The sequence below is a fragment of the Larimichthys crocea genome, chromosome III (genome assembly GCF_000972845.2).
Source record: "Larimichthys crocea isolate SSNF chromosome III, L_crocea_2.0, whole genome shotgun sequence".
Lineage (NCBI taxonomy): Eukaryota > Metazoa > Chordata > Actinopteri > Sciaenidae > Larimichthys > Larimichthys crocea.
This window is the reverse complement of record NC_040013.1, coordinates 26,823,093-26,948,206: the sequence shown is the minus strand read 5'-3', so window position 1 is coordinate 26,948,206 and position 125,114 is coordinate 26,823,093. Positions and strand designations below refer to the sequence as shown.

General features: G+C 39.0%; 1 protein-coding gene and 1 long non-coding RNA gene across 4 annotated transcripts; one reads left to right on the top strand and one right to left on the bottom strand.

The window, feature by feature from the left end:
• Window positions 1-4,034: 4,034 nt before the first annotated feature.
• LOC113745648 (uncharacterized) lies at window positions 4,035-85,258 on the bottom strand. Of its 3 annotated transcripts, XR_003462295.1 has the most exons (4): window positions 84,930-85,258; window positions 65,017-65,096; window positions 41,563-41,674; window positions 40,251-40,447 (listed from the first exon to the last, which is right to left on the bottom strand). It is a non-coding gene; the product is annotated as an uncharacterized LOC113745648 (long non-coding RNA). The 3 variants fall into 3 exon arrangements; XR_003462294.1 differs by lacking the exons at window positions 40,251-40,447; window positions 41,563-41,674 and adding an exon at window positions 4,035-4,492 and having other exon boundaries at window positions 84,930-85,253; XR_003462296.1 differs by lacking the exon at window positions 41,563-41,674 and having other exon boundaries at window positions 84,930-85,256.
• A 36,530-nt stretch (window positions 85,259-121,788) lies between these two features.
• On the top strand, window positions 121,789-123,841 carry cox7c (cytochrome c oxidase subunit 7C). Its single transcript, XM_027274236.1, has 3 exons — window positions 121,789-121,950; window positions 123,168-123,324; window positions 123,738-123,841. The coding sequence occupies exons 1-2, from the start codon at window positions 121,876-121,878 to the stop codon at window positions 123,282-123,284; spliced, it is 192 nt and encodes a 63-aa protein (XP_027130037.1). The 5' UTR covers window positions 121,789-121,875; the 3' UTR covers window positions 123,285-123,324; window positions 123,738-123,841.
• Window positions 123,842-125,114: the final 1,273 nt, after the last annotated feature.

The window sequence follows — 125,114 nt, the reverse complement described above, 5'->3', positions numbered from 1 at the left end:
CTCAGGATATGAGAATGCATTTATCTGTCATGGGCAGCATTAAAAAACGGGGACTTTGATTAACTGAGGTGTCATACGGTCAGGATGAAAAGAGTCCAGATGAGGAAATGAACAGAGTTCATAAAACTGACAGATGCACTGCATGGAAAAGAAAAAAAATGTTTAAATGTTTTATGAACTTTAGTTAATGCGTGGTGTGTGCGAATGTATGTTACATTCACTGCACCAGGGAAGACCCTGCCTTATTAATTCAAACTAATATAGTCAGTATTCTTGTAATAAATGCATGATTTTAATGTCTAGGATGGAGCACTGGTCCAATGATGTGAGGGAAAGGATTAAGACAGAGGGTGAGGGTGTTTTCATGGTTCAACAGTGATGAGAGCATCTTAGCAATGTCCTAAAATAATTTGGCACGGGAAGTAACAGAGCGAGCTCGGCTGCTTTAAAATAAGCCCTCTAGATAGTATCTGGTAGGAAGACATCACACATCATTTCCAGGAGGCCATCTTGTCAAAGCCTCTGTATTTATTTCTCTGTGTGAGAGCTTTGTAATAGTAAGAGGAGTCCAGAGAAACATAAAGCACTAAGCCTTTGAAACTTCCTCTCTCCCCTCACTGATGAAGTGATGTGCTTGTCTCCATCTCTTATTGGGATCTGAGAAGATTTATCATGACGACATCACACAGGGTCATTTCCTGCCTGCCACCAGTAAATCAAGTTCAACTTTATCTCTGTGTTCAACACTCTTAGTGCTTAAATAGAGAGCGAGAGAGAGAGAGAGACAGAAAAAATGGATTATGCAGTTATAGCAGAGACTTGACTGTAGAAACATCTGACACATCAATTCTGCAGAAAAATGGAAGATGTCTATGATGTGAGGATGTTTGCTTATTTATGATTTATTCATCTTCCTCTTCGGACTTAACATGCCAAAGGCATTTTTTTTTTTCCTTCTTTGGCTATCTCCGGGCACGGGAGGATGTGTGTCAGTCAGCGAGCAAAACTGGAAAACCAAACACCCTCTTCACTTATTATCTACCTCTGTGGGGAAGATAACATTGACGTTGGTGCACACACACTCGCTTGCATACACATGCAATGCAACTTCATGCAACACACACAGACACACACATATTGCTATTCTATTGACAGCAGAGGATTCTAGGCTTAATCTGAGATACAAGCAGTGCAGCGATGCAGAAAAAAAATGTTTTCACTTTATGCTGCATTAAAGACTTAAAGCCAACCACACTTCAAAACAGATGTAACAGAGGCACGATCTACCTTTTATGACTCACTTTGCTATGTGTGTTAGCGATGGGTCAAGATTTTACAACTAGAGTCTTGTCACAAAAATAAATAAATGCGTCACGTTCTGCTTACATTTTGGATTTTTCTGCAGGAGAGGAGTTTAGCATTTGCTGCTGAGGGTGTAAGGATCCTATTTATGAACACAATAATGTCTCACTGCCCATCAACAGAGTGGTCTATACCACTTTGCTATTTACCATCTAGGAGCCAGGATCTAGTGTGGATCTCAACACAACACTGAAGAGCCAATTAAGACTACAGTACTTAAAATGATATGTTAACAAATGCACAACAGGTCTTAAACATGCACCTCATTTTCTTGACAAATTAAAATTAGTTTTGGGATTGCAACACTCTCACTACACATCTCCTGCCATGCAGATTTATACTGCTGTGTTTGTGGCTCGGTGCGCTGCCATCTGTGAGTCCCTGAAAGTATTTTTGTTCTAACATTTTTTAAATAGAAATCAAGTCAGAAATGGTTTGGTACTCCTCCAAATACGGCATGATTCAATGATGAGTGCCACAAGCAGCAACGGTGTGAAGGGGGGGAAAAAATAAATCTCTTATCATGTCTAAGCAGACAAAACTGTTTAGTCATGATAAACATTATAAATCTGTGCCTAAACACACGTTTCATTGTTTCACCGCTGCGACTTACATTAGATTATAGAAAAAGGAATTCAACACAATGGGCTTCAGTTCCTCGGGCAGGAAGAATAATTAAGTGAACAAATGAAGTGCACAGGTTGATCATAAAACAATCAAAAAAGATGCTGCTTAATAAAATTAGTTTGAAACTCAACATGCCGGAGCAAATTGAGTTAATTTGACAATATCTATAATTTACTAAATTAACATTTTTTAGAGAGAGGGAGAAAGACAACCAAACTTTGATACTTAATGGCACCAACTTGCAATTGCATGAACACCGATAGATACCAACCAACCAAAGTATTGAAAAACGCCTTATTATTTGGTTTTCAATACCTAAGGAGTAATTCTTATAAGCATCAGTGAGCCATTAAACGTGCAGCATACTCGTACCAAGATCTAATAATGTGGGCTGTCTAACATGTGGTAAAGACATGAAGGAAAAAACATTAAGTTATGTCCAGAGAAGGACCTTGGCGTTTTGTTTTTTACTGTGAACTGGTTATCTACCAAGACAACTTTGTAATCTTTGTCACCGCGGGGATAGATAACATGGAGCTGAGGGACAGAGTGTTTCTGATGGCAAAAAAAAATGTGTTGCTTACAGACCAGCAGGTAAAAGTAGAGAAATACAGATGAAGTTGAAACATGGAAAGGTTGTCAGCCTCACCAGCTGCTCTTTAGAGCAGAGAAAGTAAGAGGTCTCACTCAGCCACTACTCTCCAGTACCGCAAATGTCATCTCCCATAGCCAGGACTCTCCCCACTTTATTTTAGTACTGTGCCACCACAATTCACCCACACAGTCATTCCCTTCTTCTTCTTTGGTTTAGGCAGACTAGATGGCATATTTCTGCCTTTCTGTTAGATATTTATGTTCCTTTTGACAGCTAGGTATATTTTTTATATATTCCAATTTTGTACAGACATTCCATCGGCTTCTTTATTTTAGTTTCAAGTGTAACGAGTAAAAACTTTCTCCAGCAGCTCTGAGGTTTTTCCAGCAGCTTTCTCCTTTGAAGTGAGTAATTTCAATGTAATGTGTGATTCAATTTTCTCTTGTTAAAATTTGTGTTTATAAAAATTAGTATGGTTCAGGAACACAGTCAAAGTATGTACTGTAATCAGAGACTTTATAGATAGTGCCAAATCATAACAGAAGTAATCTCATGACACTTTCCACACAGAGCTCCGTACGCATTTACAGTGAACACAGGCCTGATCTACAAAGCAATTAACTGTTTGAAACAAAATACAAAGCCAAAAAACAAAACAAAACATGAATTCATCATTTGCTACGTTATTTTACTTGCATACGCTTACAAGACTGATCGAATCACCATAAATTATCATCCTTAACTGAACATTCCCAAGCTTCTTTCCACTCAGAAATGCCATTAATATTATGTTCTACACTTTTACAGCAGCCTATTTGTCATGTGTTATGGAACTGCAGACAGTCTCACATTCATAATAACTGGGAAGGCAGGCATGCACTTTACCAGAGATGGCTAGCCTACAATTATAAAATTAAAATAAATTAAAAATGCTGTGAGCATTCAGTACAATAAAACGAGTGACACATTTTATGTTGTATTTAATTCTGCTTTTCTGAATTTTTTAATAGTGGCACCATAGACTGATTCGGATTTACAACAGGACACACCAGTGCAGTAAGTGTGGGATCTTTAAGCTTCATGAATATTTCTCACTGTAGTTTACATAAACAGTGTAATCCGCATTATATTACAATATATTCACACAAGTGATAACACTGCAGCATAATGTGTCTGATAAGTTTATATGAACTAGCAGAGCCACATCAACATTATTTACAGTTTTAAATGTCAGAAGTTTGAACATCACCGGGTGTAAGATACTACCATGGTGTGTGTAGCATTTATATTGTACTTTTATTACAGTGCTACGGGTCACTGCATCTTAGAAGAATGCAGGTAACATGAGAACTGATGATGACATTTAAGTTCTGTTCTCTCTGTACATGCATTAAAACTAATTTTGAAGTTACCACAGTGTCCAAATCCCAACTATTAACCCACGAGAGGAATGCTTTTCTAGTTCTTAAAAAACTAAAAGTATACCTGAAATTTACCACACGAGAATCTTAAGAAACTTTCTTATTTCAAGTATATTACCTCATGGCCTCTTCCCCACCTTTTCCACGGGGGTTCAAATGGGGTTCATTAGATTTTATGGCATGATCATAACCAGACAATCAACATAAATGTGAAACATGCAGTGATGGCCTTAACATTACATTGGCATCTCGGCATGTTTATTGCAAAACACCTGAAATACTTGAAAATGGAAATTGAATTTACTCCCCTGGAGATTTTTGATGAAAGGATCTTAGCTGGAAATCGAAGTGCTTATCAAATAGACGGCGTGGCTGGCAGCTGTTACAGGAGTTAGATTTGGAATGACCTCATAGATTCCCATGGCTCAACACTTGGCTGGAAATAAGAGATGATGATAGATGGGCAGATGGGCACGGAGACAGGGAGCTGCAGTGACACAGAGGTGGAAAGAAAAGCTGATATCAAGAGAAAAAAATGTCATAAGCAAGTGGAAAATGAACTCGGGTATTAGATGGAACCAAAAAGCGAGAAAAAGAGTGACAGGGAGACAAAAAGAAAGAGAAAGAAATCATCAACATATATTTCCACACATGAATGCTCCATACTGTATATCTGACATTGTTTTCTAAGACTACAGTCAAATGAACTGGCATTAAAGGAGATAAAGTGATAGAAGAAATGTGTGGGACGACGGATATGCAGTGATGAAGATTGTTGATGGACCGCTGGTAATGCAACACTATTAACTTGTCATTTCAAGAAGTGAACAGAGCTTTCAAAAAACTGCCAAAAATGCAAAGTCACGATTCCACTTTTTTTCTTTACTGGGAGAAAAGTCTGTGCTCAAACTCCTAAATTCACTCCAAAGACATTTAGATTGTGCATCGATTTACTGAGTCAGAACTTAGAGAATTGGAAGTTCAGCACATCTTTAATTCTTTTAAAACAGGATGCTGAGGTCTTCGGGCGATGCTCTTAAAGCTCCGTCTGGGAAGGATTGACAGTGCCATCAAAAAAGAAATCTATAGCATGATTTCTTGTGTCTTCTGTTACACACTGGGCCCCATTTATTTCTTCAAGGACAACACCGAAGATGAGCAACAACAACACACAAAATGATAGCAGAGCAATCATGGTCGCACTGCATCATCTCTAATGCCTTTTTCAGAATCGCCCACAATTCATCTGACGTTATTTCGGCTTGTTGATGAGAGTCTGTAACATCTTTGTCATGCTTTTCAAATCAGCAGGTGAAAAGGGACATTGTCATCCTGGAAAACACCATTCCCATCAAGACAGAAATTCATCATGGAGTGAAAACATTGCATTATATAACAGTACAGAGACACCAGGGGCTTTTACTTAGGGGGGGATGGAAATGTAGATCCATCATACTGACTTTCCTTGCACATAGCAAGATAATAAAATGGTATTGTAATGAAAATATGGGCAGGAACCTAATTTGAAATATCTGCCATAGAAGTTTTACTTTTGTTCATAAATCAATTAAGTGAGGGTGGGTCACCTTACAAGGAAATTGAATATAAAAACAACCAGGTGAGGCAAAAGACAATACAACAAGACATAACTATACTGATAAGGCTAAAGCAGACACCAATACAGAGAGAGTTTAAGTTTAATTCAAACCTGTGTTTTTTTCACTTTATACAATAAATCAAAGCGTTGCTCTCAAAGGAAACTGGAGCTGAATTGGACAGAATCTGCTGTGAGTTTATATTGTATATATTTACCAGATTCCCTTTATTCGTTAAGTGAGAATGACTATATTCTAATCCGAGTCCCTGAAACACGCACTCTAAAGACACACATACACGCACACACAGCATTAAAGGCCTAGAGGAATAAAAGGCTCTAGACTTTTCACATAAACAATATTATCCTGTCCTTGAGCAGAGGCATTATTCCACTGAAAGTGTACACTTTATATGTAAATGCCAGAAGTGATGATTATGTTATTCTAATCAAAATAGCCCTTTAATATTTTATAAGTTGTGGGTGGAAGGCAGAAAACAAACTGCAGCTGTAGCACTCAACCTCATGCCATCGCGCCTGCTGTGACTGCTAACTCCTGCCTCTGTGAGTTGCAGAGGTGTAGTGAATGCTATAAGCCATTTTTGACGTGAAAATTCTCTCTTTTTTTTTTTTTTTGCTCCAGATAAGTGACTGTTACACTCTCTAAATTAGCATGTTTATTGCTTGCTGTTGCCCTGCCATGCCTGTTTGCATATCAAGCTCTTAGTCCATACACCCTCCTTCTATTTGGTTTGAAGTTGTGGGATTGTTAGGCACGCATTAAGTGGAACTATCCCTGCCCTGTTCTGCTGAACACTGAGCCTCCCATTATGCACTATTGATCTTCTGGCATATTGCCTGTGCTCCGTTGGCCTAATTACAAGACTTTTAGAGTCTTAAAAAAGGGGTTTGACTTTATAATTAAAAAATGTGTTTTTAAACCTGCAGTAACTGTTTTTTTGTTGTTTTTTTGCGCCACCTGGGGGCTAAACGGCATTTACACTGACAATTATCACCTTATAAAGTAGTCATGGTGAATGTGTTTGCAAATAGTCACTGGGCAACATTAGCAGTCTTTTGGAGTGGAGTGGCAATCAGGTAAACATAAGTCCAACATTCACTGTCCTTTCAGCTCTGTTTTGGTCTCCACCGTATCCTATGGGAAGTATCTGCTAACCTTTGTCCGTCTGTCTGGTGCTGGGTCGATGGTTTATTAGAGATGTTCTTCTGATGAAAAATCGAGCTGATGGAAACTGTCAGACTGAACCAACAGTAAAGTTTCAAGCCTCAAAGACAACAAATGGCTAAAAGATGCTAAAGGATGCAATAAAGCTGGTGCGAGCTGCAGAATCAGGCGACGCTTCTTTCTGATTTTGTCGCTACAGTCTAAGGTGGGGGTCGGCTTCTGGTTTTGTCTGCCACGTAGAATGTGTGAGCTGAAAAGAAAAGCAGCAGCTCTCAGTAATGTCATTTTGTGGGCGGCTGCATTGTCTTCAAGGTAAGTTGCTAAGTTGCTTCTGAACTACATTTCTGAGACATTAATAAAAAATGACCGAATCATTTTTTTTTTCCATTTTCAATAAAAATTTAATATAACCCTGTCCCTGACAACCGTCATGTCACTTATGCTTATCACATATCTACCCAGCTGGTAACACAGCAGTCAAGTCATATGAAGCCTTTTTTTTTTTTTTTAACAACTCCTGTTTGTCCTGTTAAAGTTGCTGCAGTAGTCTGTTAGTACAAACCGCACTGTATCTGTTTTAAATAAAAGCCCTTTAGCATTTAAAGGGACGGAAACTCTTCATTTGTTTAAAAAGGCCTTTATTGTAAAACATGATGTGACTGGCAACATGACTCATTAATGGCTCTCATTATGTTCCATCCTAGCGGTAATGGTAGTGTTAATGGCTCTCATTATGTTCCATCCTAGCGGTAATGGTAGTGGTAATCCGGTATTACTGGTCTGGTCCATTCTTTGGCTTAAAATCAAACATCGGGCCAACCCTCCTACAAGCTACACCTTTCATATTATTAATTTATTATTATTTATTTATTATTTATTATTAATATTATTGTTCAATTCAATTCAAATTCAACATCAACTTAAAATAGACTTAAAACTGTGAGAAAGTCAGTGGTTTAATTAACTATAAGCACTCTAAGGACAGTGTGCTCTACATTTTCACATCTATTTATTGTTTTACTTTCAATAACATCTCTTTCATTCAAACACCCACGTACGCGTCACAGACATGGAGACTGGTTCACCGTCAATATTTAATAAAAAACATTACAACAGACGCAGAATCCTGAGACTCGCAGATACCAGCATTTGACCCGCGTCGACCTGCGTTTTACCTTAGGCAATTTAAAGCCTCCGTTCTCCACGTGCTCTGCTGCAGTGCTTTCCATCTACATGAATGTTCGAAAATGTGACGGAGGGGGAGTTAAAGATGCTACCGGGTCCCCCAGGTGTAAGGAATTAGGTCACGATATACGGAAGAATGAGAGATTTCTGTGTACAATATGCTGTAGTAATTTATGCAGGTTTTCAGGGTCTCTCTCCCCACAGACTTGGGTGTTCTATCTGAAAATCTTCTTCTTTTTTTCCCCTCCTTATCTCCACATGCCTAAAACAAATCAGTCTCTGAGTTTATTTTTGGCAAAGCTGTGATACCGTTAATTAGAACAGAGGAACGATGCTTTCTCTCAGGCACTGTTTGAAATATGTTTTTGCCTTGAGGTCTAAGTTCCTGAGACAACGCTACATTATACATAAGTCTTACATCAGATAACAACCTGACACAAGTAACAGTATCTTTTTTTTTTTTCTCTCCTATTATAACAGAAAAAAAATCAGCAGGTGCCCCTGTGGCACAGTGGAACAATACTTGCAAAAACACTGCAAGGCAGGTTCAATCCTCGGCTCTAACAAACAAGGCTGGCACAGTTCACCCCTGGGAATCTGGTAATGGTTGGTTGGGGGTGGGCGAATAGTCATCCCAAATTGGAAGGAAGAAAGTAAAAAAAGATCCCACAAAAACACACAGTTTGTCTTAATAACTGCAAAACAGAAAAATATCTACAGATCCTGTAACATCAGTAAAATATCTATTTAGTTGTCTAACACAGACAAATGTGTAATGATTCACAGAACACAGCTATCTTAGAAAATGCAAAATACTGCAGAATGCAGTATAAGATATATAATGCTACTGCTTCCAATGAAGTTTTCTACTTGTCCTAGTTTTCAGAGCATAGCATACATAACATGTGCACTGCAAAGAACTGATGTAGAAGAGAAAACATCTGGATTTCCTTTCTCTGGGGGCTGTTTTATAACATATAGAAAAAAAAATCCATCTTTTTCTTTATCTGGAGCACCGTGATGTGTTTCAAGATGTTTTTGCTGTTTTGTTAGACAACAAATTCCATAAATCACATACTGAGACATACTTACAGCTCATCAGACGTCTCATAAATCAAAGAATCTCTAAGTTGTTCATTTGACTGAGCAGTTAAATGCTTCAGTCGTGACAATGAATTTTCGATGGGAGCAGCGGATTAAAAATGAGACAGAAACTGCAAGGTGGCTGTAATGAAGGTTGCTTGTTTGTTATCAGACGACCATAATATAAGCCCTCTGTCTAGACGTCTGAATGATTTTCTTTTTCACTCAGTATAAAAACAAGGTTACTGAAAAACTCTCTGGAGCTACAAAATATTCTTTTACACACACACAATAATCCAGGTGAAGTATGACAAATTATTGATATTTAGTTTTTTATTTTTTGGATGACTTTAGGGGAGGATGTGATCAAAGTGCTACCAAAAACCAAAAACTAAAAAGTTTAGACCCTTCCCAGTAAACATTACTGAGGTCCATGCAGTATTTTTTTTTCCTTTCAGAAACTGTGCTAACAAACAAGACCAAAACATAACCTCCATGGCAGAGCTTGTGTTAATTTCTGTGGAGTTCTAACTTCTAATGACATCCATGGTTCTCACACTAACACGGAGATGGTAGAGGAATACAGAGGGACCACATTTGAAAAATAAAGCAAAGCCCACCATGTCTGCACTGTCTGGGACATTCTGTAAAAGGAAGGGAGAGTCAAACGGTCAAGCAACGAGACAGAACCAATTTCAAGTTCATAATGGACTTCAATAGTTTTGGTCGCTTTGCTGGCTCGCTATCACACAACAAAGGACTGCCATACTGATGCTATTGTTTAATGTCTCCTGTGGTCAAAGCAACTTTCTCCTCCAATACAGTCAGGAGGTTTTGACCCATAATGACAGCCTCAGCGCCTCATAACTCACATCAGAGCACTTGAGCCGTGAATGCTGTCTGCCCTCGAGTGAACCCTGATGTAGATTTCTGGGGTCTAACCGGAGGATGCTGTTGATCATAGCGCTTGCATTTCAAGGCACAACTAAGTCAGCTATAGAATATAAACCCAATGTGTGGTCGAGGGAACAGAGCTGAGGGAAAAAAGGGAGAAGGGAAAAAAAAACTGCATCAACATATTGCTGAGTGTGCTAAAAAGAATCCCATCAACTGTGAAGCTGTCTGGAGTGGCTTATACTCTCTCTCTCTCTCTCTCACACACACACACACACACACACACACACACACACACTATTCATTAAGGCAAGCTATTGTTCATGCTTTGTCAGGCTAGTGCGGCCATGTTTACTTGAAACAGTTATGTCATGAGGCAATCTAAATTCATAACGTTCACCGACACAAGGAGAATTGTGGAAAATCCTAAAGAAGTGAGTCTTGAGTAGCCTTCTGTTGCTTTGTTGAAAATCCCAAAGTGAACTCAGTTGATGTGCATTACCAGATAGATTTATTTCTCAAATGCTTCTGACACTTTTCAAAAGGATATTCAGTTTTCTGGCACACTTCTGATGGTCTTGCTTTGGATCCCGAAGAAAGTCTTTCCCTAGAGCCTTCCCCTCCATTGTAGCTGAGTGTGTCCTAATCTCTTTTGGGTTGAAATTCTTAACATCCCAGAGTGCCTCCTTCTCTCTGCCCCTCTCTCTCCCTGCTGAGGTGAGCAAAGTGGCTTAGATGTGGTGACAGGGAATGATTCCTCACTGCAGCTGTACAGATGCAGGGACAGCTCAAAGAAGCTTATGCACATTTAATGTTAGCAGAAATACTTTTACAGTGGCACAGAACGCTTGTGATCTGAACACTGGTTGATATCAGCGTAAGTACCTCAGCGGTAACCCAACACCAAAGCATTTTCTCTGCATCTTTTCTTCAATATGTGGCTATTATGAAACTCCCGTGGACTTCTCCTTATGATAAACAATGTCAGATCGTGAGAAGATGCAATAAGCAGGGCATGATGTAAGCCGCAGAGCTCGCCCGGTACCACAATTACTATTAAACCCGAAACATATTCCAGCTGCAGATAGCATGATAACACTGAGATTGATGACACCGCATTAGTTCTGTATGAGTTACTGTTTGCATGTTACATCATGGGTGTCCGACTCGCCCATCCCCACCTAATACAACCTCCCAATCTCTCCCTTATGCACGCCATTTTGGAGGGCTTACTTACTGTAGATGTACTAGTACTACACCATTACTCAATCCCCCTCAGGCAAAACGTGTGTTCCAGGCCACCCGGCCCCAAAATTGTCCATGATCTTTCACCAGTGGAAAAAGAAATGAAAAAAATCCACCGGGTGACTTATTTCTAGAGTTACAGTATGTGATGAATTGATGGATTCATGTAGTTTTACATGTCCTGTCATGTTGTCCTACGCCATAAACATTTTATTTATTTTATATATCAGAAATAAAATTATATATATATCCAGATTTAGTTTTTCTTTTCCAATAAAAGGTAGCATGAAATAGATGTGTTATTTTTTAAACAGTAAGTAAGTGAAAGTGAAATAATACAGGACCTTATGGAATGAGGGCATTTAGTGTGTAATCCTTAGGGATGAAGAATCTTTTCCCAGTTAATTCATCACTGGTAGAATTCTTGGAGGTCTTACGGAGCCCCTTGTAAGTCATCTTTTCGATTCTGATGATGGATGGGCATTGTGGCCTCCACAGTTAAACTATGGTGCTTTGGGAGTGGTTGCATGTTAAGAAATGTGGCTCTAACCAGTTCATGTGAAAAAAAAATGTCCCACTGCTCACAATTCTTCCTTTGTCCCCAGTGCATAACAAAAATCACATTATTCTACAAATGCATGTAAACAGCAGACAGAAGAAGGTCTCGGAAAGACTGAATCTATATATGGAATGCACCAAATATCTTGTTTTTTCTTGTTATTTGGAGGGTTGTGTACTTCATTTCTATCATCTGTGCTCATTAGTGTGACAGAACTCTGTTGGAAAATTCCACATCTTTAAGCTCTAAGGTGATTGATCCTTTTTAATTATGAAAACTTAATTAATTCCACAAAAATGTGTAATTTGCAAACTTCTCTCGGTGTAATTAAAAGTGTGGGGTTTGCAGTGGTGTCAGAAGTCTTCTCCAACTCTCTCTGTCGGCAACAAGGCTGGGTCACTTAAGAACTTCAGTAATCAGTGAGTGAGAGAAAATGGTTTGTTTGGATTTTCACTGTATTGAGCTGAAGTTAACAATACTGCACATAAACCGAAGACATCTTTTTTCACATACTGTACATGCTGCTTCTTTTGCAGTTTAGTCTGTGGCAAATTAGCAATTGTTTATCTGAGCCACTGTTGTTAACTAACATGAAAAAGCCCAAAAAAATCACATATTAAATGTATTCTGTGTATATATTATATATACATATTAGGTAGATCTGTGCACGCCACTAAGCAGAATTAGCTTTCAATATAAAATTGTAATTGTTTCAGACACAGCATAAAGTGTGAGACAAATGAAGATGATTTAATGGGGCAGAGGTTTACAGAAGCTTTTCGTCAAAAGTGGTATCACTTGTCAAAGCTAAAATTTGTTGGAGCACCACTTTAAGCTTTGATTTGTTGATTTACAGGTCAAAGATTTTTTGGGGCATTTGATACCTACATAACTTATATACAGTACAACCATTGTTTCAATGACATTTTACTGACTATAAACTATAATAATGACTATATGAGCATGTTAAACAGGATCTCCTGGACATAATTCTTAATAATGTAAAAACAATATAATTCTAACGTTCGTGACTTTGGGATCGCTGCCACAAAAGCTTGATCTGGCACAGTCAAATGGCTGAGAGCATTAGACTGTATTTCTGAATGGTCCTTCATGATTTTTTAGGCTGTAGAAAGAAAGTCAAGGGAACAAAACGCTTTACAAAAAGTTGAACCAGACTGGCAACTGAAAAGACAAAAAAGAGACAGAGACACCTCTGAGGGACAGTTGCATAAGAATATAAGTCACTGCATCAAAAACTGTGCAGGTTTTAAAACAGGAACGGGTTCCTGTTTTAGTGTCAAGTGTACAATAATGCATAAAACAACATGGATTTAACAGGCATGCTATCAAAAGCTACTCTTAAAACTTCAAAATAGAAATGGAACATACTGTGGACTGAAAAAATTACAGTTTAAACCTTGACAGACTAACCACATGGCTCATAGAAAAACAGGTTCCTGTTGTTTCACTAATGATCATGGATCACTTATATTTTTCTGAACTGAAGAAGTGAGTCTTGAGTAGCCGTCCGTTGCATTGTTAAAAATCCCAAAGTGAACTCAGTTGATGTGCAAAATCAAAAGAGTACAATCTGGGTACAAAATGGTTACAATTTTCCTGCCTGTCATGCAACATTGTGTTGACTTCTGCTAAAAGTTTTCATTTAATTCTTCTTTTGAACCCAAAACGGTTTCAAATGTGAAAAATATATTTGGTTGGAATTATGTTCTTTTATGTAAAAAAAAGAAAGAAAGAAAAAATATCAATATAACAGATGATTCCAAACTTTTAAGTGGTAGTGCATGCTTTAATGTTATTGGATGGATTTACTATTAGCACAGTGAAATGCACTAATAGCATATTGACTTCATATTTATTTCCTCAAATCTCAGTGCACAGACACAGCAGTATTATTATTATTTCATGTAATTTCTTCATGTTAATGCAGCTCTATTATACATGTCACCTTTTGTCAAGTGAAATGTCCTTCAAAAGAATCTCAATTTAACAAATCTAATGAGTCCAAGTGCTTGCCAACTACACATGAAACATTTCTGAATAAAGCACCGCTGCCCGCTTTAAAATTCACACAGTAAAGTTTAATGACACCTGGAAGCAGCCCAATACATCTGCAGGTCTTTTGCAGTTGGCCACTGAGCAGCTCTGCTTCAGAAGCTAGAGGTTAAGTGGGCAGCTCAAGGGCATCTCTGGGGGTAACTGGTGAGCCAGGAGAGAGCATGACTCATTCACTTTGCAAGATCGGATTTTCAAAGCAGATTTATTCAACAAACAGAAATTTATTTAAACGACTGCTGGACAGAAATGTACACTTGCTGAGTTTTTAAAGTGTTGATATTCCACGTGTACATATTGGTCTGTATTGTTGAGACTGAAAATGTTACATTGATTCATACGCCATCACATTTGGGCTCAATTTAGAGACATATTGGTTTACAAAGTCCGAGTACAAACTGAATGATTGAGATAAATGTAGTGCTTACAATCAGCACACCATCCTTGCTTGTTTTGTTTTTTTTTGATAGCTTTCAAGTAGGCAGCATTACTTGATCTACATGTCTTCTGCATTCATTAGGCATTTCTAAATGTCCCTGTTTACTCTGCAATGACCCTAGTAATATGTGTGACATTTTTTTAGTGAGCACATCCAGTATTGTACTCATTGGCAATGAAAAAGACTGAAGTTTCCAGTTAAGGTTCAAAAACAGGAAGGAAATCAATGAGAACCTTATTCCATCATATAATCCACTAAAGTACCAACTATTTCTATGCAATCCGGCAATTTTTTTTTTCCATTACAGACAGATAGTGAATAATAACTCCACAAAATAGAGGGGGAAATGAAATTCCTATTAGCTCTAATTACTTCTCCCATTTATCCTTGAAGAATGACATGAAGATTAATGAAGCTCTCGACTATTTTAAGCAAGGTTATTTAAATGAGTGATTTTACTCTCCTTATATCATTGCATTAATCTTAACACGAGACAAGTATGTTTCACTTTTTTTCTAAATCATTTTGCTTTTTTTATTATTCAAGACCTTCTTAGTATTCTTTAGCAGGGCCTCCAAATAGACAAAAGACACTGGCTTGAACTGAAATGTGCGTTTGTGTTGGGTAAAAATCCAAACGTCTATTCCAAAATTTTAATGAACAAGGCAGCTTTGGCCCTCGCTCTTGTGATCAGAAGTATTTTGACTCAGTCTTCCAGGCTGTCCAAGCTCATGCCATGAAAAGCACACAACATATGTACAATTCCACAAGTAACTAATTAATGCACAAGACCAGCAAGATTTATAACTTCAAAGATATGCATTATGCATTTTGTAAAATGTACCGATACAATTACTGTTTACCTTATATTATGCTGACTTCAGTTATTGTGCACAATGTAAATTAACAATAACTCAAGTGCGTGGTTCATAAGTTAGGCTGCCGAATCAAAGTAAGATTAAGTGCATGCCGTGCTAGACTAACTTAAGAGGGAACAAATGCATTAGTGAAAGTCCATTAAACCGAGTTCTCTTCCTGTTAATTCTCACTCTCTGTTGCTCTTTCTCCATTATGTTGCTCAGTCTGTTTTTCCGTTTCTCTCCTCACTGCCCCTGACTTTCATGTGTGCATTTCTCCATCTCTGCCTTCTTGATGGGAACATTCACAAAGAGAACAATCTTGTGTTGTGTGTGGTAATGGAGCAGAGTTGAGTGGAGCAGAGATGGCAGGGGAAAGTGCCAACTGTGCCCTCCTACGCGATAATATTGTCATGTTAGATTACCCATCAGCCTGTTGGCACTGCCCTGCATCTCCTTGAACCCACAACCCTGCTGAAGAGCAGCCAATTGCTAATGGTGTTTTTCTACAGAGAGCTGTTGTCTGCATACAGTGCAGTGGATCATATTCACTCCTATCCATTAAAGCTCTCACTTTTCAAGTATGTTTGCCGGTGTGCTTTACTTTGAACTGTTCAATATGTCAGCGTGTTCACTGACTTTTTTCTTTTAAACAGTGTTCAAATATATTCCTATGCATTAGTGCAGCAGTAGCCACTTTACAAATGTCCCTGGAACAGATTTAATAGTTCAGTGCTCTACTCGAGTGTAGTTGGCGCCTGGGTTCGAAATATGGAGGAGCTACGGAGCCAGGAGCTTGGCTTCCCGATAGCGTCCTTTGAGATATTTATCCGAATTTCTGGTGCCACTGTTTGTTTCTCTACAAATTTGCCTTGTCCTGTATATTTAGGTTCCTTAGATAAACATAAAAAAAGCATACAGTACTTGTCAAGTCATGTGCATGTTAATTCACATAACAATTTCCAATAATTTGTGTCTAATAAACACTGCTGTGTTCATCCATTTGTCCATTTGTGGGGGCGGACTCAACACACATCCCGCACCGTACGTTATTTTTTTGACTGGGCGTCTTATGCTGTAGGCAAGTTCATAATAGACCTTTGTCACAGCGGCCATGTTGACATGAAATAGTAGGGCACACGCAGGTGTTTCCAATGATACTGATTAAGGTCCCGTTCCTTGCAGATCAATCAGTCAGGGCGCTGCTGTGGTGCTTGTTGGCTCACTGGGAAGTCTCTGCCACAATAAATGGAACAGAACTGTAATTACTATTATTAGAAACACCTGTGTTGACCCTGCTATTTCATGCCATAATGGCTGCTGTGAAAAAGGTGTATTGTCATGGGATGCAGCCTCGGACCGTTCCGTGTCCACTGTGCACTGGCACTCTTATCGTTCCAAGAAAGACAAGGGGGAAAAAAAAATACTGCAATGATGAACAATGTTTCCTTTCCACAAGATTTCCTCTCTTCTAAAGTTAAATATTCTCTGTATGAACTGAAATATATTGATCGTATGCACATTTGAGAGCTGAAACATGTGCCTGTCAACACTGGGCATTATACCAGCACTTTCTCTAAAACATTTTGGCCCCAACAAATGAACTTAGCATCCACGGGTCTCACTAAGAAGACAGAAAGCAGAAGCCCCATGCTGTCTGTAAAAGTCTTGACTTGGCAAATGGAGGCAATGTACTTTTATGTAATTGCAACCATGTCCACGCATTACACATACTGGTGTGTAAGAAGTGTGAACATCTCGCGCACACTATCACAATGCTGAGTGTTGACTCTCTCTTTGTTTTATTAATAGGAGGCAGCTTGGGTGTCAGTGCCTCAGAGCAAAGCCGTTTCTCTTCACTCACACAAAAGAGCAGTGCTGTCTGCACAAACACAATGTTCCCTTGCATCAATATCGGATCATCCTTTGGAACTACTGGTGTATTTAAAAATACTGCCACAACAATGCTGGTAAAAAGTTATTGAGTCTAGTTCTAATGTGACTCATAGTTATTGCTGGTGGTGTATACAGTTGAAGGGCATTTGCAGTACAGTATTTCCTGCATGCATTTCCCTGATAGCTCTGGATGTATCTCTATATCAGCCAATAATAGCAATTATGGCAGACAGTGGCATGCTGTAAAGGGTTATGTGCAACATTTGAGCTGATGGTCATATTTAGGACATTTACCAGCTTGAACTGCTCACTGCTTCATGAGCTATTAATAACCAGGGTGAAATGATGAGATCCAACATGTCAGGGAGAAGCTACAACAGGCTGGAGGTGAAAACGTTGTTCTTTTCTCATGTGTCTGACGAGCTTACTGGAATCCATAGGCTCTGTGCACTAAACTAATGTTGCTAATTACTGCCATCTAATCACTACAAATAAGCAGCTCACACCCCCATTTGAAAGATAATATCACCTACGCCTTTAAAACCCAAGCTGAGAGAAACAAATCCATCTATCCCAGACTAGAATGGCACAGTTATACGACACAAGGCGGATCTGTTTCCTTATAAATACAACAATGTATAATTAAATATTGTTCTCTCCACAACTCTCAAAAGGCCGTTTACTGTGAAATTTGCTTTACATATTTGTCAAGATTCCCCTCAAGCTGAATAAATTCTTTAAATGACGTTTGCTGACGCTTTCTAGAAAAAAAAGGACAAATTCAGATTTATGCAGGTACATAAAGCCTGCGTTAAAAATTCTTTATTCTCTTGTCAAGCTGCATTCCACTTGGGTGGGAATTCACTTTGCTCACAGAAATGGTTTGTGAGTGAAGGAATAAGAAACTGAGGGGGCTGACATGTGAGAGAAGGAGAACAGATAGCTAAATATGGCTGAGGGAGGAATTAAGTTAATTAGTAGGGAGAGCATACAGTATGTTAAATCGGCATCATGGCATTGACTCATTTACATTCAGATTTGTGAATAAATTAATTGGTGAACAGAAGGAGTAATGTCTGTAGAGAGCTAATCAATAGTTTAGTCATGCATCAGTTTTATGAGTCTCTTTCTTTTCTTTTTATCTCGGTATATCCTAAATGTGAAATTGTTAAATATCATCACTCTATGCAGCATTGTTAAAAACACACTAATTGACACAAAAATATGCCTGTGAAGTGGGCGTGCGTTGAAACTGCAATTTATTTCCCACATCAAATCTTAAAGTGCTAATCACATTTATTTAACAGTGTACTGACGTTAATTATGTTCTATCTTAAGCCACACGCTGAATAGCTTGGAGTCTTTTATGTGCACCCGCCTACCTGTGGATGACCACAGGATATTTTTACACTGTACAATAGATTAAACTGGTGCAAGTAGTATTGTTAGATTTGCCTAAACACTAACAGCTGGAGATAGCATCACTGAAACAACGTCCCAGAGGGACAGATGGATGGTGGCTTCCAGTGAACAAAACCCATTTAGGACAAACAGATTATGGGGTTTACTGTAATCTGCACATAATGCATTTTACTCCCTTCTTTATTTGCCATGTAATCCACTACAATCCCATTTAATTTCATTGGCCTGCAGATTATTCTGTTTTATAAAAATGTAATTGTCCCTAATTTATGTTTCTATATGAAAAACAGAAAGGAATGACAACTATATTAGTTTCCTCGCACGGTATTAATGTTGCTATGGTATGCAGGATTTCAAAAAGGTGACAGAAACAGACATTGCAGTTATCCGACTCATTTTGGTGGTGAACTTTCAAAATCTATATTCAGACAGAGGTGCAGAGCGTGGACTGATTAAACTGTATAAATTAATTTCATCAGGAGCTCAGTCAGACAGAATCGTTCAGTGTGGCAGATCTTTGATTTACTCTCAATGCCGTACAATGAAGACTTGTTCCCTTCACTGCTTCATCTTCTTTTGATGAAGTCCAGCCCACTACCCTGTAAAAGTGACAGTGTTATTGTTTTATTTCCCAGACTCGATACGTCTAATATCCGCTGCCCTGCTCCTTTCTTTTTTTTTCCTGATGAATAGATTTTAAATTGCTGCACTTGCCAGAGAAGTGAAATAAAGCATTTAATTTTCTTTCTTTTTTTTTTGATAAAAAAAAGTGCCATCAGATTTGTATGGATCTGAGAATAGTCTTGAAATTACTTCATGAATATTCAGTCCTTGTAACTGGTAGGTTAATGTGCGTTAATGTTTTGCTTTGACAAACCAAACCAGCGTGCAGGGTGAACAGAAGAGGTCAAACTGCAGGAGAGTTCATCAGCATCATGACACTCTGCTGCTTTCTATTATTTATGGGCTGGGAGTAATCCTCTGTTATCTTGGAGCCGGCTTATTCTGAGGGAGAAAATATATTTGAACTTATAACATGTTCGGTTTGAGATAGCGTGTTTCATTTTTTCTTGAAAGGAGTTGCAGCTTGTCAGGTGCAGTAAATCGATGTAATCAAATTGAAAGTGGGTGATGCAGGTTAATGGGCTTTATGTCTTCAATCTAATTCATAGTATTAATTGCACAAATTAAAGAACAAAAAGAGTTAGTTTAGATTGTGATCTAATTATATCACATGTTGGATATCCTTTCTAATGTGTTCTTCCATGAAGTGTCCATGTGTCTCTGGCTACTTAAGATAGCGTACCGTTGAAATCATACGTGAACGGCACACTAACAATTTAATATGCTTATCTTGATGCACTATTATTGTATAATAGTGAGTTAGCGACTTGTTATTCTGCAAGGCTCAATGTTCTTCATTAGTAAGAAAGCAAATAACTGCACAACAAATTCAGGAGAGTTCAGTTTTTGGTATTAGTGAAGTTTGAGCAAGAGCAGAGTTAATTATACTCGGAGTCAAATCCATTATACTTTAAAAGTAGTTGGTGTCAAAACTGAGTGTAATAACAAAGTGTCACTATATCAAGCCTGTAAGTGTGACTGAATAAATATCGACTCTGAAGTTCTTACTCTTAACTCTGATACTTGCTTTCACACTTGAGGTGTTTGTGTCAGCAGAAGATGATTTCTAAGCATGCCATGAGACGCTGTGTTATGGATAAAGTTTAAGTCAATTGTTCCAAATTACTACAGATGTTGTTTGTTTACTGTTCTAATTCTATAATGTTCTAGTAGCTTCAGTTGCTGTTATGAAACAAGTCATTTTGCTCCATGAGTTAAGTTACATGCATGTTTAATAACCCCCCCTCAGAAGCGCAGTGTCACATGCCATGACATTCCAGTATTCCATGGCAGCACAGGTGATGTGATTTAAACAGAACTCGTGTCATTGCTTGAGTAATTGTTGCAACCTCTAGCCTTTCAATGAGACACTGTGCTTTTTTAAGCAACTTCAAAGTCTTTACGTTGCAAATGTCTAAAAGAAATGTTAAAATAATACCAAACGTGACCACCTTCATTTTAGCAGTTCTTATTACTATTAGTTTACTAAAGGTGTAACACTTGTGTAGTTAACACACGATCCTCTGAGAGAGTTAATGACCAACACTACATAGAAGTGCTGAGAAAAACTAACACTGGTGGTTGTTAAGTGTTCAATTTTAACTCCAAAAAGAGTTAAATTCACACTTTTGGCGTGGACCCATATGGACACTTTAAAAGTGTTGAAATCAACTCTGGCAGTGTTAATTTGGATATGCTGATTTTTACTGTGTGATAACATTCAATCATCATCAGTCATTTAGGAAAACATCTGTGACACTTAAACAGCGAAAACAGTTAATGATGCTCAAGTTGTTTTTGAGCTTATTTCTACTTCATTAAAAGTCCGAGCCATTTATCAACTCCAAATTATGCTATTAGCACAAAAACAGATCTTGAAAATGTCACCGCTGCATCTATTCATTTCTCAGGTGTGAAGTGATTCATATTCCATTAAACAAATACATAAAGAGTGTCTATCCCTCTAAAAATAAATTATCCTGACCTTCATAGAAATGAGATTTTAAATGCAAATCACCTCTGCGGCAGAGGGAAAACTTCATCAATATCTTAGCCATGAATACCAATGATAAATGTGTCTGCTTGGAATCAATAAGTCTCTGTAGTCAGCCTGTATACAGCATATCATTTACTATTTCTATATTGATATATATTATAGATATATGTTTTAAATGAATTATTTATATTTATATATATATAGAGGTAGGTATATATATAGAATAATAGATATATATATATAATATATATATATATATATAGATATATATATATATATATTATATATATATAATATACATGACACACACACACACACACAACATAGATATACACACACACACAGATTTCTCATGCAAGAAATATTGCATGAGAAAAAAAGCATCCCTAAATAAAAATTTATAGATTTATTGACCCATTTACCTCCCAATCATCCAGTACCACACACACTAAATGGAACATTCCCTCAGTCGATAATCTCCCGTCTAGATGTGAGGGGATTCACATTGACGTCTATTGACTTATGACATTTGTACTTCTTCTCTAGGCTTGGCCACACAGTATCATCAAGCTTCCTACGGATGCCCAGAATCCATCACTTCTCAGAGTGGCATTTTCAAGCCTAACAAGAAGAACGGATGCAGCTTATCGTAGACACAGGGATAACCAGGGAAGGAGATTGGCTAGTCCATCACTGCAGGCCACAGAGGTGCCATCTGAATGTACCAGAGTCTGGCCGGATAATCAGTCATCAAGTCTAATTTCTCAGACACACACACACACACACACATCATATTCTGAGAGAGGTTGACTAAGAGGCTCACTGGTCTGAAAGACAGGGAGAACAGAGAGAGAGCCAGCAGCCATCACTCCACCGGACACACACCGAGTACCCTTTCACAAAGCAATAGAGCAGAGCAGCTACTTGACCAAATTATTTAGACACGAAGACACTGTGGACAGGAGGACAACTTGACATTGAGCGACGATGCTTTCAAGAATTTTTTCTTCCCGAAACGAGTGCTCGCAGCATCATCCTGTCTGACAGTTGTTTTTGTTACGGAGTTGTCAAAGTATATATAAACCTTAGCAACAGTGTCTTACTCCGCTGGGGTTTTTTGTGTGCTGACAGATAAATGATATAGTTCTATTGATGTGGTTATAATGGCAATGTCCCAGTTAAGGCGGCACTCTGGTAATTCAAGTTGTGCTCCATCACTGCTCACCTTAAACTTGTAATGGAAAAAGTTTCTGTGCTGTTGACAAGCGCTGACACGAAGGCGTGCGCACACACACATTGCAGCTGCTTTAAGTCTGACTCGACTTTAAAAGAATCACAAGTAAGATCATCTTAAATGAAGAAGGCTTTTATTTGAATCACAAGTAAGATCATCTTAAATGAAGAAGGCTTTTATTTGCCCAGAGATTAGCCTCTGAGGCAGCTCTTTTTTTTTTTTTGAAGGCCTACATATAAATCATTCCCCCTCCCCCATTCATTTCAGTGAGCACACTGCATTGGCACAGCGGTGGTACCATTTCCTATTCCACTTTTCAGCCATGTTTGCATAATTCCTATGTAATCAGGCTCCAAATAGATAAAACTCAAAACCCAACCATGGGGCATGTTGGTTCAGATCTTACCCAGGACCTTTTGTTTCCCCCGATATCTTTGTATCTCTGTCTCCTCTCGTTTCTTTTCTAGGAACGCGGTAGAAACTTTTATTTAACCGGGTAATCTTACTGCAATTAAGATCTTTATATTTGTCAGAGTAATTCTGTGGGCCATTTTGAGAAATATAGCACACATGCATTTGCACTACTCCCATACTGACCAGAACATTTTCTGCCTGATATTGTTTCCTTGTCAAATATGAACGGTTTAATCAGCAGGTTTCTGACTGCACTTACTCAAGCTTCGATCTGCTCTTGACAGTAAACTTCAGTGTCTTATACCGTCTGCACAGGCTGAGTAGGTGTTACTCGGTTGGCTTCCCTCCAACCAATTACACCAGTCACTTGAGTGAACGGGGTGAATAGTGACAACCTGTAATTATCATTCTAAGTATTTTCTGAAGAGATTAATTCTTTCTGCACCAATGTGTCTCATCGAGATGGACTCTGCCAGGGCTGACAAATCAGTGGGGAAAAGATAGAGAAGCATTTGAACACAGGCCAGCAAACCCCCTCAACCCCCACCAGGGATTCTCATTCAAGACTCGTCGTTCTTACACAACTCGCTCTTCTATTTCTGCCCCTTTACATTTCCAGAGTTAAATGCGGTTTCCATCCGTCAACTAGCAGAAAGTAAAATCCTCAGTTACACTTCCTATGAAGACCACCAGTGCATTATGGGTGCATTCATAGTGAAATATAATTTATTTATAAACCTATAAACCTACACTCATAAACACAATTCTTTCTGGCTACAGCTCCACGGCAGAAATAAACATGTTTACAAAAAAACTGTTTGGTCTCTATCTAATTTCCCCGTTCATAATAACTGTACTGAGGCTGAATTTTTAGATAACTCGCCCTTTCAAATTATATTAAGGCTTAAAGTTATGCATAATTAACAGCGTGGCAGCTTTGATTGACAGGTGGGTGCCGTTACAGATGGTTTGTTTGAGCACCCTGGCGTCATTCAGACCGCCTCAGGTCCACAGACGATCAACCTCTCTGCTAATTTTTTAGATTAGCCCGAGAGGCAGAGACAGGACTATGAAGATACTAACAGAGCCACACCACAGTCACAACACTTCACACACTGTGGGTGAGGTCATGACAACATCTATTCTGTCTATGGTTCTAAGCAGGTATAAGTGTATATAAACAATAATTCCTACTGTTGACACATACTAATGGAGGCATAATGTTTTATAAATGCTTCTAAATACTTTACAGCAACGGACATTTCAAAACGTCCTTGTCCGTGTTCATAATCCACCTACAGTGTGTTAAAAACTATTTTTTTAAACTACATAATGCATTTAAATGCTAATCGACATGGGAGTAAAGTGTTTTACATTTTACACGGAGAAAGAAAAAACCTCAACGATGCCTTATAGATACATAAAAAAAAAAAAGAAAGTCAATTAGACCTTAATTTGCGGAGCAACAATCAATACTTGAAAGCTTAGATTAATAATTGGAAAAAGTTTCCAAGGCTTGTGTTTTCATTACCATTCTGCCTAATTTCATTTAGACGGTTATTATGTTTCACTTGGAAGCAAAATCATTTGATTTATCTCCTCAATTAAGGGTTAATTTCATAATTTTCAAATGGAATTCTCTCCTGGGACTGGTGGCGATTTGTTTCCATTTGCCATTTTCTTTGTGAACACACGAGAAAATGTCTTTCCACATATGTGTGTGTCTGTGTGTGTGTGTGTGTGTGTGTGTGTGTGTAAACTCATAAAAGGTCAATTTAGGATAGCCATAAATTTGGCTGGCTTATAGCTGAGAGAGAATATTTCATATACTACCTTATTATTTTTAAACTATTCGCTTTGCCTTCACCTTCAATTCAGTTTTTTTGTTTAATTATTCATGAATAGTGCATAATTTATCATACACTTGTTTATGCAGGACTTGTTTCCTAAGGGTGTAGTTGTTTTTTGTTTTTCTTTCCTTTGGTGAATGTTTGAGACGTATCGTAGTTCGGAGGCTTTGGTTGTAAAACGTTCAGCAGTGCAGCTGCTTTAAGTTTGGAGCCCTTCTTAGCCAGAGGAGTCTTCTTTGTACCCCGCTCTGCTATGAATACTAACAATACAAGAAGAAGAACATACTGTAGATTTTTTTTAAGTTACATTTAATTTGAAGTATTCACTTCCACTGATTAAAAACATTTTCAAAATGTGTCATGGCACTGCTGCAGAGCAAAATGTATTCAACCCACAACAGGACACACTTCAGTAAACATCGTCTCCTACTTTGCAGCTTATTTGGAACAAGAAGAGTTTTAACAACAGTTTGTGATTTAATGTGTCAGGTTTTGATACGAATGCATTTCATTAAAGAAGTCAACCCAATGGGATCATAATTACTCATCTCTACAGGACTGGTCCAGCTAAATGAAGTGCGAGAGGATGAGCTCAACCCCCCGCTGGGAAATCAGATATTGATCTGACAGCGCTACAGTCTTCTGACCTTTGACCTGGACAGCTGCAGGTGTGGACTACACTGCTGCGTACACTATGATCTAACTTACAATATGACAAGCAGGTTAGTCAATAAATCAGGAGCCGAATGAGTTTGAACAGCAGGGAGTTGCTTTCAGCTGCGAAAACTAGCATCAGGGGTCAATGTTATGTGTGTTATGGTACAGCACAGCACTTCTTTTGTTTAGATAGCTTGGCGTAATAGCAGGCGGTAAAGCGGTTTTTAATTGTTCAGTCTATTCTTATTTGATTGATTAGTGGAATATATATCAAATTAAAAATGTAGATTAAACACTTTACATATACATCTGTTTTTAAGATACTATAATCTACATGAAAATAGGCAATCCGTCTAATATTTCCTCGCTCCATGCCCACATATAGGATAATAATTTGATTCTATTTGTCCAAGATATCTGAGCACATAAAACAGTTTAACTGTGTTCTTGTTATTTTTTCATTTAAGTGTCTTTAAGGTTTTAATTTTGCATTGTTAGAGCCAGACATGCTTGTTATTTTTGGAAACTTTGATACGTATTTGTTCCATCTGTGCTGAGGAGTTAATCAATAAATAGACATACTACACATTGATTAGCACATTAGCACACAGGTTTACTTCCTTCATTTTCACTCTTAGATCTTAAAGAGGATGGTTAAATATTCGTTATTTTCTTTTTTCCCTTTTCATTTTTTCGTGAATTATTTCTCTCTCTTATTTTATTGAAAGCTGTAGTGGCAGCATTGTCATTAACTGTCGTTATTCATATGACAATAACCACAATCTCTCTTCTCAAGGTCTGAACACTGACAATACATGAGCGAGGACACTTTCTGAAGGAGAGTTTGAGAGACAAATTAAAGTGTTATTTTTAGAATTGATGGCGCACAGAGTTCTCCGTTAGTCCATCTGTGATGCGTTTCTGAGAACCCACAACAGCAATGTATCACTGATATCTTCACCAACGTGTCACCTCATGGCAGAGGAAATATTGGGTTTCTGTCAACGATGAATGTGCGTTCTAATCTAAACTTCATCTTTTTCTTTATTCCAGAACGACAGTCATAATGCTCTTCAGGTCACAATTTGTTTCCCATCGGGGGCATACTGTCGTGGTTTGATGCATCAGCATTCTGATGTCCAATCCATAAGAACATGCAACAACTTTTAATCCTTGGAACAAACCACTGAAATAATGTAGTGCTGTAGCTCTGAATAAATATAGTTATAACACCCATCTATGCCACTCAATGCTTATCAATATGTAAACATGTGAAAATAACCTGCACAGACAGCAACTATGGAAAGAGATTAGTGCCAGTGGGGGCTCTCTTTAAACAGCACTAATATAAACTTGTCAAACTCTTACTGAATTACTCAACTTAAGATGAGAGATATGCTGAATGGTTACGTTTAAAGTTTGAATCAATGCAGTGCAAATTAAAATTAATGCAAATATTTTAATTATTTATTCAGACACTCTCTCACACCAATACCACCAGAGTGTAAAATCACTTTTAAAAAATGTTGAAGAATAAGATGTGTGCACAGACTTATGATTTATGATGCTGGTTTGTTATTAATGCAGATGCTACACCCTTTAAAACTACTTAGGCTTTCCAGTGAAAACAAATGCATCCCTGTGAAACAGCTGGAAAAGGTGTTGAGTGACATCCTGGGGGCCACACCACGGGGACCTTTGTTTTATCCAAGGTCAGATGTTTTTCAGGTTCTTATTATGTTTGAGTGTAACAACAACTCAAACTGCACTGTTTTTTTTTTAATCACAGAATACACAGATACTACTCATCAATTCATGCAATCATCCATCTCCTTTACGTGCTAATTCCTGTTGAGGTTACAGAGGAGCTTGAGCATGCAACCAGCGAGTTAAGATGCAAACTCCACACACCAAAGTCCAGGCCTGACAGTCTTGTATACTGCATATGATTCAATGAAGATGAAAGTTGCCCCCAGTCTCACTGAGGCCTTTGTGGTCTGCAAACATCAATCTGCTCTACAGTAGATTATTTTATGGCTCATTTCAAATCACTGAATTTGTTAGAGCAGAAAATCCTTCTGAGGTTTTGTTTGTGGAACAGACAATCCATACCCGATACTCTTTATATAGCTCATAGTCTCACTGTTGCATAATACCGAGTCTGTGACGGCAGAAGATTTCACAGATCTTTAGAAATGTTTATCTGAATTGCCACTATAAAATACTGTCTAGACAGATTCCCTGTTCGTTCATCATCTTTTTCAGCACACACACACACACACACACACACACACACACACACAGGGTTTCAGCTGCACTGAATATTTAAAGGAAAAAATACAAAATAAAAAATGTGGAGAAAAAGTGCTGCCAGAAAACAATTCATCATGGAAATAGTGAGCATAGGGGAGGTATCCATCTCTCTTCACCAGTATTTGTAAAAGTGCCATGCCAGTGCTGTAGCTAAAGCCATGATCGATCTGCTCGGGGCAGCCCGGGCACACTGCAGCAGGCAGCTCTGGGGCGTCAGTCATCGCTCAAGTCACAGCTCAGGGTCCTGCACTACGCTTTGGAAGGCCTGTCCTCTTTCCAACGACGTGAGATTGCGGCATTTGAAATATTAAGCAGGAGGGGGAAAAAAAAGCAAAGTCAGGGCTTCACCTTTGGACACGTCAAATACACTGAATGTTATGGACCTGTGCCACGTATCTGACATCCACTGCGATGCTGACTGGAAAAAACCCTCCTGTGGCTTTTTAGTCCAATAGAGCATAATGTTTGGCTAAAGTCCTTACCTGCAGCAGCCTCTGAGAAACCATCGCCTACAGTAGTCTATATGAAAAATAAGTGGCTAAACTTTCACTTTTGTTTAAACCTAAATATAGCCATAAATACATGAGAATTATCAGTGTGCACGTCCACATGTGTATATGGATGCTACACCTGACAGATCTATCTGGTGCAGGCCCTGAGCTATGATGCGTTTCTCTACCCACACACTCCCAGCTGCATTATAATTCTGACGCTCCAGGTTCTCCAATCTACTGATAAGGGAAAGCTCATAATCCATAAAAGAGCTGGCAGGGCCAATAGTTCTGTTTACCATTCAGGGATCAGCCTTTGGCAGATGAGACTTTTTTTTTTTCACTTCCATTAAACAAACACAGTAGATGTAAGGAGATAGAAATAATGTGTTCTGATTCATTTATCTGTCCTTTTGATAGCCGATTTAAATATACATAATTTAAATGTACATGCATCATAACACCCAACGGTTATATTAACTACGGAGCAACGGAGCAGTCGACTATATTCACATTCAGTGTGAGAATTTACTGGTTCTCTCCAGCAGCACAGCTATATTACAGAATGCAAAAGGGAAAAAAATACTCGTGGTGAAGTTTTGCAGTGGTTGGAGAAGCACAGTGTTCAAATACAGAAACACCTCGGGGGACATACAGCATCAGCGAGGAGACGAAACTTGTTGTTCTGTTCCAAACGCACAAAAGAGAGATGAGATGTTTGCAACACAGTAACCTCCAACAAAAAGTCGATTTAGTTTGGAATGAGCAATATGTTCTGAACTAAATGCGGCTTTAAAAAGCAAATAAACATCATTATTGTTAGGAGTCACTTTCAGCTTGTATCAAGTGCAGTTGGTGTAAAGGGTCTGTAAAGAGTTATAAGATATCCAGAGCAGCTCGGCTGATTAATGCCACCTCCTCTCAGTGCTGAGAATCTTGCAAAGCAGCTCACCTATAAAAGCTGCAAAACCTAATTTTCTAATTGAATTAACCAAAAACAAAGCAGCACATTTTGATTCATAGAGACAAGAAAAAAAATGCAGACAAGAATGATGTGCAGTGAACAAAGTGTGGAGGAGGAGGGACGGAATAGAGAGCTGACATTTACTTTGCGTTGTAACTGTGGATTCTTGTCTCCTTATCACTTCCATTTACTGTGGGCTTAATTTTAAATATGTCATGGTGATGATTGTCTTCAAAACCTTTCCTCAAAAGGTGTTATTATGTATGTGAGTGATGCTTGACAGTTCATAATGTATGTGATTAAAGGATATTTTGAAATGTTTTTAAATCTTCACCTTGACTTTTGACCTCACCTTTTAGTCTTAAATTATTAGAGATAAAATCTACTATAACTATAAAAAGGCAGAAGTGACTCACGGCATTAACATTTAACCAGAATCATAATCCACCCCTATGCCAAGACTAAACCAGATACCAGACACTGTTATAGGTGTCACCACAATGTACTGAGTTATACACCTCAGATCAGGAAGTTGACTATGAAGTTAATAATTCTGATTACAATGATGGAAGTAATAAATAAATAAAAACCGTGTAGAAAATTTTTGAGTGTTTATAGAAGATGAAAAATTGCTTTATTGGCTTCTAAAATTTCAACAGTCTTAGGTTAGGCCATGCCAACAGACTCAAAAGCATTTAGTAAGCTTCCTGAACATATCAGCTGTGAGCTGTTGTCACAGCTGTTCTTACACTGAATGAGCCCCACCGGTCTGTTGCCGGGGCTTAGGGTAGAATTTACTGGCCAGTTTCTCCAGGCCCCAGGACCCAGTGTACTGCGTGAACAAGCATTTCAGCCATGACCTGGCCCAGCAGCAAGTTTCAACACCTGGATGTACCCATCAGTGCACTGCTCCACTGCTGGGGCAAATTATAGCTCTTCGGAGGCTATGACATGGAAAAATAGCTTGACAAATTGTTCCTGGGTCACCTCAAGGGAGTGAGAAGGATGAGACAGACTATGAGGAGATCTCTGGAAATATGAGGCAGCTTGCAGAGACACAGATAGATGTTTCTATTTTTGGCCGTCCTTTGTCTTGTTGTCTGTACGGTTGACAACTTTCAGTTGATGTCTTCCAACAGATTTTCAGGTGGACGAACAGAGCAGACGAGGAAAATTTGCCTGGAGCATAATTGGAGTTTGCCTTATAATTTTACTGTCATCTGCCTAAAGATATTTATCCTATTACGTGATGTCCGGTTGTATGGAGGTATTAGATAAATCTGTCAGATTTATGAATGGAATTGACACTGAGACAATGAACAAAATAATGACCCTGCCAACCGAGCTGAGGAACTCTAAATCCAGACAAAGTTGTTGTTCTTGCGTTCATTTAAATTCTGCTCCCCTGCGGCATTTGTGTACAATCTTTTCTCTACAAGCATAACCTTTACAAAAATTCACTTGGCAAAGGTTGTGAATTATTCAGTCTTATCTGAGAAAAATACCTGCACACCTCCACAACTTACTGTAACATTATTACAGTGCGACAGAAAATACAATACATTTGGTGATAATTTGCTCAAATAAAGTAATATGAACATTCGTGTATTTAATAACTTTGGATGACTTTCTCATCACATAATGAAACTTTATTAATTTAAGATGATTAAACTGGATAAAATAATGTTTGTCTGTGTCAGACAAATGTTCCCAATAGGTAAGTTCATGAAGATACATTCTGTGCACGTATACAGCAATACATACTGTGAACAAACTTTCTGCAAATAATTGCCTTGCATATAATTGCATATAATATGTATGTAGCCCATATTCTCTATTCCTCCGGCTTTGTTTTTATCAACTTATTTGTTGCTGCAGTGCAAAATTCCACATCCCAATGAACAGACAAAATTAAAGTGGATATTAAAACAGAGGAGCAAGAGAGAAACTTCAAAGGGAGCTCTTGTAGTTCCACAGCCTATACCCAGTTAAGTGTTTATATGCTGGTAATGGTAATTGCACAGCTCATACAGTTAAAAAGAATGTAAATTAAAAAAAACAATAAAGATAAAGAAGGACATAAACGACAGAGAGAAATGTTTTTGTTTGCTGCTGAGACAATACTGATTTCAGGCTGCATGCTGCATTTTCACCTTCAAAAAACTGAGGCTTTGAACTTGTCTCTTGTCTCTGCGTGTTTTTACACATTACCTGTTTGTTTCAGGTGCATTTGGTCCATTTTGGCTGGTGTGAAAACTGTCAATCAAACTCTGGTGTGGACTACACAAACAGACCGAGACCGCCTGCAAAAGGTGTTTGTGGTCTGAGAACAAAGCAGACCAGCCACAGGATTTTAAGGCGTGTGACTTTAGAATGATTTGAAAAGCTAATCTATTAAAACTGTTTAGGATGCGATCTTTCAATAAATTATCTGTATATGTTGCCTTTATTTCTGGTCCAATATGTGCTCACAGTTCATTTGACTTAAAGCTTAAGGCAAAGTCTGACAGATAATCTTTTCTGGTCTTTTTCAGCAATAGTTACTGTGCATTCAGTGCATGCATACAGCAATGCATTACCATGGTTACCAAATGATCTTGCATAAATATAAGCTAGGCATCACATCCAGCCTACAGAATGAGAGCTCGCTTTCTTAACAGTTCACAGTTCATCCGCAGATAGTTTTCAGCAGTAGTTTTAGTCCTGTTCCTGTTGGAACTGGACCAATACTTTTCCTTCTGAGGCGATGGCGAACCAAACTGAACAAGCACTTTGATTCAACTGAACCAAACAGATTAGGTGTGTAAGCACTCTTAGTCACTTGTTGTCAACCTGCTTGTTATGGTGCACCAGCGGTGTCACAAGACTAATCCAGAGGTTCTTCATTTATATCCGTGCTGGGTACCAAGACAAGATACCTTAGGTCTGTTTGTTTACTCTGACCTGCGGTTGTGTGATTCATTACCTTGTTTTTTTTTTTCTTTCCTTCTTCCACTGTCTCATTCCTCGCTTGCTGTTTTCTCTGTGAAGTCATGTGTGACTGCTCTGTAGTACAAGGTTATACAAATAAAATGATTTTCAGCAATTCTGTTGGTGTTTTTTTTTACTCAAAGACTACACATCCCTAAAATTCCAGTCACTCTTCTGACTCATCCTGCAAGCCCACATCACCCATCAGCACAGCCCAGATGGCTTGAAAGGGGCCTGCCTTGCTCCAGGGACCCCCACACCAGCTGGAGTTACATGGAGTCAGCAGGGAAGCGTTACCACTCACTCCCTTTGTTGGTGATGAAGCAGGCTGGCTGCCTCCCCCCCTCCTGAGGCGTTTCCGCAGTGTTAGCTATAGCTCCTATGGAGAAGACACTGTAAGGTAAATAAACTCAGGCTGAACTGACGGATGTGTGACTTCAATCTGGTGGAAAACTATGCTGCAGTGTGTGTAAGTGTGTGTCTATGGATGTGTGTGGTCTGCAGTAGCTTTACTCAACTCTCTGGTTTAACACGTTTATGGGAGAGTTTCTGGGCTTTAAATACAATTTGGCATCGAGTTATTTGTGAGAGTTTTAAGATACAAACATGCACCACAAACTGACAGCTAGGATACTAGATTATTTATTTATTTATTTATTTATTTATTTTTTGGATGTCCTCGTTGTGGGTGGTGGTGCAAAGGTGTGAACAGAGACAACATTAAAAACTAAGAGAGAGCAATTTACAGTAGCCGTTTGAATTCACAGAATATTCATGGAGTTCCACTGGAGCACATCAACCCACCGTGTCTATCCCCTGAATCAAAGAACGGATAGTATGCCAGACTGGAGACATTTACTCATTCTCTTTCACAGCAGCGAAGCAGAAAACTTCATTCATTTATTTATTTATTGAAGAAGAATCACTCAAATCACCCATGCAGTTTTCCCTGTGAATTTCCTAATAACCTCTGGAAGGGTTCAATGGGGTGAAAAAGAAAGCTAGCACTCGATGCAATCAGCAGGTAATACAGAGATTCATTTTTCATTCAGAGACCAGATTTTTGCAAATAAATAAGTCGTGCGTTTTGTTGTCGAGCGCTGCCATTTATTTTTGTATTTAATGCTTCTTCGATTTTGTTTTCTTTCTCACACAATACTCAAAATATTGTGTCTTACCTGATAAGAACTTAACAGCAAAACATATTTAACTCAATTCAACTCATTTTATCATGCTCTTTTCAAAGCCACCAGATGTTTAGAAAAAACAGAATTTCACTTGTATGTTTTAACATGTTAGTTCTGATTTGAACTAAGATCAGTTGTTACATACTGAGGCAGTGGTAGACCCCAAAAAAAGTCCTGTGTTCTCTGAGGTGAAATTACGACTATTATCAATGAAGTCTGGTGGTTATGGAGAGTGATATAATATATAATGATATAATTCAGTACCTTACACTTTGACTGAGTTTATTTTGGAGGGTGCCTTTCCTTTGTTGCACAGCAGTGTGCTGGCTTTAGCTTCCATGTTGGTCTTCCCTTTCTCCTTCTCCAAACTGTGCACATGGCAACCTCTGTCTACTGTAGGAAATACAGTGACTATGGGTAAGTACCTCATAGAATCACACTTTAAATAGCCCTAGCCGTAAGCTGCTACTAGAGCAGCAGCATCATCAGCAGCACTGTTCTTGTACTTAACAAACCTACAGGAAATCTATTACAAGTGGGTAAAAGTTGATGCCGTTTTCATTCTGCAATCATGCTTATAATTTTCAAGAACTCATTTTGCCTGATTGGCGTTGAACACACTGAGAAGTGAGAGGAGGGTGGGTGATGGAGCAGATCCCTGGGGCAGCTGAAGCAGGAGATTGATTGGTTTCTGAACCTCTAGGACAATGTGGGAGCTAAGTAATTAAAAATTTCTCTGTTCTTTTGAGAAACAAAGTAATAGTGTTGGCTGTTGTTTTATTTCAATAACAACTTTGCTGTACAACAATACCTCTAATTTACATGAAGCAAAGCATGGGAAAAAAATCTGAGAAATGGCATTTCACGACAGTCTCTAAAAATGGCAAAAAGAAAAAAAAAAAATCTAGTTTAGTTCCTTTTATCAACTTTGCCTCTCCTGACTCCATTTTCTTCTTTGTGTGTCAGAATAATGATGAATTATCTGTGCACTGCTTCCCTTTAGCAGGTATAAACCCAGCTATCTTATGTGTTCATGCGCTATTTGAAACTTGTAGGTTATGTACGCATCCAAATAAATCATTTCTTATCAAGGTGTATATTACACAATGAGCACTTGTGAGTTTAACGGGTCCTCTCAGAACAATTTCACCTCTCTGCTCAATGCAAAAGAAACAGATTAGAAATGCAGAGTCACAGTCGCCTTGCAAAGCGGATGATGTCATATTAGAAGCAGCACAAGTTTCAATGTCAACAAAGCTCTTTTAAAAGTCACACAAAAACATCAGACTCTGGACTTTTGGTCAAAGCCCCCCTCCAAATCCTTGCTTCTTTCTTTGCTTCTTTGAATGTGGAGCTTATAAAATGCTGAGGCTTTGTTTTACGGCTGTTGTCACTGGCTTGTCTGATCTGGCAGGAGAGCTGATCAGATTTGAAAAAGAGAAGAGAGCAGTCATGAGCTATCAGCCTATAATTTCCAACAATTATCACATTGTGATTGTTTCTGTGGCTTTTGCTGCCTTTGATAAGGCTATTTAAGGTCAAGTACTGCAACCTAACCTCACTTTAAACAAAGTATTTTTGCACATCATAAACATGGACAGGACACAGTACTTTGTATCCGGATCGGCATACCAAGATTGAGTTTAGAAAGTTTGGGCAGCAAAAAAAAAGAAAGAAAGAGAAATATTCTTTTCTTCAAATTGTGGTTTGAAGTGTGATTCCAGATTTCTACAGATGCTGAGATGGACTTGGTCTACTGACAACGTTTGAAAATGCATTCGCCCACATTTATGCCAACTGCTCATAAGAAGTGATAAAACTCAGCATCCAAAGTGTTCACAATGTTACTCAGCTCACCCATGCACACTCAAAAAGCCATCAGGAATTAGGGATTCAGTACTTTGTCCAAGGACGACTCACAATACCACCTGTGGCACAGTCACCCCGGTCTTGAAGATCCGGTTTGAGACTTGCCTGCAGTCTGAACAAAGCCATTGAGTTTTGGACTAGAAAAAAAAAAAATCTGGGTAAAAACTAATACAGGAATGAGCTAATCCTTGCCAGTGTGGAAGAAAGACCAGGATTGTTAAAACTGCCAAGGGAGACGTGGTGTCAAGAATGAGTGCTCCAAGCTGAATTGCCCATTCCACCTTTAATTATCCAGCAGCAAATGTAAATTATATTCACATATGGCTAGCTTCCCTGCAGGTTCCCTTGGCTCTGTGCTACTGTTCAAACCCATTAGCCTGTAAATAAAGCCAACAATCATCAGACAGAAATACTTTACAATCACTCATTACAGATCGCTGTTCTATTACCATGTTAACTCTTCTGGTAAAGATTATAAATACAAGGCAAGTGGCTCTTCTTGAATTATTTTAGGATGGTGCGGTGACTTCATACTGATCCAATAGGTCTTCTGAACAGGACTCTGGGAACTACCTGTCAGCACTTAAAGGTAATACATCTCACCACTTCAGAGCCTTACTGCCAACAAAGTTCATAGGTGATGACTTGATGTGTCTGTCTCATTAGGTGATGTGCATGTACTTATTTTCTTTTTACTTTAAGGCCAAGCTTCTTGTCCTTGAGGGAATGTTGTTGAATTACCACCTACATCCATCATCTGGTGTTAAGTCCCTTGTGCTCCTGCTGCCCTCCTCTGCGGACTCCCTTGCATTGACCTTCCTCTTGGCACCATGGGTAAAATGCTGCTAGAGCTTAAATCAAGCCCATCCTGAACAGACTATTCCAGTACCCCCCGAGGTAGAGGCTGTTAGAGATGTAATTAATCAGCTTGCAGATCCTCCACGCAGCACCCCTGCATCAGAGTGAAGCAGACGCCAAACAGCTCTAAATAAATGTGGAAGGAAATCAAAGGAAAGACCGGGAATCAAAGTAGATATTTGTTGAAATGCAGCTCTTTCGCCAATGAAAGAAATGTTTTAACCAGGGTCCGTTCAAAAGCCCTTATTCAGCATTTTGCCCAGACGGAAGGCTTGATGTATGTTCAGTGGAAAGGGCTAAATCAAGGAACGAACACTATCAAACAAGGAAGCTGCAAGATCACAATCAAAAGCAATTCTGTCACTGTCGCGGGATGATTTATGACAGAATTAACAAGGCAGACAAAGAAAGACAAAGTACAGAGAAAGAAGTATATTGTATATTTGAGTGAAACAAAGCTCAACAGAAGGAGAATGACAGAAAAGGGAGAATTTGCTGTAAAACAATTGATTTAATACTTTTTGTATTGCAGCACTGACAGAATCCATGACTGCCTCACCTGCTTTCATTTTGTCATGTCATTGTAATTTCATTCCCTGCAGTCTCAAAAGACCCAGGGACATTTCAACTTTCTTTAATATGACAGATGTCCAATAATTTCGCATTTAATCTCCGCCCTGCGGGTGCAAAGTATGCGAGGCAGCAAACCGATGCCGCTGTAATCAGTGAGATGGTGGATTGCTGGTGATTCTGAAATTGGATACTTACTCATCCAAATTCACTGTCCTCATTAGAATGTCAGAACAGAGTTGAGCTAGAGCTCCATTTTTTCCCCCCTTTTTGAGTCATGTCTTTTCTGAAAGGTGAATAAGGCACAGGAAACTTTAAACCCATGACAGCAAAATTTGACAGGGAGAGAAATGTTCTTGCAATGTGCTCTTCGGTTGTTAATTATAAGGACTGTTGCAATGCTGACACAGTCTAAAAATATATAGCCTTTGGTTGTTTCAATTACACTTTTATTTCTCTCTTTTCACATATTCAGTGTGTGTCGGTGTGAATTTGTGTGTGTGAGAAGGAGACGGTGAGCCATGATGAGGAGGCTGGTGGAAAAGGTGATTGAGTGAATCGGAAATGATATTGGCCTGGTGGAATCTCCCCCCATAGTCTCTTGTTCAATATCATTCACATCCACTTTGTGCCACTCTCCCTTAGCTATAAATTAGTATTCTCACTGGATCGGCAATACAGGGGTGACATTATAATCGTGTTGCTTCAATTAAAACCATGTTGCTTTGGGAGCCACCTTTGAACATTATTATCTCATTCCAGTAATTTCTGCACCTTGAGAATCCCACGAGGAGCTTCTGCATTACATCTTACTAAATTACTTGCGACACGAAACAATGAACAATAGATTAACCTTATATAGCTCGCCATGTCAACGTTTTGCAACATATAAGCAAAAATTATGGTTCCCAAGAGTTTTGCAAACATTTCCATGAAAAGATTTCAATTTATCTATTTGACTAAAGCTGAGCATCTCTTCTATTGCTACAAATCACTGACTGTCCCCTTAGTTGGCTGAGGTGTGAAAAATATAATGATTCAGAAATGTTCCTGCAGTAGTGTTTATTGCCCCGGTGTAAAGGAGCAAACAGAGGACTAGGTTCTCTCTCTCATAACCGGCTCCAGGTTGGAAGAGGGTCACAATTTCCTGAGGCCCAGGTCTCACTGAGCTGCTGTCAGCTCCTTGTTATCGCTATGTTGCCCTGAGTTACAATATGATGTGTCAAGCTCTATTCAGTAAAAATGAGCATTGGGTAAAGGTAAAATATACCATACGATACATCATGTGTTCAAATCTAATCTTGTAAATCTAGACTTCTTGCAAGAAATTTGTATAACAGTCTTCTAAAGAAGACATTTGTTGATGTTTTCACATTAATATAGTGGTGAGGAATACTATACATACTGTGTTTAAAATCTGAAAATAGTCTGCTGGGTCTGAAGATGGAAAAAATCTCAGGGAGGGATTAAAAATCAAAGAACACAGCATTATATTAATAATGATAATAATAATCTCTGCCAATGATATGAAACGGTTTACAGTATACTTCCTGTCTCTTTCAACCGTGATCGCAAAATGTTGTTCGCAAGTGTTGTGAACACTGTGTTGAGGAATGAAACCAGACTGTATGGTGCTACAGACTGTTCAGAAAGATATTTAAGTTTCAGTTAAGTTGCTTTTATTCATCTCTGGTGAAACAAAACTGACGATTCAGCACCGGCAGAGAGAAGAGGTATCTGTTTTGACAGATATTGTGAGAGTGTGTTTTTTGCTGAGACAGAGACAGGTCTCGAGAAAGTTAATTTTCTCCTGATTTGTCTGTCTGAAAAATGTCATTTAGTGTCAGAATGTTCAGAAGATATGTGGCTTGTGAAAAACGAGTCATATTTATCTCAGTCGCTATAGGGTGAACGAATCGCTCACAATCTGTGCTCGCCTTCACTTCTCCCATTAGAGTCAATAGCCTAAAGACCTGCTGCTGGTCTCCTAAAGGGGAGCAAAGAGACTAAACCTTCATGATACATATACAGGAAATCACTCTAGTGAGTAGCTTCTTTTATTGTAACCATATAAGCACTACGATGTTTGCATCATGAGAACACTTTACTGGTATAACCAACTGCACACATGGAAAATGATGAACTGCTAATACTAGACATTATACTAAAAATAGCTTTTGAGGTATACATGATGCCGTGAGAAGACGGATTGGAAAATACTATTATTCATTACAAAACAATAATAGGACTTAGAATTATAAGCATTTTTAAAAAAGATACAAACATGAAAATGTGAGACCTGCATTTGTATGATAGATCTGGTATGGTCTGATAGTTTCAGTCAGTGATCAGCTTGTTTCATGTGTAAAACTGTCGATACCTGCATCCACTCACCAGGGAGTAAAGCACAAAAGAAGTTGATAATCAGTAATTATCATCAATAGATTATTTTCTTCTTTGCTAGACCGTTCAATTTCATTTTTTCCCCATTTTCCAGCTCTTACACATTGATTGTTCCTCCAGGAAAACTTGAAGCCTCGGGTTAATTTGACACTTGCCTCAGAATGCTAGACAGCACTGATCAATGACCAATCTTGTTGTTTTTTGATTGATGTTAACCGTCGTCATCCTGTGCAATATATGATAACTCTGTACTAGACACATTGTGCAGTACAAATGGGACAACAGAGTAGGCAGAAGCCCAAGACACAGGCATGATTTATTGGGTACAAGTAGAATACACTGTAAACCAGAGGAGAGGGAACTTTTTAATGGATTCTCTGTGAAAGACAAACAACTGGAAGTGTTCCTGTTCATCTTATTGAATGGATCTGGGGCCTCTGGCACCCGCCAGGTGAGCTGTCAGAACTTTAACAAGCTTAGTGGTTTACAATGCTTTACTTGGATTTTCTACTTTCATTTTCTATATTTTCTGCCCCTCTTTTTTGGGCAATAAAATGACTAATATCCTACTGTCAGATTTATTCTGTGCCGTAGTTGGTTTCCTGGCCACATAAAGCCTCTGTCAGTCTCAATCTGCTGGCACAAACTGAGCAACAGCAGTCAGTATAACGCCGCCTCAGCACAGCCGAGAGAAAAAAAAATAAATCAATATCACTTTATTTGTGGTAGATGTGAAATATGAGATTAATGAAAAATGTCCCATTTCTGAGAAGGTTACATTTTCTACTAATGTGTACTTGACCACTGACTGATTATATTTTCATTCATCCCAATTCAGTTGGGTGATGAGAAAAAACAGAACTGCTGCTCTGTTTTTGCTTTGCTGACCTGCTGCATAATATGCACTTTTTTGTACTAAATGTATCAGTTGATTTGTTATATTAACATATTCAATAAATCCTGACAAATGCATCCATAAAATCCCATTTTGAGGTTTTTCCCCGTGCTGTTTTGCTGTTCTAAACACTTACTGGGGAACTCCTTGCCTCTGTGTCACACAGAGAAATGATGAGAAAAATTCACACAACTATCACCACAAGACTTTTCATCACTTATCCCCAGCTAATAAAAAGATCAACAACGGTGTGAAGAAAACAGATTTTTTTTTCTTCTGTTCAAAATGACGCAAGTGGCACAAGCCACACAAGGATTTGTGTCAGGTATAAAAGAAAGCTTTGCTGCAACAGCACAGCAATTAATAAATCATGTGGATGCTCTAGCTGATGTATTAAAAGAGGTAAGATAATTAGAGATTGGCAGAAGAAGTTTTGTTATCAGTCCCATAAACAAATAGTGGATACATAAATAGACTTAAAAGTCCTAACACTCACTCTCAGCAGCATGTCAAGGAGTTTTTAATGACAGGTTTATGATGGCATGAAGCCAGTAAGCTGTTGTTTGTGGCCTGCTGAACTGAGCCAGCGTTTGACACAAAAAGGTCTTGGTCCCAGCATTTATCACCTGATGAGCTGGATATTTTCTCCTCTCGGTTTTCTCTCTGCTGCTCCAGCCTCCACTCTGCTGTGTGCTCTTTGCACAGATCACGCTGGATGCAACAAAAACATAATCAGGGTTCTGTCAATTTTGAGTTGTGTGATGTGGACAAGGCAGATCATTTGGAGATGCAAAATAATAATAATAGAAAAAGGCTGTTATGACACACCACCAACGGGTTTCAGTGACAGCTGGAAATAATTAAACAAACATGCACCGTTTGCAGCGTTTTGTTTTTGTCAACAAAGCTGGTTTATATTTCAAAGCACTGACAATTAGAGCAAACACATTGTTGATGTTGAAACAATATGCAGGCAATAGGCTGAAAAAGTGGCCAGCAAGCAATTCTTTATCACATTCCAGTGATGTGTTGGAGTATATTTAGATAGTCCCCTCATAGTCTATACTGTAAAATAAACCAGGTCAAGATCAGGTTTTAGGATTTTGTATTTTAAATCCCTCAAAGCATCAATCTTGCTTTTTTATCGGACTCTTTAACTGATCCATCCGGTACAGCCTTTAGTGTTGTGTATTTCATTACAGGACACCAGTTGGCAATTCACCACTCAAGGTCTAAGTCTGTTGCTGTTAACGCTTCTAAACAGCACAATATCCTTCCATTTTCCCTTTTATTGGATGTGCCCTGTGTATCCGGTCTTTCAAGACCTTGCTCAAAACACACTTGTCTTTACTCTGTGATCTTTCCCCCGCTTGCAGTTCTATATGAGGCTCTCTCAGAGGAAAGTAAAGAACAATGCACAGGATAACGCACTGTGAATCTTGAATCTAGGTGCCATAATGTACATTATGAATTTACAAGGATGTTGGGGATTAATCATATCCTCCATCTGTGACTCCATGTGTTGTTAATGTTACAGACTGAATCACAAATGCTGCGTAGAAGCTACAAGTCAGTAAGGAAATGACTCATGCTCCTGGATGTGATGCTCGGGCTCATCTCTCATTCTCTCTCTCTTCGCCTTCTGCGTGTAGTTGCGATGCTGTTTGCAAGGAGCCTTCAGAGGCAAGAAGTAAACTTCAGAGAACAGCGTTCTGCATTCACTGTAACATCATTACTGTTTCCCTTTCCTTGGTGCTCTTCACACTGCTGAATGTCTGGCTTAATTTAAAACAGGCTTCATATGAAGGCCCCTTACAGTCACTTACTGCTGGTTGTTTACAACACTATCTGACAGTTATTCTTCTCTCCACCCAAGTGAAAGCAGGAAGCTCATCCCAGACACTGCTTCTGGACATGATGTGTGTTATTGGTCAAAGCCTGTGAGGGTGACAAAGAAATAAAGTGTGTCTAATTTTGTTTCCTTAGTATACGAAGGATGCCTTTACAAAGACTTATGTCCCTGTTGTGTTTAGATTACTGCAAATAGTAGAGAGAAAGTCTTTTGTGAGAGGGGTTTACAGATTTCACACTGTACATTTAGTTCTTCTCATTGGCAAACCACAAAGGTGTACACTTAAAACAAAATAATAATACATTTGCCTAGCTCTTACTGCTCTTAAATCCAAGCAAAGACTGCTATGGTTTGACTTGTGTCTCTAGTGGAGAGTGTGGAATATGTTCCATGCATTACAGTGAACAGTAATCAATTGATGATACTTTATTTCCTCATTTTAATATCTAATATGTTAAGAATAGTTAAATAATGCTGCATAATAAACAGAAAGTTTTAAATTGACCCCTTGATCGGTGATCAAGAATCCCTCAAAATCCTGATCATAGTGCCCTTAAAAAATATCAAATATTCAGTCGACCCATAGTGTGTATATATGATCCTTTCTAGTCCAGTTCATTGAAGTTTTAGTGGGCTTTGCCATTACTTTCTTTTGTCGGGGAAAAGCTGCACTGAAATTGTGCTGCTGATTGACTGTATAGACCCTGCTCTAAAAAGAGTGCTCGGAAAATCCACATATGAAGAGGGACTGTAGAGAAGCCCAACACTATGGCCATTCAATTATTGGAAAGTTTAGTTCAGTTTCACCAGTGCTCTCTGAAAAAACTTTTCTGTGAGCAAAATACTAAAGATACCACTCCTTTCACAAACAGAGAGACTTCTTAACAACATAAACTGCCAAAGGGAAGGTCCAAAGAAAAACATAAGTACATCACTGCCAGGCTCATTGAAATTGGTGTAATTGCTTCTTTCCTATCACCTCAGTATAGTGTGTTTTCTTTGAAAGGGGTAATGGAAAAACTTGTGGCTCTTTTCTTGTAGAAGGAGATACTAGTACTTTGTTGCTTAAAGATATTACAGGCATATTAGGTGAGAGAGTAATTGCTCTATTAAAATAGCCCCTGGGTAGGCAAAGTAAGGCAAAATAAATTGCAACAGAGTTCATCAAATTTACACTGTATAGTATGCTTATGGGGACACTGCTGCATCGTATAGTAGTAAATACAGAGGTGGGTAAACTAGTTTCCTCTCATTGACTGATAGAGTTGATCTGAAAATTGATGAGTAAACTGCCAGCCTTGTTTCAATGAGGTAAAGAAACCTAGGTTAACCCCTGACTGTGCCCTGTGTATCAGTGTTTGCCTTGATGCATGTGCTTTATCCTTTTGTCTGTGTGTTATGTCCTCTGACATCTGAGAAGTATAGTTAGAATTATATTCGAGCACAATCCCATTCAGTCAAGCTCAGATCCAGTGACCTGTTTTATTCATCACATCCTTAATTTTCATTGTGTTTACAGTGTATTCACAAGGTACAATATATGGCTGATGGATGATAGTCTGTGGAAGTTTAATCTCTGCAGCCAGGGTTCAAATATAAACTTGTGTTAAATATGAAATGCCATTATCACACAAAATGTCAAACTACAGTCAGTACAACAAAGCAGACTGAAAGGTAGAGTATCATTCTGCATCTCAGCAGACAATGACACGGTGGTCTGTTGAGTGCTGGCTTTACACTACTTTGGTACTCAGTTGCCGAGATGCAGTGCATCAAGCAAGCAGAGTCTCAAAAGGCTATTTTCTACTCTCTGTACTTTTAGATATAGTGTACTTGTAAACTTACTCGAGTATTTCCATGACATTTCAACTTTTATTTATTTATTTTTTTAAATGAGCCAGCTTTTTGTCTCTAGAAATCCATTAAGGTTGTTCGTTTAAGACTTTTGAATACATTTGCATATTCATCAGTACGAAAACATATTCAGTGAAAGTCCCCCTCTAAAAATCAGCATCTGTATCACTCTAAAAATCCCATATTGGTCAAGCTCTACTGATGTTTATACATGGAGCACATACTGCAGTACAGTGTGGCAGATGGTATAAACATTAGCGCTGTGACAGTATGGATTTTTCTTACTTGTCATGAAAAAACAACCTATCCCTGTGGTTTTGCGGTTTACCATTTATGTTCCACCTCCACCACCCTTGTAGTGGTCCATGAGTCAGTCGTGCTCATTACACACCAGAAAAGAAAACAGCTGTCTGATGGATGAGCAAAAGATGGGTGACACGGCTGCTCAGTGGTTTGTTCTGTTGCCTCACAGTAACAAGGTCATTGGTATGAATTCGCCTTTCTGCAAGGAGTTTGCATGTTCTCCAGGAGCTCTAGCTTCCTCCCACAGTTTAACATGATGTTTGTCTATATGTACAGAATGCTTATCTGTCCATGATACACCCTACTGTAGCTATCATCCAGTGTTTGCTTGCATGGGGTCTGAACCCCCATGATCATCAACAGATAAGTGTATTGAAAAGATTGATGATGGATGGAATCGTGTCATGAAGTGTTGAGCAAGTGGAAATGTTATCCCATTAGTGGAAAGTCCTGGGTCAAAAGTCACTGGAATTCATCCTTCGGAGTTGTTTCATGGCAATTACTGACTAACAGACCGACAGATGGATGAACCGACACCGCCATCTCTGTGGCTAGTTTGCTAACATACAGTAGCTAAAAATAGAGCAATAGGTGTATGTTGATTGTTAGGCGACACTGTTAACAAGATAACCTGCCTTTACAATGCTGAGCCATCTGAACACCATTGGTGCCTCGTTCCCTCCAAACGTGGAGCCAATTTGGGATCACATTCAGGTCACACCATATGAAAGTCTGAGATAAATTTAAATTGGACTAGCTCAGTGAGCTGGGACTAGGGTAGCATTGTATGTTAATTATATGGCATCCTCAGTGCCTGCACAGTACATACAGACCTAAAAGAGGTTACTCCAACACACCAAGAATGCTGCCATCTGCCACATTGATTTGATAAATCAAAATTTATCTTGGCTTTGTCAGTGGAAAATACAAAGCAACATTCATTATGACAAATGGAAACTAATGATGGATACATGACCTTTTACTTCTTTTTTTTTTTTTTTACTCGATACACAACATGAATCATTTAACTTAATGAGCTCATTTGGGTTGATTTTGAAATGTGAAAGCTATTTTTCCAATGGGTTTTGAAAAACAACACAAGAAAGGAAATTGTATGACTTATCATGACACTGAGTGCTCTGCAAAGCATGAACTGAACTATAATCAGAAGCACTGATTGGTTTGGAGATATACAAGTCAAAGAAATACAACTTAAGGTCTGGAAATGGAGAAGGAGAAGAAAATGAGGGAGGATTTGTGCATTTGTGTTTTTAGGAATATATCATTTGATAAAAAATACAACTTATCAAAGCTCAATTTTGTGTTAAATTCATGATCCTCAGCCTTCTATCCTTTCATCTTCGTAACCAAACTACACCCTTGGTATGCTGACAGATTGCACCTTTTCCCGTTGTGAATGTAAAAAGCCTAGAGGCCAAAGAAGTCTTAACCAGTGTTTAACATTCTATTGCCAGGAGTTAACTGTGTAAATAATGCATAGATGCAGTAGCAGCAAAACTTGTGTTTACAAGAGCAATTATCAGCTCAGAACCTCTGCTTGTCCCTGGAGCTTGAAACACTTTTCCGACAAACTTTAAAAAAAAGTGAGAAAAAAAAAAAAACAGCAAAAGTTGGAAGAATTCTGTTGGATACTAGTTAGACTTTACATTTTGTCCAAAAATCTTTGACATGGCGATGCAGAATAATGCTTTACTTCTCGGTGGAAGTTGTGAATTGTAAGAGAAAGTGTAAATTCAATGTTTAACTATAAGTTAAATCCCAACAGGCCATGGTACAGTGCAGTGGTAGAAAATCTTCTCTGAATATGAATCACATACACAATGAAAATATGTATATTAGCCACATCTAGCACCTCACTGAGCTCTGTTATCCCTGCAGATTATTGCTCTTATCATAATCCTCTTTTCCTTATGCCATACACATTTAATGTTATTTACCTTTAAAAGTTCATAAACTACTAAATCCTTACTGATTTTTGCCTTATTGTCCGATAAAGTAAACAAACAGGAAGCTGTGTAAGTAACTCCAGGGCAGTTAAAGTTTGGCTCTTCTCTCTCTCTCTTATAGTTGTCCCATATAACAGTGCGCTGACATTAAAATAGCCAATATTTCATGTCAAATTAGATGATAGGCTAGATTTGTTTGAGCTTTCTGTTCCTACAGTAGCAACATAAAAGGTTCCCAAATTAGTTTACATGCTTTATGAACACATTCATAGGATGAAACCACAGAACAATATCCATCAATGATTGCTAATGACACCCTTCTGTTTATACACAACCTGTAGCAAGGGACACAAGAGCCATTGTTTCATGTTTCCCATCGAGTGATCTGCACCACACTGATTAGATGGCAGCACATTGTGTGTGTCCCTTACGCTGGCGTCAGTGGCAGGCAATAACAGAGATTGATAGCCGAGTTAGGACGGCCATTTGGGGCCTTGATCTACGGCAACGGATCTCAAGGGATGAAGCCATCCCAGCTACACTCAGCTGCCCAGGGCCGGTGGTCACAGTAATCGAGAGGAGATGTATTTATAAAGTGCCCTGCTCAGCAACCCCACTCATTCCAGTAAATCTGAGGGGGAGCTGAAAGGGAAAATGTCACAACCCAAGGACACTACAAGGAGCTCACCCTGCCATTGCCAGCAGGTAATTGGGGTGTCAGTGTGTCCCAGAATGCATTTCCTGCTATCACACCTTTTGGCTGTTAGGTAGTGTAGCACCCCCCTGCCAGTAGTGAAAATGAGACATGGAGAGAAGACTGGAGACGGACAAAAGACGACAGAAAAACAGAAAGGAAGTGATACATAATGAGGTGCACAGTGTTTGCTTTGATGTCATTATGAGATTTAAAAAAAATAAATGTATTACATATCTTAATCTTGATGGAAAACAACATCAGAAGTGTGTAATTATAAATGATTTAGAAAAAAACAGTGTCCACCTTAGAGGTTTGGCTTTGATGCCAAATATTTTGGAATGTTTTAGCATACTAAATGTTAGTCATTTGTCACAACAGTCCTGCAGTCCTTGCTCTTTTTACTTGCTTAGCCCATTGTTTGGCTTTAGCAGCAAACACAAATCTCACATAGAGGTATTGATTAGGGGCTTATGACAAAATCTATATGAAATACATTGAGGTATTAAAAGGAGAGCAAGGGGGAAAAAATTCAATGACCTGGTGTAGAATGAGAAAGTAAAAGAATGTTTTGGATACTGCTGTGTTCTGGTTGCCTAACGTGAAAAAAGACACTGTGGCACATCTCATGTTATGCCTGGAAATATAGATATTTTTTAGTTAATATTCATAGATGGGGATGAGCATTGACTGTAAATTGTGAACTTGTTCCAACCAATTAAAAAGGCCAAGATAAGACAGAATTTGCAGTAATCGTTCAAAAGATGCTACAATGAACTGACATGACACCAGTACCAGAACAAATCCATGGGGAAACACTAATGTGTTGTAGATGTTACACAGATGTCCTTTCAATTAGCTAATTAGAAGGAAAGGGAAATGATAATGATGTATAGCTGCGTTTGCTTAAAACATCCATGTCTCTTCATCCCTGGTCCAAATGCAAGGCTGCCACTTTCAACTAGCAAGGCTGATGGAGATCAAACGGTAACTGATGTGTAAATGAGGACAAGAATCTACCATGTAAATGTAAGAGAGAGAAAGTTGACGGTGCTGATATTGCACAACGTGAAAGCTGTGTTGTCATCCCACCGACTGCAATGTGGGGATTTCAAACAGCAGCTTCTCTTCCTCATGGAATGGGACAGTTTAAAGTCAAATCTCCCTTTCATCCCCCTCACCTAGCATCACTTTCCACTTCTCTACAGATTTTATTTCTTCAAGCATTGCTGTTTTGAAACACCCTCACAAATATACTGGGTTGATTTACAGTAAAGTTACACAAGGTATATCATAAAGAATATACGATAAGCAGTGAACTTCACACAGAGGAAAAACACTGACAGAAAAGCAGGCTTCAAAAGGTGCATAAATAATAAATAATAGAAGCTACACAAAATACAACAGCAGCATACTATATAAGCTATTGTGACTATGGAGGCATTGCTAAGGTACAGTCAAAAAAGGGTTTAGTATTCCATGTTGTGTAGACATGATGTGCTTGTGGAACAGGCACGACAGAACAACATATGGAGAGGGAAAAAAACATTGGGAATTAGCCAATCTAGTCCCACTCACAAGTCGTGAAATACTGCTGCATGGTCTGTGGCCCTCTGCTTCAAAACATACTGCTGTAGGTAACCCTCAAGCATCATTTAACACTGTTTCAGTCCAATGACACAGTAGGACGAGCAGGAACGCCTATGGAGGAGGTGGAGTGAATGGGTGAAGACTAACTTACTTAAGTTACTGGTAACTAACAAACCAGTGATGTTTTTGTAAACCTAATTGTTTCTGTGCATAAAACTAACCAAACGACAACCGTTTCACAATGCTAACCATGTATATTTGTTATTGGCAACTTGACTGGGAAGCCCTATACAGGAGGGTCACCTACAGCATTACACTTTGAAGCAAGGGCCAATGACTAAGCAGCAGTGTTTGATGATGTGGGAGTGAGAACGTGCTGGAGCTGGTCTAGATCATTTTAAGCTTTGACTTAAATCCTGAGGTTCCTTCTAGTCATGTAGGAAGTCAAAGATTGTTTGAGAGCTGCTGCCTTTAAATATATATTTAAACAAATGGAGAAAAAAAAAAGTGTGCTTTGGGGTAATTTGCTTGATGTGAATCAGTATCTAGCAGCATCAGCCTTCAAACCTGAGAAGACTGCAATTGTTCACATTCCCCGGAGACAGACTTAGTGCTGCATTGAAATGCTCAAACCTCAGTGATAAGCGATGTGATATACATATACAGAGCAAATGCTGCGAGATATTTCCCACCCAATTAGCATTATCTTACATTCAGTGAGCAGTGACCATTTTCTATCATCCAAGTGTGAACAAAACTAATAGAAGGATCCAGTAATTGTATGCCTGTACTGAATTTCATAGTCTGCGTCTGGTGAGCTCCATGTTTGCATTTCAGTCAAAAAATGAACAGATGATACAGATTGATTCATCAGTCCTGACAGACATATTCAGGTTTGCAAACAAAAGGAAGATTTATTTAATGCCAGATGTTTATCAGGTTGTAGGCAAGGCTTTGGTTTAGTTTCTATGTGAACTGGTTTTATGATTCTTTGACAGTTCTCCTACATGGCATTGAATGAGATTAGTAAAAAAAAAAAAAGAATATGAAAGGCATTTAAAAAACATTTTATGATTTGAGACACCATAAGCAGCTGAATTACTTCATCATAGACTGAGACAGCAAGGCTTCATCCACTTAAGGTGCCTTTTGTTCTATAAAGGCAAAAGCTTTTGTATTCCCTGTGGGAGCCTTATTGCAAAATACTGCAGTCGGACCATGCCAGGATAATACCACAAGAGGAATACCGCTGAATGCCCATAGCTGTTGATTAGAGTCCAGCAAAACCAATCACAATCAGTATGAAGTTATATCCTCTTGCTGTTAGCAAGCAAATTCCACTTAACTGCTCAGTGTGTTTAAACTAAAACAGCTACTGGACCCATGAGGAGGCTTTTTTTTTTTTCATTTGTTTTTTTTTCATTAACATCTTGTTCAAGCTTTTACAGTCACAGACCAGACCTTGCTGTCTACCCTTTAGCAAAAATACTCAATTACATTTAACACAGATGCTTAATTAACTTGTGTGTTTCTCTTCTTAAGATTCAAACACTTGAAAATCCATTAATAGTTTCATTAAGAGTGGCCTTTTGTCCTTTACTTGAGTCCAAGTCCTGCCCATCTGCTGAACCAATGCCATGTTACATCACCCAATTTAGACAGTCACAATGTAATCAAAGCCTCTTTTGAAGAGTGCTGAGAAAAATAACAGCTGGTGCTGCAAAAGCAACATGATCAATACAAAGAGTGTGCATGTGTCTTTTTCTAATTAGTACATGTACAGAGCATACATGATTTGCTATCATTTTAAATTAGAAGAAAATTCCGTTTTCAGGACAACAAAACATATCATCTTTGGTAACACTACAACAAGAATACAAATAAACTTAGTAATGATTCATGATGATTTCATGCATTAATTAAGTGTATTTATGTGACTATATGTTTATTATGTAAATGTTTGCAGTACCTGTTGTCATATTTCTATGACAACAGGTACTGTATTGTTCTACTTTTAGTCTAGCTAATTTGGCTGCACAATAATAAATGTGTGAAGTAACTTAATTAACTCCTGAATTGATGATCTGTTATGTATGAATTAATCACATAAAATCATAATGTTTTGATCATTTGGTAGTGGTCATGTTAGAAATGCTGTTACTGCATCTAACTAACAATAAATTATTGTCTTGTCTTAATTCTTTTGAATTAAGATAAAGTATCTTCTTTTCATCCAGAACACCACGCCTCTCTGGCTGCAGGCCTATTATATCATTCCAGCCAACTACAGTACAATCCAGCTGAAATTGAACAGAGGTGCCAGTGCACATGTCCCAAGCGTGAACTTCATACAGTAGATTTCATATTGCTAGTGGGGTTAAATTATTGGGCAGTGGGCCAGAGAATATCCCTCATGATTCACCTGATAAAGGTAATAACTGGTAAGGCAGGGATTGTGGGATATGTACGTTGGCAAGAGGGCGTGTCGAATATAGGCTTTCTGTGATTGTTTTAAGTAGTAGACTGAATGTCTTGATGGGAATAAATCTCATTTGTGGCGCCTTGTCAAGCATGCAGAGTGGGAGATACCCAACGTTCCTTCCATTTCTCCCTTGGATCATTAAATTCTCTTTTGGTCATGGCAAGAGCACTTTATTGCTCCCCAGGCCCTCACTTTCTCAGATTGGCAGAGAGACAAGTCACATCACTGCATAAAGTGGCATGCTGCTCCAGACTGATTTTAACATTGTGCTGTAACATGGCATAGTCTTTTGTAAAAATAAAATAAAATAAATATATAGGAAACACTGTCTTTAGTTGTTTGTTTTTCAATAAAATTAGTTCATGTTCATATGCAAAAAGTGTACACCTTTACATAATGGAGAGACAACTGTTTATATATGGTAGAGAGTTGCATGTTGAATCTTTGCCTCATAATTCATAATAATAAGAAATCATTTTGGTTCTCTATATTTAGAAATGGAAATACTGTTTGGAGTCCGGGATTATAAATATAGTACAAGGTATGAAAGGAGAGCAGCATTACTGGAGTAAAATTGAGACGAAATGGTGCTGAAACACTACTATCAAAAGCTTTCATCCTACAAAACCCCATCGTGTAATTTCGGAGTTGAAAATAATTCCCTGGACTGACTATACCACTGAAATGATAGAAAATGGAGGCATGAAGAGATCCTTTGTGAAATTATTTGTGGCTACGACAGAAGACAAAAAGCACATATTGGAGAACCATTTTGTAACATGGAATTAGTAAGTACTTATTTCTTTAGATACATAATTCTATGTTCACTTCAAATCCTGTATAATTTTCCCTATACTGAGTGTGAATGCATATCCACAGAGATAAATATGACTAGTTATTACATTGGTCTGAATCTGCAGTGAGAAGCTGCCTGAACGCTGTGGGGACAGACACCCACCTTCCAGTCTGATTTTGTCTTGCTCAGCTAAATCATTCAGGTGACGCGGTCACTGTGTTTGAAAATGACATCAGTTGAACAATGTCTACACACAGTTTGACAATAATCTTGGTCCATTTTCACTGTGACCAACAGGGAAACGCTCGCATACAGCAGACCAGCGGCACATCATGCTAGAACTGATAGACAACAATGTAAGACTTGGAGCACATTAGGAAAACACTCCATATACAACTAGTTTCTAATTGTAACTTGCAGAAACAGGTCTTTAAAAATAAAACCAATTAGCCTTCTTCCAAGGCAGATAAGTAAGGCTTCCTTCAATTATCAAGTTAAATACAGCGTAAGCTGAGAACATCTTTATTTTTGGGTGTAACCTCTGCGTGCTTGTAATCTGAGCTTGTCTTATAACAATACAAGTATTCCTCCATGAAGCACTTCATGTGCACACCACTTGAATATTTAATACTCCAGCAGCAGCTCCATCTTGGAGTGACCTTTCAGAAATGACAGAGTGTCATATGTTAGTGCTCGACTGCTGTAATGACCTGCGAGTGTATCGGCTTTCCCTCTTTCTCTTCCTGTTTGGGTGTACCAGACATGGTGTACATGCACAGGTCATAAACACAAAAGTTCGATGATGAAAAACTGATAAGTCTGCACTAATATGAGTGCAGTTTGTCCTGCTTTTCCATTCCTCTGTGAGGATCAAGGGGAGAAGCTGTGTCCTGCATCATTAGCATTTATATAGCACATATCCATAGAGCCTCCTTTGAGATCCCTGTGTCGCATTTAGTATGTGATGTATCTATGTGGGGTAGGGCGTGTGTTTGGTGAGTGTTGAGTGAATATATTATGTGTGTCCTTGTGTGTGTTGGTGTGTGATAAATTAAAGAATGACAAAGTCAGACACTACATTGTTAGTTATAGAGTTTGGCAGTATACAAGGCAGCAGTGGATCTATTACCAGAAGCTTCTCTCTGGGGATGCAGGGAGAAGTGAATCATACCAAACTCACCTACCGAGTCACCTACCCAACTTAATTTACATAAATTTCTTCAGATGACAACTCTGTGCTCTTCATCGAAGGAACTGAGTTGTAAAAATGTGTCAACTGCACTTGAAGTGCAGTCTTGGTGAATTTGGCCTGAGTGGCACTAAAACTGCTTCATGCCATAAATGTCCATAACAAATACGTCTGCAGGAGACTATTGTTGCTTTAAATGGGAAACCAGAGGGAGAGAGATCACTGCACAACGTGGAACTACAGGCTTTCTGCTGTACTTAAACAAAAGCATGCTCATTATGATCAGGATTTCTGCGACACCATGTCCCAATTAAAATAGGGAAGTGTTTGTGTCAACGTGAACGCAAAGAAAAAGAAGAATTTCCAAGAAAGTTTGCAATGTGTCTACACATTTACTGATAAATATCCTGTCCTGAAAGTTACTCCTAAACACAGGCTCACCTCTTTTAAACCACTTCTCTCATTCACTCTGACGTCTGATGTTGTCTCACAGGAAAACTCCCAAACACAGAACCCATAGGGCTAAAAGTCTTGAATACAAGAAACAAGAATGTGAAATCCAACTCCACAGCTTTCTGGAAGTTGTCAAAAAATTCAGCTTCTCCATATGACAAATTCTGCAGTGCCTCATGGGGGCTAAAATAAAACTGGGCTGGTGAGCATTACACCTCTCTCTCCCTCTGCTTCAGGGTTTTCTGTATGTCAGAGATGAATATGTGAAAAGGGAGTGTTATACTGGGCTGCAGGTGCTGAATTGAGGTATTAGTTTCTTAACCAAGGCTGAGCCTAGTGCAAATGCTTGAAATCCACACAGCTCCCCATCATTCCACCCATATACTCTTACCACTTGTCAGCTTTCCGTTGTTCCTTTCCTGATCTCTTATGTCTAATCCATCAGCCCCCTCCATTCACTCTCTGACTGAGCATGCGTCTCTCCTAAAACATGCTGAGTCATTTCTTTCCGTTGTGTTTTTCTTTTCTCAACTTCCCATAATCATTTTTTTTTTTTTTTACTAATCACCTGCCTTTGCAAACTGGTGACTGGTTGTGGGAAAACACACTTTTCTTCACCATATTTCTCCGAATGCGACAATACTTCGATAAACTATGCAACACAAATACATTCAACAAATACTCACTTCCGAGTTTTGTGTTTTATAGCTTAACCTTGGCAATGTGATAAATATGTATTAGTTTTTCCAGTCATTTTAAACACTTTTATCCGAGTAAATGGATGAGGACAGCAGTTTGAATCTGTCTATGCAAAAACAACAACCAAAAAAAAAAAAAAAACACTTAGCAATTTAAATGGGATCAGATGAGCTTAGAAGGGGCAGTTCCCCAAAACACTTTGTGCAGTCAAACTGATAGCTCTAAAGGCTTGAAATCCTCTGTGGGTGCGATAACACCTTCTCTTTTCTCAGTTCACAGTGTCGAGATACAAGAATTCTAAAGCAAAGGTATGAAAAAAGAAAAAAAAAAAGATAAAACAGTAATTATCTGAGATACTTGGAGTGAATGTCTCAGTCTTTTAAATCTCCTAAACACAAGCCTGTGACTCATCATTTGATGATAAAAACAGTAAAACTAAGTTTAATTTCCAAACACTATGATAAGTGAAACTGGCTGATGGTTTATGAGTCGCTACAGGAGAGAGGAAAGAGAAAAATGTGCTGGCAGTGTCCAACTGAATGAACTCTGAAATACAGTAACTGGCAAGGTTTGTGTTTGTTTTGGTTCACTGTAAACCAGCCAGCTTAACATTTTTAATGATTACTATTTTTAGCCATATTAGAGGTGCAGGTGGCAATGATCCCCTGGCTTTTCATCTCGTGCCATCAGCAAGTCTCACTTGCCCATGTAATGCATGACAAGATAGCTCAAAAGCTAATGACCAAAACATAGCTGGACAAATTAGTGTGCCAGGCTGAAATGTGCTTACCATCGACATATCTGCACATTTATCTATAAGAAACAGAATATACATGTCAGGTTTGGAAACAGTGATGTTTGATATACTGAAGCGGGGCTGTATGAGGTACACATTTGCTCTATTACCTAAAATAGACAGCAGTCAGCATGCCCTCAGTTTGGAGGAGTAGGCAGGGATCAAGCCACTGTAGGAGAGCGATGTACTGCTGTGGACAGGGTCAGCAGATTTTAGCCACATAAAAATAAAGAAAAAAATCCATATCTGTTCAAGTGTACGCCATATTAAGAATATTTTCAGCACCAGCTGTCAGACCTTGTCTTTTTCTTTGGCACTAACTGTGTCATGCACTGTATTATGCCGCTGCTTGGGTCAGAAAGTCACAAGATCAGACTGAAATGAAACTTTATGTTCCTAAAGATTTCAAAGGCGGCACATGCTTGATGTTTTTTTTGGCTATGCCGCTGTAACTTTGATCAAGGCAGTTGATCTGTGCCGCAGTTGGGCTTAGGGTAAGAATACATAATACACAGTTAGTGCCAGAGAAAAAGGCTTTATGATGGCAAGGAAAAGTGGTATGCTTAATATAGAGTACTTCAACTTACACTGATTTTCTTCAGGTGGGCGTTTTTTTGTGGCCAAAGTATTTTTTTTTTCTGCTGACCCAGTCCACAGTAGTGCATAGCTCTGTTTCTGTGAAGGCCTCCTTGTGTGCCTCTGACCATCGTCTACTGTACTGAAATGCTTACGTAACTCATACAACCCTACTTCAAAATATCTAAACTATGCCTTTAAGCTCCAAACACAACTTGTAATTTTATCCGAGAATGAGAAACTAAACTTTATATTCAGAATCAATGTCTTCATTGCAATTCTCTCATTAAATACACAAATTACAGTAGATCCATTTCATTTCTAATTCTGGGCTTCAGCATAGGAGTTAACATTTGGTATAGCATAGCCCATTGTCTGGATATTTGAATATCCTCCTTCATTAAAAAGAGTTAATGCATTTGAGGGAGGGGTGCTTGGAGTAATGAACACATCCAGACTTTTGTTTTTCTATATGACAATAAAATACTTGCATGTCTGATGACTAATAATCACCAGGGATTGTTCACTAATTGCCTCATTATGTTTTGTACTTTGTTCTGTACTGTGTTGGGTTTCTATCCTCCAGCGTTCTCCTTCATATTCTCAGTTTCTTGTTCATATTGACAAAAAAAAAAATTCTGCTCTTGCATGAGCAACTTGAGAATGACAATAAAGTTATTGTATTATTGTTTTCAAAATTTAAAAACAGTCACCTTTGTCTGACATTTCAGCTTCTGTTTCTTTTTATGAATCTGTAATTATTCTCCCTCATCATTAAGTGTCATTATTTTTAAAGCTAGGTTTGATTTCTATGTTGTCTGTGTTCTCAGTCAATCAACACGTTTCCTGAGGTGTATTCAATCATTTATTCAAACTTGGCTTGCGGCAATAGCTGATGCCACAAAAGGCAATGTGAGCATACAAGAAGGGAGGACGCTCTAAAAAGAATAAGATTGTAGATTGTAGATATTGTAGATTTACAATCATCTGCTCAGTTTCTTTTTTTCCGTGCAGCACTATCTCAATAGATCCCACTGTTGAGAGTCTCTGAAGGTTTACTAGCAGGCGTTTGGGGTTCTCTGACCGAGTTTGCTGAATTTCCTGTTTTTGTGTGAATTATTAAGTAAAAGTTACTAAGTAATATGGCTAGATATCTTCACAAGTACAAAGACTAATATCTTTCTATACTGTATTTGAATATTCAGATTCCATCTAGCACCAAGTCTTTACTAGAACCCAAAGCAACAAAGACTCACTGGCAAAGGGCTGGTTTAACGTCCTGAACTAAATCAACCTAATATCAAACTCCTTTAAAAACACCCAGGAACTTTTCGATACCACCAGACTCTCTTCCACAGAAAAAGATCAATGTTCATTCTAGCTGCCCTCAAACTACTCACTGATTGCTTCCTCTTGTAGACCTTGTGACACACGGCTAATATTACTCTCTTCTCTTTTCCAAGTTCAGTCTTAAAACTAATTTCCAATTGCAGACAAACCTTTTGCCATTATTCATACAAGTTGCATTACTCAAGGAACTTGAGCCTCAAAGCTGACTTGAGAGAAGACCATTTATATTTTCCCGTAACCTCCAAAAGGATTGTCTTTTCCTCAGCTGAAGTTTATCATGCACGTCCAATCTAGTCCAACGTTTCCCCTTTTTATATCCTCTATATTGTTAATGGCAGAATCAGTATCAATTTAATACTGCTACTCTCTACTGCTTATCTTTTTAGCTGTTTACAAAGACAGGAGGGGGTCAATAGTGAAGGTAAAAAGAAAGAATCAGAAGGAAGGAAGAGGGAGTGAGATAGACAGAACATTATAGTATGTAATGAAAAGTATGGGGTACATTTCTTTAGCAGCAGAAGACTGTGTCTGTTGCTACAGCCTACGAGACTAAATCCTGAGCTATAACATGTATTTTTTGCCAATTTTGCTTTTACCCTCTGATACAAGCCATTCCTCCCTCCTTTTAGACTGACAGATCTGTACTCTCTTGATTTTCTTGGCATTCATTTGAGACTTAACAGGTAGAATAATGTGCCAGTGTGTCATCACTACAAAAGGCCTTCATTTTAGACCTCACGTTTAGCTATACTTACCATTGCTATGGTGATGACCCACTTTTCTTTCTTGCAGACAGTCAAATAACATTTGAATTTCCAGGACTGAAATCTCTGCTAATAGAAAAAAAAAAAAAACCAGCATGTCCCATGTGAAAGAGTGCATACATGTCACATTTGGATCTACATGTGAGGTAATGATTGAAAAGACTATTACATTTGACAACTAAAAACTATTTTTCTAATTATTTGTTGATTAACTGTAACCTCTGGACACGTGCATTGATAATTGATTAATCCACCTGTTAATCCACATTTTCATGGGTAACGGGGTTGTGTGAATTTGGAAACATTTCGAAGTCATGTCACCTTCTCATTATATCTCCTCTAATTACTCACTTATGCACAAATAAAATCCCTTTTGTCGAGCGGTTTCTCTTAGCCTTTCTTAACCTTCATTATTATTCAATGGCTTCAACCTGAGATGAATCTGTTTTTTTGCAAGGACGAATCTTTTATTTTATTTATTTTTTTATTTTATTCCGATATGTAACCACTATTTTCATCTTTATCCTGTTCTCTGCTAGAATAAGGACCTAGGAATAAGTGTTCCTCTGGGTCTCATTAAAGTTTCAGCTAAATATTTCAGGGCACAGTGGCTCTGACCTTTGTGTACCAGTTGTTTTGGCCGCAGTTTTCAGGAAATCTGTTTTGCTCTTTCATATCAGATAATATACTCAATACGTTTTCATACTTAAATTAAGCTTATTTTCTTTTTCATCATTTACACAAACTAACTAAAATATCTAATTTCTGGTGATGAAGCTTTCAAATATACACGAGTGAGAACACGGAGATGAGCAGTTAGCCATCTACACAGGACTTTGACAGGTTTTGAAAATAAAATCAAAGTTTCATTTCAAAAGCAACTTTAAGTGATTGATGGACGCAGCTCGATTGGTAGCACGTGAATGGTGGGCTGCAGATGACCTTTTATCTGTCACTTGATAAGTTAAATATTTAATCCCCTTCCTTTTAGATTAAATGAGGTAGAATGTCAGATAACCCTTCATAATAAAATCATTAATTAATATAGGACGCTCTACCCTTAAAGTAAGGTTAAATATTATAAAACCAAAGGCTATCTGGGCACATTTCTCTCTTATTTGTGTGCATAAATTAGTTTCTTTGAATTTTTGGATTACTGCAGCAGTGAATGACCCCTACCCTTAATTGTCCTCCACAAGAAAATCTAACTTATTCTGATGTCTGTCCAACAAAAGACCTGCAGTCAAATACACTTTGTTAAATCAACATCGAGAATCATTAAATTAAACATTTAAATCAATGTTGGAGGAAAAACTTGCACTGATCAGACAGATACTGCTGCCAAACTGACCGGGCTTTTTGCCTTTTGAGTCGCCCTTTATGATTCAGCATTACGAGGGGAGTTTGCAGAATTATTGTCTGAATCCTTCTGGCCATCCCATTTATTCACAGCAAGGTTAAGTGCTGTTGTTTTATCCTAAATTTGACTTTAGCCAGGACTCCTCCTTTTGCATGCAGCTATTTTTATACATGTTTTGTGTAGTGACATTTTTAATTTGTACCCTCAGGGTCCCTAACATCACTAGGACATCTAATATAAAGAGGATAACATTGACCTTTCGCAGCACTCGTGTGTTGGCCTGGATAGTGGACAATACTGTATTTACATGAGTGTTTCCTATTAGTTACCTACTACAGCCTAATTTGTCCTGCTACAGTTTCATAATGAACAGAAAATATTTATACACTTCAGGTGTAGCTACCTCTGCACACCACTTAAAAGTAAAGCCAATTATGGTGGAAAGTGGCTCAAAGATGAGAAAGTTGTTATGTCTGCGTTGGCACTCAAAATAAAGAAGAAAAAAAAGTGTTCAGCTTGTTGTTTAACCATAACATCACGCGCCTACACCAGTAAAGTTACTCCATCTAAATCAAACAAACAGTATTTTGTAAAGCGGCTCATTAATAAAGCTGAAGAAATGGACCTGAACCACATTTATTTATTGGCTGATATTGCTTCCAGTGAAAAGCCCTGATTGGGGCTCCCTTGATAATAACCATCAAGTTTTCAGCCGAACCAAGTATGCCAAGTACGCGTTTTGAATTATGGATATGAAAGTATATAAAAGGCAATCTGGGGTATGTGTTTGCTGTGTCTTAACCATTCATACCTGTAAACAATGTGGTTTTGATTAAATTGTTTACTAGAGAACAAAGTTGTTTACAAGAGTTAAAACTTCTTCATAGATCTAGCCTCTTAAATCAAAGTGCACAATCCTTTATTTTCATCACTAGGTGGTCTGAGGTCCACCTACCGGTGTCTTACAAAATCCTGTGGGAAACACTGGACTTGAATTTTGCCTCTCCAGTTGATACAACAGATATATAAATCATTTCACTAGTTTAAAGAGCAACTTGTGTATGTAGAGTGACATTTGGATTTATTTCTCGGACGTTTTGGATGCCAGCCAGTCAGCCAGTGTCAGCACCCTGTGTACACAGCTGATGGACCACAGGTTTATTAAGCCAGCTAGCTGTCCAGGTAACTGGGAACAAGCACGAGTGAGGGGAAATAATGTGGAAATTTAGTTGTGGTGTGAGGAGAACCTGTGGTGGACTTGACATGTGTCTTGTTAAGTGGTAAACATGAGCTAATGTTACCTACTTCACTATAAGAAAAACAAGAGTAAACTGTATGACAAATATAGCTAGTGAATTTTAATGGTGCTATATATGACATTCAGAAGTACTTGATGTAGCACTAGAGCGCCAGCATCTCCAACCAAAACCAATGAATGCATCACACCTCCCAGCTCCAACCACTTGCTGTTTAACAATTATGTTGTTTGAAATTTCAGAAAGCCAAACTCCAAAGCAGTTTTCTCACTAAATTGTAGCCACCTTTCAGACTTTACAATTTGAAAATTGCCAAACAGCAAGCAAATTATTGTTTTCAAATGCAGTTCAGAAGTAACAAGCTATTCATCCAAGCAGAAATAGGACTCTGACTGGTAAGATAATCGCACACCACTTGCTGAAGTGAACTTTCTTTCAGGGAAGCTATAAGATTTGAATGGAAAGTGGGAACATTAAAAAGCAGCATGTTTTGGAAGAATGGATGAAAGTGTACGCGAACACACAGGCAGACATCTAACTATAAAAGGATAATCTCAAGATCTGTTCATCACATCAACTCCACACTTGGTGGGTCTGAGGACCCAAAGTAGTGCAGTGTTGAAATGGTGAAATTTAACAAGATAGTGGTGCTATAACAGCAAATTAATTTTGACCTGTATCTTCTATCTCCTTTACTGGATGTTGTGCGGGTACATTGCTGAGGACCCAAGAAAGTGCAATGAATGTTGAGTGTCAGTTGATCAGATGAGCTCTGAACAAACACTGCAATAGTATTATGTAATGCTGAAGGGTGTACTGTCAAATGTACAAGAAACATCATTACTCCCATTAAGTAACACATTGTGAAAGACAGGCCGCGATAAGCTTGTTTAATATTGTTATTTGTAAAATTAATGTTAATTAGACAAAACCAGGGATTATTTAAAATGCACAGGTGTATTCATTTCTTTATAAGCCCTGTGGCTTAGAAGACAGTTAAGTAAATATGTCATCTGATCCCTTTTAAATGAAAGCCTCATCAAAACACTTCAGGCTAAACTCTATTGCTTAACACGTCTCAGTGATGTTTCAAAGCCTCTCCACTCTGCACCTCAATATTGTTTTTGTAAATTGCAAATTATATCACATTCCCTTGAAGTAATTCACTTAATTAAAGAGCATTTGATAAAGTCTGTGGTCTATGGTTTGTTTCTATAATACGGATTCCTGTTGATTAATTGACTTTTTTATTTAGATTAAAGGTTGAGCCATACGGGGGAGCTTAGGTGTGCAAAATTCCCCAAGCATACCAGCAGATAATGGTGTTTAATTGAATGATAGTCCACCAAAGAAGCAGGAAAGTGATGGATAAGAAAGTAGAAATGGCATATGAAATGAGGCATATATGTGCCTGGTTTATTTATTTATCTCTGCCCAGACTGAGTGTGTTATGAATGACAGCATGCTTACTCAGGTGGAAGGATATTCACGCATGAGAGGTAAGCAGAGAGAGACATAGACAGACAGAAAGAAAGATAGATAAAGAGTGAGGGGATGAATAATTAATGACACAAACTTCTCCAATAGAGTAATCAAAATTCAGGAAATTGGAGTATAGAGCCTCCATATATACAGGTGAAAACAATATTTCAGCTATTACAATATGAATTTTGATCTGTCAATATAGTTGATGTGAACCCTGACATCTTTGTTTAAAATACCATGATTCAATATGCAATACAAATCTACAAAATGAATTATTCAATAATGCAATAAACAGAAACAGAAAAGCAAAAACAAAGGGCAACATAAGCTCAAACTCAGAGAAGACGTCAGAATTTGGATGTCTAAAGACAAATCAAGAAGTCAGGAAAGGCAGATTTAAGATATCCATTTAATAGTACAAAATAAACAATAGCTGCATAATCTTAGGTTGTAGATCGGTTGCTCACAGTCTAAAAGAAAATAATTACTTCAAGCCGCAATGCATAGGATTTCTAAACAGAAATAAGACTGTAGCGCTGAAATCGCTAATCCAGCATCATTTCACAACCCTGAAAGATTCACAAAACCTAGAATGCCTGACACAGCAAGAGGTCAGAAGTTCACGGCCCGTTCATCAGCAGAGCAAAAGAAGCAGCACTGCTGATGTCTGCTGCCTTGAGATCAATAAGCTCTATGCAGTTTGTGTATTTTACCTCAGTGCTACAGTAACTGAATGGCCTTGACTTCCAAACTATTTCATTGCACACACAGTACAGCGGGCAGGAAAAGTCCATATACTGACCTGCATCAAGAACTATTCATCTGATTATTCCATTGCTCCTATAGGGAAAATAGATTTTTCTGGATATAAACAAATTAAAAACAGTGATTTCTTATAAACCTATACCTTTAACACTTAACCGCATCGCCTCCCCCAAGGTTACAGCGGACACTGAGAAGTAATTAAGATAAAGTTAATAGAATGCAGTTATAGTTCAATAAGCCAGTTTAATTGAAACGACTAGGCCTGACTTTGACTTCCAATGTTGAAAATAAAACATAAAAACAGTAATTGAATTTCACTTTCAGCTCTAGAAACAGATCAACTGGTCAATGGGTCACGCTTTAGAGGAAATAGCTACAGCTACACACACAGACATCAAACATCAGACTTATTGCGAATGTCTACTTCTAAAAAGGGCCCTGTATATAATCTGACTGGAGGTTTTTTTCTCGATCGTGGAAACAATGGATGCGAGAGCTACGGCATCTCATCTGGAAGTCAAATCACGCCTGGGTGATGAGCATCAGTTGCCACTGATGGTGAAACAGAATTTCATGCTATCAGAACAACAAAGCACGCTGACCTTTTAGCAAACAGACACACGTGCTTCAACATAGTAAACAAGCCCTGAGCCACAACATGCATGACGGACAGAGAAAAACATACATTTACAAATGGTTTTACTTCATAGTACATTTCAAATGAGCATACCTTATTATTATTATTATTATTATTATTATTATTATTATTATTATTATTATTATTATTTGTTTTTCTCTGTCCGTCGTGCATGTTGTAGCTCAGGCCAAGCTCAGTGTGTGTGTGTGTTTTAATGTAATAATACTTTCAGTAATTTCTGAGTGTTTTTACAGGATGTTACAGGTGTGTTTGTCAGTGTGTGCATGTGTTTTACAAAATTCAAAGGGTGTCTGTGTGTGTGGGTGTATCTGTTTACAGCTCAAACAACATAAAATCAATTTGTTTGCAATGGAATTCACAGGAAATGATTAGGTGCTCCTGGCTGACAGGTTGAACACCTCAACGTAAACATGTCATCACAACAAAGGCCAGACAATTACAAGATCGGCAGCAGTAATGTCAGAGTTAATAGGACTGGCAATTACCTCAGCTTTTTTCCATAAAAATGCCAAGTTTGTACAATTTTAGACTTGGAAATGTGTTTGAGAGACACAATATGTTATAGATGCCCAGATCAATCAGCCACTGTCAATATTCAATAATGTCAAGATGTCAGTTAAGATGGCAGCAAAGCTAATGAAAACATCCATTTGGTATTGTGTCTAACTTAAGTGGATCACAGTGTTACTGGGTATGAAATTAACTTGCAGATGTTCCAGATTAAGATGAGACCAAATGTTTCTGTGGATGTCAGTATTTTAAGCCACAATAAAAGGCCAAAATGGTGCCCACAACAGACTAGAAAAACTTTGTTTTTAGCCTAGCAGTTGTTGATCAGTTGTGGTGCATACTGGCCGGTTCGAAAAAGTAAGGAGTCAGCAGTCAGCATAAAAACAGCCGAAAGACAATCACCATCAAGATCAGTTGAACCATGATGGATTAAATTTACATTTCCCTGGCATATTTAGTTTTCATTAACAGGCTTATCAAGGGGAGGAAGAAGCAGAGCGAGAGCTGGTGAAGAGTCAGGCAGGATGACACCTTCTGAGACGCTTTCTGAGCATTTAATGATAAAGTTGATGAGCAAACTTTGTTCAAAATGTTCATGTGAATCTCAGAGACTTTTTAAATGATATTTTTAGGTATTCTAGCACTTGATTTTTTAAATACTGATATACTGGCTGCTATAACAAAACAAAAAACGATCTGAATCTGTTGTCAAACATGATCAGGGCACCCAGCAACGAGTCAACAAGTACCAAAGTCAATGCTATGAATTGCAGACAATGATTATTTTGGTCCTTTGAAGTATTTTAATGTTTTGAAGCACATTTGCTCACTGGGGTGTCTCCTAACAGACACCAAGCCAAATTAGATTGACATCAGTCTTCAACTGCACTATGCCAACTCTAGAATATTTATCAAAAAGGAAGTTTGAGCTTTGAATTGACCCATCACTATTTCAGAAAAACTCTACCTGCATGACAAAGTTGAGTTGTGCTGACAGACAGTGTGTTAGTGTGAATGTGCCCTCCATAAACTGTGTTTGGCCAGTGAGCAGCGTTGCATACAGTACCCTGGGAGTATTTTGGCAGGGCTTGAAAAGAATGGTTGAGACAGGCAGAGAGCACTAAGCTGCCTCCCAGTGCTCCTGCCCTTGATGCTGTGTGGAGTGAAGAGCACAGAGGAGCAGCACATGTCACCCAGGGCAGAAAGTGGAAGCAGGAGAAATGCAGGTTACATGCTTCATTAACCAATATACAACTTAGGGCCCCTGACACTTGGCTGCCAGGTGAATTAGTTGTGGATGACAAGAGAGGGAGGAAGTGGGTGAAGAACATGTGGAGGGCTTGTGGAGAGGATGTGCTTCTCTAATTAATTTGTGTTGACTACAAAATAATCTAATAGTGGTCTGTGGTGTGATGTTAAAAAACAAAACAAAGCTTTTTTTTAAAGTAAATGAAGCTGCTGATGGATTTTCAATCTATACCCAGATGGAAAAAGTGAGAAATGGGGATGTGGGGAAATTAAATAAAAATGAAACTTTATCACGTTAGGTAATTCTGACATTCATTCCAGTTTTCCTTAGCTGATACTGCATTTTACTCTGTACTCTACATTAGTGTGCAAAAGACTGACTGGGAGTTAATAGCCAGCTATTTCAACAATTGATCAATGACATTTTTAAAACAAAAATGCCAAACATTTACCTGTTCCAGACTCGAAAATTAGCATTTGTTGCAGTCGTAATATATCAATATGCTGAATGTACACTTGAATCCCCACAAAGCAAGAATTTTTTTTTTTTTAATTCTAAATATAACTCAAAATATCCATTCTTTCTGATATCAGTGTGTTTGCGGGTGTATCTGTACAGTGCTGTTGTCAAACCTGAGTCAACCTCTGGGTTGTTGCCTCGGAGTCCCTTTAAATTACGACCACATGATCACACAAAAGTTCCACGGCACTGCCTAAAAAGAGAAAAAGCAACAAACAAAGATAGATTAACAAAGATGGACAACCAAACATAGAAGGTTTTTTCTCCAGAATTTTGGAGCCAATAAAAAACAATACCAGGCAGGTTCGGTTTCATTTCCAGAGGAGCTGCACAAGGCAAAAAGAGAGGAGGAAACAAAACAGCGGAAAGCTGGCTCATTAAAGTGAATGATGATCCAAGAAATCATTAACAAAGGGTAAGACTGCAGCCAACAACTGCAAAGTTGCTCCACCCAAGTCAAGCTCTCAGCATTTTGTAAAGCAGCTCATTTAAAAAGAACAAAAAGGAAATTAATGTGAACTCGTTTCATTTTAATCTCTGAACTGAACTTTGACCTCACTCTTGTGAAATGGAAACTAGCCACCGGTGGAAGCAGTACTCAGATCCTTTGCTAAAGTTAAGTACTAATAACACAATGTAGAAATACTCTATTACAAGCAAAAGTAGAGCATTCAAATCTTACTGAAGTAATGGTACAAAAGCATACTAGCATGAAAACATCCTTAAAGTACTCAAATTAAATGTACTCATTATGCAGACCGGTCCCTTTTAGAGGAATATATATTATTGGATTATAATTATCACTGCATGCATTATGGTGTTGAGCACTCTGATGTTGCAGCTGTTAAAGATGGGGCTCATTTCTATGACATTATCATCATAATTTATTTGTTGACTATAATTTGTAACAAGAAATTTAATTTAATCTGTAGTACAAGTACATCAAAGTAACACAGCAACTTGCACAATGCTGGTTATAACCATGAATATAAATTCTCTACCAAGCCACATCTTACACAACTCATGATGGTTTTTGATAATATATACATCTATCCTTAAATTTAAGAATTTCAACAAATCTTAACACGTGGTACACAGAGCAAGGAAAGCACCTGTGGCAAGGAGGATTTATGCAGTCCTCTCCAAGTGATAACTTTGCTTTAAGTATTGAATACACAGAGCAAACAAAATTATAAATGCAGCCAAAATAAATTATATTCTATATAAATTATTAATTGCAGCCAATATGCCACCCCACACACCTCATCTTAGAGTTTTTTTTTTTTTGGTCCGTATACCACTAGACAATTCTAGGGAAAATATTAAGGCATATTCTGAATGAATGTCTTGTCTACTTTCTTGATGTCTTCATTTACTTTTTATTGGCTGCTTCCTTTGTGTGGGCATGGTGGAGCCATTTGAGCCTTAACTGTGATTAAAAGCTACAAAATTTACTTTGATTTGTACTGTTTTTATGTCTTGTGTTAAACAAGGCATAAAAGTTGCAGCCTTCAGCCTAAATACAAGTGTTGAATGCTTCTGAGAATTTGATTAACTTAGTGGCATTTGGTTTACCCCTCACTGATGGGTCTTTCCTGTTCAGTGCCACCTTTAAAAAATTCAACAGATCGAAATATGATTGTTTAAACTCTTGAGACTCTTTCGAGGTCGTTTGTGATGTAATCTAGAAAAGTGTTGAAAAGGCGTATCAGGCGTATCAGTTCTAGTTCACCTTGTGTCAGGAATAAATGGCTCCAGCAATTTGAACACATACATTCATACAAAAGTGCACACCGAGCTGTGACAGCATTTCGTAAATCACTTATTTCGATCTAATTATTTTTTGGGGTCAATCCCTATGACCCCCTTTGTTAAAATGTCCAACTTTATAGCAGAAATAAACATTTTTTTAAATAAATCGACTTTTTAAGCTGTAGTGCACTCTTATGCAACACAGTGAAATAGTCTGCTGGGATTTATTTAAGAGCATCATTTTTACTGAAATATGTTTCCCACCTATACACAGCTCTTCAAATTCAGCAACTAGAAAGTCAATTTCCCATTCAAACTCATTTCAGAACAACAGAAATGATCAGCAAAGCATTGGGATGAAAACTGGCTCAGGGTCTCTATTTTGAGTCTCACTGTGGATATTATTTATTGTAGACTTTTCTTCCTCCCCCTCTGCTGGAACCGACTTGACTTTGTACAGCTAGCCTAAAATGAACCCATGAGCTGACAGATGTTAGCAGATATCGGGGGGGGGATTTATATCTATAATTCCTGTCTGTCGCTAAGTGTGATTGAAGACTGTGCTATAGTACAGTTCAGGGAGGCCTTTTCTTTAAAAATATAGTTTTGAAGATACTGCTCAAGAACACTTGGAAGTAACTTGGACGCTCATAACGCTACACTGCAGAAACACAACTGTACACTGGTTCTCGTGGTGATATTGTAGTGGGTTAGAAAGTCCAACGCTATTGGCCAAATAGATCTTTTATTTATACTTGTATTTATACTTGTATGCCCTCTCAGTACTCGGGCAAGAGATGTTGATTTTGTAGGCTTAGAGCATAAATCAGGTGTTGATGTTCTATATTTTGTAGTAAAAAGCATGTGTGCACACTCACAAACACACAAGTATGCACAGTGAGAAATGGGTGTCCCGGGGGTGGGTAGGGCCAGTAAGAATCTTGGCATGGAGAGTGTTGGCCAGGCCTGAATACGAGAGTTTCACTGGAGTGATCCATCTTTATAAAATATACACTTATTTTGACCTTGGTGCGGATACACAGATAAGTCCAAGAAGGGCTACTGAAAAGTTACGGAGAAAATACAACCATCCCTCCGCTCCTTCTATTCATAAATTTCTCACAATGTGAGAAGAGGGGCATCAATTATTTACCCCCGCCAGACAAGGCCAGTGATAGAGGAAGAAGGGAGGAAAGGAAGAGAGAAAAAGAGAGGGAGATGTTTATAGAGTATTACAAGGGGTCAATTTGTATCGCTGAGTGGGAACATCCACAGGAGCTGTTACTGAAATAAGAGTTGACTTTAAGTTATGACAGGGGAAAGAAGTTACAACACAAGACAACACTTTGATATTTCCTCCAGTGCTCTTATATTCAAATAGAAAGTGGTAATAGACACGTTTTTATAGTACATTAATTACTGCACGCATGCAGAATCTGTTTTTTTACAAATGTCAAAACTGATTTAATTAGTAAATTAATTTCTTTAAAATTTCTTCTATAGGAGCAAATCACACACCAGTGTTCTGTAGAGTTTGCAAATTTCTCCATCTGCTTTTAGTCACCACTCTCGCCTGCTGTAAATATGAAAAGCCTCGAGGAGGTTAATTGGATTGTATTCACAAGCATCAAATTAGTTTTCTTTCTTTTCTTTTTTTTTTCCCCCCAATATATTCCACTTCACCCAACTTATCGTATTTCACACAACTATTTATCAAGTGTGAAAGTCATTCAGGAACAAGCTCTGAACTAAAATTGGCAATTATGTGTTTACAATTGTTAATTAAGCACATGATTACATTTCAAGTGACTTATTGTGAACGGAAGGGCAATACAAAATGTTCCACCCACATTTTAAGTCAACACCTGTCATGTGAGACTCAATTTTTAAAAAGGGTTTTAGACCATTTTAAAGCCTTTGGCTGTTTGCCAGAGGACACAAATGGTAAATCATGAGCCACTCTAATCCTAAATTAGCAGCCAATCCTGCTGACTTTCCAAATTGGTGTCAGTCTGCACCTGTTGGCACTGCTTAAACACACTTGGTAGGTGTGCTCCACCTCGTTGCTTTTGATTAAGGTCCTTAGGTTAAGAAAATGTCATTTGCACCCCACAAGGTGGCTCATGGGGCACCATTTCAACAATTAATTCTCACTGTGCATGTGACAGTGACAAAATACCCACCAACCAGACTAATAACTCCAAGCCCATTTGGAATGGAAATATGCTCCCCCGTCATCTGTTAGAGAGAAAAATTACTCCTTGTTGGAGGTACGGGGTAGCAGTTCTTTTCTCCCCTTCTTCTTCTTCTTCCCCATGGAGCAAAGTCTTTGAAAAATTGGGTTATGTGACAGAATCAATAATTCTCTGGGAAGCCTTGGTTTCTCAGGCGCCTTGTGAGGCCAAACCTGGTCTCTAGTAGGAGGCTCTGAGGTGGAGGTTCAGCAAAGATGTTGTGGTTAATATGACAGTACCTACAGTAGGAGATTGTAAGGTTGCCCTTCACTTCAATTGATTGATGTTTCTCATCTTCCCTTTGGACATCATTAATTTCATCCAGGAAAGTAAAATTGCTTCAGTCACTGGACACAATGACATGAAAGGCTGCACAAAGCCGTGCAGTATCTGACTGTATATCAAACAGTGTGAAAATGGGAAGAAATAATGTGCCTGTTTTGAATAGTTATGAGAGATGTTATCCTGCTTCTAACTCCTGGCTATTTCTCCAATTTCCCCTCTCTCTCTATATTTCATCATATTACCAACCCAGTCGTCTTATTGCTACTTCCCAGCACCATGTATATGGCAACGAGGCTGTGACGATTTATTGCCAGGATTAGATATGTCAAATGCGAATAAACTAGAGATTTCAGTATTCACACTGCATTTGTCATCTACTGGTTCTTCTCACTCCGGTTCTGCTGACATACTGTACTCACTGACAAAATTAATCAGTCTTATGTCATTACAGCATGTCAAGCTGAACTGAGTACAACTGAGCAGAGTATCCAATTCACACCTAAATTGCAGTATTTAAATCACAGTGCTAAAAAGATGCTTTTCTTTCCTATTGCTACATGTCCCAACACCCTGAAGCATGTGAAACTAACAAAAACTACAAAACTATTTTTAAAAATAAGAGAAAACCTTTTGGATTTGTCTTGGGAACTGGAGAGTGGCCGGCTCAGTATCTGTTCTATTCTTTCTCACCCCAAATGTCAGTACACTAGATTAAGCACTGAACTCTGTCTATCTCACATACCATGAAAGTGCTGCTACACATATGCATACCAAACATCTGACACTGAGCAGCAACAGGTCAGTAACTGTACATAACGCCCAGTGAAAATGGGATCTATTTTGTTGTTCTGTCTAAGAGGGTAATTTACTTTCACTGGACACACAATCACGCCTTTTGATTTATTTCCCCTTCCATTCTAATGCCTCTCTTTGTAATTCATCTTCATGCTCTGTGCTCACAATCCCTTCCCTCGATGCGAAATCACCTCCCTCACCTCCCTCACCTCCCTCGTATTGCACTAAATTCAAATGCCAATCCCAGTGTTGGGGCATTCCCAGCCGGCCTCCACAGAAACAAAATGCCACTATATATTCTGCCCCACTCTCTTCTCTCCTGTCCTCTCTGTCCTCCTCTGGTCTTGTCGACTGTTGACCCCCTCACCACCACCCACTTCACATATCTCTCCCTCATTGCCAGGAATCCTGAGGAGAGTAGATTTTTCTTTTCTCGCAGGCACTCTTCTGTCCCTGGACCTGTTATTCCCTCTCCTGCCGGCGGCCTTGCTAACAGATTGCCAATAAGCTCGGTGGCAGGCCCTGTGAACGTGTCCCCCCTCCATCCCCCTGTAATGGCCTCCCTCTGGGGAAGGAGCTCCTGCCTGTCACTGATCCGACTCCCCTTATAACCCTCTCCCATCCTCCATCCCTCCTCTTTCCTGTCACACCATCCACCTCCAGCCTACAGACCATTACATCTTGCATGTGTGCCTCTCGCGAACATCGATATACATGGCTATGCATGCTTGACTGCATATGTGGACAGACACCCAAACAGAGATAATAAAAAAGGTACCACACAAAATCTTCTCCACATGCACTAACACATAAATATTCTCTTCAACCCACATCCTCCTTGTTTCCTGTCTTGCCTTTTAATATCATTTTCTCACTCATATTTTCTGATTGATAATCTGCCAGCAGCCATGCAGGATGAGGTGACAGAGATGACAGTGAAGAACAAAAATCATGACAAAGAAGCATCGTTTTCCTAAACCTATGATTACATTATTATTTTGTGGGATCAGAGGTTACCTGCTAGCAGAGTTCACAGTAACGGTAGCAGATCTGTTCTTCAATTGGTTTGAGTGACTACAACCGAATGTGTGTGTGTCAAACTCAACAAGAAGAAAAAGTCAAAGTAAAGCACTAAATTTTAAACATATAAACATGAAATCTATCCACTGCGCTGCTTGTCTAAGTTTGTTTTTCTATGTGAACACAAAATTCAAAAGTCGCAAACTGCAATCACAAAACCTCTGAGTCTTCTGGCAAAAATCAAACAATCACTTCAAAACCATCTTATCTGTGCTCGAAATCAAACGCTGCTTTCAGGTCACACACACACAGCCAGTCAGCGTATAGACACTGCTGAGCAGTTGTTACACACACTACATCACAAAATAGAAAAAGGGATTCATTCTGCCTCAGCATTACATTCTGGGTCAGGCCAGAGGAATTCGCCTACATCACAGTCGATGTTCTCCCTTGCAAGGCAACAGGGGAGAAAAAAAAAAAAAAAACCCTCTAGTGTGCCGAATCCAGCCTTGACAAGACTCCACACCTATGTCACAGCAGGCCAGGTCCATTGCCTGTGGGAGATTTTCTCTGGTATCCAAGTGGATCATTAGCTGATAAAGATGCTGACTTTTTGCCAAGGACATTAAGCTTGAGCGTGACTTGTTTAGCATAATATCATGCAAGTACCCATTATGTGCATATTTAAGACCCTTGTATAAGTGAAAATATTATCTTGCAAGTCTGCTGCATACATCCGTGTATACATTAGCTACTTGCACTCATCATTGAGAGTTGCGGGGGGCTGGAGCTAATCCCAGCTGACATTGAGTGAGAGATGGTGTACACCCTGGACAGGTCGTGAGTCAATCACATGACTGACACACAGAGAGACAGACAGCCAATCACACAAGGCAATAGAGTCACCATTTAAACCTAACCTCCATTTCTGTGGGAGAAAACAACATCCCTGGAGGAAACCCACAAAGGCACAATCAAACTTCACACAGAAAAAACCCAGAAGCCAATGAGTTAAAATACAGAAACTTCTTGTTGTGAGTTTCATCTAACTTTAGCAGTGGCTTGAAAAATAAATGCACTAACAGCGGTAATTTCAGCCCCAGCATTACTGTGAATTTCAAGTGGTATCTGCCACAGATTGACAGCACATTATAGTGAACAGGCCTTCAGAGTCTAAAAGTGTAGCCAACAAGGAACTATCTTCAACCTGATTAAAGTCTGATTGTACTGAATCTTAGGAACAATCCCACTTCTCACTTTATTTATTATCCCAGTAAACTCGTGAGTATATGTTTCTAATCGCTAGTTTTGAGTCTTTATAATGTATTTCACACAGCAAGATGTTCATAGAAGATAAAGCATGAAAAAGCTTTAGGTTGTGGCTACCTTCTGACTGACAAGTCATTCTGGGTTAGGGTTATGGCCAGTCCATCCAGTTCAATGATGTGAGCTCACAAAACTCTAATTAAACAATTAAACTAGTGTACATCAAATATAAACCAAGATTATTTCTCAACTCAGATGTTTTCAGAAAGATAGTTTAGTTACCGTTTAGCTGTTACTCCACAAACCAATGGGTGACAAATGTAGCAACAGTAATTAAGGAGGTTGCGGCCTAGTGAGCAGTCAATTATAGTGGTACTTAAACCACTGGGCAAGTATTGTCACTACAAACCAAGAACTCAGCAATTAGTGAGCAAAATGTAATGGAATGCAATGTGGTGGAATAGTTTTCTATTGACTGAAACCGATACAAGGTATTTCTGGCTTCAGCCACTCCTATTGGCAGTATCAGAGACACACACTGCAATGGACAAGACTGAAACAATGGATGAGCTTTGTTTCTAAAAACAAAAATGGCATCAAAGTTCCACATGCAGTTTAATAAAGCCACATGTGCTGTAGAGAAAGACTTTGCCAATTCTATGTTGTAAATCCTACCATACTACAAACAACTGCTAAATCAACAAAAGGCTTTAAAACCAGGTGTGTATTTACAAGTATAGTCCAAATGAAAATGTAGTGTTTATTCAATTTAAGTGTAAACTCTGCACCTTAAATAGTTTTTACTGGTTTACTTTAAAGTGATGTTCCTACTCCTTGCAGTAGTTGCGACAGATTTTATATGACACCATCTCATGTGAAATATAGTATAGCTATATTATTGTTATAAGAGCAGTTCATCTAATAGCTGTTATCTCAAACAAAAAGCTTTTCCCTGTGGTTTCAAATACAGTTATTGATTGCATAAATGGTCTGGAGAACTCCAAAGGGTGTGTTATATGACTAATATGTCCCTTCAGTGTCTTGTAACCTTTCCAGTGTATCTGCCCCCAACTTGCTCCGTCAATGATGATTTAATGGTTCAGATTACCCTTTTTTTTCCAGAATGCCCCACAGTGTCTGGCTTGGGAACAAGTGGGCTACCCTTTTGTGTAGAAATGTGTATGTGGCTTGTGTGGAAGAGTGTGTGGGAGAGAGAGATCAGATCGATTTTGTTAGTTTGACAAACTCACAGTACTGGACTTCAGTGGGTGAAATGACATTTAGGAGGAGAGTTCTTCTATTTTCTTCACTGTTACGTTTACAAGTGTTTCAATTAAGTGAATTCTGTTTTTCTGAAGTGATGTCCTGTTCATGGGGCCATGATGAAAAATAATAACTGGTGGCAGCTGTGCGTTGGATTAGACCCATTCTCTGATGAAATAAATTAATTTCTTGGGCTTGTGCTGTCACCAACTCCACAACAAATAATCATCAGACATCAAACTGCTGGGATTTCTCTCCATTGCATCAATGATGCCGCCTAGCTTCTGACATCTACAGCACTATCAAAGGGCAAGTGCTCATTTATGTTCCGGCAGCAAATCCATTATTTCCTGTGTGTGCGTGTGTTCTGTTTGTGTGCGTGTGTGACTATGCATGTGTGTACATAGGTGCACAAACCTATTCATGGATCACTGTACATTTCCAAGTCAATCAAAAGGACAGGTGCACTGCAGGTCCTGGCCTACTTCCGAGGAATATGACTAATTCAATGTTCATCTTACCATATAACAAGCGAGGGGAATGCATTGAAAAGTTTTCAGGGAATAGCATGTCACTGAAGAAATAAAATCAGGGAAAAGAAATATCACACCTGGTTATCATTTTATTCTCTCTGGTGTTTTTCTCTCACTTCACAGTCAACCTCCTCTTGGATAAATCTACCTCTCGTTCTTTTTCTGCCTGTCTCAAACTCCCACTCCTAGCCTATTTTTTCACCACCCCTAAGTTCTTCCCCCTGGTCTCTCTTATACTGAACTCAGTACAATTAAACACAAGCAGCCCTGTGATGGCTGTCTTTACTTGCATATGTGCGGAATAGATCCACTCCCTGGGCCTGATAAAATTAAGTACTTGGTACTTACAAAGGAATGATCGTATTTCTTCATATTCCTTATAGACCATATTTAGGATACTGACGTCTGTGTGTGTGTGTGCATGTGTTTGTGCTTTGAAAGGTTAGAAATAAGAATTCAAAAGGAAAAGACAGGTAGAAATGTTGATCAAAGATGCAAGGTTTCTCTGCAGTTCTGAGCTCTCAGTTTCTACGTGGTAGTAGAAGTAGATATCAGCTTTGCAATAATCTGTGACAAATGTTCCAGAAAGTGTAGAGACTCTCCTCCTTTCCAATGTCAACCCTTCCAAAAACACCTAACTTTCTGCTATTTGCAGTGAATTTTGTTCAGTGTTTATAGCTGCCATAAATGTAGAAATTCCTCAGATTTCATATTCGAAGATCTGAAGGCCAATTCAGATAACTAACTAAAGAGAGGACAAAACACTGTTTAATGTTGACAACATCCAACATGCTACACATTTTTCTATAAATCCCATGCTTTATGATTTGCTGGAACACCCTCTAGGCCTAAAAATAATAAGATGTCAACTTATCAACCTTTTCCTGGCGTCTGTCACCAGACCTGGTTTATCTTGGATTGAACAGCTGGCTACGTCCGGTTTTTGCATATGTACAGTAGCACATAATGTTTTTCTATTCTGACCCCTTGAACTTAATTTCCTTGAATTTGATAAAAAAAAAAAAAAAAAACATTTACGTCATGTTGTACACGGTCCCCTAGGTTACAGGGAAAGGAAATGTTTTTCTTGAGTTTTTCACCACTATTCCGGCTACCTCAGTGAAGACAGACGGGAAAAATGTTTCTTCTCATCCTCTGGATAATGAAAAACCAACAGATAGCACATCATCATAACGGAGTCATTACTGAGAGCATATCTTGACTGAAACTGAAATAATATGGATGTTTGAGTCTGGCTGTTGCCTTAATGATTACCAAAAAATTGCTCTGATGTCTTTGAAAAAGCCTTCATCAGTAGGTTTAGATGTACATAGGACACAGCAGGCGACACACTGACTGGATGAGTCTCTAATTTATCTAAACACTCTTGGAATATTAGTTTTCTTTTTTGTTCTCTGCCTCATAATAAGATCATTTAAGGATAAAAAGGAAAATCGCTTTTGATCTCAACCAATGTTTCACTGACACTGCATGACGGTGGCCATTTTAACACCTAATCTTATGGTGGTTAAACAAAACTGTCTTCTTTCTTCAACACACTCCTCTTCCCACACCGCCACCTCCACCCCCCCAAGGCACCTGAATTCCTTCCCCTCTTCCTTTATTCCAGATTAAAGCTTCAACCACCAAGGTCTTCATGACCTCAGGAGAGCTGGCAGGATCAGACGGCTCCTGCTTCGCTTGCATTTTAGCCGCAGTAGCTCGGGTGTCTTATCTGTTTCATTTTTATTGAATGGATTCAGGTTTCTTCATCCCCTCGGGCTCCAGGGGGCACGCCCACTCGCTGGTGTTAGTGAGGTTTTTATGCTGACAGAATGAACATGTAAGAACCCTTACAGCGGCAGAGATGACATATGGACCCCTTTTGACACTCACTGGTGTGCATTTAAAAACACATACCTGCTGGAAGCACACATACACAATTTGCCACAGGCCCTCTGGTCATTTGACTGACAGGAGAGGACGATGGGAAGGGGCAGCACTGAGATATAGTATTGCTGCAGGCAATAGTCTAGATCATAGCATTGCAGCAACTTCACAGATCCCAGGGCAGAGTCCCCCAGGTCCCACACAATCTCCCTGGTGCAATTGCCCTCCATTTACAAGGATATCACATGCAAATAGTTTCAGGACCTCAATTTTCATGCTAGGTGTGTGAGAAACGCAAAAGTTATTTCCAGGGGACTTTTTCTGGGTACTTCATCTAGAATGGTGCCTGCATGGAAAAACCAGACAATGATATGCACAGGAAAGTGTTGTATACAGGCCTGCGATTGATTTACACCTTGTGAAATTACAGTAACAATTAAGCCTCGTAACTGACTCACATTTCGTGATTTCGATCCCCTACATTTTTCTTTGGGCCAGAAATACTTCCTCTGTCTCCTTGCTCTTGCCAGCTTTTTGACTAAATCATTACATAATTAGACAGCATATGATCCAGTGCACAAGGTGAGGTACTTTGCTCTAGAGCCATTTCCTCCTGGCAGATATTGATGCAGACACTTTGCTTCACATTAACCTCAACCTTCATCCTTACATTACAATGTTAATGGTAGGATAAAGTAAAGACATAAATTAGATATATTATCCCATAAGCCGAGAACTTCCCTTACTGTACTGTAGAAATTATGTTCCAAGTTATATTGTGCATTCATCGCCAGTTTTTCCAATATATCTGTAGTGTAAATACGCTGTATTTTACTTCGTATTTAATATACAGTATAAGGGTTATGAACTCTCAACCCTCCAGTTCAGTGCGGTAACCACTGCAGTCAGCAACCTTTCTCAGGGAACACTACGGTCTGCAGTCATCATTATACCCACTCATATCTCTAATGGTGTAACTACCACAGTTAAAATGTCTTGCTAACGATTAAGCCGTGCAGGAGTATGTTTGCTGACGCTCAGGGCACTGCTCTTAAATTAATCAACTCAGACATGACTAAATGGACCATGATACTCTTTTCCCCGAAATAGGGGCACAAACAAACCTACAGTACAAAAAGCCTTCCAGCTGCTGACCTAATCTGACTGAGCTGATCAAAGAGAGGAAAATGGAAGGCGAAGGGAATAATCACGTTACTAATTTTAACATGACACCCAGACAATGTAGTTGAGAACACACACGGTAATATGATAATATACTAGACAAAAATAAGAATGCAACACTTTTGTTTTTGCTCCAATTTTGGAGCGATAGATCCAAGACTTCTTTGAAACACACACGTGAGTGAGCGCCTCACCTCATTGCCAAGATAATCCATCCACCTGACAGGTGTGGCATATCAAGATGCTGATTAACGAGCATGCCTATGACACAGATGTGCCTTGGACTGGTCACAACAAAAGGCCACTCTAAAATGTGCAGTTTTATCCTTTCAGTAGGCTCTGAACAGTGTCTATCACATAAGGCTACACATACACAAGGCATGAGGCACCAACTTTGTGATCAAAATTTGAGAGAAATAAATTTAGACGAAACGAGTGCTGTGTTTATATTTTCATTGAGAGTCTAATCTGAGTCATTGACAGCAACATGTACTAAATGCCAGGATGCAATGCAATGTCATCTATCTGTGTACTATAAAAACAACTTGATTCTGTTATGACAATTACTATCAAACAAAGTTAGGTGTTACAATAATACACTGCTTCTGTTTACACACTGCATCATCCACCCACGTACACTGTCAGTCACATTCTCTAATTCTTATGGATCTTAACTGGTTAAAATCAGGCAGTATCTATATTTGATGATACTGGGCCATCTTCAATTGTGAATTACAAATTGTAGTTTACAATGAAATCTTAAAGATACTGACAGCAGCACAGCTCAGTGTTTTTACTTGGGATAGAAACAGATCTTGCTGGTGGGCCTCCACTCTGCTGACCTCTCAGCTAATGATGCACCACTTAATGTCTGGATGTCTGGTACAGTGCATCATGACAGTGGGTAAATGCCCAATTGACTATCTCTTAATGATTACTAATTATCCCAAAGGAAGCAATTAAACTGGGGAAAAAATAGGTGCAGGGGCCTCTCTCAACCAGAGTGGGTAATTACCGTACTTAATATTTCCCCCAATATCAGATACAGTTGGCAGCACAACCCCAAAGGCAGACTGGAGCATTACTCTCACAATAAAACATCACAATGTGGAGACTATCTATTATGTGCTGAGCTATCATTTCCTGGAACAAGCTTGGCCAGACACATTGAAAAGGAAAACAGCTGGATTTTCTCCCCATTACTTCCATTAAGTTACCTGTACATTGTGCCTTATTTTAGTAATCCATCGCAGCATTGCCCAATTAGAGTGCAGGCAACAATGGAAAGAGCTTTGAGGAGCTGTGAGAAACCCTCTTGGGAAAATTCACCCCACACCTCTGAATCGCAGACAATTGTGCTTTTCCCTCCACTCCTTTCTGAATTTAAGTCATTTTCCTCATTCATTTGGCCTATTGAAAGATTCTATGAGATCGCAGCCTGCTTAGGGACACTATAAGAGCTGCATACCTTTCACTCAAACTGCCCTTTGCAACATTCAAAGCAAATGTTAACAGCAGTGGTGCCCAATCACGCAGAAATCTGAAGTCAAGTCGAATGACTTGATATGTGAGAAGTGTTTTTATAGCGTGTGAAGCTACTGTATGTTTGTTTCAGATGAAACCTTGGGAAAAAAAAGCAAACACTATTCTTCCTGCCAGGTATACAGACGTGATGAGATCGTGTGGCTGCACCTGACAAATCAGTCAGGCTGAAAGAGGAAGACAAGATGAGTGGAGACGTAAAAGGTCAGATATGAGAGAGATGAATTTTCCAACCCAACCCTTTTTGTTTTCACACGTGCATGGCAGGCACCTCATGAAATGAAAATTATCCACTACAAGGACATCCACAGGACAGTGGCAACATTTCACAGGAGTGTCACCGTTTTACAACAATATGAAGAATACAATATTTCATTTTAGTACACCATGCAATTAGTTCAAAGCTATTCACTAAGGAAGATAAAAATAGACATGAAGAGGATAATGTGATGTCGAGCCCCTTCATGCATAAATTATTAAATTTATATCTTAGTAATACTTTTTTCAATATATTTAATTTTGAAGACGTTGATCATCTGTCCACTGCAGAGGACACCATTAATTAACAGGACTGTACTGACGACACTGATAATACAATCTGAAGACTATTTTAATGCTGCTTTTTAATAAACTGTAAAATACACAAAATATGGCAGGATCTAAAAATAGGTCCAGTCGGCAGAATAGTTATAGCCTTTACCTATACCTGCATAACATCCACTGAAATATATACAACAAAGATGTTATTTAAATCTTAGTAAAGTCTTTTGTCTTGTGGTATTTGATGCATCTCCTCTACCTTCCACCCTTGAAGTGACACCCATGAATAATAAGATGTTTTTTGTCAAATGGAATTGCAAACAACACTTTGGAGGCCCGCCACCTGGTGGCTGAGACACGGTACTCCAAGTTAAATAGTTCAAAATCATTTTCGCATATCTTCCACTGCAGTGTACACAATAAATGAATAGACTAGATTTCATAACTTGTTGTACTCAGATAAGTTGATTGTACATTTGAGGTAACTGGTTGCTTTAAAATATTTAAGTAATTCATACTATAATTAAATTAATCTGCTAAAGTAGAATGGACTAGATTAACCATTTACTATAAATATTTATGTAAGTGTAAGCCTGGATTTAACTGAGACTTACAAAAACTGCAACATTGTTTTTTGTAATGGTTTCTCTGCAGAACAATTTCAAGTCTGGTAAAACTCCTTTTTAACAAGATTGAGCAAAAGGAGTTGCAGCAGGAATTTATTGCTTCTATCAATGCCACACAAGAAAACAGGCACTTTACTTCATAAAAACTCTGCAATGATCATAAATGTGTCTCACGCATTACACTGCAAAGCTCATTCTTCAGATTTTGAACTTTGGGTGATAGCCCACTTTGACCTTCATTCGGCATTACCTGCTGAATGAAGGTAATGCTAAATGAAGATCACACAAACCTGTCTTTCTCTGAAGAGAGCTGGCCAGGATTGGACCATCTGGCTAATGTCAGGTCTATTCTTTACATCTGCTTTTCTTCTAATGGCAAATGTGACATGCCTCTCTTGAGAGAATCATTCAGCTCTCAAGCTGCCTTCAGGCTCAGGCCATCTATTCCCTCTGGAGAATCTAGGGAAAGTTTCCCCTTCCTAGGCTTCTTGATGTTATTGTGTGGAGGCTCACCATTGACACTGTGTTTTACATATTTACAGTGTTTACCACCATTAATTGTGACAACAAGCTGTTCCAGCTGGTGCATTTTTGTTCTGTAATTGCTCATCTTGAGCTTAAAACTGGTCTTTCATCCATTACAGACAGATGATGAGTTTTTAAGGTTTTTATAAACAGCCTCAAACTTCTCTTGGTGGGTATACTGTCTGCATGCCTTCTCTCACATTCTACAGACACACAACTTTAAAATGTCAAGTGGCCACAGATGAGATGAGGTCGATAGGATCTCTGTCTGCATGGCTGCACTAGTGCAAGGTCAACAACCTTTGTCATTTCAAGCACTGGCCTGAAAAATAAGTCCAAACAGTAACCGACTGCTTTCTGGTCACGGTGCAAGTGTCATCATACTGTAACCAACATTCTAGGACATATAAATTGCTTTCTTGAAGTATTTCTACTTCAAATCATATATACACACGCACATCAATCAAAAGACCAAAATGTTTTTATAAGGTGAGGGAGACGCTCCACATAGTGATATTTTGTGGAAACTTGGAAAGGTTGACTGCAGCAGCTCTCTGCCCTGCCAACTTGCAATCCAAGAAATGCAGTGTCTAATCAGTTTTCTTAACATTCTTACCTCAACAAACTACATAATATCTCTGATCTCTGAGGAGTGTGAGAATCTCCCATGTTGTCTCCCTCAGTGATAGTGACCAGTGAAAAAGAAAAGCAGCCTGATAACAGACCAATTCTCATTTCCATCCTTCAGAGGACAAACTTTTTGTTCGAGGCTGGTTTTGTCCGTAAATATGTAATTAAACAATTTGATGGCCTGATAGCTTATCTATGGTAAAACACCTATTGGCCATTGGACAGAGACAACTTAATGCAATCCAAGACATCATGTAAGATGTCAGAAGGGAAACCGGTAACAACATTAAGGTATTTTGGAGTTTTAGTAAGAGGTTATCCTCCTTCTAAACAAGTGTCTTTCATTACCTCTTGCACATGCCTAGTGAAGAGGTTTTGTCTCCGAGTTGAAATAAAACAGAACAAACCTGGCATTGCTGCGCATCACTTGTGGATACTATATACATTTTGCAAAATGTGTTTCATCTTTGATGTTTCCTAAATGATACTCCAAAGTCATCTACATAAAGTCCAAGTGCGATTGTGAACTCATTCATAGTAAGGAGGCAATTTTCCTTAAAGTGCTCTCCATCAATGTTTCATTCATGTGGAACATGCAATTTTTCTGACAGTGTTCTTTAAAATGTCCTTTGTGGTGCATGTGTGCAGGACTTAAGTGTTTCTCGTCTTGTTCAACAACATGTTTTATGGGCATCACCACAAAATGATAACATCACATTAGTTTCAGAAACAGCACAAGTAGGCTCTTTTACAACAGATTTGTACTCATTAGCATAACTTTTCTTGAGTGCTGCCCTGACTTCATTGTGCAGTTGTGGTTGTGACAGGTCATTTATTGGAAAAAGATGCTGTATCACTGCTTGTACAGCACACTGTGGGGTGTGCTGAAGAGTTTGCATCCTTAACAAAAGAGATGTCAGTGTGCGTATTCAAGCTTTCCTCCTAAATCATCAAGATCATTTGCACTGGCTCCTTCACAGACCTTCAGATGTGCTGTGCCAGAATTTAACATTTGCTCTTGCTCAACCTTACTTTCATCAGCTACATCATCACAAGCTTCACTGGTATTTCTAACAATGATTTCAGGCTTGAAATTCTTCCAAGTGTGTGCTTTCCTCTTGTGGGCATTTCAAGTGGACTATGCACTTCTCTTAAAAGTAGTACAGTCTTTAAATGGAATTGACTTTGTGGTTCACTTTAAGTCCACAGATGAGCAAAGTCTTCACTTTGACAGCAGGGCTCAAGAAATTCACATGGAAAATGGCAAATTTACCACTTGCTGCTGACAGTCTGGGTGGTAAAGTGGGGTAAATGGGTTGTTAGTGCATTGAAAGACTCAAATGTACAATCGGCATCTCTAATGCTAGCAGGGAAGAGGTTCAGTTCAGTTTTAGTCTAGTATCTTAGAAGCTGTGCTCTCTTCTCACAGGTGAAAACATTTGTGGTCAAAAGAAGATTCGCTGCAGTGCCCAGAACTCAGATAAAACAACGATATTAATTAAAAGCCATGTCAAACAGCAAACATGAAGATTAATAAGCTACACTACTGGAATGATTCCATGTTGATAGTCATGTTCAAATGCTGATTACACATTGTAGGCTCCCAAAAAGGTCCAATGTTTAAGGTTTAATGAGCTTCGTTAATAGATTATTGCAGAAATGGAATATGCAGCTAATAGTGTAATCAGTCGATCACTGCATCCTAGTATTAACTAGTATTGGTTAACATGGTTAACAACAAGTGTGGTGCTAAAAACTGTTAGTTTAATTGATCACTGTTTTTGTATTCCTCAGAGCTAGAACACACAAGCACGCACACACACAGAAATACAGTGATTCTTTTGGAAGTACTGAAGTGGAATGGAGTTGTCAGATAGTGAATTGAGCAATCAAGCCACACACACAGAGCCACATCACAGAGCCACAATACCCCCGGGGTCATCTTTTACTTCTTTCCTCATGTCCCTCCATGGACAAGGCAACAGTAAGCAACAATGCAAGTGTACACCCTCATGAACACATGTGTACTGCATGCGTGCACATGGCACATTTTTAATTTAAACTCTAACCACTTCATTGGAGAATGTCAGGTGCAAATGTTTTGCAGCTGAATTAACTCATACATTAATTTTATTTTCCAGTGAATTAATTTACATTGACTTGTTTGAAGCAGGTGTTTAAAAAGGATTACATACACACTGACTCCCTGCTCATATGGAAAATGTGTACTGAAGATAGTGATACCTGAGCGGGAAATGTCTGTAAGTTAAATCCTGGAAAGCCCTATTGGATTAGCATTCATTTTCCTGGGTTTTAAAAGCATACAACTTCTTTATTAAAATGATTCCAATTCTTCACACAGGCACTTTGTCAAAGATGACAGTAAACTCAGATCCTGTCAAACAGTAATACTGTTCAAGGATTTGTCAGACTTATTACATGATGAAATGATAGCATTCAGCAGCCCTTCATTTTGTTCAAGTTTTACAATTCAAGAATGGCTGTCAGTGAAGACTCTGCTTTGTACTGCTATAGATGTGCTCTAAAGAAACAAAAACAATTGTTGGTGCCAATTTATTTTTGAAAAACAGACACTAATGGAAAATTGATCATGATTGTTGTTGTGATTGAAAACAAGTCTGCAAATTAAAGTAGAGTTTGAAGGATTGCAGAAACACAAAGACACCTTTTTTTTTTCTCCAAACTAAAGCAACCTTACCTAAAACTGCATTTGTTGCTCACTTACAGAATACTGCATGTTCCTATTAAAACCCTAAATTCATAAAAACACATGTCGCCTACATGTTGATCCGTACCAACTGCTGATTATTTTGCTCAGATACTCAATAAAAATGTGCCACACTGTGGATCAAACTCTTATTGTTATACTCTGAAAAACTGCAAACAAGTAAATACAAATATTACATGGTCCCCGGCATAGGTGACACAATATGGAATTGAATGCAAGTTTAACACAAGCTGGATTTAAGTGGGCTGTTTATATGTGGCTAAAATGTTGCTCTTCTAACCCGATCCACAGAAATGCTGCGGATGCACTGAAGTGCTTTGCTTCTATGCCAAACTGGGGATACGCTGACTGCCGCCTACTGCATGCCATACACGGACTATGCGACTATGCATAAGTACCTCACACAAACATACTTCAGAATACCTGAACTTGTACTCTAAGTACTAACAGAAATTGTGTTTTTCTTTTTCCTGACCTTCAGAAAAGAGAATGCTGTTCCAAAACTCTCTCCCTTACACTAGTCTCTAATCTTCTCATCTTATCCCCTATCTAAATCTCCTCAACATAAAGATTTATAGAGGCTGTGAATTCATACCTATTCAGACACGAAGGGTAGATCAGTATCAAAAACATAATGAACCACACAAGACAGATAACATTTAAAGGTTTACATTCAGACCAAAACCAATGCATGCATCAAAAACATGACTTGCACACTATCTATGAGATCTAAAAAAATATTTTTTAAAAACATAAATACAAAGTCTCTTATCAAGAGACAAAGAATACAACCCACACCGCCTCTACACAGCCTGTACACTCTCATATGGACCTTTTTCCACTGCAGCCATTTTGACATGCAGTAGTATGCAAACACAGGTGTTTCCAGTGATACTAATTAAGGTCCCGTTCCAGGACCCTCACTCTGCTACAATAAATGGAAATGAACCTTAATTAATATCACTGGAAGCACCTGCGTTGACCCCACTATTTCATGTCAAAATGGCTGCAGTGAAAAAGGCTCTATTAATTGCCAGGCAGGTGAATTTCAAAACGTGCTCATAGCCCAGCAGGCTCTGTCCATGGTGCTAAATGTCTGTGTTTGCACAGCATGCAATGACAAGCTTCAGTAACGCCAGTTACAATACAATACATACAGTACAAACAATAAACACATTGAGAAATACGCACTACCTCAGTGTTAAGATGAAAGACCGTCCTCCTTCAGCCAAAGCGTCTCTCGGGTCCCCTTCTAGACTTGTTGTTGTTGTTGTTGTTGTTGTTGTTGTTGTTGACTAAATTCCCACTAATGTCTCCTCCGTAGCTGCTAACGAAGCAGTCATACAAACAAACATGGCAGCTTGCATCAGTACCGAGGTTCCCAAACTTGCTAACTCTCGCGGCAAGTTGTGAGTTTCCAAATCAAAGGAGGCCGACTTCACCTGGTGACTTCACCTGGCGTCAGTGACGTAGTAACGTCATTCGTCAGAAGAAGCTGACGTACGTTTGCGCCTGTTGCACCTTCCGTGATTCCCACGCTGTTATCCATCTGCTCTGGAAATGTATACACACCTTATATACATTTATGTATGTAAAAAAGTATTTTCCAATTAAACCTATTATATTTTTCGCATGAATAAAACAAAACGTGAATAAATAAATAAAATGTCACTTTCATGTTTTCAGGAAAGAAATTTAACTATATATTAGGATAATAGCTTCAGCAAAAAAACAACATTTATATTTTGTATGTCTTTAAATCAAACTTAAATGCATTATCGGAATCAGGAATGAAACATATTTTTATTAAAACAGGATAAAATAGAAATAAAAAATTAAATTAAAAGCCTGGCTTTTCTTGCTTCATACTTGAAGAAAAGTATTTGCTGATTAGTTGAGTTTCAAGGTAGATCATTGACCTTGGAAAGAGTAGTTTGAAAAGAATCCAAGCCCAAGGTCCACTTACAGGAAGATTTTCAGTCTGCTCTCCTGGCCTTCCACCCTCTCCATCCGATGATTAAGGCCGTGAGTTGAAACCTCCAGAAAATGTCTAGTGAGTGGACCTTGTGCTCAGAATATTTTGGAAAACTTTTCAATAGATGAATGTTAGAATATATGTGGTTTCTAAGCTGTACTAAAAGTATTAACAATTATACTAGCAGCAGTAAATGAATACTACTAGCAGTAAAATACTTAAAGCAATTAGAGAACTACCCACTGCTGTCTCCCACTGTATCTAAAAATCACACTGTGCAGAACTAAAGCCCATGAAAACCAAAATAAGTGATGAAAATGCCACGCTAACCCCCGGAGGTGTCACATTTATGGAACGTTTTTACACTGTCCTATAATCCAGCTGCTGAGGGAGAGTGCGGAGAGACACACACGCACACACACAGACAAGGAGAAAGCATGAGAACCAACTTATTCAAAGTAAAAGCAATTCCCAGTAGTTTCATCTTCCGGTACCTTAACTAAGCCTTTAAAGTCACAGAGAGAGAGAGAGAGAGGAACTAGATCCAGAGGTTCTGAGTCTTCATGTAGGTCACTTCATGAAATGGGTTTAAAAATCACAGAGGCTTTCTTTGCCAATCATAGCTGTGCTTTAGGGAGTGCCTACAGTTCTTTTCGGACTGTAAATTGCAGTATATGGGCCTCGACATTTGTGTGTTAAATTGTGCATGAAAAAGGGGGGAGCTGTCCTTACATTGCCCTCACATTTTAATATTTTCTTTAAAGAACTAGTGTGCAGGATTTAGTGGCATCTAGTGGTGTAGTTGATGATTGCAATGCCCTCGCTTCACAAGGAGAAACCACGGTGACCGAGGCCATCTCTCGAACCAGTGTTTTGTTTTTTTCTGTTCTGGGTTACTGTAGAAACATGGTGATTCAGCATGGCAGGCTCCAGAGAAAAGGATCTGTGGCATCTGTAGATATAAAAGGCTTAATCTGAGGTAACAAAAACACAAGGATTTTTATTTTCAGGTGATTATACAGTTATGCATATTATGTTCCATTTCAGCAATATTATGCAGGGAGAGCTATCTGAGTCTTACACAATGGACCTTTAAAAGACTTTGATGTCAGGAGGTAACAAGAGGAGTGTTTAAGCTGTGGTTCTACTCCAGGTCCACTGTTTTTCCAATGAAAAGTGTGATGTCCATTACAGGTTCTCTGTGATGCTGATTCCAAAGAACCTAAAACTATTCAACCAAGGGTAATTTCCTTGTGATATGAAATCTCACCATTGTTTGGAATCAGACCGATGGTGGTAGTGTCATCCAGGAACGACGGTGTTCTCTCCATGTTAAGGATTGCAGTCGTGGGCATACAGTGTAAACAAAAAAAGACTGAGCATGCAGCCCTAAGGGCCTCCGGTGTCCAATACTAGAGTGGAGGAGGCGTGACTGCTAAGACTACATGCTTGTCATATGCAGTTAATTGGAAAGAATGCTATGTTTACATACTGCAGTACATAAAAGCAGACTTTCACATCAAAATAAGAATGACCCTTTTATCATGATGCCCAGATTGAAAAGGACACATCAAATACAGTCTTCTCTTGCCTGCCCTGATGGTGAGAAACACAGTCAATTATTTAGTACAATAATGTAGCATCAGTCAGACACACCTTCCTGTGGGGCAAGCTTCTAATGTACATCTTTGTATGTTTTCACTTTCTGGTGTTTATTTGTAGGGAGGTTGATCATGCATTATTGCTATAGTTTTGACAAGAATTTGAAAAATAAAGCAAGAGGATAATAATGTTTAGAAACTTGATTAGTCAGTCTGGTGAAATTTTCTCTGCCTCAGGGTTATACTTCTGGTCCGGTTTCAGGATATGCTTCAAGCCAGCCTGTGATAGTTTAATGGGTTTGCATCATGATGGTTAACAGTCAACAACCAATTAAGCCATATTGACTCATAATGAGCACTATCGCTAGATAAATCCTGACCAAATTGTTGTTTGTACCGACTGTTAGATTTTGTAGGGACAAATTATATTTCCAATTTCTTCTTAACAATATACTTCAAGGCAGTTGGACAAAACTGCCTAGTTTTGAGCGCTAAACGTTTGTTTCTGTGATGAACACAACTAAAGGATGGAGTTGGGGTGGCAGGTGTTTAACCCAGAAAAAGGACAGATGTTCTACCAGGTGCGACTGAATGAATATTTTTTTTTGGCCCCTCTGTACTTAATGTGTTGAAAATGAGAAGACAGTCCCTTGAAGTTTGGCATAAACGGTCTCTTTTGAGTTCTTTCAAAAGAGTAGAAACGTGATATTTGGGTTGGGTTTCTCCTCGTACAGAAAAACGACAAGACGACAGCTACAGCAGCACTGAAGACATCTCGCCCTCACAAGAGAAGAAGTTACGGTACAGTAGCCTGGATATGCCAGTCAAGCGAACGAGTATGAAGAAAATGCGGCTTATCGTCAAGAGCGTTGATGCTGGAAAATAGGGCAGAGTCGTGTTGTCTCGGGCTTTGCAAGTGCTGGTTTTGGGTATTACATATACCATAGAAATAATTGGACTGAACAGTATGCTGCAAGTGTGCAACCTTTACTCCCAACATAGTGTTCAATGGCAAGCTGGAGCTTCATGTCAAAGTTACGGTTCTTGGCAACTTAAACTTCCTGCCACTGATATACATTTTTTCCTTGTTGTTGCACTAATTGTAGGTCATTATGCCACATGGCTAAGTTGTAATTGGAAAGAAAGTGAGTGCAATCAAACCCAATCAAGACTGGGAGGCACTGGGTGTCACAATCAGCAACCAAACTGTAAAAAAAAAAAAAAAAAAAGTTTTTGTCCTGACAAAGTAGCATAGAAGATCGTGAAGATATCCAGCTGTGCAGCTGATTGCAGATGTTAATATAATGGGGCTGAGGGGCTGACTGCATTGATAGAAGAGCCAGCTGCAGCACAAAAGAAGTAAAGTGTCACTTGCTAATCACTTAAAGGCATACAGTACCTCCTTTCCAGAAGAGAAGAAAATATCTACTGTGTCCTGAAAGTGCTTTCAAGCGGCAGTCAACATACAAGTGGTTTTAAATGATTCACTTTTGCTGGCCTCTAAATTATGGAAAATCAGCCTATAGAAATGCAGCTGTGAAGGTGTTAACTGATATAATCTGGAAGGCTGTTCAGACATTACACAATCTGCCAGTTGCTTGTTGTGCATTGGAAACACAAGAATGGAGAGGTTATTACAGATATTTGCATCTTAATTTTCACTTTTAAAACCATAGCTTATGGTGACAACTGAATTAAGAGAGATTAATTTACCTCATACCGTGAGCTGTGCATGCACTTCAGCTGTTGCTTGTTTCAGAGTGGGCCTATCCATGGGAGAAGACATCGCCCCCTCTGTGATAAAGGCTATTTGGGATTGTCTGTTGATTACATTTCTGGAGGAAGACTGGAGGGCCATCAATGATATGCTCCTGGATAGATTGAATTTTCCCAGTCATGTCAGCTTGACTGATGGGAAGGACATTGTCTTCAGGGCCCCACCATGATCATGGTTAAAGTATGCCGACAGAAGCAACTTTTTCATCATGCCCCTGGCTGTTGTGAACTGCTGCTTCAGTCTCACAGATGTTGCAACATTATGTCAAGTTTTGTGAATCAGCTAGTGAAAGAGGATGGGATAGCTTCCTGGGAATCCATCTCAATTTCTGTGTTGTCCTCACCTACCATTGAAGGACAGCCCTGGAGAGTCGGACCTGACAGGTGGCAACCTGTCCAATGCCACCAGGCAGGTGCTGAAGACAAGAGAAAAGCTGGTCAGGTGGCTCTCAGCAGCAGCAGGAGCAGTCCCTCATCAGCACATAACAGGATGACACATGCACCACATCTGCTCCAGTCCAGACTTTTTATTCTTTCATTGTACAACATCAGTTTTCAGATTCTTTCGTATCACATTTCCCTATTTGTTTTATTTTATTGGACTAGATAACTACTCAGGAATAGGGGAAAGGCGAATAATAACCCTCTTATCTCCATCTCACTCATTCCTTTTTACTCTAAGATCTCGGCCCTACGGGCCCAAAGGGAGTGAATCCAAAGCAAAGAACCAAGGAAGTTGTTATTGTTGTTAGGTAACAGACCATGAACATTTCTCAAATACTACACAGCACACTTATTATATGCTTCACTAAAACATGCATATGATTTTAAACTTCTGCCATATTCTACGAATAGAGCCTCATCAACTCAAGAAGTAACTGACAAAATAATGTCTTTGATATAATGTCTTTAATATTTAACATTGGTAAAAAATGTGGACAGCAGCCACACATTAAATGGTATAAAGAGCTATGTCTTCTTAAGAACGAAAGAAGATTCACCCAAACACAAACAAACACAAAACAGCGAGAAACAAAAGGAGAACAACAAAGACTATATCTCACCATGCTCTGCTTCACAAAAGGTTTTGCTCCCAGCAGAGATAATGGATGAATAAATAAAGTTTTTAACAAGTTAAAAATGACTTCACAGAATTTTGATCTTAGAGCAGCAGAACTCAAACATAAAGGCCACCACCCACACGGGTCTATTTTCAAATGCCTCTGTATCCTGAATTGACTGAACTGGACTCTGCAGCTGCTCTAAACTATATTTCAACATCATTAATACATCAAATGACATAGAAATACCATATTATTCTTTTTAGTTCTTTAGTGTCTTTAGCTGCCCTCAACTTTACTTTTCTGATTCACTCTCACAGCTCTCATCTGTGCCATTTTCGACTGCGACAAGCTGATACCAAAAGTCAAACAGACGAATAGCAACATACAAAATGAATGTTAATGTTGCTTTGTGTCTGCACAACCATATCAGCTTTAAGGTGAAAATCTGTCAGTTTTGTATTTTAGAGTTTCAGTCGTTTACTTTCACAAAATTAAAGGAAATAAGAGCAACAGAAAGAGTGTTTTATCTCAGGGCATTTAGGGCCTGGAATAGAAACATCTTGCTTTGAGGTTAAATGACTGACCCCATGAAATACTTGGTGTGTTTGTTCATTATGTCCCCCACCCTGCGCCATTTTCTTCCCTTTTCATTAACTAAATCAAGATAAAAGTGGAAAAATACTTGCTCCTGATCTTGTTACATAAACTGCCACCACAAACTTTTTTCTTAGAACTTGTGGTGGGCTTCTTTTATTCTCTTTCTGTTTTCTTCAGTGTTTTGTTTTTCCAAGTTCTAAGGCAACTTCAAAAACGTACATGTAAAAAGCCTTACAAACACAGAACATAAAGGAATCACAGAGCATCACTAACAAGAAACCTCACATCAAATGGCATTTTATATATGCAGTCATCTTAAGCTAGACATTTCTCCAGTGGGCAAACACATTAGCACATCTACATTTGTGATGGCCCAAGGTCAGTGTTCTTGTACTGGCAAAGTGGCATTTTCCTTTCGCTCAGTTTTGTTTTTGTCTGTTTAGTGTTTTAGTGACCCGCAGTGAACTTGGCCAAAGAAGTACAGCAGAAAGAGGTTCATTGCACAAGACACATGAAGGAACAATCTGTGCATGGACAGCTTTAATAGAAAACAAAAGGCTTGTTTGACTTTGAAATACGTCCCTGAATTTTATCACATTTTTATTCTAGCTTTACACGTGTCATCTCACACAGACCTCTCACTATATGCCATGATGTACACATAGAGAGTGAGAAGAAGACCAGTATAAAGCCCTACGTGTCTGAATAAGAATGATTATTTATTTCCTACTCCTCTTCTAGCCTGTGGGTAAAAATCAATGGTTGAGTCAATAATCTCCAGGCCCATTCCTAAGATACATGACTGTTTCCCACCTCCTCCTAACTACCGGGTGTAGGTCGGTTTAGGAGGAAGGAGATCAAATCTTCAGAAGTCAGACTGACACATGGAATGACATGCCTCCACTCTCCTAATAGCTCCAGCTTCTTGTGTAATTGCTTAGTTGTGATTGACAGACGAAACTTACACCTCAAGCCCCAAACTTTTACTTCACTGATTGGATGTGTTCACTCGAATTAAAAAGGGGGTCTGTCTCCAGCTGTATATAAGACTGGACATTAGTGTTAAAAGTGGTGTTTAAAAGAAAGAAAGAAAGAAAGAAAGAAAGAAAGAAAGAAAAAGAAAGTAAGTTGACACTCCAACAGGAAACGCGACGCATAACTTACTTCTGGGAGTCATTACCGACAAAATATTGTGGATTTAAGCTCAGTGTGGAGCTTTGCAGAATGAAAAAGTCAAGTTTCGTAGCACTCTAGGAAAAGGAATATCCACAATCAATGGAAGCATGCACACTAAATTTAATGCCAGTGTGCTCATTGTTAATCTGTGCCTGTGAAAACGGAGGAAGGAATGGATTCTGTGAACATAATCCATATTTATTTTTTATTTCAGAGCGTATAAGCAATGTGTCAAATGAAAAACAACCTCTTCAAATTGAGAAAATGTAAATTAAATCTTACACATCACAGTAATATTAGCCAGTGTGACTCATGAGTATTTGTTTCAAGTTCAGTTAAGTTGCATGTTCAAGGCGGAAGGGAAATGTTTAAGTTGAGCCATCTTAAAATATGTATCAGCAGGTATTAACACATATTTCATGCCTCTGTTGGGTTACAACAAATTTGAAAATTAGTATGAGATGTCGATGATTTCCAGAGCAATTCTTAGGTCAAACCTGTCCTGAGGATTTTTAGCAACCAGGTATTTACCTGCGTCGATCACACTATGTTATGCTAAACTGCACTAAAACATAACATAAAACATCTGAATCCATCCCGACTGCACATATACATATGCATGGAATTCACACTACTAATGGTGCTACATCAGAATATGGTAATTCAGAAACGAGGAGATGGAGAGGCGTAGGAAGCCACTTTTCTCTCTTTTTCATTAGGAACGTAATTAATGCCAGCGCAGATGGATCGGCTGATTAAATGATGTTATAGTGCTGGATTTCAGGAGCAGAAAGTACAGCCTGTTTTATGGGAAAAGCTGACATGAATATTTCCTCTTGAAACAAATGACTGCATGCTATAAAATGGGATCTTCATTTGAACATTTATTATGTTAGGATTTTAATATAGAATTAATCATTTTTAAAAGCCAGTGACTTACTGGGGGTTGGTGGTGATCCAAAAAAAATCAATTATAAAGTAAATATTGTATTTTTTTTATAAATAATTGTGCTATTTACAAATGACATTTTCACATGTGACACAACTTGTTAAAAGGACTTGCATCCATTACCCTGTTAACTTTACTGGCAATTCCACATTACGCTTAATTAGTCAGGGTTGCAGATGTTTATAATTACTCCAACTAAATCCAACAAATATCAATTTTAACATGCACTAAAGAGCACATGTGAATATTTTAGTCAATAGCAAACTGATTTAAATCTCCAGTGGTGTGTGACTTGCCAAGGTAAATGGATTTACTCATCATTAAATCATTAAATTATTATTATTATTTATTTATTTAATTTAAAAAGGTCTAAGGGGAGAACGCAAGAGAAATAAAAATGAAAAACAAACTATTTGGCCTAAAAGTCGTTCATTTTGGTCCCTGCACACGGTGTAACTCTTATTTCACTTGAGAAACGTGCAACTATTTAAAAATCGGCTATTATTTATTCTGTTTCGAGGTCAAATTAAAATTTCAGATGTATTGAAGTCTGCCAGAATGTTAGTGGTATAGCTTGGAAATGTAGGGTTAGCTCATGAATGAATGCAGTGCCGTTTTGCATCGCAAACATGAACATGAAATCCATTAAACAGAAGCCAATGTTCTGTGACAATGTGCACAAAACTTGTGTACACTTAGTCAAGGTAATCATATTGTCAAGCTACTTTGACTGAAGACCTGTCTTGTAAGAACTAACCTTCTAACCATGAGGCGTCATCAACAACTCACATTTGTTTTTCCCTTTCAATAATGTTTCCATGGAAACAGGCATTTGATATTTCCTTGGAATTGGCTTTAAAAATCAACTGGTCTAAAAAGCTGTGAGCAGCATGACGTGATGTGAGAGTCACATGGCCAGATGGCATTTTTCTTTTTTTCTTGTTCGTATCGCTGTACCTTACTGACGGCAGAGCACAAACATGTTTATGTACAGCGTACCTGTCGCTGGCATATAATGCCAGTAAAAATAGTCATGTGAATGTGGGCAGAGGAGAGAAAAACAAGCTTTTTTTAAAAGACAAACATATTTTATTTCATAAAAATGATGACCCAGAAATGCGATGCCTATGACAGATGCACAACCTGTAATTACACCACTGCGTCTAAAGAGATTTAATGTGAGTGTCTGTGTTTGAGTTCATGGATGTCTCTTTTCCAGAGAATCATAAAAAACTCCACTTATTCCCACCATGATTGTTTCCACCTTAGCAACAAAGTCACAACACTCGAAAAGTGGCATTTTAATTACCTTAACATGCTGCCAGCATTCACCCCATGGATTGGTTTCTGCAACCAGTGATAAACACATGCTGAAAAAAGTTTTTTTTACACATTATAAACGACATAAACATCATGAAAGATGTTACATGTTACAACAGATTACATGCATAACCCTGACGATATGATCCTGAATTTGCCACTATACTTACCGATCTGCCCCGAGGTGATCTTGTAACATTTCTGTCAAATTGGCATTGACATCACAACCATTCCTCTTTATGGACTGAGGCGTGAGCCAAATTAAATGAAGGGCAGTTCCTCTTTTGCGAGCCAGTGCACAATGTTCATTTAGATTTTTACTGCTCTATAAGAACGCCATTAATAATCTTTGTCATCTGCCTATTTACAGCAGTGGGAAAGGCACCAGGGCTGCTCTGCTGAGTTTTTGTTGGCTATGCATCTCTACATGTGGTGTGTCTGTTTGACATGCTATTCTAAGAAATGCCCTGTTTTAAATTAGGGATTGAGTGTTATGCAGGGAGTCCCTGCCAGTGTTTTATCTGCCATATGAGAGGAACTGCAGAACATTAGTGGCTTGGCGTTAAACAAGAAAAGGAAAAGCTACTGCAAGTTTTCATGTTGGATAAAGAGTGATGTTGGATGTCATCTTCTAAACAGAGTCTTATTTTATCGTTGGATGTGGTATTGACACTTTGAATTACACGTTTCTCACAACTAAAATATACATTTTGCCTTGTCTTTTTAACCAACCTACCTGAGAAAAACAGTCGATTTTATTAATTCCAGTAATTTACCTAAGTAGATTACTGTCATTTGTCTTCACACACAGCGATGTTTAAAAGCAAAACCAAGTAATTGTTGCTGTGATTGCAAATGGCACTTCAACATACTCCACTAATTTCCTCTCGGAGCTAATTTTTCTGAGACGTAACCCTTCCCATTAGTCGTTTTCAAGTAACAATTCTCTTTATTCACGGAAGAGCACCGGTGTTACGACAGCACGACATTTGGCACACTGAGTCAAAACCTGCCATCGCCTGCTCCATTCCTGAGTAAGTCAGATTCACTACAACTGCCAGGTGACTCACCACCCTGACACTCAACATGTCAGCGAAACAGGACTAATGATCCACATCCTGCAGCAAAGTGTGTGGACGCGTGCCTGCATATGTGGACATGTGTGTGTGCGCGAAGCTTCCCAGGGAAAAAAGACTATTCCTTCTCTTTGCTCTCGTCCCTTTGCTGCTGCTGATGGAGGGTTACGTTGCCAGGAAATGTCACAAAAGCAGCAAACTTTATTTGAATACAGTTATTTATGTAGAGATATGTATCACTTTCACAATGTGTGTGAATTCACTTGGCAAGAACTCATTATAACTAGTGGGCTGAAAAGAGAACAGCCATCATCTTGTGCCAGCATGAGCTCCTTTTCAGATACATATCAGAAAATCTGAAAAGCTATCTATCTATCTATCTATCTATCTATCTATCTATCTATCTATCTATCTGTAGGTACATGTTTGTGTGTTGCAACATTTTTCTCTTCTGGTTTAGCAAATTATAATAAAGCAATAAGAAAAACAGCAACAATAATAATATTTAGAATTATTTTATTCTATTTTCAAGTGTGTAATATTCCCTACTTTTAGCCCTCACACTGGGCCGTGCACGCATTGCTCGCAGCATGGTGTTGATTGACTTTCCAGAAGTGCTCTCACGGAGAGGTTTTGTAAGAGTTGTCACTCCACCTCCACACAGGAGCTTTGACGACTGTAATGCCTCTTTTATGTCAAAGAATCAAATGTACGAATGGGTTTCAAACCCATTAGGGTGGTTATAGTGACACAACGACAATAGCCGGAGCTCTTATTTACAGGTGTAGGCGAGAGAGAACATGTTCGAGCAGACCGAGCATGGGAAATCACATCTATTACCGCAAATGCACGCAAACATTTAAAGGCACCAACATATGGTGAGACAATGCACCAGAGCATGCACCAAGATGGACCGATTATAATTACAGAGTGGTTTTGTGAATTTAGACTGTCACCCTAATAAAGCATTAGGAGCAAACTCTCAGCACTTCAGCCAGGGAGGAAGAGGCGAGCAGTAGAGCAGTTCAACAAGTAACTAAAAATGAGATGTAGCTTGTGTAGCAGTGGTTCCCATCCTTTTTTTAACTTGAAGTCACCTCCTCTTACACACACACACACACACATTCACACCAAAAGAACAACATGTCAGGTGTGGTGTTTTTGTTTCCTGATGTTGTTTCATTTCGCCTGGCTCCATGCTGTGTTAGGTAGGTTCTTGTCACAAATGTCACATTCTGGCCTGAGACCTGTCCTGTTCTTCAATAAAAAACTAAAGTTAATGCAACGCTGCCAGATATAGCCGTAGTTTCTTTTTCTGGCAGCGCTGAGTCATCAGCGCCTCGGCGTTTCTCGGACATGTTGTTTCATTCATAAAGTAGCGATGCTCTGCAGCAGGAAGAACGAGGGTGAGCTAGCTGAAACTTAATGAGAGTGCAGGTCAGAGGTCATAGCGGTGTGCCTTCTATTTTTAAAGAGGACAAAAACATTAAAAAAATAATAATTTTGTTATTAGTTCAGATTAATTGCAACTCCTCAGATCAGACTCAAAGCCTCACACACACACACACACACACACACACACACCATCCTGTGATCTTTGTAAGTTGCAGCCGCACCTTTCGCTCCACTGGGATGGGACCTCTCCTTCAACCACATTAACTCAATGACAAAGAAACAAATGATTAATGTAAGACAACATTTCTAATGCAACCCTACAGAATTGTTTGTGACTGTCTCTGTGTAGGCAGCAATCTAATGAGGAGGGAGAGTGTGCTTTGGGATGATATTACCCTGTGTGGCTAATCTAATATCGCCTCTTTCCCTCTTTTAGGCTGTCCTTTTAAACATGTCCTTGGAGGCACATGAGGGCCTGAAGGTTATACTGGGAAAAAAAAAAAACTCCAGGAGACGGAGAAACAAAAGGAGGAAGCCTTCAGCACACACAGGTTAGGATACTAGCCTACATACAGACATATTTGAGAAATATACACCAGTTTCATCTATTTTGAGTAGAACTGATTAAAATGAGTGAGTCTTTCCAGTCTATCTACACAGATACACATGGATTTAACTCAAACAATGCCACATTGATTAATTAAAATCTATAATCTAATATATCGCTGCCACTATACAAACAGTTACAACATTGGTGGTTAAAATTGTACATGGTGCCTGGTTACATGGCTTCTTGTGTCTGTTTGGTTGAATGATTAAATGATTTTGCAGAGAGCTCTCATTACTGCTTGCATATACTGCATGTTTGAAGGAAGATAATCCGTCAGATGTCTGCAGAGAAACTGCAAACCACTGACATTTTGAAATGTATTGCATATATCATTATGGTATATTTCCTTATAGGGTATAAATCATTCACATCAAACTCTAAAAGTCAAGACATGCAACAAAACAATACAACATACACGTATTAATATAACACTTAATAATATGTACACTTACTTACTGCATATATATATATATATATATATATCAGGTGTAACACCTACATACACATGAGGGACCTCACTATTTTGACATATTTCTGCTCTATTAATGTATTTATTTTCATTTCTGCAAGTCATGGTGGTAATACTTCATTCCTTGATTAGATTGATCTAATGTCAAGGAATACTTGATGATGTCAGCACATTAATATTACAAATGTGGATGGATACTACAACAATAAGAACTGTTCTCATATACAGCAAAGTACTGGAGGAGGAAGATGAGGGAGAGGAGGAGGAGGTGTAGGGTGGAGACGCTGACTCCTCTAATGATGAGATGAGCAGTTCCAGTCAAACTCTTTAAAATCTGAAACTAACAGTTGTTTTCATTATTTTCATCTCAGTTATTCGATGAGTTGGTTTGATCGGTGTGCCGAAGAGAAGGGCCGATCAGATGAAGCATTCATTTTATTCCATAGTGGATAAATTAATCAAAAAAACAGCAAATGAGTTATGACATTTATCTAAATTTTACAAGAAATCAACCACACTGTGAAAAATACTACAGACAATGTAAAGACTACACATTTATATATATATATATGTCAAAACACAAAGCACAAGGTGAAGTGAATGTCTATCCACTGTCAGACTTTTGATTTCACGAGGAGTTTCACAAAGCGAAAATGGACATATAGATTACGGCATCATCCAGTACTTTCCAAACTGAAATAGTGTGTGGTTAAAAAAGCATTAGCCCGGCTCTGTAAGCAGTCTGCACTCCTTGGCTTTGAGTTGTTCTTTAAGATCGCACAAAGTGCCCTGGATAATAGTTTTAAGCCCCCTGGAGACCAAGGTAAACCAACCCTGTAATGTGAAAAAAGAAATCCAGAATAAAATGGAGGGTAGAGTCATTTTGACCCCTGGTCTCCAGAGGCACTCGCTGCTGGTTCTGTGTCATCGTATCTGCAGGGCAAACCTGTGCATGTGGCAGTAGTAATTACAGTAAGAGTCACCCCCCCAATGTTGTATGAGAGTTCTTCAGAAAGCGACAGGTGAAAGGGGAGAAGTTTTACCTCCTGCGTTTTTGCTGATGTGGCGCGACAGCGTTGACGCAGACAGCGCTTCGCTGGTTTTTAATACATTTTGCTTGACAAAGATAGAACAACATGCAAAGAGACTGTGTCTGTCACAGGTTGCTCTCATTGGACCAAAAACATAAAGAGACCTATCACACCCGTCTCCCGGCAGGCTCATCTTGATCTTCTTTCTCAGTCGGTTAACAAGAAAGGATTTGACAGCGTCTTTACATTTTGAAAACGGCATTGTCTGAAATCAAATGGAAAACTGAAAATGAACATTGTGTTCTACATCTGAGGCACGACATGCCTCTCGTGTTAAGTGAAGCGTCTGTCTGTCACATTCAAACCGAGGAGAGGAGACAATATACAGGCCACAATATGATAAAACATCACTCAGGCTGCCAATGAAAAAAATCTATACATATAGAGTAAAACAAAATCATAAATAAATGAAATAAAAGCTGTAACTGCATGTTTTTCTCTCCACATATAGAAAGGTTTTCAACCTTCATGGCGTAATGACTAAAAGTGAAAAACCATTGAGAAAATGGAGGCACCCGAGAGGACAAGGAGGTCACTTCAGCAGGAGGTTTGTGAACCTATTACAAGCTTCACTGTATCCCCACAGCAGGTAACACATACCTGCTATTTAACTGGAACCAGAGGACACAGAGTTTTTAAAATCCCACCCTCTCTGCCCTCGATGCGTAATGGCTCTTTGAAAATAGAAACACATAGATGGAGGCAACGATTTCCAGTCTTTACAAATCCCATTTTCATGTTCTAGCACTTGGCTGGCTTGCTGGGGTGACTCATTCCCACCTAAAGCCCAATTTCCTGTCATTAATCTGGGGGAAAAGGTGATTACAAGGAGACGCAGCATACGGGGGGGACGACGTCCTCGTTTCCCAAACGCCACAGGGTAGTGAGAGCTGATGATCATTCATTCTTTGGATTCTTTGGAATAGGCAGCTAACGTGTTAATAAAGAGCCATGGGACACTATGCGCTTTTGATTTGACGCTCAGTGGATGCTACATTTACACGGTCTAGAGATCAGTTGCCTTTTTTCTTTTCATTTTCTTCATGCTTCATCTTATGTAGCAGCTGATAAAGAATATCAGCGCTGTATGGTCGGTTATTTTTTCTTTAAAAAAAGCATTTTATTACAGTGTATTAAAGCCAGTCATTTGGAATATTTTTAGATAGGGAGTATTGCTCAGGGGAAGTTTAGTCTTATGAGTCATATTTGAGTCTTTTCACAATGAACTTTTTTTTTTGCTTAAACTTAATTGACTTCCATGAAACAGCCATCTGAAGCGGCGCTGTAGATGATAAGGCCAAATTGGCAGTAAGCAATTAGAGAAAGACACAATGACACGCGGAGACGCGGACACATACACAGAATCCTGCTCAAGCAGATAATCATAATTGCTGTAAATGCATTGTGATATGCGGCGTGTTATTGTGATGGCAGGATTTGTTTCCCTTTACGGCAGATGTGCGCGCTGTTTTTCAAGTCATTTGACATAATAAAACGTCTTGAAGTCTGTGCTTCGTTTGGGAATAATTACACAGACAGACAACCTGTTTTGTATCTAATCTTTCAACTGTCTGTGGAAGCACAGCAATAATGGTTTGAGATGACTAGCACCTGAGGCAAAACCTGTCTGATGTTATTATTTTTAAGTTATATAAGATAGGTAGGATGTAAGAATTTAAAGCAGCATTACTCATTTTAAATGACCTATTTTGGGTTTTGTCACAGGATTAATGTTTAGCTGACACATCTGCTACGTTTGTATCTATGCCATACTAATCCTCAAATTAAGCGTATCTTAGACTGCCGAGCAAATGAGGCAGGAACTGTATAGTAGTATAAATAACATGGGCACGTAGGGTCGAGTATAACTTCTTTCACTCTCTCACTCATTTCTGCTTAGAAATGTCCTCCACTGAAAAAAGAAAACAGAACTAAAAAAAGCATTTAAGATTTCCGATCATAAATTTAACATTAAATGCATACCGTATTCGTGAACATCTACTTCTGCTGTCCTTTACTTCCTCTGTTTTCATCTCTTCACCTGCTTCCCCCCCACATCTCATTACCAATTCTCTCCTTTGCTCACTCTCTCCTTTCACTTCGCCTTTTTCTTCTCTCGTCCTCGCTCCTCAAATCCAGACTTCTCAACAATTCCCTTCTCCCTCTCCTCATGGCACCTCATTACACATTTAGCTAGGTACCAATCCATATGTAGGCCAGTCACCTCACCAGCTCACTGTGGACTCATAAAGCTGAATCATCATCTGACCATGGTTTACTTACCAGTGCTGATAGAGAATGCTACATTACGATCTTAACTGTCTGTCAATTTGAAATCTAGTAATATTATACATGTAACAGGTCGTGGTGCGACCTGAATCATTTTCACACTGCCGCTATTGAACTTACGCTGGTTAAAAAAATACTGCATATGAGCTGAGACTAATACACAGACTGCTTCTCTCATCTACCCTGAGTGGGGTACAATTATCACAAGTGGAAGACAAGTGGTTAATCCTCCTGCTGAGCTCCACTCATCACAGTAACACATTGAATCTGCCCTATTTTTTAAATATGAGATTTCCAATATTAGCAACAATTATGGCTCCCTCTGCTGATGGGTGTGACCGCTCTTCTTCCACTCAGTGCCATGTTGTCTACACTACAATACTGGTCAATAATCAGTAATACTTTGTCTAGTCATTGCACAACTAGCACAACACCAAGCATAAGAAACAGCAAGCAAGTGTACGGCACGAATGTAAAGGAGTGTGTGTGTGTGTGTGTGTGTGTGTGTGTGTGTGTGTGTGTGTGCGTGTGTGTGTGTGCGTCAATGGGGGAAACTAAGAGACGGAGCAAGATGAGTGAGCGTTTAACTCAAGATAAAGGTCAAGTCCGCGAGGTTCAACAAAGGAATGAAGTTGGCGGTTGTATTTCATTCACCTACCTACAAGATGGCGTGGAACAAGGCCAAGTTACAATGCTGCTTACACCTTTGTGTGTGTGTGTGTAGCTATGCATAAGGTGTGTAGGGGATATACTTGTGTGTGTGGGGGTTAGTAGGAAGAGAAATAGGAAAATATACAAAGCAAGGCAGCGATTCTAACTACTGCAGCAAAGCACAGTAGCTGTCTCTTTTATCACCCAGAAACCCGGCAGGGGAGCTTAGCCATGGCACTGGTCCTTTAACTGATAAAATGCAGCTTACTGGCTTTACATTTTGCGGGCTGAAACCAACACAAGCAGCAGGATATATCACACGGCGTGAGATAACAAGAACAAACACAGCGAACGAGGTAGCAGCAACAGGACGCCGGGGCCCGTTAATTCCCGGTAACAACTGCAACACTGGTATAACCATAAAATTACAATGCAATAAAACATTAATCTGTCTCCGCACAGACAAAAGCCTTGTGCTTGATATGGCTTCTCATTCCCAGGTTGTCAAATACTGGGAAACAAAACAAAACAAAGTGTCTCAATAGATAGCGTTCATGCTGAGAATGAGACTCAAAAATCTCTCCATAAAAGTCTGGGAACATGAACACAACCTGTTGCGCCGTCCGTCTCTTGACTCAACCTTTAATTCATCACCAGTCCGATCTTAAAATAAATAAAGGGTTAACCTTTTTATCAAAGTGAGATCTCACCAGGAAGCGGGAGTAAGTTATGTTCCCATTAAAATATGTACATACCCTTTAAAGAAAGTGTCAGACGCAGAATAAAAAGCAACTGTAGCAGCATTATAATGTGACTGCGCATGATGAATTCTATACCGCTCTGGTTTCCCCTCTTTCTTTTCTGAAGTAAAAACACACAGTGATGAATGTTTGTTATATAATGGAAACATACAGAGTTTACTGTTGCTGGGTAGGTGTCCACATCACTTTACTTTAAGTCGTGCAGAGATCCACATGTGGGATTGGATTCTATAAAATCGCTGATAGAAGCAGAAAAGGAAAAGAAGTTAAATCAAAGCCTCGCTCCCTGAAGTACAATTTAAATGTACTCACTTTAAATATTCAATAAAACAGCAAAAAATATCTGAAGAAAAAAATAAGGAAATATTTGTGTTTATTCACTGACGGTTTCCAGGCCGAAAAGCATCTCGAAGCATCATCAAATATTTGCTCTAATTGATGAGATACTTTAAAGTGTGCGCACATAAGCACTTTTCTTTTTTTTTTTATCCAAGTTTGAATTTAAATATCTCTTCACTTACACAGAGTTTGAGCCTTGCATATTTCAGGATTTAATCAATTAAATTACAGTTTTCAATTAAAGCTAAAAAAAAAAAAAGTAAATTGAATGCAGCAGTTATCAAATTATAGAGATTTGGTTAAATGTCTTGAGAGATGTGTTCAGGAGAACGGACACTTTGCCTCAACAGTAAAGGAATTATCATTGTTATTTTCAACCTTCAAAATCAATCTGGTCACAAGCAATTGGATTGCACAGTTAAGGTATAGTGTGTCGCCTAACTGCCAACTGTAAATTAGGGTGGCGAAGAAAAACTGCTCTATTTTCTAATAGGAATTTTTCACAGTGCCTGGAATAAAGGGATCTATTTCTCAGGGGACTGATTTTTCACTTTGAATTACTCCTCTGGTCCATTCATCTCCCAGCCAATAAAGTCTGAGATCTGTCTGGCGCCTTGTCATTTTGGAGATTTTCTGTCAGTCCTGATGAATGACATTTCATCTCCCCGCTAACATGTTTCTAATGCCTGCAACAGAGTGGAGCTAAAGCCCCGCCAAGACCGAGCGTCCTGGAGAATTAAAAGGAAATAATAAATGAAAGAAAGAGAGAGCGAGAGAGTGTGTATTCAAACTAGAAGGAACAGAAGAGTAGCACCAACTAATACATCCGTTTGATTGTTTTAACTCCAGGGCAGAACTTATATTAGAATATCTCAAATATTGTTATTCATCTTCTCGGAGTAAATCGATCTTGGGGTGTTTCGGAGCAAACAGAAGTCATTTGCTGACATAAGCTAATGCAAACTGCACTGAATGTGTTGTTGATTTGTGACTGCTGTAAGAAATCAGTCATAATGATAGTCTGTTGTAAATATCAACATAAACCATAGGGCATTTTCTAGATAACTACCTAGGTCATCACCTACAGGATGCAATAGCTGAGAGCGCTCTTGCATAGAAAGTATATTTGTAAATGTCTACACTGTTTCATGCAGTAAATAAAAAAAAAGGATTTGTTATGCCAGGAGCAGCACCTTCAACTAAGTGGAAATGTGGACCGTCTACTACCATGGACTGTTTCTATCTGCTCTGCTACACCTCTTTTTTACCCAATAGAGCAGCAGCAACCCATCAGCGCCAAACCCCTGAAGCTATCAGACTTTCCTCGTATAGGAGGAGAATTACAGATTTTTCTGTTTGTTTTTGTTTTCCAGAAGATGTTGGTTTCAGCAGGTGAAGCAGACCAAATAGTCCCAGAGGAAGAAAAAAAAGAAAAAGAAAGAAAGACAGCTCCTTGACCATCACTTTTTTTTTTCCAAAAACCAAAAGAAAAAGTTTGGAGCTCCTTTTTGTGAGGAAGACGTGAGGTTCTGTGTGCTGTTTAGCCTTGATTTAGCCTCGGATCATTACATATTATATAAGTAACGAGAGCTAGATACAAAGGATTTAAAAATCAATGCAATGCATTCATACTTTCCAAAGCTTAAATTGACTTGTGTGAGTATGAGGAGAAGGTCTTCAGCTCACAGTCTGTTTTTTGTTACACTGTTTTTATCCACAATATGTCTGTAGAAAGAAATCCTAAAACTCAATGCATACTGTAGTAGAGGCCAGCAGAGACTGATTGCTTATGGATTTCCAAACCAAGGTAATAGTTACAAATTCAGCGGTATGTTTTAGTTTTAGTGTACAAGACAAACTATGTCCTCTTACTTATTTTTCCCTCTTCCTCATAATGCTATTCATTCATGCACTTACTTTTTCCTTCTGCCATCCAGAACAGCCTCTTCACATAAATTAGCTCTGCACTGCTCATCTGAAGGGTCTGAATAAAGACCCTGCTAAATATGAAAGATGAGGCAAAGCGAAAAAAAAATAGACAAAGGTTAATAAGCCGTGTTTTTCTGCCAGAGACTGTAGAAAAGCAGCGGTGGGTTTGTGTGTATGGCATTTTCACCCACTCTTTCTATGACTAGACCTCAAAAACAGCCACAGTTCTGATGTTCAGGTTGTCAATAAAAAGTCGGAGTCAACAGTTTTGTACAGTAAAGGCTTGTATCCCTGAGGGTTGTGTGTGTTCACTGCTGTGCTGGTTTTGTTTATTTGTCTCTCTATAAGTTCTCCTGTGCAGTCCCTGGAGATATCAACATTAAATTGCTTTTTGGTTCAGAAGCTACTCAGATGCATTAGAACTTGTAATGGACTTTGCCTTGGTGAAGGCATCAGACGGCGTATTGATTGTGCCTACCGGGTACAGCTGAAACTGCTTCACACCTTTGAATAATTCATGTCTGTATTACAATTATTGTCCTAATTGTAACAATGTTTGGATGGCAAACTGGAAGGAAGGAAAATGGAACTTACTTTGTCTCTCTCTCTGCCTGCCCTTTATTATTTGAAAAATGGGAATAGTAATGTGTTCATTTTTCATACGTTATAATCGTATCCGTTATGAAGATGATAACTTGTGTTGCCTGAAAGGCAAACAAAGTTTTAGACGGATCACGCCTCTTAGTTTTAATTAAAAATCACAGACAGCTTAATTGCGGTGCAGTTGTGCTCTGCTGGCCCGTGATTGCTTCCGAAACTGAAAGCGAGATTGTAAGGGCGACTGCTGCAGATATTGCTATGTGGTTCTTGCCCCGTATCCCCCACCCAACCACCCACCATCAAGTCTGGACTTTGCAAACTTTCTTCTACAAGTTTCTTATCGTGGTGTAATGAAGCCTCCTTGGAGGAGGACTCTTAAAATTGTACTATGATAGGTGAAAACTACTGGGACAAAATGTCACTTGGACTCATTCTGTATGCACCTGAAAGTCAAGTGAGGCACTTAAGGTTCTTCTGCTCTTTGAGACTATTTTGTCATATTTGCATCTCTTGAAGTAAGCTGCTTTTGAAATGTACCTCAGCAGAATTATGCATTTCTGAATTGATAATGCTGATCTGTAATTCACTGCAGGCTCTTAACAATATGTAAGATGCCATACATATTTATGAAAATCTCAGCCTCTGGCTTACATTTAGCTGATTGTGCACTTCTGCATGCAGTCTGGTTTGGTCATAATCCATCATTATGTCTTGAACTAGTGGCTACCCCAACCCCTCACCTACTCCCCTCATCCCATTCTGGGTCTATTGAATTATCACCGAGCTTAATTGAAACATTAAAAGTAGCAGAGTCACTGATGGCATGAGCTTATCGGTGGAAACTTTCCTGAATGGCTTTAAAGTGCTATCGCTTTACAAGTTTTGCTACCATTACGGTTTGAACCAATAGACAACAGCTGTTTGTGAGATCTTTATCAGTTTAAAGAGCATTTTTATTATCGATATAATTCCCTTCCTTCTTGTTTCTGTGTCCATTAAGAGAAAAGGTTTCCGTTTTACCTCTCGTGTGTTATTATCTTAACATCCTCAAATCGATTTCCATACACCACAGTGTTTGTTCCAATTTGTTCTCCTGTTTAAAGAACCTTTTTATCCGTCTGCTCCTTGCCAACCTTAGTCAAATGATGATTGACAAGTTTTAGCATCTGCATGAAAAAAATAAACCATTTGTACACCAGAAGCTGTCGATAAGTGCACAGTCAAGTATTAAATTGGGCTGTTATTAGATAAGGCTGGACAAACAAACAAAAAAATACAAAATTGGAAGAAGACATCAGACGAAGTATTATCTGACTGTCCGGAGCATTCACATAAAAAATATAATAAATAAATAAATTGGCTGTTTTGAGAGACTCCAGCTCCCTCAGCTCGAGTTAAGATTAAAACGGAGTATTGATTTCCCTATAATAACAACACCTCTGCTTTTCCTCAGCCTAATGTTCCCTCAGCACAATTTAAGACCAAATGTAGCCTCAGACCTAATTTCCTTAAACTCCACAGTCATCAGCCAATAATATAACTGCACTGTGACATAGCAGCACACATACTGTGACTCTGTGTTAGAAGTGTGTTCAAAAGGTGGGAAATATATAAATTAAAAAAAAGCTAGATGAAGCAAAATAGATTAAAATATATCAGCTTGTTCATTATAATGTTTTTTGACAACACTGATGCAGTTTGTTTGACCTTCTTACAATATGTTTTGAGTGTATTTGTCACAGATTTTTTCCCCCCCTGTATTGCTATGACTCCATGCACAAACATATCTGCATGCATATATTATATTGCATGCATATATGCATATATTTGAATGTATAACAGTGAGTAGTGTCGTATCAATGTATAGAAAAGGTAATTACAGATTATGTTAAGTTAGAAGCTGTCACCACTGTCCCAGGACTGATGTGGAACATCACTGAATCTGCACATATAACACGAGTGAGTGGCGCTGTAATGCTGTGTATAGCTGTATACGGTGTCACATCTGATTAAATGCATGTCAGACAGCTGAGTTGATTTTGCCCCCTAGCACATTAGTGCTGTGATATCTGGCATATCTGGTTATCGCTCCTCACGGTCTGCACAGATGTTGAACTGTAAAACTGAACCCAGGGAAGCTGCCAAATGCAAAGTGACTGAATTAGCATTGGGTCAGCTGTTTGTCTTTGGGTAAAATGCTACTAAAAAACTTTATATTTGCTCCATCTTCTTTTAATGAATTCCGTGTTGATGAATTTGTATAAACATGAGGCAAACAAGATCCAAAGTGCCGACATGACAAGGTCAAGTCACTCGCCAGCTGAGCGCGCTCTTACGTAACATCAGATGGAGCAAGGTCATCAAAGATTTCAAGTGGAATCTAATTACTTCAACTTACCACCTCTTTATGTACAGTAATTCTACCTGTTTGTCCCATTTGACAAGAAATAAAAAGGCCACATGCATGCAAAACTTTACATACACCAATAACCATGGAATGTTTAAAAAATAACGACAATAACCTGGTTTCTCAAAGTAGAAAGTGCATGAGCACATCGTAAAGTCGGTGTGTCGGAAGCTTTGAATTGTCATTGTGAGGATTAATAAAGAATGAGCTTCTTTAATGTTTCGCCTGAGTGAGCTCATAAAAGCCGACATGTGGTGAAGGAAGAGATGGAATACAAATAAACCCAGGCCCAATAAATGTCACTATTCCCCTTTTGTGTTTGCAAGGCATGCAGGAAATGGGAGACTTGGGTGTCCACGATAGGAAGACAGGAGAAAGAGGCAGGGAAACTAATTTTGCACAAGCTTGGCAAAGGGCATTGCAAAATGCTCTCAATTTGTCATACACAATTGGCTGCATGCTTTCAGGGAGCAGAGGAAAAGGGGTTGTGTTTTTATGTAAGGTCTGTGCTTTATCTGATTCCACCTCATCGCTGAAGACTCAGAGAGAATCTGATGGCAGAACTGCGAGAATGAGCCTTTGTAAATGTGCAAAACTCTTCCATCCGCAGTACATTTTGTCTGCGCGTGCCTTTTCTTTTTGCTCAATTCCACCTCCACTACAAGCCAATTCACATATTCTGATTCACCTCCCTACACGCTTTGCTGATTCAGTTCAATCTTGAGGTAGTTCTGCGACTGGCCTGTGTCCATGAATGTGATTCTAACTGCAGAAAATATTTACTTTTTTTAACTGGTGCCACTTCTTCTCTTTCAGAAGAGCAGTCCAGCCATGTGAAAGAGTCATCAGACTGGCAGACGTTTCACAGAAGGCTAATCGGTTTCGGTGAATGCTACCTGCAACCTTGCCATGTAAAATCTGTTTGCAGAGCAGCTCTGCGGGCAGTGAGGTGGACGGTGGACGGTGACGGTTCAGTGTTTCATGGTCAAACCTCGCTGTTAAGCTGATTCTGTCTCCACAGTTCTGCAAAACTAAGAACGTAAGCCGAGCAGTGCTTCATGGCCATGACCTTTACAGAAAGAATCACGGTCATCACTTTCAATTCTCAGCTCTGATTGTGTTTGTGTCTGTGCAGTTAATGGAGAAACAAACTCTTTGTGACTTGTGAAGCTGTTTTGGTTTTTAGTGTTTGCATTAATGAGGAAAAAAATATATTTGAGCTTTATGAAGAGGTGTTCTTTGTGCGTATGCTTGCTGCTCTAGGCTCTAATGTTGCTTAATCTGTCAATGCTTGCAAATATCTGCAAAATTAATGACCCAGTTCCCATCAGCCACGACGGTGAACATAGTAAACCTTGTACGTGTTTAATATGTTAGCATTGTCAGTGTGAGTTAGTACGTTTACATTTAGCTCAATTTCTTCATCTTAATTTGTCTTTAGGCAACTCTGTGAAGAGGAAAGCGATGCATAAATGTGCACTGCATCGAGCACAGCTGCCTTGTTTAAACCATTTGCTTTCCCTATGCTGTGCATCTCTGCTCAGCCTTTCCACTACTGGGCCAACATACTTTTCAGCTCATAAAGTCAAAGCCAACAGCGCCCTGTAGATGAACATAAATAACCAACAAGCCTCTGTTGTTAGCACTCTTTGATATACACGTATGCGTGTACGCACAGATTCCTCAGTCTATCAAGTCTGTTCCCCAAAGCCAGGGATAATCAGAGAAAGAGAAGACACACAAGCTAGCCCTTGAGCTACAAGGGCTCCGGGCCAAAAAGCAACTTAAATCAATTCCATTTGATTAGGTGCCACGGCGTACACTACATCTTATAATTCCATTAACACAGGGATGGATTTTCAATGAATGTAACTGCAGGCAAATGGTTGGGCATAATTTTGTGAAATGAATTACAGCACAGGTTTGGAAAAAAAAGGGTGTGAATTTTCTTCCCGTTCTCCTTTTTTCCTCCTCCCTGTTTGCAGATATGGACTTCGCCTCATAATTTGTGCTGCGGCCTCGATCTTTTCTTTGTGCAGAGCTGGTTTTCGCCTCACAGCATCTTAAAATGCTTTAAAATGCTTAGTCTAAATTATTTCACACTTTATTATATCGGCTTTGGCTCAGAAGGCCTTGGTAAGACCACCATGCAATTGCCTGATTTAACCCTAACTACTGATAAATAAATGCTGCATATATGCCATTAGTTACAGCACAGAGAGGTTAAGCATTTGAATAAGGCCTATTGTTATTTCTCTACTCTCCTTTCCTTTTCTACTTATATCAGGATCATTACAGCCGTGGACCCAAAGCCAGGATTTCGAGAGTTGGACAGACAATGAGTGTGATTATACACGTCACCTATAGAGACAAATGGCTGGTCCTCAGAGCACATCAGGGCATGATTGGAGCCATGGTGTGATTTTAAAGACCCAGAGTAAAATATCTATCAGGAAGCTAGTAAAGACAGCAAGATTTACTGCATGACCGGTGCAATTTTATGCCTCACTAATCAACCTTTTACTGTACATCTACTACGCTAAGTTAGGGCCAGGGATATTGGGACGTATATTTCATGGCATAGGCAATCATACATAGCCTTAGGCCTGTTGCTTCATGACCCAGTGTGTTCTTTCACAGCCACTGAACAGAAAATAAGAAATTGCTCGGTCCAGTGTCTTTGTATATATACAGTAAATATAGCCTATACATTAGTTACGATAGATATGTACGTGCAGAGTGCAGAAAGTTTCCACTTCTTGTACTTCTTGAACTTTCTGCTGTTTCATTTCAAGGCCCTGTTCCACAGATGAACCCACACTTGAACTTTTTTAGCTTTTGAGTTGAGTAGGAATTGTTTGCACAAAGCTTGGCTCTTGTATTTTGTTTCTGAGATCACTGATCACAGTCAACTCAGAATAAACTGGTCCTTAAGCTGCTGCAGAGTTAGTGTCGGACACAGTGCTGCATCTTTAATGCAGTGCTAGCTGGGGGACTCATCAAATATTTGTGTCTTTCACAGTCAAGCGACACAGTGCTTACACTGGCTGAATGACTCAGTGGCCCCGTGTCCCCTCTTGGAAAGTTGTCCTGCGCTGACTGGGTGCGGCAGACATCTACAGTGACAGAAAGTCATTGATGAAGGTCAACAATCCATCAACCCCTGAGGATGGAGAAAAGTTCAGGCAACTGAATGAACCTTTGAAATGATGAACGTATGGAGCAGATGAACATAAATCCCAGAATAAGTGCTGACCGAATGTTTTTTGTTTGTAACATCAATACTGTCTGCCTGTCATAGAGATGTAATAAGCCACAGTGTAGCACATGTCTCATATAAAGAAGTCATTATATGTGACTAACTTTACAAAGCAAACAATACTTGCCTGAGAATAAATTATGAAAGTGCTAATGCTTTTTGAAAGTGATGTGTCGGGGCACATATGTCAGTTGTTTCCAGCTGAGATTTATATCAGAAATAAATCATCTTTTTTCCTGAAAGCTACTCACTGACCTCTGCTCTGCCCTCACACAAGGGAAACTGGATAAAACCTCTATGAATATCCATATTATTCTAGTCATTAAAGCATTAGGATAACAGATGAGCAAAACTGTAGTTACTCCGTGGTTCAATATTTAACTGCAAGCCAGCAACGCTTTGCCAATGAGGGAATGGAGCAACAACTGTGCCAGTTTATGTTGAGCAAGGGGAAATCAAGGGGAGATTTATGAGCATAATAATGAATCCTATGCCTGCTTTAATTACAACAATCCTGGACTCTTTGAAGTATGCTGTTGCAGCTGGAAATCATTTGCCTTGTGTCTTAGCCCTTTACACTGAACAGATAAACATGGATCAAGTATTAAATTTGCATGTTGGCGAGGATTCTTTAATTATTTTTCTCATATTTGTCAGTTTTGCTGCGAACAAATTGCAGCAAAAGGAGCTTAATTGCCAGCTCTGCTTACGTGTGTATTACAGAGAGAACGTAGGCTTCACTTTGACTCTCCTTGTCTATTAGTGAAATCAAAACTAAACTGGGAGCTCAGCGAGGATTGCGCAATACGTTACACCATTAGCGTCTCATGAGACACAAGCACAGACGATGCTAATGCATCTCATGAATGAATTTCAAATGTCAAGCAGGCATCGTTAGAGGGGCAAAGAAGAGCCCCGCGCAGATGCTTTTCATCCACGTTGTCACTGCTGCACCTGTCCCCGCCGTATGTCAAGTGCTCCAACCGTTCCAAACCGAGCTAAACAAGGCAAACGGATCAAAATCGGTGCCAAAGCAGGTGTGTGACAGTTCCACCTGTGTTTCACCAGGCATTCGCTTCTGTTTCTCATGCCCAGATAAAGAGTCTGATCTCTGGCAGAATAAAAAGGATGTGTCAGCTCCTGGCAGGCTGGGGCTATCCAAAGAATCAGACTCCCACAACACCCACCTGCTTTCCCCAGATGATGCTGACAGTGTGGTGGGCTGGGGGGTAGGTTCAAGGAAGCCTGTTGACGACGGTTGTTTTTGAACCTACATTAGGATCAGGGAGATATTTTCAGGAAGTTTAGCCCATCCTCTAAAGAAATACTGCAAATAATGTCTTAGAGATGTGCAGACTGCAGAGATGTACATGAAAGTTGAATAATAATCACATCAAAGCTCGGGTCCCAAGTTCAACATCAGTATGTGCAGTCAGGAAGTGGGACTGCAGTGTGCATGAAAGACTAATAATCCATCTTTACCATACACTATGCAGAAGGAAAATGAACTTCCACAAAAGTTCAAAGTAGAGAAGAGGCAATGTGACCTTGCATGACCTTGGCTGGAAGGAACTTAAAAAAAAAAAAAAAGTGAAATTTTCCTTTAAGCACATCACATCAAACAGTTTAATTCATATGATGAATCTGGGAAATATGCCCTATGCGCTATATACTTTTCAAAACCACTGCACGCTAAGTGTGTGATGTTTAATTGATTCATTTGAGATATACAGTATATTTAAAAATACATGACCTGCAATACAGTTACAGTATATTCATAAAAAAAGTTTTGAAATGAACTTTTTGTGTAAACTCATTTAATATAATACAATAAAAAGCTTTGCATTGAAAACCCATTGTGAAAACGCACAAATGACTAACTTCTCCATCAGACTTAGCACATATCATGGGTAGAAATTTAAATGCATTAATCATGCCGTTCTCTACCTGTATATTGTATCTGCACATCGCACATGCACATGCATTATTCATCAGATTCCTTATCGCTGCCTGACATATGGGAGCGTTTATGCTGACAAACATATGACTAACACTAAAAGCTTGGCACATACAGTAACATCCTTAGAGCATCATGTGACTGCAAGACTTTGCATACAGCTCTTTTCATACTTACACTGTAGGTGAGCCCATGAAAGCCTGACCTTCAACTCAGTTCATCGCATAAGAAGTCTGTATTTAAACCTCATGCATGACTGTTGATACACTCAATATACTCATACACTCATCTCTTCTTCAGCATAACTGGAAATACTGGAAATGATATCTGATTCCCAAGTCAGCACTATATTGCTCTGCATATACAGTATTTAAAAGGGAAAAATGAATCGTTTTGGGATATTATGCATTTTGTGATATTATGCATTTTGTGATATTATGCAAGCAGATTTAACTCCGTTATTTTGCTAGATTTGGATACTTTTGCCTGGAAAAGCAACTATGTAATCAAGTCGTTTTTTTTTTTGCCACTGGCAAGACATAGGAGCCTGGCTTTAGTCCAGAATTCTCACTTTTGAAGTCAACCAAACAAAGTGTGATTAGATTTTATTTTATTTTTTCCTTTATGTCCCTCGTTACTGCGTGAGTTGTCCGTCAAAGGAACTTCATGAATCCCATTTAGGCTTTACTCCCAGTTGTGCTCAAGACAGGGTTTATTGTCTGTGTTTAAGATCACACGACGGACTGACGCAGTGTTATTAATATGCTTCTTTTGTATGCAAAGTGCAGCTGTTAAAAGAATTAGTAGGCTAGCACATTTGTAATCGTGTCCCCGTAAAATTGGTAAGTGTTGTTCTAGCACCTCTGTGTGCACAGAGAGTGCTGATGTTCTTCCATTATCAACTTATTGCCTTTTTACTGAGAGTGCACAGAGTGCAGGTAGCATTTTAGTCAGCATCCCAAAGTGGACCTGTGTTCTTTTTTTTTTTTCTTTTGTGAGTTTTGTATTTATTTATTTATTTATTTTTTGCCAGGAAGATTTTGTTGTTTCGAAACAAGGTCAAAGCCCAGAATACTGCTGGGGGAATCATGTTAAGTGAACCTAGAAGAGTGTGTTTGATGGATGCTTGGCAGGGTTAGAGTGGAGCGCCTTAAGACCTCTCTTACGCACATAAACACACACTCTCTGCCACTGACTGCTCTTTTCATGAGGTGGTGGAGGGCTGCACAGCCCGGGCGCATGGCATCAATCAAGAATGCTCATGTGAATGTAGTGATACAACGGGGTATGACTTATTCCTTCTTCAGGGTTTTACCCTGGGATAAATGTGTTGTTAGATCTTGTTTAATACTGTTGAAGTAGAGGGGAACAACCATCACAGTGACTGAGCAACACTGGCCTCTATAGGCAGCCAGAGAACAGAAGTCAACATGAGGAACTCCATTATTAAAAATAACAAATCTGTCTCTGTCTTCTTCTCTTTTTTTTCCTCCTCTGTATGTGTGTTTAGGGTTGTATTTGTTTGTGTGTCATCTTTTTTTTCTTTTTTCTTGTTTGTGAACAGCGCGCGGCGTCTCTGGCACGCGTCTGCTCCCTTTGTGGCTGTGTTTGTTAATGTCACTCAAGACAGCCAAATTGAAGGTGCCATTGTTAGTGCCGGAGGGCAACGGTAGTGAATTCGACAGCTTGACAGCTCTCATTAGCGTATTAGACACAAACAGTGGCACAGATGCTCCCGGTCAGTCCTTGGTCAGCCCGGAGCTTCGCTTAACGGCCCTCTGACAGGTGGCTTTGTGGCACTCTGTCTCATGGTTGACAGGGTGGCAAAGCAGGAGCTCATCTTCAATAGACTGCTGGGATTGCCAAGGACGGTATATATTTCACAGACATGAATAGTGAAATGAATGGTGAAGGATTTATAAACATGCAAAGATGCAGTGTACAGTGAGAAATGTAGAAATAAATAAACGAGGATGTCGTGGGTAAAAAAATTACATGCTAACAACAGAATCATGTTTATTGTAAAGCAGTGCACACTATATTCATTCACACAGCCTTTAAATCATTCAGATAACACACACAGAGTCAAAGTGTTATAGGCCAGCGGTTCACGGACTGAAATGTTGCATTTTACTGTATCTATTGTCATTTGTTACGGCGCAAAGCTCAAAAGTTTGCATTTCAGTTTAACTCCTGGCCAGCCCTAAAAAGAGGCAAAAGGAATTCTGTTCAACCGAATGAAAGTTAAATGATTTTTTTTTCCAACACACCTTTTGAAGTTTTTGCCTCAAAGGGAAAAATAGATTGGGGCTTAGAAGTTTTACAGTCAATGAGAAGCCTGTGCAGGCAAATACTTTGAGAGAGGAAAAAAAAAAAAAAAAAAAAGCGGAGGTGGACCAAATGAAAAAAAAAAGAAAGAGTGAATTTTAGCCAAACCGTGAGAAAGACTGACATTGCACAGAGCTTCACTTTTTTCAGGTGTAACAGAATCATGTGAATTTATTTCAGCAGTCGTCTCAGCACAAATCAGCAGAACAGAATGTAATCGAAAGCCTTGTTTTCTGTCCTTGACCTGAAAGGTTTCAGGGGTAAGCGTGACTTATATGGGGTAGTTCTGGGGGGAAAAAAATGACTCAAGGTTTGTTTATCATTTTTAAAACCAAGGACAAGAGTGTTTTTTTTCTTTTTGGAGAATTTATTGTGTTTGATTTATCAAAAAAGTATTCTGGGGTTTGCTTAATTGACCATTTATAATCCAAAATAAACCACTGATATGTGGTGTTTTTTTATTTGTTTGTTTTTTAACCTTAACCTTAATCACAGGGGATTTCACTGTGAGCAATGCTCTCTTTTTTCAGGAATGCCCTGATCACATTCACACCTGGAAGCTGCCCAGTACAACCACAGTCTGAACTGGTGGCCACTGAGCATCTCCGCTGGAGCAGTTGGATGACTCAAGGGCTCAAGGGCACCCCAGAGGTGGTAATGAGGAATTGGAAAGCTCTACCTTTCACATGAAGGTTGTAGGTTCAGATGTGAACCTTCCTCTGTAATACACTATACACGATATACTATCTGTTGAATATGGCTATTTGGCAGGAAAGGAAATTTATTTAGCTCCATTAAAAAAAAATAATAATCATTTTAATCACGTTATCACACAACACTAAATCACCAATCATTATTTACACTTACAGTATGGTGAATATGGTGAACCATGCTTTCTATCAAAAGTGAACCAGTTTCTACTGAACCAGTAAATAAATGTACTGACTTGTGAAAAATGGGAAGCGCCACAATGGTAGGCTGGTGTTTCACATCACACCTCACACAACCCTCACAAATGGACCTTTTAAAGAGTTTGTTATGCATGCTGGGGGCGTAGGGGAAAAAGCGAATGACTCAAATTTGTCATGTTTACCTCTAGTCTCCAGAATAATTCTCTATCTAATTCTCTTTCCAGCCCGGCAGGTTTAATGTGGAATCCGTCCATTTTATTTCAGAGGTACAGCAATGCTGAAGCGAGTGGGGGAGGGAGTGAAAGCCCATTTCTGACAAGTATTAAAATAACAGAGCGGCGATGTTGCATGAACACAAATCTAGGTAAGGATGCCCGTTATTTAAGAGGCCTTACCTGAATGTAAAAGGGCACAGGTTAGTCATCCCCAGAGGGCTGGGTCAGCTGCAGGTTCATGCAATTTCCCCTTTAATCCACTTTAAAGATTAATGTCAAATCATGCCACTATGTGAATGCTATGAACTCCCATAGTGACTTAGCTTGAGGCAGTGTGTTTCTCTGTGTGTGTGTGCCTGTGCATTTAGTGCACATGAAGCCCGCTTACACTGTCCCAGGATATATGCTGACCCTAAAACAGACAGCAAAGAAATGGAAGGAAGTTGCACACTTGCAAATGGTTGGTTCTTCCTTTCAATCCCCGAGAAAGAGTAACACCTGAAGAAGCGGCTCTCTTTTATCACTGCCCATGGAAACAGAAACAAATAACGTCTCGGGTCCAAATAAGATTTTCACCATTCTTTCCCTCACATTCCACAAAACACTGTAATTGTGCAAATCAGCTCTTGTCAGTGGCAATGATGCAAGACGCCTTAAACCCGAGAGTGCTGCTGCCAAAATGAACTGTCCTCATTGATTAACATTATCCATTACCCCCTCCACTCCTTTGTGGAACATTATTGCAAATCTAGACAGGGAGAGAGATGCTGTTTACCTTGGCAGCCCGGCCTGCTATCCGTCATATACTGTAGCAGATTACTTGATAACAGCAAATAACACTTACTTACAAAATAAAAGAAAAACTATCTGGAGTCGTCTTGCATTCAGATATTTATTGCATAGCTACATGTTGTGTGTAATGACTCCGTGAATCAAACTAGTGATAGTGTTACCATGTTTTGTAATTATGAACAAAGCCCGCTATATTATTATGCACAGTCATGTACATGGTTGATTAAAGGTTTGTTTGTTAAGCCCGGCTTTCACTGAATGCTAATTGGCAGACTTAAACGAGAACGGGTTATTATTTTATTTATTAATATGACAGCAGATTGTGTATTTGTGTACACAGTATGTTTGCATCCCACATGGCTATTGACAGAGCACTCTGGGTAAAAACAGCTTTGCCCGCGAGCCAGGGAAAGTAAATAGCAAGGAATTAAGACAGTCAACAAAAATAGCAAACACTGGACGGCCGGAGTGGATGAACGTGAGAACATAAAGCGGGATGGATTTTAGGATTGTGTTACCAGCCTTATATGACAAGTAATGACATCAATATTTATATCTGGGTCTGATGACATTGTTTGTGGTGAGCACAAGGCTCCAGAATCATTCCCAGTCCATTCCTTTTTAACAGATTGCGTTGGCAACGAGAGCGCAGACACGTGGCAGCAGGCCAGGTGATGACTCTGTGTTGATGGATGTGACAGCCATGACGAAAGGTAACCAACTTGCCACGGCTTACCCGGTTTAAAGAAGACGATGTCGGAGCTCCCCATGACTTGTCAAGAGAGCGACATTTCACTAGCCGACAGCACTGAACACTGAACACTGAACCGGGACGTGATTTACTGCTAGCACTGAGCGTGGCATTAAATATTACAGATATCGCACACAATATAACTAAATAATATGATTTGTCAGGGCCAACATTTTTCAGGAAAATCTGCCTTCACTGCAGTGCAGCTCTATATACAATACTGAATCTTATAGTGAATGCTTGATCAAAGAACATAGAACTTTTTTAATTAATTAAAAATCACGAACACGTTTCATAAATTCTGGAAAGAAAAGGAGACCTTCTTTGTGCCCTTCTCAAAATACTCAGAATAGCACTTCTAAAAGTATTCTCAAGGTGGACATCAAAGAAGTGTGTGAACTCAAAGGATCTGGTGAGCAACTCTAGTAAGTGGCTCCACCATGATTCATGCATTTTACAGTTCATTCATAACAAAGAAAAGTCCTGCTGCAATAAATTCCTGTCTGAATTCAGAAAATGTTTTTAGGCCATCGGATGTGGAAAATATTAAAATGCCTCATACATAAAATTCATATAAATAGTCTGTGGCTTATTATCAGAAAATTTGTGGAAGGAGATGTTTTTGTTTTTTCATTGCATCCCTGTTCGTCCCAGTTTCCTTCACACATCAGATGTAATTTATTGTAATTATGAAACTACAACATACAGAGAAAACCATTAAGACAGTCTAATATAGTGTAAAACATAGAGAACAGGTTGGGTGGCCTGGGAAATTGCTGTGTTGCTAAATGCCAATACAGATGAATCACTCTTGTGATTCAGTGTGTGGGCATAATTTGTAAAGATTATAATAAATCTACTTAACGTTATATCTTATATCCATCGGGACGTTATGTGCCATAATGTTCCTTGACCGTAAACAGCAACTTCCTGAGGTCTTCTTTTCTGGGTGCCTTGTGAACTGCACATAGTCAAGAAATAGTCCAGCACATTAACTCTGCTTTGAAAGATTAAATTGTCATAATTACACTTTGGTTTTTGAACAGATTACACATAGAAGATATAATGTGTTAATTAAAGAGTTTTGGAGACGCTAGTAGAGGGATTTGGTTAAATCTGGACAGAGCCTGTCTAGCTGTTTTCCCCTGTTTCCAGTGATTATGCTAAGCTAAACTAAGCGGCGGTTCGTTCCAGCTACATATTTGCCATGTGCCAGATGTTCATGTAAATGGTAAGATGAACCCTGCTGCTTTTTCCAAGTCCTCCAGTCCTTCAGGTCAGCTGCAGAGATACCACTCTCATGTTGTCACAGGTATCTTTTTCGAAATCACCGCCCTCTCCCAACTGGACAAGAATGAGAGCTATGTAAGATTGCTGTTCATTGAGTACAGTCCAGTATTTAATAGCATGGTTCCCTCCAGGCTGTCCGCAAAGTTCAAAAACCTGGGACTAAACACTTCTTCATGCATGTTAACACAATTCATCCACCCTTGTCTTTAATGTTGGAGCACCCCAAGGCAGTGTTTTGAGTCCCTTGCTGTACTTCCAGTATAAAAACGACTCTGTAGCCGATTTTGACTCGAACACCATCGACAAGTTTGCTGACAACACAGTTGTAGTGTGCATGATCACTGAAAGAGTCTACATCACTGGTGTCAGGACAACAACCTCCTCCTGAACCTCAGCAAGACTAAGGAGATGATAGTGGAATCAGGGAAGGAGGAGAGAAGGAATTGTGCCCCCCTTAATATCAACGGGTCCTCAATGGAGAGAGTAGACAGCTTTAAATACCACATCAACAGCGCCCTGACCTGGGCACTGCATACTGACTCTGTGGTGAGAAAGTCAAGGCAGTGACTTTTTCACCTCAGATGCTTGAGGACATTCCAGGTATACCCTAAAATACTGAGGGATTTCTACTCCCACACCACTGAGAGTATTCTCACGGGAACATCACTGTCTGGTACAGAAACAGCACCGAACAAACCATAAAGTCCTGCAAGGTGTGATTTGTTCAGCTGAATGTAGAAGTAGAGTGCTCTACCTTGCATAGAAGACACCTATACCTGGTGCTGCAATCAGGAAGAAGGTTCTGGATACACCAAGCCACCACTGAGAGCCTTCTACCCTCAGGCCACAAGGATCATGACATTTCTTTTTGTTATTATTGTTGTTGTTTTTCTTATTATATTATTATTATTACCTATTCAGCCACTATGCTTGTTCTTTTATGGTTATACGAGACTGATACATGAATTGAATTGATTTTTCTTTTCCTAACATGTCACTTAATGCGTGTACCTATCCATAATGTCTGTGAAATTCATGTAGAAAAATCCATATAGCACTCTGAGATTGAGATGATGCTGCACAAATGCTCCACGTTACTTGACATCTGCAAATTTATTTATGAAGAAAAGACCCTAAATGTCGATACAGTGCTCATGTTTAGGATTTTTTGAGTGACAGAGCTCAAAACATTGAACAGAAAGTTTGATTTAAACCCTTCTTTGACCCAGAAGAATACATGTGCCGCGTACACGAATTTCTGTGAACGCAAGCGGACAAAATGTAGCACGTGAAGGTTTTCAGTCATTCGGGTCATCTTTCTTAGAGAAGGGTTTAATCCGATGAGGTGAAACGTTAACGTTCACTTGCCCTATATTTAACCCTTCTCTGAGATGAAATGTAAATTCTTTTGAATACATTAGAGTGAGCTCATGACAAATGAGCAAGAAGTCAGGTGAAGAGAAGCAAATGCAGACCATAAAACAAATAAATACACATGCACACAGATCCACAGAGATTACCTAATGGGGATATTGCACCATATTTCCAGCCTAAGGCTCATTTGGAAAACTTTCCTATGACATTTAATTATATAAACTGGATATTTATCTGCACAGATACTGAATAAACAGTCAGCATCATAAACACTCTGAAAGGGGACATGAGTGTGAGGCCCAGTTTGCACACATGAGCATTAATCAGTGCAAATAGCTGCAGCGGTACTTAAGGAGGGTCACACCATCAGTCACTATGTCTGCTCTAGTTATTACCGTGACAGTGATATATATTTGTGAGGAAGACTGCAAATTCATATCTTATCAAACTATATTTTTTTCTTACTTTAGCCTACAAGGACACACACACAAACACATAAAAGACAAAATGCCACATTAATTTAAATTTAAAATTTACATACATTACCCTTAGTACGCCTTAGTACCCTTGCTCTTAAGATATATGTGAATATTATAGAAGAACTTAACCTATCCTAAACCCCTTGTATTAAATTAGTATGGATTTACTTGTTTATTTGATTTCACTTCCACTGATTTTAACTATTATTTATGTGATGTTCCTCTTATTCCTCTTTCCTCTTTATATCTGTTATATGTTTGATATGTGATATACACATTACAGCAATAATTTTGGTTTAAGTTTGGTTTCTCATGGAGGTGTGACTTTACTTTAAAATGTGTGATTATTATGTTTTTGTCTGAGTTTGTCATTGTTCATCTAATATTGTTTGTTTAAATAATGTTTTTTTAAATAAATAAATAAAAATGTAAAAAGGACATTTGATTTGTTCATGTAATATTGTTTGTTTAAATAATGTTTTTTTTATGTAAAAATGACATTTCATTTGTTCATGTAATATTGTTTGTTTAAATAAAGTTTAAATAAATAAATAAAAAATTTAAAAGGCCATTTGAACTACATTTCCCAGAAGCTTTAGCGCCTATCTAGAGTTCCCATAAACCTCTGCGGCGCTCCACCACTCACAGAAACAAGGTCGTACACACAGCGGCGTTTCACTGACACAGAGACAACAAACCGGTCGTAATCATGCTCGGACAGGCTGTGAGAAGATTCACAACCTCTGCTGTTCGTTCTTCACACTATGCTGAAGGACCAGGCAAGGTGAGGTTCCCGCCTTTGAAGTGGAATTATTGTTTAAATCGTGATAATTGTCGGTTTGCGGCCTTTGACTTGTAGCCGCAGCCTGGCCGTTAGCTACCTAGCTAGCTCGCTCGCGTCAGTTGGAGGTCACGTCCGACGTTTGACGAGCGCGTGGCTGTGAGACTAGAAAAGGTAGCCACGTGCACGTTAATATTGTCTTCATGTGAGGTGATAAAATATTTAAAAGTGAGAACAGACGGAGGGATTTGTTGAAGGACAGTCCGGGAGAGCGACTTGTGGTTAGCGTTAGCTTCGTGGCTAATGATCAACAAACCCTGACACGGCTACTTTGACATTAAATAAACTGAAGTTTAAGACTGTGCTGCAGATATCCTCACACATAAACACATGAAGTATAGTGAGTATTAATATCTGAACTGAGTTCAGCACTTCCGCCTTGTAACTTAAGGTCACAGCTGTAACGGGATTACTATAAGAGTAGACTACCTGTACCTTATTAAAAGTCAGTTATATCTTTGTATACTGTAGTTAACTTCTTCTACAATGAGATATAGGATGTTTTTTAGTCGTGGCGTAGAGCCTATAGTTGGATCAGGCCATCAGAGGTCAAGATTTACAATATTTTTCCTTGTTTGTGGAGTTTGGAGTCTTTGCAACCCGGTGACCTCAATTTAAAGGTCCAGTGTGTCACATATAGGAGGCAGAAATATGGAACATATTGAATAACATTAAGGTTTTTATTACTCTGAGAGCAGTCTGTCTCAAACTAAACACCAGCGATCACTGTAGTTTCTACCGCACGCAAAAAAATGGGAGGGCGAGTGGAGAAGGGTTGCAGTCCAATCACTTAATGGCATTCAATCCTACACACACACTCTTATTTGAAACTATGGGGCTTCATTGGCTGGGGAGGCTTGTTTTGTTTTTTCAGGATGAAACTGAGATCTTGACGTGCACAGACAACCATGGCACACCAAGAGCCTCGCACATACGAATCACAACAATAGCCGAGACGGCGCACACGTGATGTATTAAATTTCCGAGACCTAGTTGGATGGAAAATGATTCAATCGCTGCGTTTTGAATGGCGTGTCTGTCTGTGATGAAGCTCCTTGCAGGGTAGAAGTCACCGTGGAGGAACAGTGCAGTCAAATATTTTATTAATGCGTTACACTTTGTAGTTTCACTGCTTCATAACGCTCTTCGCTTTCTTTCAGAACCTGCCGTTCTCCGTGGAGAACAAGTGGCGTCTGCTCGGCTTGATGGTGGCGTTCTTGGGCGCCGGCTTCACATTCCCCTTCATCGTCGTCAGACATCAGATCCTGAAGAAGTAAAAAACAAAAAAGGGCCCCGCGCTGTTTTTCAGCCTTGAAGGTAATTACTGCCGACATGTTTATCTGGCATATCTGCTTTCATTGAAATGTCGGGATGATGTGGCATTTACTGCAGACGTGCTTTGACTAGTGACCTCAGACGATGACAGTCCTTCACCGAACCTCTTTATCCTTTTGGTCTGTGGCATATCTTAGAGAAATGACCCGCATGTCTGAGAGTAACTAACGACTGTCGCGCGGGTTCATATAGACGCCGTGTTGTTTAGATAAGCTTTCACTTCAGCAACTCGATGTGACGTTTTATTGCAGACACTGATGTGTATCAGCTGGGCGCGGTTCAGAGTCGTCGTTGTCACATTCATCTTTACTGGCGTCGACTCAGAAATTGCTTTTCTGTCGCCAGATGTGTGCGTGCCATCTTTTCACTGTCCCCCCTTTTCTTTCTCCCTGCAGGTCGTCAGCTGGAACATATTTATCCATCAGAGTTCTGTCCGGGGAGAACAATGGAAGTCTCTTTTAATTTTCTTTGTAAATAAATAAAAGTCCTCAAATATGAACATGTCTGCTCTCCTTTTGTGCCAGATTTCATATGTAAAAGCCACCGTGTTTGTCACAGGGAGTAGAGGTATTCTAAACACGACGAGCTGGTGACATTCTTGGTAATCACTTACTTTGTAATCATGCTTCTCATCTTAGCTGCCCGACAAGCTTGATTCATTGCAACATGCTTAAGAACGTGTTTATTAATGAAGTAAAGAATTTAGACATTAAGAGCCGATTAATAATTACAGGCACATTGACGTCGAGCTCGTTTAGAGATGAAACAGAGGAGCATCTCTTCATAGCAATCCATCATTTGGTGTTTAGCTCCTGACAGAATATACCCTGCAGTGCTCAGTGTAGTTTGGCCTTGTACTTTATGATATACAAAAAGAGAAGTGGCCCTCCGGATTTATGAATGCTGTTGCTAACTGCGACCATATTCAAGTACTTAGTAGATCTCTGAAGATTCATAAAATATGAAGCCTCTTGGCATACCATCAACATATTGTAAAAGTTAACAGGGAACCCATAACTTTGTAAATTTAAACCCTTTGTTGCCACCAACCTAAAGTGGAAATGGCTTTGAGAGGGCTCGCATTGAAGAACCGAGTCTTCTGATGGGTATTGTTCTGTTCCCCTATAGCTCAGCTCTTCAGCTGAACTCTACTGAATAACCTATTTTCAATTCAATTAACCCTATGCTGCTGGCTATAATTATCCAAGGACAATGTATTAAAAAGGGAGGTGTGGTTTCTCAGTTGGTGAGGAGCGGGGATGTAAAAGTTGAGGCTTTTCCGTGCACCTCTATTCAGGTCTATCTTTTCCACCTGCAGTCATTTTTAGGGAATCGGCTAAGGTTAGTTTTTCATTTGCTCGTGCTGTGTCGGCCTTAAGACATACAGGGACAAAGCTGTAAGCATGAGTAACAACCGGCTCTATCACCTTTGTAGACCCTACCTGCCTGATTTTCACGCACATACACGCACAACTGGCAGCGACTTGTAAACCTGTCAGGTGGTTTTGTGTTCTGCTGCATTTGTAATGATGTTATACTGTCGGTGCCTCTGGGGGTTCCTGGATGGAAGAGCATTCAGGTCATGCAGCTCTTGCGAGGTGGTGATAAAGTTATCAGACATTTAATGGGGTCAACAAGTGGGAGTCGATATTTCATAGGCGTGTTGTATTGTCGGCACTTAGAATAGGTTGACCTTTGTTAGTAGCTCAAGGGTAGGGAGAGATGCTTCTCTGGTCAAAAAAAACAGCACAAAAACATGACACGCTGCATTA

Coding starts and splice junctions, on each gene's coding strand:
- cox7c (XM_027274236.1), top strand. CDS start 121,876: ATGCTCGGACAGGCTGTGAGAAGATTCACAACCTCTGCTGTTCGTTCT. Junction 121,951..123,167: donor ATGCTGAAGGACCAGGCAAG/GTGAGGTTCCCG, acceptor GCTTTCTTTCAG/AACCTGCCGTTCTCCGTGGA.